The sequence below is a fragment of the Dendropsophus ebraccatus genome, chromosome 3 (assembly GCF_027789765.1).
Source record: "Dendropsophus ebraccatus isolate aDenEbr1 chromosome 3, aDenEbr1.pat, whole genome shotgun sequence".
NCBI lineage: Eukaryota > Metazoa > Chordata > Amphibia > Anura > Hylidae > Dendropsophus > Dendropsophus ebraccatus.
In genome coordinates, this window is record NC_091456.1 from 8,682,367 (window position 1) to 8,826,545 (window position 144,179).

Consider the following 144,179-nt stretch of genomic DNA (forward strand, 5'->3'; position numbering starts at 1 on the left):
TATAAGTGTATATAAGTATATAATATACTTCTATAAAATATTTTTAAACACCCAATAAAAGATTAAATCACCCCCTTTCCCAATATACTAATCAATTATTATTTAGGATCATAGCGTGCGGAATTGTTCGATCTAGTTATATATAACAATATTGTTCCCACACGTTGAACGGTGTAAATGAAAAGAGGAAAAAACACCAGGATTGCTATTTTATTTCATAATTATATATCAGGAAAAACTAATTTTAATAAAAAGCGATCAAAAGGTTTCTTTTACACCAATAAAAACCATAGATCATGGCACAAAACAATGTCACCACAACCGGCCCTGTAGGTGGGAAAAGAAAAGTGTTATAGCTCTTAGAAGGTGGGGAGGAGAACGCTGCTTTACTGTGATCAGGACATCTGGGCATCAATGACCTTTGGTCATGAAGGGGTTAAGTACAACTTTAGGCTATGTTCCCACTACGTACTGAAAATAGCCGTTCTTTAGTGAATGTCCGTTGTTTAAGAGGGAACAATCAGTAAGTTTAATTCATTAAACCTATTCTACAAGAGACCCCAAGGAGGATGGTATTTTTCTTATAGTACAGTAAGTCACTTACCTTCATCCTTGGCGCAGTTCTGGTGCAGTTAGTAGTTTGCTCCACGGTCTGGTGATACCGTTAGGAGCAATGCCCATCCACATAGCGTCAATCTGCCCTTGGACTGGGGTGGGCCAGATCAGCACTATGGGGGAGGTCAGTGCTCCTAACGGTATCACCAGACCGTGGAGAAAACTACTAACTGCAAGCTACAGCTCCAAGGATGAAGGTAAGAGACATACTGTACTATAAGAGACATAGCTTCCTCCTCTGCATCTCCTGTGCAATAGGGACATATCAGCAGGATGGATTCGTCTCACCTGCTAAGAGTTCCCCTTTAATGCTAAACCGCAGCGGAATTAAAGTCTGACGAAAATTTTTATTAAAGCATTGTATTGCCCCTCAAAAGTTATACAAATCCCCAATATACACTTATTATGGGAAATGCACATAAAGTGCTTTTTTCCCTGCAATTACTACTGCATCAAGGCTTCACTTCCTGGATAACATGGTGATGTCACTTCCTGGATAACATGGTGATGTCACTTCCTGGGTAACAAGGTGATGTCACTCCCTGGATAACATGGTGATGTCACTTCCTGGGTAACATGGTGAGGTCACTTCCTGGATAACATGGTGATGTCACTTCCTGGATAACATGGTGATGTCACTTCCTGGATAACATGGTGATGTCACTTCCTGGATGACATGGTGATGTCACGACCCGACTCCCAGAGCTGTGCGGGCTGTGGCTGCTGGAGAGGATGATGGCAGAGGGATGCTCAGTGTCCCTCCAGTGCCCTGTGTCCCTCAGTGTCCCCCTGCCAGCATCCTCTCCAGCAGTCACAGCCCGCACAGCTCTGGGAGTCGGGTCGTGACATCACCATGTTATCCAGGAAGTGACATCACCATGTTATCCAGGAAGTGACATCACCATGTTGTGATGTAATAAGTGTATATTGGGGATTTGTATAACTTTTGGGGGGCAATACAATACTTTATTAAAAATTTTACCGGACTTCTCCTTTAATGTTTATAATTAGAGATGAGCAAATTTACAGTAATAATGAAGCAAAGTGCTTTGTTATCTCTGCGATCATTAACATTAATTCCGGCCGTGCTTTTACAACAACGGCCATTATACTGTATACTGACCCCAAAAATGGCACAAAAATATGAAAAACAAATTACCATAATTTTGAGTGAAAAGAAAACAGCGCGTGAACAGGCGAAGGTAAAAAAAAAAAAAACAGCCGTATTTCACAAAAGCAGGTGGTAAATACTGAACACGTTTATTATTCATACAGTTATAATAAATAGCGGCCGTTCTTCTATACGGCGTATGCACTGGCGGCCAAAATTCTCATTGACTTCAATAGAGCGCCTTATAATATTGAAAATACCAAAATTTTGCCTTTTATTTTTGTGATGTGTGAATACTCTGTGAAAGGATGGAGAAAAAAAAAGTGATGTGAACGTATTCCTCTGTATTGTCAAAGAGCTGAATTTCCAAGGCTGCGCGGCAGATCAGTGATCACATGACTTGGACGCGGCTCTGTAATAGATGCAGTCTGGAGGTATAACCTGGAGTTGGGTAATTCAGTCCAGGATTGCAGCCAATTCTGGGGTCACACGCTGAGGATTCCAAGACGTGAGTCAGCAGTTTTGCAGTTCTGTCTGTAACCGGACAGATTTTAATATAAAAAAAAAAAAAAAAATACAATTTCCAGGATTCACTATATCAGGGATGGGGAACCTTGACTCTCCAGCTGTTGCAAAACTACAACTCCCATCATGCCTGGACAGCCATTCGGCTGTCCAGGCATGATGGGAGTTGTAGTTTTGCAACAGCTGGAGAGCCAAGGTTCCCTACCCCTGCACCAGATGACTCAGACTGTAAATAAATAAAATCGGTGACTGACGCAAATAATAAATTCTACCAATGAACCGTCTTACGGATGAAATAGTTGCGTTTTTCTCTGTAATAATATAATGTGAGAATCATTCCCGATGATCTGAGAAGGAGAAGAGACTGGAGACAAACGCATCCAGACTGCGGGGAAATACAATATTAAATACATAAATCTAGAGCCGGAATATCTGGGCAGACAGGCGCCTCGCTGTGAGGACGTCTGCAGAGCCGGAGCTGCAACATAACAGAACCGTGCTGCAAACACCTGCGTGCTGCGCCGTACCCGAGACCATTGTGTCTGAAGTCACCGGAGGCTAAAGATTATTCACTCCAGGAAATAAATCATTGAATCCTTCCCAGAATGCATTGTCACCTCCACCATCAGCCGCTGGTCATTTAGCTTGGATACAGAGGGGCAGATTTATTAGGTAGATGAGAAGAAAGGATATGCAAATAGCTCTCACACCACTTAGGCAAAGTGGAGTCCCTTTAGGTCAGTGATTCACTCCATCTAGGAGTCTAAAGCCCCTATTAGACACGCCAGCAGCGAGCGGGTGAGAGACGAGGGGGCTGCCCGGATGATCGCTAGTTGCATATGATAGACTGGGCTCAAATCCGCAAGTATTTTGGCGAATATTCAAAACAGGCAAATTACAAAATAGTCACAGCTAAAAAATATTCGCCCCTCGAATACCGGTTCATAAGTAGAACATAGACCAAAAATGGGTGGAAAATCCAATTATTAAGCTAAAAATAAGTGCAAAGCCCTTGATAAATTTCTCCCTGGGTATGTGCACACTGAGGAAAAGGCGAGGAATTAGGTGAGGAATTTCAGCTTGAAATTCCTCCCTCAAAATATGTACAGAGCAAAGTCCCGTTGTGTTCAATAGGTTTTCTGCTCTGTTGTTCACACTGCAGAATTTGCGAGCAGAATTTTCAATTTCAAGTCAATGGGGGGCTTAAAATCTGCTTGAATTTTGCCTGAAAACTTTCTGCTTCAATTCCTTGAGAATTGCTCAGTGTGCATATACCCTTGGGGTATGTGCACACTGAGCAATTCTAGCGGAATTCCGCCATAAAAAGCGGGCGGAATCCGCGCAGAATTCTGCCCGTGTAAATGCAACATTGCTCCTTTCCATAGAGAACAATGGGATTTCCAACTGCCCATGCATACAGAGTAAATTTCCGTCCAGAATTCCGTGCGTTTTCGCCCAAAGAATTGACATGGCAATTATTTGGGCGGATTCTTGCTGGCGGAATGCCAAAGAAATCAATGGGACTTGAAATTCCGCTTGAAATCCGCTTGATTTCAGCTTAAATTCCGCTCAAATTCAGCTGCAATTCTGCCGGAGCAGAATAGGCGAGGAATTTCAAGCAGAAATCTTTCAGCTACAATTCCTCAAGAATTGCTCAGTGTGCACATACCCTTAGAGCTGAATCGTCTTAATTTTGGTGAATGTTCATCCATTCCTATTATTAATGTGATTCTTTAGCTAGCGGGTGAATGATGTATGTTAGTGTGTGGAGATGGGATACTCCTTGTCCATCAGAACCACTTCTAGCTCTTGTCTAAGGGTATGTGCACACTGAGCAATTCTCAGGGAATTGAAGCAGAAAGTTTTCAGGCAGAATTCAAGCAGAATTTAAGCCCCCCATTGACTTCTATAGGATTCCTCTAGCAGATCTACAGCAGAAAATTCTGCTCTGAAATTCTGCAGTGTGAACAACAGAGCAGAAAACCCATTGAACACAACGGGACTTTGCTCTGTACATATTTTACGGGAGGAATTTCAGGCTGAAATTCCTCACCTAATTCCTCACCTAATTCCTCGCCTTTTCCTCAGTGTGCACATATCCTGGGTGTGTGAACACTGAGGAATTCTCGTGGAATTGTAGAGGAAAGTTTTATGCTTGAGATTCCTCGGCTGTTCTGCTCTGGCCGAATAGGAGCAGAATTTGAGCAGAATGCAAGCGGAAGCAGTTTCAAAACCCCACCCAAACTGGAGACAACAGTAGGGGGAAAGTGGCCATGTTTTTGTAGCGCTGGATAACCCCTTTAACTCCCGGCATCTAAAAAAGTTGTTTACCGCCATAGGGAGTCCTGCAATACATGGATACAGCCTACGCCCTATGGGGGAGATTTATCACACATGGTGTAAAGTGAAACAGGCCCAGTTGCCCCTAGCAACCAATCAGATTCCACCTTTCATTTTCAAAAGAGTCTGTGAGGAATGAAAGGTGGAATCTGATTGGTTGTTAGGGGCAACTGAGCCAGTTTCACTTTACACCATGGTTGATAAATCTCCCCCTATGTCTGTATTTATGTTTGCCAGGACTCCCTATGGCGGTATCCAACTTCTCCAGACGCTGGGAGTCAGAGGGCGAACGTTCGGGTTTGGAGAGCGACTTGGTCTGTGATTTGTTTGTTTGAGATTCTTTTGCCGGTTTTGAGATGTTACCGATCACAGTAAATGCTGTTCCTATTCCCGGCTGTAAATAGAGAGCACTTATATACTTATATAAAACTACTCATTTTATTAAAAATCCATTTAAGATATGGATTCAGCATTTACACTAAAGCCAATAAACACAATAGATACCGATACAACACGGATTGCTAAAAGCTCCCGGGAGGAGGATAGTGACAGAACCAGAAGGTATAAAGAACATGGAGCTGGTTAGTATTGTTCTATCACCGCCTTTACTTGGCGCAGCGGGGGAATCCTTCTTATATTCTGTGCACTCATTTTATTTTTAATCCACTTGGAGGGAAATATTACACTCTCTGCGGATCAATATCATATATTGGGAGTGGGAAGAGGGGATGGAGAAGTGACAAAACACAAGATAGGTTAGAAGGATTACAACCATGTTTGTAAGAGAAACTCAACGACAAGAGCCGTGGTCCTAAAGTCCCCTCTGTTAGGGCCCTTGCACACTGAGCAATTCTCGAGGAATTGTAGCTGAAAAATTTCTGCTTAAAATTCCTCGCCTATTCTGCTCTGGCGGAATTCGAGCGGAATTTGAGCGGAATTCGAGCGGAATCCGCGCGGAATGCAAGCGGAATGCAAGCGGAATTACCAGCAGAATTCAAACCCCATTGACTTCTATAAGATTCCTCTAGCGGAATCCGCCCAAAGAATTGACATGTACATTCTTCGGGCGGAATGCGGATTCTGCGCGGAATTCCGGACGGAAATTTACTCTGTGTGCACGGGCAGTCGGAAATCCCATTGTTCTCTATGGAAAGAGCAATGTTGCATTTACACGGGCGGAATTCCACGCGGATTCCGCCCGCTTTTTATGGCGGAATTCGGGCGGAATTCCGCGAGAATTGCTCCATGTGCACATACCCCCAAAGGGAAAGTCTGACAGGTAAGGCATTCAGCATGGATGGGTGCGCATGATCTGGAAGAATGGATTCTTCCCCAAATCAGCTGAGAGCGCCCTCTACATGGCGGAGGGGGCCCAGAAAATGCCACAAAAACATTCTCCAGCCCATAACATTGCCACCACAGGATGGTGACTCTCCAGCAATGGTTGCAGGGTATTTGATCTCTGTTTCCAGCTCGACACGACATCCATCCTTTTGGTAAAGTAGAAAAAGCAACTAAAAAAAGGCAACCTTTTGCCGGTCAGCGGAGGCCCAATTCTATTACTGCCTGAGAAAAAGCTGCCGAGGCAACAACCATTAGTCTGCTTTGGAGCCCTATATGCAGTGGGGTGTGCAGAGCTGTTTTACAAAATTAAAATGGCTCCCCTTAAAAAAAAAAAAAAAAGCCAGAGAAATAAAAATATGTTTTCGATCCTATCCAGTGAAGGCCTCAATGGCTTATGCAAAAAAAAAAAAAAAAAAAAAAAAACATAAACAAAGACAAGAAATGAGTTTGTTATTCCCAAAAATAGTAATAAAGTCCAAATGTAGAAACAATAAAAATGACAGATCACAGTACAAAATAAAGGAGCCCCCATCTCACCATACATTCAGCAGTAGTAGTGCTAGGATTGTGCCATGATAGAAACATAGCGGAGATGAGTCCGAGGGCCACAGGCAACCATTGCTCCAGAAATCTCCTGTGGCCATCGGACTTATTAGCACGCAGATGACGCCCAATCTCAGCGGCAGGACTGGCACCAGGAGCGGGTATGTATGCAGGGAGTATGTATGCAGGGCCCTGTCCAGGGGTGGGGCAGGTCCAGGGTGACAGGTTTCCTGACATGTTTTATACCTCACACCCTCCACCATTTTTGTAGCCGTCTTTGGACCCGTTTTATTTTATCTGTATCTTCCTGTAGGTGAGGCCTCCAGAACTGGACACAGTATCCAGATGTGATGTCACTAGAGCTGTATACAGCCGGATCACAATCTCCCTCTTCCTACTGGTTATACCTCTAGCTATACACCCCAGAATGCCTATATATATATATATATATATATATATATAATTATAGCCCAGCATAGGATTTGCTTTCCCTACCACCTGACTGCAATGGTGACTCATTTTAACGATGTCAGAAATCACTTCCCCTATATCCTTTTTTTCTGATGTCTTTTCCTACACAGACCTTCTGATATGATACTCGGATAGAAGATTCCTTCTCCCCAGGTGCAATATTTTACATTTGGGAACACTGAACTGCAGTTTCCATTGTTTGGATCCACCTCTGCTACGTGTACAGTAAGTGCAAGGACGTGCACAGGTAAAACATTGCTGAGGCTGTGGTTCCCCCTCTGATATTATATTTACGACCGATCTGGAGAATCAGTTTTTACAAGATGGAGAACTCCTTTATGCGCAAAACATTTGAAGACTCTAATTTGCAGGATAAATCACATGTCTTGACCCCTAAAAAAGCTATGTACCACCAACACTTATGGCGAACCCCTTGTCTTCATTACTGCATGTCTGGTACCGGAGCAGATATTGGGGCTAAAAACAACTTCTGGCGGCACGTTGTCAATGCTGCAGGGTCTACAGCATCGGTTCCCTAGGCCTGCAGGGTCTCTATCCACCTTTCTTCTATTGTCGCTCCTATGGCTGAATCTTCATCTTTGCGAGGTCTTCAGGCAAGTTTGCTCTCAGCCCGGCCCCAATTATACAGCGCCTCCAAAATAAAAGTTGTTTTAGCCCAAACACCGCCCTAGGAGACAGACTCCGAGACCAGGCATGCAGAACAATGCACAACAGTAGTGGCGGATTGGCGGTGAGTCTAACAGGACAGATTTGCTTTAAAGGGGAACTATCAGCAGGTTAGATGAACGTAACCTGCTAGTAGCCCTTTACTGAGCGCGGAACAATAGGAGGAAGGAAGGTAGGTCTGTTACCATCCTCCTCAGCGCCGTTCCTGTGCTGTTACCAGTGTAATTCTTGGTCCAAAGCACAGTTAGGAGCACTACCCCACCCCCTCCTTCTTATGATACAATGAAGCAGGCTAGCCGGATCGGTGCTCTGGGGGCAGGGCAGTGTGCCGGACCAAGGATTACCCTGCTAATAGCATGGGAATGGCACCGAGGAGGAAGGCAAGGCACATACATCCTCCTTGGCACCCCGTGTGCATTAGGGTACTATCAGCAGGTTAGATTTGTCTAACCTCCTGATAGTTCCCCTTCAAAATGTGATGACTGCAGGAAAACACTGAAAAGGTTACGACCCTCCCACAGACCCCTCAAACAGCTTAGTAGCTAGGAATCCACCTTCATGGCCTATCTGAGAGAAAGCCATGCATTTTACCAGGCCTGATAACCCCTTCAACAATTTAGCTGATCAACTTCTGTTAAAGCAAAATTTTTATTAAAGAATTGTATTGCCCCCCAAAAGTTATACAAATCCCCAATATACACTTATTACGGGAAATGCTTATAAATTGCCTTTTTTTCCCTGCACTTACTACTGCATCAAGGCTTCACTTCCTGGATAGCATGGTGATGTCACTTCCTGGATAACATGGTGATGTCACTTCCTGGATAGCATGGTGATGTCACTTCCTGGATAACACGGTGATGTCACGACCAGACTCCCAGAGCTGTGCAGGCTGTGGCTGCTGGAGAGGATGATAGCAGGGGGCCACTGAGGGACACAGGACACTGGAGGGACACTGAGCATCCCCCTGCCATCATCCTCTCCAGTAACCACAGCCGCACAGCTCTGGGAGTCGGGTTGTGACGTCACCATGTTAGCCAGGGAGTGACCTCACCATGTTATCCAGGAAGTGAAGTCTTGATGCAGTAGTAAGTGAAAAAAGCACTTTATAAGCATTTCCCGTAATAAGTGTATATTGGGGATTTGTATAACTTTTGGGGGGCAATACAACGCTTTAATAAAAATTTTCGCCAGACTTCTCCTTTAAATCCAACTCTGTAAATTTCATCCAAAAGCCAAATTTAGGGGATAAATAAGAAATAGAACATATAAATATTTATTGCGAACTGTACACCATGTTCATCATGAGATCCATACCTCCTAATGTGTCATCCGGGCTCTAAACACTACATGACTGGCAGCCTTCTTCTTTCTTGTTAGTGAATGAGCTGGCTGTGCTTTACAATTGTTTGCATATACAGATATACAGGCTGAGCTGTTTCTAGAATGTATAAATAGATAAAAGTACTATTCATTGAACAAATGTCTGGGAGCGGGCAGACCGTGCCAGGCATGTGTCATCCCACTGCAATTTATAAATAACAATCCTGCCGCTTCTAGCACAATCCTTCCTTCACTTAAGAGAGACTGAACATGCAGAACAGCTGCAGCGGGAACAAACGCAGGTATAATGCGTATGGACTCGGCTGACACCGCATGCATTTAAAGTGTGTGAAGGTTTTCAGCATTTCTCTAATAAAAGACTAGAACGACCTTTGTAAGATGCGATTGTATTATTTACTGTGTAAAAGCGACGATTCATATCGAATGTATTGTTAGGTTAGAATAAGGAGCCTGGATTCAGTACTGGGAAGCATCCTTATAGGAGATTAGGGAACTTGGCGAACATTTAGGTTCATCCGAACCCAATAGCTCGGGTCTTCCTGGCAACCAGAGGGCTGCATCCAACTTCTCCAGCAGTCAAACGGCAAGCAATCGTGTTTAGATGAACCCGAACATTAGGCAAGTTCTCTTATAAATAATCCTCATCTCTGTGTCAATTATAAGGAGTTATCCAGGGTTAGAAAAAAAAAAAAATACAGCTACTTTCTTGCAAAAGCAGCATGACCCCTGTCCTCAGGTTGTGTATTGTGATATTACAAAAAAGATTAAAATGAAAACATTCATTCCACATGGTAAATACTCAAAACGACAGAAAAATGCAACAGCTCGCCGCTAATGGCAAGATACAGACCCAATACAGATATGAAAATCACTAAAAATCTCCATAGAAATGATGAGGCTCTTGGTTACCATTTGCAAATAGCATGAACCCAGGGCCGTCTTACCCATTGGGCAAGGTAGGCGGCTGCCCGGGGGCCCTTGCGTCCGAGGGGGCCCCGAAAGTCTTTTTGATCCCGCCAGCGCAGAAATAACAGCAGCCGGGGCCTGTGAGAGATCACAATCAGAGGCCCCATGCTGCTGTTACTTCGGCGCTAGCGGGCCACGGGAGCAGGATCAGCCGGCATCACTTAGTGCCGTCGTACGTCCGGACACCATCGTGACGTCATCACCCCACTCTTCATTGGACGGAGGGCCGCAGTGGACGGCCGCACGCTCCGGCCCCGCCTCTCTCCTGTCCACAAGTAGCTGTAGCGGCGTGAGGCTTCTCCCCCGCCGCGCTCCTTTACCTCAGACTGCTGCACGGCCACGGGGGTGAGTATTGTAACCCCCGGAGGATTACTGTGTGTGTTTGGGGCGGGGGGATGGCGGTCTGCAGGGATAGTGTGTGGGGAATAGTGTTGGCGGCCGGGGGGTGGCACTGTGTGTGTGTGTAGGAGGAGGAGGATGGGGGTAAATGTGTGTGGAGGAGGAGGAGGATGGGGGTAAATGTGTGTGGAGGAGGAGGATGGGGGTAAATGTGTGTAGGAGGAGGAGGAGGAGGATGGGGGTAAATGTGTGTAGGAGGAGGAGGAGGAGGATGGGGGTAAATGTGTGTAGGAGGAGGAGGAGGAGGATGGGGGTAAATGTGTGTAGGAGGAGGAGGAGGATGGGGGTAAATGTGTGTAGGAGGAGGAGGAGGATGGGGGTAAATGTGTGTAGGAGGAGGAGGAGGAGGATGGGGGTAATGTGTGTAGGAGGAGGAGGAGGAGGATGGGGGTAATGTGTGTAGGAGGAGGAGGAGGAGGATGGGGGTAGTGTGTGTAGGAGGAGGAGGAGGAGGATGGGGGTAATGTGTGTAGGAGGAGGAGGAGGAGGATGGGGGTAATGTGTGTAGGAGGAGGAGGAGGATGGGGGTAATGTGTGTAGGAGGAGGAGGAGGAGGATGGGGGTAATGTGTGTAGGAGGAGGAGGAGGAGGATGGGGGTAATGTGTGTAGGAGGAGGAGGAGGATGGGGTTAATGTGTGTAGGAGGAGGAGGAGGATGGGGTTAATGTGTGTGTGTGTGTGTGTAGGAGGAGGATGGGGGTAGTAGTGTGTGTAGGAGGAGGATGGGGGGTAGTAGTGTGTGTGTAGGAGGATGGGGGTAATGTGTGTAGGAGGAGGAGGAGGATGGGGGTAATGTGTGTGTGTGTGTGTGTAGGAGGAGGATGGGGGTAGTGTGTGTGTGTGTGTGTGTGTGTGTGTGTGTGTGTGTGTGTGGAGGAGGAGGATGGGGGGTAGTAGTGTGTGTAGGAGGAGGATAGGGGTAATGTGTGTGTGTGTGTGTGGAGGAGGAGGATGGGGGTAGTAGTGTGTGTAGGAGGAGGATGGGGGGTAGTAGTGTGTGTGTGGAGGAGGATGGGGGTAGTGTGTGTAGGAGGATGGGGGTAGTGTGTGTAGGAGGATGGGGGTAGTGTGTGGAGGAGGAGGATGGGGGTAGTGTGTGGAGGAGGAGGATGGGGGTAGTGTGTGTAGGAGGAGGATGGGGGTAGTGTGTGTAGGAGGAGGATGGGGGTAGTGTGTGTAGGAGGAGGATGGGGGTAGTGTGTGTAGGAGGAGGATGGGGGTAGTGTGTGTAGGAGGAGGAGGAGGATGGGGGTAGTAGTGTGTATGAGTAGGATGGGGGTAGTGTGTGTATGAGGAGGATGGGGGTAGTGTGTGTAGGAGGAGGATGGGGGTAGTGTGTGTAGGAGGAGGATGGGGGTAGTGTGTGTAGGAGGAGGATGGGGGTAGTGTGTGTATGAGTAGGATGGGGGTAGTGTGTGGAGGAGGAGGATGGGGGTAGTGTGTGTATGAGGAGGATGGGGGTAGTGTGTGGAGGAGGAGGATGGGGGTAGTGTGTGTAGGAGAAGGAGGAGGATGGGGGTAGTGTGTGTAGGAGGATGGGGGTAGTGTGTGGAGGAGGAGGATGGGGGTAGTGTGTGGAGGAGGAGGATGGGGGTAGTGTGTGTAGGAGAAGGAGGAGGATGGGGGTAGTGTGTGTAGGAGGATGGGGGTAGTGTGTGTAGGAGAAGAAGGAGGTTGGGGGTAGTGTGTGGAGGAGGATGGGGGTAGTGTGTGTAGGAGGAGGAGGAGGATGGGGGTAGTGTGAGGAGGAGGAGGAGGATGGGGGTAGTGTGTGTAGGAGGAGGAGGAGGATTGGGGTAGTGTGAGGAGGAGGAGGAGGATGGGGGTAGTGTGTGTAGGAGGATGGGAGTAGTGTGTGTAGGAGGATGGGAGTAGTGTGTGTAGGAGGATGGGGGTAGTGTGTGTAGGAGGATGGGGGTAGTGTGAGGAGGAGGTAGTGTGTGTAGGAGGAGGAGGAGGATGGGGGTAGTGTGTGTAGGAGGAGGAGGATGGGGGTAGTGTGTGTAGGAGGATGGGGGTAGTGTGAGGAGGAGGTAGTGTGTGTAGGAGGAGGAGGAGGATGGGGGTAGTGTGTGTAGGAGGAGGAGGATGGGGGTAGTGTGAGGAGGAGGGGGAGGATGGGGTAGTGTGTGTAGGAGGATGGGGGTAGTGTGTGGAGGAGGAGGAGGATGGGGGTAGTGTGAGGAGGAGGATGGGGGTAGTGTGTGTAGGAGGAGGAGGATGGGGGTAGTGTGTGGAGGAGGAGGAGGATGGGGGTAGTGTGTGTGTGTATGGGTCAGGTGGGGGTTGTGTGTGTGTGTGTTTAGGGGGAGGAGGGGGGGAAGATGGGGGTAGTGTGTTTTTAGGGGGGGCAGATGGGGGTAGTGTGTGTGTGTGTGTAGGGGGGGTAAGATGGGGGTAGGGTGTGTGTAGAGGGGGGCAGATGAGTGTAGTGTGTGTGTAGGGGGGGGCAGATGGGGGTAGTGTGTGTGTGTAGGGGGGGGGCAGATGGGGGTAGTGTGTGTGTAGGGGGGGTCAGAAGTAATTGTACTGGCTAGGGGAGGGGTTGCAAAGATGGGGGGGGGGTTGATGGCGGCGGCCGTGGGGGGCCCAATTCGCACCTCTGCCCAGGGGCCCATAATGCTGTTAAGACGGCCCTGCATGAACCATCTCACCAGGATAAGGTGGCCTCACGCCGGGACGGACCCTACACTGTACTCCGGCCTCTCCATGGCATATAATAATCCTATGCTCTGGGCATGCAGGATCCATCCTATACCGGAAAATATAATAACCCCCAGGGTGGGATGGGTGAAGAGCACAGCCAAGTACCGGCAGCCGCTCCCCCCATCTGGAACACAGGCAAAAAAAAAAAAAAACACATTTGGTCAGCTCTCCCACACCACTACTCACACTAGGTAGAAGCTTGTTGCTAAATACTCTAAAAATATTATTAAAAAAAAAGCTTGTGTAACGCAAAGTTGTACCAATTACAAGTCATCATACATCTTCAACGAAAGAAAAGAAAGTCTCTTTCTTGGCTTTGCTGATTCAAGTCACAACCCTAGCACATACGGTAAGGTTATTATTATTAATGTTCCTGGTCAATAAGTAGGGGGGGGGGGGGGATTAAAACCAAAAACTGAACTGGCCAAACCCAGGAGGAACCCCATAGATGGGAGAGGAAAAAATGGTTTTAAAAATCCCAGATTGGATGAAATAGGATGGTAACAATAGGATGGTAAGGGATGCATCACTGCATTAATGGGATGGAAACCCAGCATGGGTGATTCTTATACTTTTTCTTTTTACCAGACCAAAGCTAAGTGTGTACAAGAAACATAAGGATGCGATTACTCACAAAATAAGTATCTGTGTAATTTTCTATCCATACCCCTGGAGACCTACACAAAGAGGAGTTAGGAAGGGATTACCATAATGAGGTTCTAGCATAAAGCAGGTGTAAGAATCTCTTGATTTTTGAAAGTTTGCAGTGGCGCGCATATCCGCCGGCTCCATAGACACCATTCTATGGTTGGGACGATTCCACGTTCCACCAAGAGAACAGACATGTCAGTGCTTTCAGCGGAACGCGGAATCGGCCCGGCCATAGAATGGTGTCAATGGAGGCGGCGGATATGCGCCACCACGAACAGGTACGAGCCACGGAATCCGCCGGACTTTTTATGTCTTCCCAGATTTCCTGACCAGCGGGTGGGAGATGCTCTCCAGGGGTGAAGTGTAATTAAAGAAGTTGTCCAGGAAAAATTCACTTTTCCTCGATTCATAAAGAAAAAGTAGGAGGTCGCGGGGGGTCCGACCTCTATAACCTCCCTTCAATCTCTGTATCAGGCCCCGGCTTCTGGGTTATAGGGGAAAAGTGACTACCTCTTTAATGTAATATCTGAAGTACATGGAATAGAGGTGACGCCTCATTCTAACCAGAGATGCGGCTTTCAGGACTTCATTTCATGGTTTCCTCCACATTTGGAGGCGGCAGATCTCCAAGCTTTTTTATTACAAATGATGTAACCGGAACATATGGAAACAATAAGCAAAATGACTTTTTCCCTTAAATTAAGAAATAATTTATTTTAAGCAAGAACAGCAAAAGCAAACAAAACTTTTGAGATCAAAAGGTTAAACCTTAGTAGTATACATGCAAAGGCTCTGTAAAGGGTACAGAGAAAGGGACAACTTAAAGGAGTTTTCAGGGGATCAAAACATTTTTATTTAATCCATATACCAAGGCGTGGTGCAATAAAAAAAAAAACAAAAAAAAAAACCATACTGTATATACTCACCCAACCCAATCCTCTGCAGCTGCTACTCTGAGTTTTATGCTGGTGGGTCCACTTCAGAAACTGCCCTACTCAGCCAATCACAGTCTGCAGCAGTGTCCCGCCTCACTGATTGGCTGAGTGGGCAGTCCTTGCAAGGAGAACACTTCACCAGGAAGTAGCAGTAGAGGCAAAAGCATCACCATGGCAGCTGCAGGGGATCAGGATTGGTGAGTATACTATTTTTTTTTTTTTTTTTTAAACACCACCCTTTCATATAAGACCCCTGGACAAACCCTTTAAATAGTCGTACAAGGAAACATTTTAAAAAAGGGAGGAAGTTCACCGCCCATATAGGTTACTCAGGTTGTAAGAGTCATTTTGTGCTACTAAAGGGATTTATTGAATTGTAATATTAAGAACTTCATGTACATAAATCAGCAGGAAACTACGGTCAATACAACAGAATTGCACCGTCTGGGTGAACAATACTTTCCGAGAACATTTAAACATTGACAAAGTGTAGAATCTGGGCCACCAGCTTCAGGACGTACACGATAATAAACAGTTTCGTCACACCTATTACGGGAGAACTCGGAGATTCGGTCATGGCCCTTCCACGGGTTCTGTGAGGGGAAATGGTCGGAGATACCACAGATTCTGGTTTAATTCTGGTTGCATTGACGTCCGGGGACGTGTAGTCATGGTAAATGGAAGAACAACATCTATTGTTTACATAGCCGGTGCAAACAAATAAAAAGGTTTATATTACAATCAAACAGATCTGGCAAACAGTATGCAAAAGTTCTCATATGCAACAGTACACTATTACAAGGCCGAGTGTCATTGTATGGAAATGCATCTTATTGACACAAGAACTAGCAATCTTATAAGAATAATATCTGGGCCTATGAAACAATAGGTAGCAGGCAAGTTATAGAAAGAACCAATGTTTTAGGTGTCACACACTGGGCACCAATGTTCTAAATGGAAACTGAAGATTTTGCTCTAATTATAAACGGATTGTCAGAGTAGATGAGAATTTTTCTTAATAAAAAGTATATCTGCATTTCTCTTTAAAGGGGTATACCACTGAGGTTAAAATAGATGTTAAATCATCCCCCCTCCTAGAGACGAACAATTCATTCCATACACGTCATTACCTTTTCTGTCTCCTTCCCCCAGTTCTGAGCTGCCTCTTTCAGCTGTAGACACAGAAAACTATGTGAGCTGTTTTATCCATTTCTCCCCTTCCAAGGTGGTTCCCAGGTAAGGACAACTTTACATTACAGAGTACAAAAACAGCGGGCCAGGGACACTGTTTACATGAGCAGTCTCGGAAAGGGAGCGGGGAGGAGATAGAGAGAACAGCTCACACACAGTTTTCTGTGTCTCCACCAGAAAGCAGCAGCTCAGAACTGGGGGAAGGAGAGAGGAAAAGGTAATGACATGTATGGAATGAATTGTTAATCTCCCAGAGGGGAAGATGATGCAACGTGTGTTTTACCAATGGGGAATACCGCCTTTAGGCTATGTTCACACACTATATTTTTGCTCAGTATTTCGCAACCAAAACCAAGCGTGGATTGAAAACACAGAAAGGCCGTTGTTTTCAAATAACGGCCATCCACTCAATTTTACCAGTGTGTGTACATAGCCTTTCTGTGTTTTCAATCCACTCCTGGTTTTGAATGCAAAATACTGAGCAAAACTGTGTGGGAACATAGCCTTTAAGTAAAATTAAGGTCAAAATCTGAGGGGAAAAAAATCCCTTTTCCTCGAGTTCAGTCATCCTGCTTTCCTCCAAAGTTCTTACTCACTTGACAAAGTCACCACATCTGTTAGAAGCCACTGCTCAGCCCCCCCAGAAAAGCTGTGCAACCAACAAATCGCTCCCTGCTCATGGTGGGCAGCAAGGCGGCCTATATACATGTAGGACACCTGAAATCCAGCCAATTTTTGAATTGTTTTTATTTTTTTTTTAACCCTAGCCCAACTGTGATAGCATCTTACCAATAAGACCTACAGAAAGTATAACAGACAACGACTCGTGAGAAGCCGCCAGACCACGAAACGCTCAACAGTCGACATCTACTTCGGAACCTACATGAATAGTTTACAGCTCGTCTAAATTTCTGTAAAATCCACCGATAAAGGCCACATTAGATTTCTACAGCACTTTCACTGTGCGATCATCAAAATCTCTCAAAATGGAGACTAAAAAAAAAACTAAAGCAAGGTCTGGGTAACACGACTTTAACATAAGTCATAATTATTTAAAGGGGAAGAAGAAAAAAACTGCATCTTATTGTTATCCAAAGTGAAGCCACTTTAAATAACTGGGAATTTATTAAACAGCAATTCCCAGAATTAAAAAGTTACAGAAAGACCGATAACCGGATGTCTGTATTCTGCTACTGCAGGGGTAGGGAACCTTGGCTCTCCAGCTGTTGCAAAACCACAACTCCCATCATGCCAAAGGCTGTCCAGGCATGATGGGAGTTGTAGTTTTGCAACAGCTGGAGAGCCAAGGTTCCCTACCCCTGTGCTAATGGGAATCAAAAATTCTCCATGCCAATCTACCCGGAATAACCCCCTGGTGTAAGGGAAGCGACTCCGGTAATAACAATCTGCTGAGGAATTGTTCCATATGCATTGCCTCCTAAGGAGAGGGTCACTTCCAGATGCATTCGGCTATACCCTGTAAAGGCTTTCAGAGAAAAGATTCCATCTCTGATCATTTGGTAGAAGAAACGATGCTTAAAGTGTGCTATAAATAATTAATCCGGGGCTGTGGCGGCCCGGCCGTGGTGCTGGCCACGCTTCTCTGCAGCAGCTTCAATTTATCCCACTCTAAAAGGGAAAACAAACACAGGCCTGTAAGGTAGAACCCTGGAGATATACAGCTACCGCCTGTGCTATTTGCCTCTTTTCCCACGACCCTTCCTCGACTTCCCCGACGCTGGGGAAGTGCTGGACGACCCCATGGCAATATTAATCTGCCCATCTTGAATTTCCTGCCGTGCGTCTTCTGGCATTTGGTTGATTTTTCGCTGAGCTTCCAGGTAGAACATGACGTCCCGCAGCTGCTCCTGCATCTCCACGATCTGCAGGTCCTTCTGCTCACAGGCCTCCTTCCTCAGAGTCTCCTCCTCCTTGAGCTTGGACTGAAGCTCGGCCTGATTGGCTCTTAGGCACTTATTCATTTCTTGCTCTTCCTTCAGTTCCGTCGATAGTTTGGAAACCTTTACGTTTAGCTGTGTACACCTAAGAGAAAGGCAGAATTTTTTTTTTTTACTTTTAGTGGCATATTTTATATAAAATGTAGCCACAGCACACCGAATACAGTGCGTAATGATACAGTATATGGATATCGTATATCGGGTAAAGGTTCAGGGGAAGGATAATCTGCTGCTACTGCACAGTGTGGAAAGGGAAAAAAAAATGTCTATGCTACACAAAACACTGTGGATCTTACGATTTTGTGTAAGCGATTTTTAAAGTGTCACTGTCTTTTTTTTTTTGTTGTTGCAGAAAATAAATAGTCCAGGCGATTCTAAGAAACTTTGTAATTGAGTTTATTAGGCAAATCTGCCATTATCTGCATTCAAAAAGATTTTCCCCAGGTCCCCCCCTTCCCTCCTCTCTCTCTCTCATCCACTGCTCATTCTCAGGAAATCTTGACTCTTTTAACCTATGGAGAGGGGAAGGGGGAGGGGGATTAGTCGCCAGACGAGAGCAGAGGACAAAGGATTACACAGTGGGAGCTGTATGAAAGCCGGTATTTAGAGGTCAGAGAGGTCAGTGCTGACTGTCAGAGGAGATAGCCCAGTGATGTAGCTGTAAATTAACTCTTTGTTGTCCTGTTTTGGTGCCTCATCTCCCTCCACCCCTCCCCATAGAGAACCATAAAGACAGCGGGGAGAACTTCAAACTGCTTTATCATGATAAAAATGCATTTTTCGGCTAATAAACCTAATTACAAAGTTTCTTAAAATCGCCTGTACTATTGATTTCTGCAAAAAAAAAAAAAAGTAAATGACAGTGACACTTTAACGATGAATGAGATCATGTAATGTTAACTTGAAATCGATTACCATATTACACAGAACAATGGTGTTTAGTTAGATTGTTACTATGGTTGTTTTCGCCACCTGATCCCAGCAAAAGGAACGATGGGGAATAACACTGAACGATTAACAATGATTTTGTTGTCGGGAGCAAACCAACGATGAATGATTTCTCCATAGTCCTTTAATCTTTGCCTGCATTAACACCAAGGGATTATCGTTTAAATATGAACAATAATTTGCAATCGTTCAGTGTAAAAGGATCCTATTACATGGAATGATTATCGTTCGAAACATTATATTGTTTGCCATTACAATTGCAGGCAAAGATTAAACGACTATCGAGAAATCGGTGATCGCTTGTTTAGACCTGGACCTAAAATCATTGTTGATCATTCGTAAATCGTTCGGTGTAATAAAACGTCGTACCATGGTTCCCATAGGTTATGTAGGCGTAATAGCTCTGAAACGATCAGTGAGGACAGGAAAACCGCAAGAACGATCACAAGAAACAATCATCATTCCGTTTAATTGGGAGAACGATTTCCGGACTCATACAGTTATTTACTCTATGCAAAGAGCACAGGGTGGAATCACTGTAATACCTGAACACTGCTGTGCAATTCATGGCAGAAAGCTGGAGCAAAACCATGGAGGAAAAGTGCACTGGGTGTGAACAAAGGCTTAGTGGTGAGGCCTTTGTACACGGGGCGGTTAACAGCGAAGAGCACAGCTAAAAAAAAAAAAAAAAAATTATAAAATGTTCCTGCGGCTGATAATCAGCCCGTGTAAAAGTGTCAGTGATCAGCAGAGGACAGGGAAATGTCTGCTCGTGGGCTGATCGTCTCTTTTGTCCCTATCACATTTATTGGCCGCACATCTCCCTATGTAAACAGGGGTTTGGCTTCAAAAATCTGTCAGATAAATCTCTCTGTGTAAATGCACCATTAAAGGGAACCAATGAGCAGGATTGTGCTGATATGGTTCCTAATAGAACAGTATGGATAGATTTACAATGGGAGGAAAAAGTATTTTTATTATGCCACATGAGGTCGGGAGAGGGGCGGCAACTAGTCATCTGGGAGAAGAGCTGCCTGTGACTAGTCACGGCTCTCTTCCTGTCAGCACACAGTGCAGAGATGATTGACAGGCAGAGAGCCATGATTAGTCACAGGCATCTCTTCTCCCAGATGACTAGTCGCCACCCCTCTCCCAGCCTGACCCTGATGTAAAGCTACTGCTGCAGATGCGGCTGGGAGCCTCGGGGGGCTGCACAGTAAGCTCTATACGGCTAGGAACCATATCAGCACAATGCTGCCAAATGGTTCCCTTTAACTAAGATCTTGTAATGCAGTGAATCTTTCCCACATCAGATACCAGTATTATTTCTATATGGGAAAACTGCAAAAAAAAAAAAAAAAAAAGTATAATAGAAAATATGTGCATATATATTACTTAACGCCACATGCAAGGGACAAACCTCCTCTCCACCGCTTGCTTCTCCTTAAGGAGGTCATTCAGTCTGTGCTCCAGATTATCACATTTGTCTATTGTCTCCTTGAACTTGGCTTTCATGTTATTAATCTAAAAGAAGAAAGACATTCAATATCAATCATCTTACTACTACCAAGCATAAAACCAGAAGATTTAGAGGAAAAGTCCAGCGAAAATTTTTATTAAAGTATTGTATTGCCCCGCAAAAGTTATAAAAATCACCAATATAGACTTATTACGGGAAATGTACATAAAGTGCTTTTTCCCTGCACTTACTACTGCATCAAGGCTTCACCATGTTATCCAGGAAGTGACATCACCATGTGATCCAGGAAGTGACGTCACCATGTGATCCAGGAAGTGACGTCACTTCCTGGATCACATGGTGACGTCACTTCCTGGATCACATGGTGATGTCACTTCCTGGATCACATGGTGATGTCACTTCCTGGATCACATGGTGATGTCACTTCCTGGATCACATGGTGATGTCACTTCCTGGATCACATGGTGAGGTCACGACTCCCAGAGCTGTGCGGGCTGTGGCTGCTGGAGAGGATGATGGCAGAGGGATGCTCAGTGTCCCTCCAGTGCCCTGTGTCCCTCAGTGTCCACTTTATGTGCATTTCTCGTAATAAGTGTATATTGGGGATTTGTATATTGGGGATTTGTATAACTTTTGGGGACAATACAATACTTTAATAAAAAATTTTGCCAGACTTCTCCTTTAAAGGCTATGGACACCTCTGTGCTGATTTTTTTTTCCTGAATGTAAAATGAAGCAAGCTTCTAAAAAGTTACAGTCTCCCCACCATTTACGTAATGGGCTGAGCACAGTCTAATTATGACCGTGTTCAGTCCATTCCCTGAACATACACACTTTGAAGCCCAGAGTTCGAGTACGCCGGTCTTAAAGGGAACCAATCACACACAAATTGGCCATAAAGATAAGGAAACGTGCTGGTACATCAGCCAGCACGCTTCCTAACCATCCCCCTGTCCCCTCCGTCCCATGAACATTCAGCCCGCAAAGTTAGTTTAATAGTGTCCCGCGCTGTATGCAAATTACCATCTAAGTAGTCAAGGTGGGCGGGCGGCTGGTCAAGTAGTCACGGTGGGCGGGGGCTTCGTCATGTAGTCACAGGCTCCTGGGCCGCCTCCGGTGCTGTAATCACGCCCCTCCGGGCGTGTTGTAAAGCGGCTCCTGGTGACGTCACTCGGGGGGGGGGCGGCGTTGCATGTCGGCAACGCCGACGTCTTTACTAAGTTGCGCATGCGCAGTGCAGCCTGAGAAGACGCTGCGCGCTTGCGCGGCGTAGTACAGCAGCGGCTTCACCCACTGTACTGCGCATGCGCAGCTTAGTAAAGACGTCGGCGTGGCCGACGTGCAACACCGCCCCCCCCCAAGTGACGTCACCAGGAGCCGCTTTACAACACGCCCGGAGGGGCGTGATTACAGCACCGGAGGCGGCCCAGGAGCCTGTTACTACATGACGAAGCCCCCGCCCACCGTGACTACTTGACCAGCCGCCCGCCCACCTTGACTACTTAGATGGTAATTTGCATACAGCGCGGGACACTATTAAACTAACTTTGCGGGCTGAATGTTCATGGGACGGAGGGGACAGGGGGATGGTTAGGAAGCGTGCTGGCTGATGTACCAGCACGTTTCCTTATCTTTATGGCCAATTTGTGTGTGATTGGTTCCCTTTAAATTAGGCCTCGTCCCAAAGTAACCCTCCCGGAGTCACTAAGAGGCGCACATGTATATTTCTGCCATGATTTATGCCTGTGAGTAGTCATAAATAATAATAAATCTGGTGCAGGAGGAGGCCCCACCTTCTGCCCGCCTTGCCAAGTCCTCGCCCTAATAGGCAAGTGGGGGAATCTGCGCCTTCTCACTGGCTACGCAAGGGATACAGCTTTCATAAATGGCCCCCTTTGTGTTAGACTCTAAAATGTGGTTGACCATGTCTGGTGTCCTGCACAGAGAGCATATACACATTCGGGACATTTAAGCACAAACTGATTTTTAATGATTCTATTGTTAACCTGGAATCGTTCCCCATATTACACAGAACGATAGTTGTTAGTTATGACTGTTACTATGATCGGTTATACATTATCTATACACTCACCTATACATTATACCCTCACCTATATACCATCTATACCCTCACCTATATACATTATCTATGCACTCACCTATATACATTATCTATACACTCACCTATACACCATCTATACATTCATCTATACACCATCTATACATTCACCTATACACCATCTATACATTCACCTATACACCATCTATACCCTCACCTATACACCATCTATACCCTCACCTATACACCATCTATACCCTCACCTATACACCATCTATACATTCACCTATACACCATCTATACATTCACCTATACACCATCTATACCCTCACCTATACATTCACCTATACACCATCTATACCCTCACCTATACACCATCTATACATTCACCTATACACCATCTATACATTCACCTATACACCATCTATACCCTCACCTATACATTCACCTATACACCATCTATACCCTCACCTATACACCATCTATACCCTCACCTATACACCATCTATACACCATCTATACCCTCACCTATACACCATCTATACATTCACCTATACACCATCTATACATTCACCTATACACCATCTATACCCTCACCTATACATTCACCTATACACCATCTATACCCTCACCTATACACCATCTATACCCTCACCTATACACCATCTATACCCTCACCTATACACCATCTATACCCTCACCTATACACCATCTATACCCTCACCTATACACCATCTATACACTCACCTCATCTGCAGTATCTTTCTCCAAACGTACAATCTTGTTTTCCCAGTAGATTCGCTGAGACTCCAACTGACTGGTAAGAAGGTAGGAGTACTGGAACCAGATAAAACACAGATTAAAGTGGATCTTCAGGTGACCCTTGAACTTAATAGGATACATTTTTCTTCAGTTCTAGAGGTTATGCTGAGCTAGGGCTGGGAGATAATGGCCTAAATCAATATCGCGGTTTATCGAACATGGAGCCGCAGTAATGATAATTATGACACGCCCCTTTTTGCAAACCACACCCACTTGCCATGCCAAACTGGCGATATTTTAATTAGAAAAACTAACCCATGGTTAGTCTATTATCATTATTACTATTTGTCATTATTAGGGGGTCTCAACAGAGACCTGGATGTATATATATCCCACGGAATAGGGGTGTATGACTATACACACAGCAATAACTTATCCTCCCTGCTGCAGCCCATTCATTCCTCCTATGTTACAGCCCTGTACTGTTACTGAGGGGACTACAGGTACAGCTGCTCCTCCAGCTATGACATGGCCGCGTCCCTGCACACACAGGCTGGGAAGGGGGGGGGAGCTCGGACGGGAGGGGGAGGGGGGACCGGCACAGTCCCTTACGAGCGCCCCCCCCCCCCCCCCCACACACACACACACCCGATCTCGGACCAAACGGGTGGAGAGAGCGGACAGGTGCGCGCACAGGGCGGGTTGGGTCAAATGGACTAGGCAAGGGCGGGCGGCATTGTCACCTGGGCCCTGCTGCTCTTCCAGCTCCCACTCAGATACCGGCGCCCCTGCACATGACGTGAAGCGCTCGTGCGGGGACGCTCTGACAGGACGGGCGCGAGGACATAGAAATACAAAAATATCGCAATTACCGTCCTGGCTAAGTTGAAGTCGGTTAACGGACGCCAGTGACGGAATCTGTATTTTTGCGGTATACCGCCCAGCCCAATACTGAGCCTCAGGATGCATAATGGGTAATAATACTTTATTTTATCGCATCCCCCCCCCCCCCCCCCCGCCTTCCACACTTTTGTCTTTTTCACTAGACTATATAAAACTTTGAAACAGATTGAAAATTTCATCCCCTTCAAGAGCTGAGCATATTGATATATATCTTTATGGGAAAAGATTCATTATAACTTATAACTTGCTGATTGAAATTCCTGCTCATTCTGTGTTTAGGAGTCCAGTGGGCGGAGTCACTCAATGGACTGGACTCTTTAGCATGGAAACTGAGATTTCAATCAATAAATTACAAATGAATCTAAATTTTTTCCCATAAAGATATATATCAATCTGCTCAGCTCCTTCTGCTCCATCAGGACATTGACTGTCTGCTGCCTGACGCTCCATGTAGTAGGAGCAGCAGCAGCAGACTGTCTTTGACTTTAATGGGCAGCCTTGACGATCTAAAGACTGTCCAGGGTGTCCCTTTTGCTGCTCCCCACGGCCCACCGCTCACTATCTGTACATGTTATAGCACAGGCAGCAAGCAGGCAACGAGGAGGAAGTGAGTGCTGACCTGACAGGTCGGCACTCGCTATCTCCTTGCATTGTGTCGTCTAATACTACTTTAGAAGTAAATTAAAGCACATCACTTGCCACATTTTGGTTCTCTCAATCTTTTTGAGCAAATAGAATTTTTTTTTCATCTTTTAAGGATCAGCTGACAAGTAGAAATTACTACACGATGGCCGAATGTCAGCAATGTCAGGGCCAGAGAACCCTATCAAGTCTACAATGGCAAAGTTATAAAGATACTAGGTTACCTCCCATAGCACCAGGTCAATATTTAAACAGAAAGGAAACAAATACTAAAGTGCACTAAGGTCTCCGAATGACACAGAATATCATTCTAGTAGAATTAAGAAAAAAACAGAAATATCAAAGTAAAAGTCATATTACACAGCGGGATATGTCGGATAAGCGAGCGCCTATCTAGTAGAGTGACAATTTCTTACTGAGCCTATTACATAGCTCAACTATAATATATATATATATATATATATATATATATATATATATATATATATATATATATATATATATATATTTTTTTTTTATTCATTTGTTAATATAAAAAGGAGAAGCCTGGTGAAAATTCTTATTAAAGTATTGTATTTCCCCCCAAAAGTTATACAAATCCCCAATATACACTTATTACGGGAAATGCACATAAAGAGCTTTTTTCCCTGCACTTACTACTGCATCAAGGCTTCACTTCCTGGATAACATGGAGACGTCACTTCCTGGATAACATGGTGATGTCTCTTCCTGGATAACATGGTAGTGTCACTTCCTGGATAACATGGTAGTGTCACTTTCTGGATAACATGGTGATGTCACTTCCTGGATAACATGGTGATGTCACAGCTCTGGGAGTCGGGGCGGGTGACGTCCCGCCCCGACTCCCAGAGCTGTGACATCACCATGTTATCCAGGAAGTGACATCACCATGTTATCCAGAAAGTGACGTCACCATGTTATCCAGGAAGTGACACTACCATGTTATCCAGGAAGTGACATCACCATGTTATCCAGAAAGTGACGTCACCATGCTATCCAGAAAGTGACGTCACCATGTTATCCAGGAAGTGACGCCTTGATGCAGTAGTAAGTGGGAGGGTGGATAAAGGTGGTGTGCCCGAGACGCCGTGAGCCCCCCCATCTCAGGAGAAGGGAAGGATGTCAGTAGGGACCCAGTGGCCCTTAGGTGGGCAACCGCAGTCCAAAAAGTATGGGTCAGAGGACAGGTCTGTTGCTGGTGTACGGCAATTAGGGCAGTGCAGTATCCGGTCGGGAAACAAAGGTGAGGCTGGCAGGTTGAAACCAAAATAGGCATGGTGCAATATCTCAAAGAATGTCTCTCGCCATACCTCGTTTGTAAAATTTTTCCGCACTCTGTCCCAGCCTTCCAGTATCTTATCTCTAACGTCCTCCCCTCCCAGTCTATCCTGCCATTTAGCGAAGATACTCTGTTTGTCAAGTGTTTAGGGCCCTGTAAGTCCCGGACGACGTCACGCGTCTAGGGTCACTCCCAATGTAGTTGTCAAAATTATTTGGGGCCAGCTCTTTGGAGAGGTTCACCAGCCTACGTCTACAGAAAGATGTCACCTGGTTAATTGCAAGGAAATGTAGGTCGTCAAGGTCATATTTATCTTTAAACTCGTGGGACGAAAGCCAACGCTTTTCCCTATCATGCATGAGATGGCCAGCCTGATATATTCCCTTGTCCCTCCATTCTTGGAAAAGGGCATTATCTCTCCCCTGAGGGAATTCAGGATGCCCCCATAAGTACAGGCGTTTGGACATTAGGAAAGGAAGTCTAAAGGCTCTGCGCACCTCCTTCCATGCCAACACTGTATGCCGTATTATTAATGATTTCCTCAATAGGGTAAGTTAAAGTCTATCGGTTTGGAAAATTTAATGTGTAACTAGATTGAAAACTGGCTTAATAATCGTACCCAGATAGTGGTGGTCAATGATTCCTACTCTGAATGGTCCCCGGTAATAAGTGGTGTACCCCAAGGGTCAGTACTGGGCCCTCTTCTGTTTAACTTGTTTATTAATGATACTGAGAATGGAATTAACAGCAATGTTTCTATCTTTGCAGATGACCCTAAGCTTTGTAGTACAGTACAGTCTATGGAGGATGTGCAGATGTTACAGGATGACTTAGACACACTGAGTGTTTGGGTGTCCACTTGGCAAATGAGGTTCAATGTAGATAAATGTAAAGTTATGATGCATGCGGGTTATTAGTACCCAGATGCATATGTCCTGGGGGGAGTTACTCTGGGAGAGTCGCTGATGGAGAAGGATCTGGGTGTACTTGTAGATAATAGACTACAGAACAGCACACAATGTCAGTCAGCTGCTTAGGCCAGCAGGATATTGTCATGCATTAAAACAGGCATGGACTCACGGGACAGGGATATAATATTACCGCTTTATAAAGCTTTGGTGCGGCCTCATCTGGAGTATGCCGTCCAGTTTTGGAACCAGATTCATTAAAAGGATGTTCTAGAGCTGGAGAGGGTACAAAGACGGGCAACTAAACTAATAAGGGGAATGGAGCATCTCGGTTATGAGGAGAGATTAAAAGAATTACATTTGTTTAGTCTGGAGAAGAGACGTTTAAGGGGAGATATGATTAACTTATTTAAATATATAAATGGCCCCTACAAGAGATATGGGGAAAAGATGTTCCAGGTAAAACCCCCACAAAGGACAATAGGGCGCTGCCTCCGCCTGGAGAGACAAGGGGGCGCTGCCTCCGCCTGGAGAGACAAGGGGGCGCTGCCTCCGCCTGGAGAGACAAGGGGGCGCTGCCTCCGCCTGGAGAGACAAGGGGGCGCTGCCTCCGCCTGGAGAGACAAGGGGGCGCTGCCTCCGCCTGGAGAGACAAGGGGGCGCTGCCTCCGCCTGGAGAGACAAGGGGGCGCTGCCTCCGCCTGGAGAGACAAGGGGGCGCTGCCTCCGCCTGGAGAGACAAGGGGGCGCTGCCTCCGCCTGGAGAGACAAGGGGGCGCTGCCTCCGCCTGGAGAGACAAGGGGGCGCTGCCTCCGCCTGGAGAGACAAGGGGGCGCTGCCTCCGCCTGGAGAGACAAGGGGGCGCTGCCTCCGCCTGGAGAGACAAGGGGCGCTGCCTCCGCCTGGAGAGACAAGGGGGCGCTGCCTCCGCCTGGAGAGACAAGGGGGCGCTGCCTCCGCCTGGAGAGACAAGGGGGCGCTGCCTCCGCCTGGAGAGACAAGGGGGCGCTGCCTACAGAAAAAAAGGTTCAGTCTCCGGAGGCGACAAGCCTTCTTTACAATGAGAACTGTGAATCTGTGGAACAGTCTACCACAGGATCTGGTCACAGCAACAACAGTAGAGGTCTTCAAAACAGGGCTAGACAAGTTCTTAGAGCAAAATAATATAAATGCATATGTATAGAACCTATCACCCCTCCCCCTTCCCTGTATCCATCCCCTCCTTGGTTGAACTTGATGGACATGTGTCTTTTTTCAACCTATTAACTATGTAACTATATAATAGAGGCGGTAGGAGGGGGATTCTAGTATGCAATCAAGATTTAAGGGACCAGGGGGTGGCCAGCTCTGCCTCCAGGAGGAGGTTGGAATAGTTGCTCATGTTGTGGATCCAGTCCATGACATGCCGAAGTAGGCAGGCCAGGTTGTAGCCTCTAAAGTTAGGGAAGTTGACTCCGCTGTCAGACCGGGGCAACATCAGCTTTCGGTGTGCAATGCGAGGTCTTTTGCCACACCAGACAGACATAATGAGCGAACGCCGAGTTCAGCCTGGTCATGTCCCTATGTTTAAGTAGGAGGGGAATGGTCTGTAGGGGGTATAGCATCTTAACCAGGTAACAACGTCCCAGGAAGGAGATGGGCAGATGGAACCATTTCTTTAATTCAATTTCAAAACCCACAGGCCGTAGCCCGGGGTAAAAAACCCCTTTAATTTATATCACCCCCCTTAGTAAAAATTAACTTTTATTACGTATCTTAAAAATAAATATGTGAACTTGTTTAAAAACACAAACACCCAGTACTCCTATCACTAGCCAATACTAGATGATATATAGGGATATGACTATCCTCTTTTACTGATTATCTGAATCACTATTACAGTCTGCAGTCCTGTATAGAAGGTAACTAGGAGATACTGGATGTCTGCTATCTTAAAACCATGAGAGGGGGCACTATTTGTGGTTTTAAGATAGCAGACATCCAGTATCTCCTAGTTACCTTCTATACAGGACTGCAGACTGTAATAGTGATTCAGATAATCAGTAAAAGAGGATAGTCATATCCCTATATATCATCTAGTATTGGCTAGTGATAGGAGTACTGGGTGTTTGTGTTTTTAAACAAGTTCACATTTATTTTTAAGATATGTAATAAAAGTTAATTTTTACTAAGGGGGGTGATATAAATTAAAGGGTTTTTTTTTACCCCTGGGCTACGGCCTGTGGGTTTTGGAATTTAATTGAAATAAGGGACCCCTGACCCTCTTGAGGGCTCAAGTGTGTGTAAAATTTCTTCAATTCAGCACAGATTTTGTCTATTAAGGGCGGATAATTTAATTGGTACACCAAGTAGGGGTCAGCTCCTATTTTTATGCCTAGATAGGTAATAAAGGGTTTTAAAGCCCCCCCCAGACCCAAGGAGGACCAAAACTGTCCGGGCAGTTTTGCCCCCAGTTCCAATATCTCACTCTTGGAAGGGTTAATTTTATACCCAGAAAGTGGGCCAAATTGGGAGATAGCTTGTAGAACCCCCTGCAATTGCTGTATTGCGGGTAAGACAGAAATAGCTGCAACATGAAGAGGCAAGTATAACACTTTATACTTTCATCGCCATCCACACCTTCTATTACACAGAGCCATGCGCAGTCTGTTTCCAGGGCTGCAGCAATGGGGTGCCCCCATAACACGCCACTGCTGCAGCTAATCACTTGTGGGGTACACCACTGAGGCCAGTCACTGTCTGCAGCCGTGATGTGGGTGTACATAGTCAGATTTTAAACCAATTAAGAGAAAAACAATCATGGAGATGTGTCCTGCCTGACAAGGTGGTGTGACCTGGCAAGACATGGGCGTGGCTCAAGTGTGTCTAGTCTAAGGGTGGTATTACACGGGCCGAGCAGGGCTAGATAATACCTGTAAACGAGCAGCGATCTGCTAGATCGTTGCTCGTTTACTGGGCCTATTACACAGCCCGATAATCGCTTAACAAGAGCTGCAAGGACATAGTTATCGATGTCCTTGCAGCCCTTGCTAAACTGGCATACATTACCCATCCACATTCCAGGGCTGCTCCTGCCGCCCACTTCTCCCGGGGTCCCGTGCGCGCTCTAGCTTCACAGCGGCCTGTCAGCTGGTAGGCCGCTCAGCCAATCACAGGCCGGGACCGCCGCGGATGTGTAATGTATATCGTTAGTCGCCGGCCACGCACCGCTATTACACGCAGCGGTGCGCGGTCGGCGCCCGACGAAGATAGGGTATAACGTATATCAACGATCAGCCGATGATCGTTGTCATCGGCTGATCGTTGCATTTATTACACGGAGCGATAATCGGCCGAATCGGGCCAATTCGGCCAATTATCGTTCCGTGTAATAGTACCCTTAGTGTACTATTACACGGAATGATAATCAGCCGATTTATGCCTATCCGGACGATTATCGCTCCATGTAATAAACACAACGATCAGCCAATGACAACGATCATTGGCTGATTGTTGATATAGGTTTGGACCTATAATAGTAGGGCACCAACCGCGTGTAATAGCAAATAGTCAGCTGCCGGCCGCGCACCACTAACTGCATACATAAGCAATCCATAGTCCAGGGCTCCTCCTGTGCTCTGCTTTTCCCTGGGTCCCGCGCGCTGCAGCTTCAGAGCGGCCTGTCTTAGCTGACAGGCCGCTCAGCTAATCACTGTCCGGGACCGCCGTGGCCAGTGATTGGCTGAGTGGCCTGTCAGCTAAGACAGGCCGCTCTGAAGCTGCAGCGCGCAAGACTTGGGGAGAAGCAGAGCACAGGAGGAGCCCTGGACCATGGATAGGTAATGTATGCAGTTTAGCAACGGATGCAAGGACATCGGTTACAATGTCCCTGCACCCCTTGTTAAACTATTATCGGGCAGTGTAATAGGCCCAGTAAATGAGCGCCAATCTAGCCGATCGGCGCTCATTTACAGTTATTATTGGGCCCCAATTGGGCCATGTAATAACACCCTAAGGAGATTTATCTGACAGATTCTTTAAGCCAAAGCCAGGAACAGCCTATAAACAGAGAACAAGTCATAAAGGAAAAACTGAGATTTCTCCTCTTTTCAAATCCATTCCTGGCAATAATCTGTCAGATAAATCTCTGTGTAAACGCACCATAAGTATACGCCATCTGTCAATGCCTATGGATTACATTTTACAGAAACCTTTATAACTGCTAGATTGCATGTGCGGTACACAGCCATACCACAGAAGACCACAAAAAGGGATGGTATAAATATATAAATGGTAACAGGTTGTTAGATTGCGGATTTACAATATTTAAATTTGTGGTCAGGCAGGGAATTTAGATTGTTTTACTACAGATATGATGGACAGTAATGCAGATGGCTCCATTGCTCACCAGGCCTGAGCACAGCTCTATGGATAAGCTATTTATAATGAAAATCAATGTTTGAAGCTGAATAGCAAAATTTGACAAACAATGTCACCTGCTCAGACCTGCTACGTAGGATCAAAACAAGGATGGGTATGTATTATATTTTAAAGTTCGAGCCATTTAAACCTGGAACCTGTCACTAGTTTCATCATGCCAAAACAATGGGCAGCATGAATCACTGACAACAATAGAACTATTTCAAAACTTGTACAGTAGTAATCCATATCGATAGACACAGAAGGGCAGGAACGATCAGAGTGACAGCTGTATAATTTTTAGTGTGTGTGTCTGTATATAAATATATATATATATATATATATATATATATATATATATATATATAGAGAGAGAGAGAGAGAGAGAGAGAGAGAGAGAGAGAGAGAGAGAGAGAGAGAGAGAGAGAGATCATTACCCACCTCTAACTGTAGAGAATCAATCTTCTCATCCTGGCAGGTGTCTCCCTCGCACTCATACTGAACTATCTTCCCATCTGTTTTGCTTGCAACTAATCGATGAACATAATTATCTGAAAATGTTGTACAGAAATAATAAAAATTAGCTAGATTAAAAACAGACGTAAATGTGGATTTCCAAGTATTCAAATACAAAGACTTTACAAGCAACGCTCTATTGGCTTGAGGGTGACCAGTTGTTATTTTAGGGGTAGGGTAGGAAATGACACATTTATAGAATTATCATTATCGGGTCCAGATGGCCGCTATAAATCCAGCGCTTGGTGGATGGATTGTTTTGTACTCCACCCAAAACCACAAATCCGAATTCACCCAGGGATATTAGCAGTCTTACCTCCAGCGTAATCCCAGACTCTATGATTGGTCAGCTGCATGGCATAGGTATGCTGGGTCTCCTCAAAATGCTTATATGCGTGTCTGCTAACATACCTGCCACAGCCGATGTGGCCGCAGATTAAACAGATCCAGAGGTTCTGCAAGAGTGGAAAGATTTTAGTAGCTTATTACACTAGTATTCCACATTTAAAGGGGTATTCCACTCAAACATAACTTTTAATATATTGCTGCCCATGGTGAGACTAACAATTCCTTCCATACTTGTTATTATTCAGTCTCTTTCCCCCAGTTCTGAGCTGCTGCTTTCTGCTAAAAACACAAAAATCTGTGTATGAGCTTTTCTCTCCGCCTCCCCCTCCCTTCTGATATGGCTGATGTAAACACGTCCATGGCAGGATTTATCTGCAACATTGTAGCTTCTTTGTAATGCTGGGAGGGTTATTCTGAGGTCAAGCTGCTAATAAACTCACTGTGATTAAAGGTGTAGTGCGGCGCTAAAACATTATTCACAGAATAACACACATTACAAAGTTATTACACAGTTATGCTCAGCCAATCGCGGCTGAGCACAGCTATGACGCGGCGGAGGGGTGACGGCGGCAGCGATTCGGCCGTCCGTCCGAAGATAACGTTTGGCACAAAATGGCGGACGGCCCTCGACACGATCAGGTAATGTATAATGTACCACACACTTCCGGGTACACGGGCGGGGGTGGTGGGCCACGGGGAAGGGGGCGATTCACAGAAATAACATACATTACAAAGTTGTATAACTTTGTAATGTGTGTTATTCTGTGAATAATTTTTTAGCGCCACACTACCCCTTTAACCCTCCTAGTGTTACAAAGAAGCTGCAATGTTGCAGATAAAGCCTGCCAGCGACTTGTTTACATCAGATGTCCCAGAAGGGAGGGGGGAGGAGGGGGAGACAGAGAGAAAAAGGTCACACACAGATTTTTGTGTCTTCAGCAGAAAGCAGATGCTGAGAACTTAGGGAAGGGGACTGAATAGATAACAACAAGTATGGAAGGAATTGTTGGTCTCAACATGGGCAGCAACATATCAAAAGTTATGTTTAAATGGAATACCTCTTTAGGCATGTGAACATAGCCTTAATCTTAAACTTGGAAGTAAAATATATAGGGAGGGGGGGGAAGATTACATTTTTTTGTTATTAAAGGAGAAGTCCCACAAAAATTGTTATTAAAGTATTGTATTGCCCCCATAAGTCATACAAATCCCCAATATACACTTATTATGGGAAATGCTTATAAAGTGCTTTTTTCCCTGCACTTACTACTGCATCAAGGCTTCACTTCCTGGATAACATGGGGATGTCACTTCCTGGATAACATAGTGATGTCACTTCCTGGATAACATGGCGATGTCACTTCCTGGATAACATGGCGATGTCACTTCCTATATAACATGGCGATGTCACTTCCTATATAACATGGCGATGTCACTTCCTATATAACATGGCGATGTCACTTCCTGGATAACATGGTGATGTCACTTCCTGGATAACATGGCGATGTCACTTCCTGGATAACATGGTGATGTCATGCCCCGACTCCCAGAGCTCTCTCCAGTAGCCACAGCCCGCACAGCTCTGGGAGTCGGGGCATGACATCACCATGTTATCCAGGAAGTGACATCACCATGTTATCCAGGAAGTGACACTATGTTATCCAGGAAGTGAAGCCTTGATGCAGTAGTAAGTGCAGGGAAAAAAGAACTTCATAAGCATTTCCCGTAATAAGTGTATATTGGGGATTTGTATAACTTTTGGGGGCAATACAAGACTTTAATAAAAATTTTCGCCGGACTTCTCCTTTAATCTGAAACTTGGAAGTAAAATATCGAAAAAAATATAGATTAAAAATGATGCTATTAAGGCCCTTTATCCTTAGAGAAGGACATCGATAGAATAAGGGATCAGAAATAAATGTTTCATTTTTAGTTGTTGGGAAATGAAGTGGCGAGGAAGGGGTTAACGGTAATTGTGCAGTATAAGCAGATAATTATGCATGAGTAAAGACACAAGGGATTATGGATTGAATTAGTGCGTTCGCTCCATTATGCAAATATTACTTCTGGCACAAGAACAATTTGTTCAATGTGTTCTATGTAAGACAGAAGAACGAAGGAAAAAGAAGAAAAAGTCCATATGTTTTCAGCGAAAAGATTCACAACACAGACTTACTTCCTGGACGCCGCACTCAAAGCATTTGTTTTCTTCCACCGGTTCTGGGGTTTGGCAGTATCTACACACTGGACATCTGTAACATACAAGACCCTTAAGTTTAGAGACAGGAGGTCAAAAAGAGGGAGGAGCGATGGAACAGACTAACTTAGCAGGATTTAAAGGGGTACTCTTTCTTTCAAATCAACTGGTTTTAGAAAGTTATTTAGATTTGTAATTTACTTCTATTTAAAAATCTCCAGTCTTCCAGTACTTATCAGCTGCTGTACGTCCTGCAGGAAGTGGTGTCTTCTTTCCAGACTGACACAGTGCTTTCTGCTGCCACCTCTGTCCATGTCAGGAACTGTCCAGAGCAGGAGAGGTTTTCTATGGGGATTTGCTGCTGCTCTGGACAGTTCCTGACATGGACAGAGCTCCCTGAACCATGAGTGTCAAACAGCTTCTCCCTGACCCACCAGCCTTGACGGACAGATCTCTTTGGGTATAGGGAGACATCCATCAATCAATGCCAGCAGGGTAGAGAAAGACTTGTGGTCCAGGCAGCATGAACATACATCTGTCCCACAATAAAAATAAAAATAAATAAATATAATGGACTAGACTAGATGGCGCAGATTGTCTTTTCTCTGCTGACAATGATATATGTGTCACTAATGGGAACCTCTGTATATACGGATATACTGCACATGAATAGTTCTGAAAGTGTGCAGTGGGCTTCTCTTGGTCCAGGCTGTGCCACCCTCCTCCTCAGACACAGCGTATCACCAAGAGACACCCATGGCAGCTTACCTCACTGCACAGAATGGCGGTACAGGAACGCAGCCGTGATGTCATGCTTCTAGCAGCAGCTGCACAACCCGGGAAGTAAGCTGGCCCAGAGTGCTCCTTTAAATATTTTTCTACTCAGTGCAGAGAAGCTGGTGCCGTGGTCCTTTTTTTGAACCACGGCCCGGTTCCCATGCACAGCGCTGGTCTATTACCGGGCACCGCCTCGGGCTGAAGCACTGGAGGTGGGCCAACCCGCCTCCAGTGGAAGAAAACCTCTGCCCCTCTGAAACACCGTTCCATTAGAATCAATGGAGCGCCGTCAGAGGGGTGGGGTTTTTCTCCCACTATGGGCAGGCCGACCCTCGTCTAGTGCTTCAGCCCAAGATGGTGCCCGGTTATAGACCAGCGCTGTGCAAGGGAAGCGGGCCGTGGTTTAAAAAAAGGGACCGCAGCACTGGCGCCATTGTATTCATATTCTACATTTGCTTTAAAACAAAAACTTTATGGACATTGCTAATAGAGATGAGCGAACCTGGAGCATGCTTGAGTCGATCCGAACCCGAACTTTTGGCATTTGATTAGCGGTGGCTGCTGAACTTGGATAAAGCTCTACGGCTATGTGGAAATCATGGATTGAGTCATTGGCTGTATCCATATTTTTCCAGACAACCAAATGCCGAACGTTCGGGTTCGGATCGACTCGAACCCGTACCCAATTCGCTCATCTCTAATCGCTAACATTGTCCATGCAGCCCTACGATAGTCGAGCAGTCTAATAGACTCAATGGCAGTGAATATCGGGCCGCCTGTTTTTTCTACTTTTAACTTTCAAAGAAAAGATAAAAAAAGTACGTACGTGGTGTCCTCCCAGCGCTGCAGACACTGGCTGTGGAAGCTGTGGTTACAGAGAGTAGTCAGAATTCCATTCACAGATTCATCCATCCTCTCCAGGCAAACTGTACACTTGGGGAGCTCCGTAAGATCCATCACTGGCAAACTGGCCCCCTGGAGAGAACAGGGAAAGACATTATACAACGCGGGCGTGGTCTGTATTATTACAGCGGCCTACCTGTATACTTCCAAATAGACACTGGTCGTATAGATCTGATGCAAATCAAAGGTCACTGATCACTTGTATGAGCCAGAAGTGCTCACTGCGAGAGATTGGCTCTATAGTAAATCTATGGAATCCATCTCCTACTGCCAAAAGACTGAGAAGAAAGTGCATAGTCAAGTGCTCCTCACAGCTTTTTCTAGGTCCTTGTTAGGTTCTAGGTTTGTTCACCAAAAAAAGGTTTTATTTTAATCAAACTTCTATTTAAAAAAAAAAAAAAAAAAAAATCTTCCAGTACTTATCAGCTGCTGTATGTCCTGCGGGAAGTGGTGGATTCTCTCCAGTCTGACACAGTGCTCTCTGCTGCCACCTCTGTCCATGTCAGGAACTGTCCAGAGCAGGAGAGGTTTTCTATGGAGATTTGCTGCTGCTCTGGACAGTTCCTGACATGGACAGAGGAGGCAGCAGAGAGCACTGTGTCAGACTGGAAAGAGTACACCACTTCCTGCAGGACATACAGCAGCGGATAAGTTTTGGAAGACTGGACATTTTTTAATAGAAGTAAATTACAAATCTCTGGCCTCAGTGAATTTAAGAGAAATGTTTTTTTTTTTGTGAACTACCCCTTTAAGGGCCTATTAGCACGCAGAAATACTCACTGCCAATAAAGCAAAAAACTAATTTTCCTTTGGCTGATTGCATTTTTGCGCGGGCATTTAAAGGGAATGCGTCACCTTAATTTTCTTTTACTGATTAGAGTCAAGATACTAAAACTTGTTCTTTTATTCTAATCTGTTTCTATTTTCTGACTTTAATTTTATTCATTAAAACTACCTGTATTTGTCCATTGTTATGGGGGCTGCCATATTGCCTGAGCTGTTTTAACAGCATTTAGTGACATGCTTTACAGCAAGCCTCATGGACATCGACAATAGACAGACTGTCTCCTTGAGATGAATGTGAGACATTACTGAGCGCGCTCTGCGACCTATGAAGAGGTCATTCCACAGGGAGCTGCTATTGTCTCTTCTATCTACTTGTGTCACATGATGCTGTAATGCTGTACAGATCACTTTACAGCAGCCTCCTCTTATCACCACAGACACAACAGGAAGTCTCAGCTTAGTTTTAGCCCCAGTGGTGAGAATGAGAACTGCAAAATATCAGGATAATTTTACAATATAAATAGAAAAATTGGATTATAGAGAAAATGTCACCAAAAATTCTTAAAAAACATAAAATTGTTACTGAAACAATAAGTCATTTTCTGATGACACATTTCTTTTAAATCATGACTCTGTGTAGCCTGGCGTCACAATTGTTTGAGCTTAGTAAGGCTGTGTAAAAAGGACAATGTGCGTGTGCGTGTGTGTGTGTGTGGGGGGGGGGTGGGTCCGAGCAGCCAGATCCCATTGACTGATCACAACCTATGAGGTGTCTCTATAACAAGTCAAAGGTTTAGTTAAAGGGGAAGTGCGGCGCTAAACAAATTCACAAAATAACACACATTAAAAAGTTATACAATTTTGTAATGTGTGTTATGTAGGTGAATGGCCCCCGTCCCTGTGTCCCCTTCCCCCCACGCTAGACCCGGAAGTATGGTCCATTATACTTACTGCATTCGTGTCGACCCCCGACTGCCATCTTGTGACAATGAAGTCATCTTCGGGAGGCCGGCCGGACCGCTCCAGCCGTCCCTTATGCCGTCCCCCCTCTGCAGCGTCATCAGCTTCTCAGTCGCGATTGGCGGAGCACAGTTATGCGACACAGTTATGGGGTCGACATGAATGCTGTAAGTATAATGCACCACACTTCCGGGTCTAGCGTGGGTGGGGGGGACACAGGGAAGGGGGCCATTCATATACATAACACACATTACAGAGTTGTATAACTTTGTAATGTGTGTTATTTTGTGAATTAAAGTTTAGCGCTGCACTATCCCTTTAAGTGACACTTGAGATGCTTGATTCTTGTGTCATTACTTTACTCAGATGTCAGACAAGACTCGTCCGAGACTGCTAATTGCTAACTATGCACTGTATAAAATGGCTTTACAGAAATTAGAGAAGTACAAGATAGACAAGACAATAAAACAAACAGAGAATAGAAAGGTACCTTCTATACCTGAAGTCAGGCTCATGATTCTATAACACATACACTATAAATATAATGTACTCACATCATCAGACTTAAAGACCTCGGCCCTCTCCACATAGACCAGCTGACACACATCCTCCTCAATGGAGTTGAACTGTCGTCCGTTATTCGACATGTAAAAGCTGTCTGCGTCTGGCTGCACATAAAGAAGAAATATATTTTAGGGTGACTAGTCCATGTTCTCCATTGATAGGTATAGCTATCATCCGATGGTGGGGATGCATGTGTCCTGAAGCTCCTCTGACTAGTGAGCATTAGTCCCACTCTTCCCATGCTGTCACCTGACCGCTCAGGACCGGACTCACAAACAATGCTACACTAGATCAGTCAGGTTTGTCATGGATTTTTTTTCTCCACACCTAGCACATGGAGTCACATGGAGTGAGCATCTTTTGTTGCTAATGACATATGCAGATTCAGTGTAAATTCTAGTATTTGAATAGTTAAAAAAAATAAACAGAGGAAGGAGACAATATACACAGGCAGATGTTATTATCATGTGCACAAGAAAAATGTACTTTAACTGGGCATGTATAAGGGCCATAGACGTGCATTATAAACAGCAGAGAAAGACGCTCCATGTAAGCTGGAAGAACACTGTCAGCACTTTGGTTCTCTATTACCAGGTGACAGATTCACATTACAGGGGTAGTTCACTAAAAAAATATCTATTAAATCAACCGGTGCCAGAAAGTGCCAGAGATTTGTAATTTACTTCAATTTATTGGTGTATTCTCTCCAATCTGACACAGTGCTCTCTGCTGCCACCTCTGTCCATGTCAGGAACTGTCCAGAGCAGCAGCAAATCCCCAGAGAAAACCTCTCCTGCTCTGGACAGTTCCTGACATGGACAGAGGTGGCAGCAGAGAGCGCTGTGTCAGACTGGAGAGAATACACCACTTCCTGCAGGACATACAGCAGCTGATAAGTACTGGAAGACTGGAGATTTTTAAAGCAACTCTATACCCACAATCTGCACCCCTCACCCAAGCGTTTGTACCGTCGGATAGCTGCTTTTAATCCAAGATCTGTCCTGCAGTCCGTTCGTCAGGTGATGCAGTTATTTTTCTAGAAAAACAACTTTTAAACTTGCAGCTCTGTGTCAAATTGGCGTGGCTTAGGGTGTTTGTGCCCTAGGCCTGCACCGCCCCTTCATCCCGCCCTCTTCATCATTAGGAATGCCCCTGGGCAGGATTTCTTCTATGCATCACTTGTCTGAACACTGCACAGATGCCTTAACAATCCAGCAATTGTCCAGTGTTCAGACAAGTGATGATTAGGAGAAATCCTGCCCAGGGGCATTCCTAATGAGGAGGGCGGGAAGGAGAGAGGAGAGGCGGTGCAGGCCTATGGCACAGACACTATAGGCCACACCAATCTGACACAGGGCTGCAAGTTTAAAAGTTGTTTTTTAGGACAATAACTGCATCACCTGCTGAACGGACCCCAGGACAGATCTTGGATTAAAAGAAGCTATCTGAAGGTACAAACAGTTGGGGGGGGGGGGGCAGATTGTGGGTACAGAGTCGCTTTAAATAGAAGTAAATGACAAGGTTTCTGGCACTTGCAGGAACCAGTTAAAATAAAAAAAGATTCTTAGTGAACTACCCCTTAAAGTAGGAGACTCAGGTTCTGCTAATTATCCCCAGACATGTTTTAAGGTGGCACCAGAGAGCAGGATCTCTTCCTTCTGGGGGAGAGTTTATTTGCATATGCAAATGGTAGGGATTTTAAAAGAAACCGGTCAAGTCCCAAGTGCCACAAGCATTGGCCCCAGTTCTATCTTATTTACAGTGTATGCTAATTAGGGATATCCAATTACAGGGGTGATGACAATGCTGCTACCCGTCACACACCCAATGTCCTCATCTCTACCACACAGGCTTGATTGATATCCATAGGGCAGGGCTTTGTCTTCCACTCAGGGTGTCAATTAAACTGGTTTTATGGATTTTTCCTTCGACTGTCATGAAAAAGCAAAAATCTTTCTGTACTGGGGTTTGAATAAAAATATTCCTCTGTACATCTCTACAGTTGCCGCACTGACGCTCTTGGTCCGCAGCTGGTCTACGCTTATTCCAGGTTCTGCATCTTCACAACCTCAAAGGACCTGGCTGCTCAGTCTGTCACATGGCTATAGTCACTGACTGGCTGAGCGGACAGATCCTGCAGGAGCCAGAAGCAGCAGAGAGCAGCAATGGACTGGGGGCATCAGCTTAGCAACTGAGGGAAGAGGGAGAATATTTGACTGCCTGGACAACCCCTTTAATGGCTACCACCACACCATGCTAAAACCTACACAAAATATTTTTGAACTGGTAGACCAAAAAGTACCTGGGAGCTGAATTTGATGAGAACCATGTATTGGTTTGGTGTGGAGTCTCGGATTATTTTCATATGTTCAATAACTTCATTAAATGGGGCCACAAACTTCATCAGATCATGGCTAGTCATCGTGGCGGGAACTGTCAGAATGCAAATCATTGCACTACGCCTGACGTCTTCTTTCAATGAAGTCATCTTACTGAAAAGAGACAGCACACCGCTTAGATCTCAGTTGTTAGACCAGTGGTTAAAGGGGTATTCCACTCAAACATAAGTTTTGATATGTTGCTGCCCATGGTGAGACTAACAATTCCTTCCATACTTGTTATTATCTATTCAGTCTCCTTCCCCCAGTTCTGAGCTGCTGTTTTCTGCTAAAGACACAAAAATCTGTGTGTGAGCCGCTCTCTCAGTCTCCCCCCCCCCCTCCCTTATGAGACGGTGAATGTAAGCAAATCCCTGGCAGGTTGTTTCTGCAACATTGTAGCTTCTTTGTAATGCTGAGAGGGTTAATTGGAGGTCAAGTTCCATAGTGTGAACAGGCTCTTATCGACCTTCAGACCTTTTTCAAGGTGCTACGGACCAGAGCACTCTAAACTGACACCAACCCTTCTGGATTTACCAAGGAACCCTTACGGACTTTGAGACCTATTACAGAGTGCTATAGACTTGAGGATTGCCTATGGCCTCTCCCCCCGGATTCCCTTTTTTACTGCATCCCCTGCACACACTACTTTCTTCTGAAGCCTTTTTTATCTATTCCATATGTTAATAAAAACCTTAAAAAGAAACTAACTGCAGGAGTAGAAGACTCTAACCATTGGCCAGGGATGCCGAGTAAGACGTTCATTTTCTTACTGGAATCCTTAGCGCTGTTTTCACTACATCTCCACTTTATTATAAATGCAAATTAGGCAGCCTGGTGCACTTGGGGTGGGACCACGTGCACTGATCCGCCCTGCTGCCCCTCCCCCCCCTCCTCATGAATATAGAGGGGGAGCTCTGCAGTGACATCGCTTTGGCGCTCATCACTGCAGATGATGATTAAAGGGGAGAGGGGCCAGGCCTGACTGGTGCACCAAGAGTCTCATCCCCCGTGCATCAAACCCCCTAATTTGCATATAGAATTAAGTAAAGATTTGCAGAAAATGTCCCCAGTCCTATAGCATCATTACAGCAAGTTAGAGAGTCTGTTAAAGCTGCTGTTAGTTTCTGCAGTTGCTTTTCCCCCTGTCCCATTTAAAGGATAAGTCCGACCAAACTGAGGACTCTGCAGAAGGAAGGGCGGTATGGGAACATAAGAATGTATACTTACCTGCCCCCTGTAACGGCTGCCAGGCTCCACTTTCTCCTGGCTTTCTGGTAAATAATGACACGGCAGGAAGGGCCCACTCAGCCAGTGAGTGACGGCAGAGGCGTCCTGTCCTAGTCACTGACTGGCTGAGCGGGCATTAAACAAGCCTGGTTGTGACATTGCACGAGCAGAAAATCCAGGAGACCGGCAAGGGTCCAGGTAAGTATACATTCTTTATCATGTTACCGCATTCCCCGCTTCCAGAGAGATTTCAGTTTGGCCGGACATCTCCGTTAAGCTTTGCCCAGGTGTACCCAGGTGTGCTGTGTAAATGCTTACTTTGTCTTGTATAAATGCATAATGCCATGGACTATCTCCACAGAAGGATTCCCACTGAAGAAGGTGATCTGCTCCGGTAGCTGCTTGGAGGGAGAGTCCGGAGCAGTCTGACTTGGAGTTGCAGAAGGATCATCTGTTTGCTCGGGGTTCGGGACCACCTGGGCATCTGGGAAAAAAAACATTGAAATTAATTTCAATAAGTTGATCTTACCTAGCTGTAATGTGATTATGCAGATGACTACCAAAAAAGAAGGTGTGAAAAGAATCCAATATGGCAATTTGAATATAACTGAAGTCGATCATCGTAACAATATCGGATATGTTAGCCATCACCTCTAGCTGGTTTGAAAAGGGTACCTACTGCTTGTGAAAGGGCCGGGAAGGGGTGGGGTTCTGCTCAACACTGATTCACACAGATTGACACAAAGGCCACAGAACTAAAGGCCCTACCACGGGCCGACGGACAGGCGCAAACGAGCGCTATTAGCCGCGGGGAGGTGCAACAAACAACTGCAACGATCAGCCGACATGAACGATGTCGGCTGACCATTGCTCTCAATTCCACGGGGCGATTATCGGCCTTAACCTCTACACCTCCGGACAGCTGAACACGTTGCCTGGACCAAATGGACCACTCTATGCCCAAGCCAAGGAAATGTTAACATTTCCGCTCAGTGTACAATAGCAGAGACTCCTTCTGTTTGACAGGTGTCCCTGCTCCTGTACGTATCTATGTAGGGTCCCACAGAAAACATGTATTAAAGCAGGGAATACATTCAAAAGTAGGAGTCGCTGATCCTGTACATTCACTGAGCATCAAAGCATACACCAGGGAGAAGGTGCCGATTTTCCAGACGTACACCTAACTCGTCTGATCGGCAGGTAGTGGCGGTGCGGCAGGGAGGCATGGCCTCCTCCCGCACCAGATTAATCACGATTTATGCCCGCTAGCAGGCATAAATCATGGCACAAACCTAATATGCGTCTTTATTTACGACCGGCATACAGGTACACTGGTCATGTGACATTCCCCCCTATATGCCTTGCTCCTCGGTATCCAGAAAAAAAAAAACAACCATCTCCTGTATTGGACAGGTGTCCCTGTTTCCGTATTCAATTTGCCCTCTATGAAACTGACATCTTCTCTCTAAAGTTTCTTATATCCATTTTTTTTTTTTTGCCAAAATTTCAGAGCTCAAATCACAACTATAGACTGACCACAAAGTCATGTGGAGAACACGGCCAAAGTGGACGTGTAAAATTATTCAATTTCCCATAATGAACCAGCCTACCGCGCTCCATTCATTATCATTAGAAAGGGGTGGGCCAGAGGCGGATCAGCGCTATGGGGGCGGGGCAGTGCTCCTAATGGTCTTACCGGGTCATGGAGCAAAATACTAACTGCACCGGAACGGCACAAAGGGTGAAGGTAAGAGACATACCCTCATCCTCAGCGTCTCCTGTGCAACAGGGACATATCAGCAGGTTACATTTGTCTACCCTACTTATAGTTCCCCTTTAAAATAGTCCCCCATCTCAGATCTACTATACTACACACACCTATATTTACGAGCCCTACTTCCCTGATAAGACACAAGAGTAATAATGCTTCATTGTACTAGGGCGGTCAGTACCATGAGGGTCACCTGGATTTGGACCTATGGTCTCTATTATCATGTCTGTCATTTCTCGTCTCCCGATGTGCTGATGCAGAATCGTCGTCTTCTCCGCTGGCGTCTTCCCCTCCAAACAGGCTGCGGCAGTACATAACGTCTTCTCTCTAATTTCCTCATCAGACATCTCGGTGGCTGGGCAGGAACATAAATATTAATGTGTTGTGGTTTACAGGAAGGACAGGGAACAATAAAGTGTACAGCAATGGACAGAACATACTGTGATAAAAGCACCAGGCACTCAGCAGCTCTAAGTCACTGGATTTCTGTTGAATTCTCATGAATCCCATCTTCCTCCTTAGAGGATTGACAGCACCGTTCCCCTATTACACGGAAAAGATGGCACAAGGTTACCCACCCCCACGTGTCCACCATAGCATTGTTCAGTGAGAAAAGGAAGTACAATTCCCAGATTGTTATTGATCCAAAGTGCATCTCTAAAAGGGACACCGGCCGTCCTCGAATTTGTGCGGTCAAGTGATAGAGATAGATAGAATACAAAGTCTACAACTTTCTTTATTTGTATTTTTTGCTTTTTAAAACTCACTTTTTAGCATGAAAACGTATACTCACCCACACACACTATAACAAATTATATATATATACAGTGGTACCTTGGTTTAATAGTAACTTGGATTGAGAGCTTTTTGCAAGAAGAGCTCACAGTTTTTCAAAATTGTCACTTGGTGTAAGAGCATTGCTTTGGTGTAAGAGCTCCCTGTACTGGGTGGGAGGGGCATGGTCTGCATAGCGGGGTCTACAGCACTGTACTCTGACCCAGGAAGTCTCCCTCACCTTCCAAATCATAGCAGATCCACTTCAGGCTGGGGCTTATATCAGGGGACAGGACTGTGGAGGTAATCTCTCCATAGCTGTAACCCCTCTCTCCCCAGACAGCATGTATGTGCCCACATCTGTCCTGCTCATTCCTTCATGCTCCCTGCAGTCTCTGTCCACCCTTGTGTTTTCCATCCTCTCCATTCCTGCTATAATGTGCCTGCACTCACACTCAGCTATACACACTGCTGCTATCTTCTGCCTGCACTTACACTCAGTCATTCACACTGCTGTATAGAAAGGTTTCTGTCACTGTCCTCCTGCACAGCTCTGTGATTCTCACTTTCTGATTGGCCCATGCATTTCTTTCAAATCAACTGGTTTTATAAAGTTAAAGCGACTCTGTACCCACAATCTGACCCCCCCCAAACCACTTGTGCCTTCGGATAGCTGCTTTTAATCCAAGATCTGTCCTGGGGTCCGTTCGGCAAGGGATGCGCTTATTGTCCTAAAAAACAACTTTTAAACTTGCAGCCCTGTGCCCAACCGAAGTATCTGTGCCCTAACTTTGCACCACCCCTCCTCCCCACCCTCTTAATCATTAGGAATGCCACTGAAACATTTTCTTCATGCTGAACACTGCACAGGTGGTTAACAATCCAGCCGATGTTCAGTATTCACACAGCTGACGAATAGGAGACAATCTGCCTGGTGCATTCCTAATAATGAAGAGGGCGGGGAGGAGGGACGGAGGGGTTGTGCAAAGTTAGGGCACAGGTACTCCCGTTTGGTTGTTTTTTGTTGTTTTTTAGGAAAATAACTGCATCAACTGCTGAACGGATCCCAGGACAGATCTTGGGACGGTACAAGGGGTTTGGGGGTCAGATTGTGGGTATAGAGTCGCTTTAAATAGATTTGTATGATTTACATCCATTTAAAAATCTCCAGTCTCCCAGTACTTATCAGCTGCTGGATGTCCTGCAGGAAGTGGTGTATTCTTTCCAGTCTGGCACAGTGCTCTCTGCTGCCACCTCTGTCCATATCAGGAACTGTCCAGAGCAGCAGCAAATCCCCATAGAAAACCTCTCCTGCTCTGGACAGTTCCTGACATGGGTCATCCTGGAAGTAACATGGGACAACCCCTTAAAAAACTGCCACAATATAGGAAGCCTGTGGTCATCAAAATAGCATCGTACCGTCGGCCATACCAGGAACTGCGACCAAGAGTCTCAGGCCATACCAGGAGAAACAGCCCCACAACATAACTCCACCTCCGACGAAGTTCACTGTTGGTGCAATACATTGTGGCAGAAGGAGTTCTCCACTGTTGATGTTCTTTGTGCCACGTTATCCAAGCGTCGCTGTTGGAATTAGTGATCAATGGCTTGCAGCAGGCAGCGGATCCATAACAACGGAGGAGATAGGCGGACTTACGGATAATAATCATCTAAACAGTCCTGGAAGCCTGTTAAAACTCTGTGCAGATGCCGGCCGCCGGTTGGGTGGGGTTCTTCTGAATTTCTCTGGACAGCACCAGTCGGTCTCTTAGGGTTCTTTTACAAAGGAAGATTTAGTTGACAGATTATTGAAGCCGAAGCCAGGAATGGATTTAAAAAGAGGAGAAATTTCAGTCTTTACTTTATGACCTGTACCCCATGAGACTATACAGTCCCTGGCTTTGTCAGATAAATCTGCCTGTGTAAAAGGACCCTAACTTCCAGTTATGTGGGTATACCTGGGTGGGGCACATTCCGACAGTCACCAATCACCTTCCACTTGGTGTACTACAGCTCGCTGGCTATGTCACGTATGGATCAGCCATTTCTGTGATAACAATTACACTTTTCTTGACACCAGACAGATCTGAGCCGCATGGAATCTTGCATGCGACTGATGACAAAGTTCTTTCCTACACAATATTTATCAGTGGCGCATGTGACTTGTATGTGACTGCAGGTGCCGGAAATTGCAGCGATGTCCAGTTACTTTCTGGTAGATAGTGTGGATGACTGCAATAAGATGAAACTTACTATACCCCAATATGGAAGCTTTAAAGGGGTATTCCATTTAAACATAACTTTTGATATGTTGCTGCCCATGGTGAGACTAACAATTCCTTCCATACGTGTTATTATCTATTCAGTCTCCTTCCCCCAGTTCTGAGCTGCTGCTTTCTGCTGAAGACACAAAAATCTATGTGTGAGCTTTTCTCTCCGTCTCCTCCTCCCTTTCTGAGACGGCTGATGTAAACAAGTCCCTGGCAGGCTGTATCTGCAACATTGTAGCTTCATTGTAATGCTGGGAGGATTATACTGAGGTCAGTTGCTGATGAACTCACTGTGATTAATCCTCCCGGTATTACAAAAAAAGTTACAATGTTGCAGATAAAGCCTGCCAGAGACTTGTTTACATCAGCTGTCTCAAAAGGGAGGGGAGAGGAGGGGGAGACAGAGAAAAGCTCACACACAGATTTGTGTGTCTTCAGTAGAAAGAGAAAGCAGCAGCTGAGAACTGGGGGAAGGATAACAACAAGTATGGAAGGAATTGTTAGTCTCACTATGGGCGGCAACATATCAAAAGTTATATTTGATTGGAATACCCCTTTATCCCTAGATAAGTCCTATGGTCCCGGGGAGAAGGATAAGGCAGGGCAGATGGAAAGACAAACTGTGGTTACGCTATATAACTGGAGAGATGTAGGCAGTCGGTATGAAGCAGATAGAAACACTTCTCCTTTTGGTTTATGGCTAAAACACGGGAGAAATCTTATTGAAAATCCAGACTGACCCTCAATGAGGTCGCACCCATCAAGAAGTTTCTCCGACCTCCTGAGCCGAGCACAGTCCGTCACACATCCATCCGCTCTTCTCCAACAAGACTTTGTACTGTAGTGGCAGCCATTGCAGTTAAGGTCCCTTGTTCCCAGCAACACAAATTCTGCCTCTTTAGAAGTTGGCAAACACATGGCCTCTGGGGAACAGGGCGTCTCTCCCCTTCGTATGGCGTATGACAGCGGAAATCTCACCCTTTACCCCCGGGCATACCGCCAGGAAACCACCATGGCTCTTGGTATAGCTTCTCAAGCAATAAGGTTATTGGGGGCAACGGCACATTGTCCGACAAGTATCATGCGCAGGTTCTATGCAAACTAACAGGGGACTTTGCCGGCTTGGGTGATTATACATGGCAGCTCCGGGGTGGTTGTGTTTGGTGAGGCACCGCCAGCGGCTCAGGGGGAGTAAGTTGGTTTTGCTCTGAACATTCAGCTTTCCAGGGGGTAAGAAAGGTTCTGTGACATACCGGGTGAGGGTGGAGGGGATGTGGGGATCCACTGGGATCCCTCTTTTTCTGTCTCTGCACATGTCCGATTTTTCGCGGCACGGATCGCAACACAGATCCCATGAATAGATGCACAGGATTCAATGTGCCCTAAAATCGTCCATGGTCGCAGATCCGAGATCATGGACAACTAAGCAAGACGTGTGAATAAGGTCTAATGGCTGGTATCCACTCCAGTCAACGGGGAGTAGATGTGCTGACATTCAAAGCTGTTTTCTGGCTCAGAGAGTGTTCACACCCGTACTGATCAGGAGAATGAGCGAGGAGAAGACCACACTGCAGCACGTCCTCTCCCCGCTTTGTGTAAGTCTATGGGCTCTGAGTGCTCACACCTGTACTGATCAGGAGAATGAGCGAGGAGAAGACCACACTGCAGCACGTCCTCTCCCCGATGTGTGTAAGTCTATGGGCTCTGAGTGCTCACACCCGTACTGATCAGGAGAATGAGCTGGGAGAAGACCACACTGCAGCACGTCCTCTCCCCGATGTGTGTAAGTCTATGGGCTCTGAGTGTTCACACCCGTACTGATCAGGAGAATGAGCGAGGAGAAGACCGCGCTGCAGCACGTCCTCTCCCCGCTTTGTGTAAGTCTATGGGCTCTGAGTGCTCACACCCGTACTGATCAGGAGAATGAGCTGGGAGAAGACCACACTGCAGCACGTCCTCTCCCCGATGTGTGTAAGTCTATGGGCTCTGAGTGTTCACACCCGTACTGATCAGGAGAATGAGCGAGGAGAAGACCACACTGCAGCACGTCCTCTCCCCGCTTTGTGTAAGTCTATGGGCTCTGAGTGCTCACACCTGTACTGATCAGGAGAATGAGCGGGGAGAAGACCGCGCTGCAGCACGTCCTCTCCCTGATGTGTGCAAAACTAGGGGCTCTATAGACTTACTGTACTTTAGGAGGCCAACTCTTTTTTTCAAACTCAGCAGGAGTGTACCACACAGCAGCAGCGTTCTTCTCCCAGCTCGTTCTCCCAATCGGTACAGGTATGAACAATCACCCCGACAGATCAAAACTTTCGACATGTCAAATTTTTTTTTTGAAATGACAGCGACACTAAACAAAAATGACTGCTTACCCCAGAAATTAATCTCTAGTAACAGGCAGAGCAAGATCGTTTACAGGAAGTAGGGGGGTGGAGCATACCATGTACAGGAGAGGGTGAGGCGGAAAGAAATACAAGTTCACTTACAGTAATATTCAGTTTAAGGAATAGAGATGACAACGTTTGAGAGGGTGCATTCAGATCAGTGAGCAGGAGCGCCCAGCAGAGGGACCAGTGAGCAGGAGCGCCCAGCAGAGGGACCAGTGAGCAGGAGCGCCCAGCAGAGGGACCAGTGAGCAGGAGCGCCCAGCAGAGGGACCAGTGAGCAGGAGCGCCCAGCAGAGGGACCAGTGAGCAGGAGCGCCCAGCAGAGGGACCAGTGAGCAGGAGCGCCCAGCAGAGGGACCAGTGAGCAGGAGCGCCCAGCAGAGGGACCAGTGAGCAGGAGCGCCCAGCAGAGGGACCAGTGAGCAGGAGCGCCCAGCAGAGGGACCAGTGAGCAGGAGCGCCCAGCAGAGGGACCAGTGAGCAGGCGCGCCCAGCAGAGGGATCAGTGAGCAGGAGCGCCCAGCAGAGGGACCAGTGAGCAAGAGGGACCAGTGAGCAGGAGCGCCCAGCAGAGGGACCAGTGAGTAGGAGCGCCCAGCAGAGGGATCATTGAGTAGGAGCGCCCAACAGAGGGATCAGTGAGCAGGAGCGCCCAGCAGAGGGATCAGTGAGCAGGAGCGCCCAGCAGAGGGATCAGTGAGCAGGAGCGCCCAGCAGAGGGATCAGAGAGCAGGAGCGCCCAGCAGAGGGATCAGTGAGCAGGAGCGCCCAGCAGAGGGACCAGTGAGCAGGAGCGCCCAGCAGAGGGATCAGTGAGCAGGAGCGCCCAGCAGAGGGACCAGTGAGCAAGAGGGACCAGTGAGCAGGAGCGCCCAGCAGAGGGACCAGTGAGTAGGAGCGCCCAGCAGAGGGATCAGTGAGTAGGAGCGCCCAGCAGAGGGATCAGTGAGCAGGAGCGCCCAGCAGAGGGATCAGTGAGCAGGAGCGCCCAGCAGAGGGATCAGTGAGCAGGAGCGCCCAGCAGAGGGATCAGTGAGCAGGAGCGCCCAGCAGAGGGACCAGTGAGCAGGAGCGCCCAGCAGAGGGATCAGTGAGCAGGAGCGCCCAGCAGAGGGATCAGTGAGCAGGAGGGACCAGTGAGCAGGAGCGCCCAGCAGAGGGACCAGTGAGTAGGAGCGCCCAGCAGAGGGATCAATGAGTAGGAGCGCCCAACAGAGGGATCAGTGAGCAGGAGCGCCCAGCAGAGGGATCAGTGAGCAGGAGCGCCCAGCAGAGGGATCAGTGAGCAGGAGCGCCCAGCAGAGGGATCAGTGAGCAGGAGCGCCCAGCAGAGGGATCAGTGAGCAGGAGCGCCCAGCAGAGGGATCAGTGAGCAGGAGCGCCCAGCAGAGGGATCAGTGAGCAGGAGCGCCCAGCAGAGGGATCAGTGAGCAGGAGCGCCCAGCAGAGGGACCAGTGAGCAGGAGCGCCCAGCAGAGGGATCAGTGAGCAGGAGCGCCCAGCAGAGGGATCAGTGAGCAGGAGCGCCCAGCAGAGGGACCAGTGAGCAAGAGGGACCAGTGAGCAGGAGCGCCCAGCAGAGGGATCAGTGAGTAGGAGCGCCCAGCAGAGGGATCAATGAGTAGGAGCGCCCAGCAGAGGGATCAGTGAGTAGGAGCGCCCAGCAGAGGGATCAGTGAGCAGGAGCGCCCAGCAGAGGGATCAGTGAGCAGGAGCGCCCAGCAGAGGGATCAGTGAGCAGGAGCGCCCAGCAGAGGGATCAGTGAGCAGGAGCGCCCAGCAGAGGGATCAGTGAGCAGGAGCGCCCAGCAGAGGGATCAGTGAGCAGGAGCGCCCAGCAGAGGGACCAGTGAGCAGGAGCGCCCAGCAGAGGGATCAGTGAGCAGGAGCGCCCAGCAGAGGGATCAGTGAGCAGGAGTGCCCAGCAGAGGGATCAGTGAGCAGGAGCGCCCAGCAGAGGGATCAGTGAGCAGGAGCGCCCAGCAGAGGGATCAGTGAGCAGGAGCGCCCAGCAGAGGGATCAGTGAGTAGGAGCGCCCAGCAGAGGGATCAGTGAGCAGGAGCACCCAGCAGAGGGATCAGTGAGCAGGAGCGCCCAGCAGAGGGATCAGTGAGCAGGAGCGCCCAGCAGAGGGACCAGTGAGCAGGAGCGCCCAGCAGAGGGATCAGTGAGCAGGAGCGCCCAGCAGAGGGATCAGTGAGTAGGAGCCCAGCAGAGGGATCAGTGAGTAGGAGCGCCCAGCAGAGGGATCAGTGAGCAGGAGCACCCAGCAGAGGGATCAGTGAGTAGGAGCCCAGCAGAGGGATCAGTGAGTAGGAGCGCCCAGCAGAGGGATCAGTGAGTAGGAGCGCCCAGCAGAGGGATCAGTGAGTAGGAGCGCCCGGGCAGAGGGATCAGTGAGTAGGAGCGCCCAGCAGAGGGATCAGTGAGTAGGAGCGCCCAGCAGAGGGATCAGTGAGTAGGAGCGCCCAGCAGAGGGATCAGTGAGCAGGAGCGCCCAGCAGAGGGATCAGTGAGCAGGAGCGCCCAGCAGAGGGATCAGTGAGTAGGAGCGCCCAGCAGAGGGATCAGTGAGTAGGAGCCCAGCAGAGGGATCAGTGAGTAGGAGCCCAGCAGAGGGATCAGTGAGTAGGAGCCCTGCAGATTGTGACACATAAGTTTGTGCAGACAGTTCCAGTACAATCCTGGTGACATTGTGAAGGTCTGTCAGGAGCAGCAGCCTCCATCTTTACTGTGCTCATCCATAGACGCATTAGGTGACTGGACAAACGTGTGAACACTCCTGTATGGAGATTCTACCACACGAAGTATAGGAGGACGGACCCCAATAGGCGGGGGGTGACTACTCACCTGCCCGGTACTGGAAGCCCACTGGTACGGGAGAGTGCTCCGCAAGCTCCAGCCGCACGACAACCAGTGAAACACTCATATGTCTGGGGGAGGAGGAGACACTGTCGGCGGGAGGGGAGGACGTGACACCGGCAGGACAGTCAGGGCACCGGCCGCTTCACAGAAACGCCATGTAACTCCCTGGTGTTGTCAATAAAACTGCACTTCCGGGACTCTAACCCCGCCCCCGGCGTCTCATTGGTCACTGATAACCACTGGCTGAAACTCCCTTGCGGCCATGTTTGATGTGGTAAAATAATGCGGCGCTAACTATATATTAGTATCTGCATATTCGTCACGTGACGCGGTGGCGGAAGGCTCTGTCAGAGAATCTAGCTGTGTGATGTGCTCTAAATTATTCTCTACCTGCCGTATTGTGTGTCCGTGTTGTACACCATTCCAGTCCTGTACAGAAATAGACAGGTGTGTGTGACATATATGGAGACTGTGGGCTACAGAAATATGGCGGCCACTGTTTACCGTCTAGTGTTCGGCGCGCCGCCTCTCTCGGCCAATCACAGCGGCCGCTGCTGTCACGTGCTGTGCAGGAGCTGGGTGTCCGCACGGGGGTAAGTTGGAGTTTGACACTTTGACCACCAAACTGATCAGTGATAGAGAATTCCTGATATATCCCCCCTGACGTCACTGAAGGCTACCGCTGCCCTGTGTGTGCCTATAAGGGGGGCACATATATTGTACATGTTACCCTGTAGGAAACCCTGGGGTCCTATCATAGCAACATCTACCTGGAGTTTAGAGGTTCTCTTCCTGTATGCCTAATTGTGTTATCTGTTGTAAAACTACAATTCCCATCATGCCCCGAGAGCTGTAGATTCAGGTTATATTCACACACAGTAAAACAATTGTATTACCTCAAAATGCATCTGCTTCAATTCAGTTTCACTTTTTTTTTTGTAATTATTATGGCCATAAAACTGTAAAATGCATCAAAAAACACCAAGCAAAAAAACATAAAATGTGCATAAAAATGCTTCTAATAGCCCTAATAACTAATTATTGGATGCCTAAGTGTCTTCCAGGAAGTGGTGTATTCTCTCCAGTCTAATGCTCTCTGCTGCCACCTCTGTCCATGTCAGGAACTGTCCAGAGCAGCAGCAAATCCCCATAGAAAACCTCTCCTGCTCTGGACAGTTCCTGACATGGACAGAGGTGGCAGCAGAGAGCACTGTGTCAGACTGGAGAGAATACACCACTTCCTGCAGGACATACAGCAGCTGATAAGTACTGGAAGACCGGAGATTTTTTTTAAGTAGAAAAAAAATGAAAAATCTATATAACTTTATCACCATTCAATTTGCAATACCAAGTACCCCTTTACTGATAAAACATCAGTAATGTCTACAAATGTTTAAAAAGATATCAGTGATCATTTTAAACAATCTCCAGTTATTTAACTGCCAAATTTCCCTGTTTTTTGCTGATCCATGAAAAATATGGATTAGTGATACGATACCGTCATATACGGTCCTGTAAAACTACGGAACATGGGAGTGTAGCCTGAAGTTGAGTTATCTTTGTAGTCTGATAATAGATTAGTAAATTAGGGACTCCCACTCTCTTGTGGTGATGCATAATATGGTGAGGAATCCTGGGGTTATGATTAGCCCCTATACATTTTAAAACATCCCCTTTAAGCTGACATAGATAATCCCTGTTAGTATATTAGATTATACTATTAGAGCTTAGGTTTATACACTATGGGGGAGAATTATCCAACATGGTGTAAAGTAAAAACTGGCTCAGTTGCCCCTAGCAACCAATCAGATTCCACCTTTCATTTTCCAAAGAGTCTGTGAGGAATGAAAGGTGGAAGCTGATTGGTAGCCGGGGGCGACTGGGCCTGTTTCACTGTACACCATGTTTGATAATTCTCCCCCTATATTTAAAGGGGAACTATCCGCAGGTTATACAAATCTAACATACTGATATGTCCCTATTGCACAGGAGACGCCGAGGAGGGTCTGTCTCTTACCTTCATCCTCTGTGCCGTTCTGGTGCAGTTAGTAGTTTGCTCCATGGTCCGGTGAGACCATTAGGAGCACTGCCCACCCATAGTGCCGATGTGGTCCGCCCCCGACCATCCCTCTCAATTCCTTAACATTAGAAAGGGGCGGCGCAGTGTTCGTAACTGTCTCACCAGACCAGCAGCGACAGCAACGGAACAGCACGGAGGAGGAAGATAAGAAACATAGCTTCCTCCTCTGCGTCTCCTGTGCAGTAGGGACATATCAGCAGGTTAGATTCGTCTCACCTACTCATAGTTCCCCTTTAATCTGCATTTACTGGTTAGTACTACAGCAGCCTTCTATGGCTCCATACTGTACCCTCATACTGTATATAGTAAGCACACTCCTGACATATGTGTAACATATAGTTATTGTTTCTTGTTCTTTAGGTCGCCATGCTTATTACTAGACTTTTACAACCATCATATTTCAAATCTTGCAAAGTCTCTTCAATCTGGAAACTAGGCCTATTCCAATGGAGCTCAATAAGATGGGGCCATGCTGCAACATGCGGATACAAGGCCGTTGTCTTTGACATGGGGGGTGTACTTCTTCCATCGCCTTTTAGACTGGCCGAAGGTAATCGTGTCTGTATTACATGTGTGAGGACTGGGGCAGGTACTGGGATACAAAGATCTGTTTGTATTACCCAAAATGTTTCCTAAGTGCAAGATGATCCCTGTCAAGGGCGTAGCTACCATGAAGGCAGGCCACGCAGCTGCTATAGGGCCTGTGCAGCAAGGGGGCCCAGGAAAGCGTGTTGTGCCTTTATGGTATGCCACTGACAGCTGACCACTGCCCCCCAGGGGCCCAGGAGGGAGTGGGACCCGCCACTGTACCATTCCGCCCACTCACTGTAATTTAGGGTGAGCAGCTGAACATCAGAAGAGGAACAGAGGAGCAGGAATTTATTTGCAAATTATGGTGGAAAATAAGTATTTGGTCACCTGCAAACAATCAAGATTTCTGGCTCTCACAGACCTGTAACTACTTCTTTAAGAGTCTCCTCTTTCCTCCACTCATTACCTGTAGTAATGGCACCTGTTTAAACTTGTTATCAGTATAAAAAGACACCTGTGCACACCCTCAAACAGTCAGACTCCAAACTCCACTATGGTGAAGACCAAAGAGCTGTCAAAGGACACCAGAAACAAAATTGTAGCCCTGCACCAGGCTGGGAAGACTGAATCTGCAATAGGCAACCAGCTTGGAGTGAAGAAATCAACTGTGGGAGCAATAATTAGAAAATGGAAGACATACAAGACCACTGATAATCTCCTTCGATCTAGGGCTCCACGCAAAATCTCACCCTGTGGGGTCAAAATGATCACAAGAACGGTGAGCAAAAATCCCAGAACCACGCGGGGGGACCTAGTGAATGAACTGCAGAGAGCTGGGACCAATGTAACAAAGCCTGCCATCAGTAACACACTACGCCGCCAGGGACTCAGATCCTGCAGTGCCAGACGTGTCCCACTGCCTAAGCCAGTACATGACTGGGGACATCTAAAGTTTGCTAGAAAGCATTTGGATGATCCAGAAGAGTATTGGGACAATGTCCTATGGTCTGATGAAACCAAAGTGGAACTGTTTGGTAGAAACACAACTTGTCGTGTTTGGAGGAAAAAGAATACTGAGTTGCATCCATCAAACACCATACGTACTGTAAAGCATGGGGGTGGAAACATCAGGCTTTGGGGCTGTTTCTCTGCAAAGGGGCCAGGACGACTGATCCGGGTACATGAAAGAATGAATGGGGCCATGTATCGTGAGATTTTGAGTGCAAACCTCCATCCATCAGCAAGGGCATTTAGGATGAAACGTGGCTGGGTCTTTCAACATGACAATGATCCAAAGCACACCGCCAGGGCAACCAAGGAGCGGCTTGGTAAGAAGCATTTCCAGGTCCTGGAGTGGCCTAGCCAGTCTCCAGATCTCATCCCTATAGAAAAACCTTTTGAGGGAGTTGAAAGTCCGTGTTGCCAAGCGACAGCCCCAAAACATCACTGCTCTAGAGGAGATCTGCATGGAGGAATTGGCCAACATACCAACAACAGTGTGTGCCAACCTTGTGAGAACTTACAGAAAACGTCTGACCTCTGTCATTGCCAACAAAGGAAATATACTTATTTACCACCATAATTTGCAAATAAATTCTTTTATATATATATATATATATATATATATATATATATATATATATAAAATCAGACAATGTGATTTCCTGGATTTGTTTTCTCATTTTGTCTCCCATAGTTGAGGTCTACATATGGTGTCAATTACAGACGCCTCTCTCATCTTTTTTATGTGGTGGAACTTGCACTACTGGTGACTGACTAAATACTTTTTTTCCCCACTGTACGTGTAATCACAGTCCAGTATAATTGTGTGTATTTCAGTGTGTGTATATATGTACTTCAGTGTGTGTTTGGGAGTCGACAATCACCATAGGCCATGTATGGGGGGTGTACAGGATCCATGGGTCCCGTACAGTTTTTTGCTATGGGGCCCCATGAATCCTAGCTACACCCCTGATTCACGGACTACTAAACCTTCTCAGTAACAGATAATTTTAAGTACTAAGTTTTAGTTCTCTCAGTGGTTCTGACTTATCTCTCTCATGTAAAAATGATCTAAAAAGTAATTATAGTTTTAACAATTGGTATAAATGTTTTTATTACTTGTTATTCAGATTGGGAGATCCGTAATAACGTCCCACATGGCACCATAAGGGAAGCCATCCTCACCGGAGGAGAGAGGGGACCCTGGAAGAAGTACATGAGAGGAGAGTTATCTGCACAAGGCTTTGTACAAGAATTTGGAAACCAGTGTTCGAATATTGTGAGTTCTAAGATTTATAAGAATAGAGGGATAGATGAATATGATCATAAAGAAAATAATAAGTTCATACTTACCTATGCTCTTCCGATGTCCTGCAGCCTTCGGGCCCTATTCCACCGAACGATTATCGTTCAGATTATCGTTAAATCGTTCGAATCTAAACGATAATCGTTCGGTTGAAATGCAGTTAACGATTAACGACCGAACGAGAAATCGTTGATCGCTTTATAAGACCTGGACCTATTTTTATCGTTGCTCGTTCGCAAAACGTTCGCATTGAATAAGACATTGTTCAGTTGTTCACAGTAGATATGAACGCAATAGCGAATAAATAGCGAAAAAAAACTATCGCAATTACGATCATAGGTAACGATTATCGTTCCATGGAAATGAGTGAACGTTTTCAGGTCTTTCGCAATAGCGGTCGTTGAGATCATTAATCGTTAACAATTATGCAAACTATAATCGTCTGGTGGAATAGGGCCCTTACTCTGCTCACCGCTGAAGCTTCTGGCCCGGTCTCCGGCTGCTCAGCCAATCACTGGCCAACACAGGACAGTGCCGCAGCCAGTGATTGGCTGAGCAGCCTGTTACTAAAGAGATCGGGCCAGAAGCAACAGCGTTGAGCAGAGAAAGGCTGCAGGACATCTGGGGAGAACAGGTAAGTAGGAACTTTATTATTTTTAAAGTGTCATCAACCATTGGCAGCGCACGACCACACACAGTGATGCACAGCTGGCGGTCATTGATTTTTTACCAGGTTTAAATTACAACAATTAGCTGATAATTGGCTCTTTGGCTGATCATTGTCTTTATTACACAGATCGAAAATCTGCCGAATCGCCCTGATCGGGCAGTAATAGGACCCTTAGACCTTAACCTAAGTTTAGGCCATGTTTTAGTTGGCTTACTTTACACCAAAATTTGCACCATCTTGAAAAAAACTTTTGATATGTCAGAAAGACTCGTCAAAAGTTTTGATTGTTCGGGTCTGATTTTTACAGTTGGCAATCGATCAGGAGAACGAGACGGGAGCTTAGTGTCCTTTTCCGACCTAGTCAGCCATGTAGGCAATATAGCGCCAACAGATTCCGCAGCACTTTACAATTCTGCGTGTACAAACATAGACAGGGGAGAGAAAATGAGGTGGAATCGGCAAATGATAGACTGGAGGTTTCTGTAGAATGGAGAGGACGGAAACCAGACTGGAGGGGGTCAAGTAGAGAGTTGTCAGAATGTAGTAGTCGATAAATTACGGACCACTAAGGAGGCACAAACTGCTGTCCACAATCTGGGGTCCGTGATCGCAGGTCCATGATTGCGGACAGCATTGCAGACGTGTGATAAAAGCCTAAGAGTTGTTGGGTGTTGATTGCCCGTAGGTTTCTGTATGTGAGGGTGGTTGGGGTGTCAGGAGGAGAATAAGTATTAGTGATTGAGAAGGAGAGAAGTTTGTGGTCTGAGAGCTCGGGGGGAGTGTTAGTAAGATGAGAAACTGAGCAGATTCTAGAGAAGATCAGGTCTTCCCACCTCGTGGGTTGGAGATTCAGAAAGCTGAGAGAGGCCACTGTGGAGAGTGGTTTGTCAATGGGGATGTTAAAATTACCTATGATGAGGGCAGGGACTTCAGAAGAAAGACAGCAGTAAGGAAGCCAGGTAGAAAAGTGATCAGGAAAGTGTCGGGTTGAGCCGGAGGGGGTGGGGGTTGGAGGATGAAGGAGAGGGTACAGGGGGAATGACCTGAAAAGTGCAGTTTGAAGAGAGAAGTACTCCCACTACTTCGCCATGCCTGTTATCAGGTCTAGGAGTATGGGAAATTAAAGGCCACCATGGGTCAGAGCAGCAGGTGAGGCTGTGTCCGACTCTCGAAGCCATGTTTCCGTGAGAGCCAGCAGGCTGATTTAGTGATGAATAGGTCAAGGATTTCTGTGAGACCAAGAGTTCCAAAGAGTACAAATAGTGGAAACAGGATCTGGCATGCAGGGAATCCTAACAAGGTTAAGATGGTTTCTAGAAAAAGCCAGTCAGAAGAAGCTGCTAGTAAAAGATGGAGGACCTGCACTGGCCAATTCACATAACACAGACTCAGGAGAGAACACGTGGACTTCTCCCGGCTCATTCTCCTGATCACTCGAAGTCTGAATATTCAGACCCCAACTAAGTCTCTGACATGTCAAAACTTCTTTTATGGCACATACACTTCAAGCACTCCTTCACATTATTACAATTTCTTTGCTGACTGAAAAATTGTGAATCCTCAGCCCACATTTGTCTTTTGTGATCCACCAAAAAAATCTCATATTTTATCCACATTTAGGCTGGGTTCACAGTACGTATATTTCAGTCAGTATTGTGGTCCTCATATTGCAACCGAAACCAGGAGTGGATTAAAAACACAGAAAGGATCTGTCCACACAATGTTGAAATTGAGTGGATGGCTGCCATATAACGGTAAATAACGGCCATTATTTCAATATATCGGCCGCTGTTCTAAAATAGCCGCAAATATTTGCCATTAAATGGCGGCCATCCACTCAATTTCATCATTGTGTGAACAGATCCTTTCTGTGTTTTTAATCCACTCCTGGTTTTGGTTGCAATATGAGGACCACAATACTGACTGAAATATACGTAGTGTGAACCCAGCCTAAATCCAAATAAAAAAAAGCAAAAAAGAAAGTATATTTGTGCAATGAAATTATTTAAATAAAAATGTAACAGTTGCAGTGATAAAAAGGGAAAATTGCCAAACATCTATGACTCTATTTACACTGCAGGTTGCACACTGCTCGTGGCTTGAGTACAGACAAAAAAAAAACAGAAGGTGCAGCAGCAACCCACAGGTGCAAGGGCTTACCGTATATACTCCTCCCAGCGTACACATGGTAAACACCTGCTCTGTAGATATTAAAAAGTGAGGATCTTAGCAAACTATTTGATCAAACAGAGTGTACCATGTCGCCAACGTTAAGGCGTCCTTGAGACACGGTCCCTACTCTAGCATTTTCACACTAGCAATGGCCTCTCCTGGGCTGAATAAGCCTACAACTGGTCAGATAGGAGCCAAATGATCTCTTTTATAGCACCCTTGGGACATGGGTGGAGTGCAGGCCAACAGGAGGTAGCCACACCCCCCACATACAACAGGAGGTAGCCACACCCCCCACATATAACAGGAGGTAGCCACACCCCCCACATATAACAGGAGGCAGCCACACCCCCCACATATAACAGGAGGCAGCCACACCCCCCACATATAACAGGAGGCAGCCACACCCCCCACATATAACAGGAGGCAGCCACACCCCCACATATAACAGGAGGCAGCCACACCCCCCACATATAACAGGAGGCAGCCACACCCCCCACATATAACAGGAGGTAGCCACACCCCCACATATAACAGGAGGTAGCCACACACCCCACATATAACAGGAGGCAGCCACACCCCCCACATATAACAGGAGGCAGCCACACACCCCACATATAACAGGAGGCAGCCACACCCCCCACATATAACAGGAGGCAGCCACACACCCCACATATAACAGGAGGCAGCCACACACCCCACATATAACAGGAGGTAGCCACACACCCCACATATAACAGGAGGCAGCCACACCCCCCACATATAACAGGAGGTAGCCACACACCCCACATATAACAGGAGGTAGCCACACCCCCCACATATAACAGTAGGCAGCCACACCCCCCACATATAACAGGAGGTAGCCCCCCCCCACATATAACAGGAGGTAGCCACACACCCCACATATAACAGGAGGTAGCCACCCCCCCCACATATAACAGGAGGTAGCCACACCCCCCACATATAACAGGAGGCAGCCACACACCCCACATATAACAGTAGGTAGCCACACCCCCCACATATAACAGGAGGCAGCCACACCCCCCACATATAACAGGAGGTAGCCACACACCCCACATATAACAGGAGGCAGCCACACACCCCACATTCAACAGGAGGCAGCCACACCCCCCACATATAACAGGAGGCAGCCACACCCCCCACATTCAACAGAGAAAAAGGGAAAATTGGCCGCACATCTATGACTCTATTCACACTGCAGGTTGCACGCTGCTCATGGCTTGAGTACAGACAAAATAACAGAAGGTGCAGCAGCAACCCACAGGTGCGAGGGCTTACCGTATATACTCCTCCCAAAAATTTTTGGGGTGAACTGCTTCTTTAAAAAAATGAGGATCTTAGCAAACGGTTGCAGTGATATCACAAGCCTGTCCCGACCCCTGGAACCCCCAAGGAAAGCAATCTGCGATACGGGCAGCAGAATATTGAATCTGTGTGCCAGCATCACTTGTGTGGCACTTCAGCTGCCAAGGAAAATGCTATTTTAAATCTCTGCAAATGGCCGTCAGCAAACACATCTCCCTATCCCCTGTCTGCCTGTGTCTGCAGCCCTGTGCTTGGTACAGACCTCACAGATTCCCTCTAATTTCAGCCCAAAATAAAGATAATCACCTTTGGCAGCGTAAAACCAATAAACATATTACATATATTTATCAGCCTGTGTGCTTGTGTGTTCTTTTTTAAATTTTATGCAATTTTTTTTAATTTTATGCCTTTTTATATATTGCAGACAGGATGTCCCGTTCCAGTTCACAGTTTTCTTGCAGACCTCACCAGTAAGGAGATGGCCGAGCAGCTGCCAGAAATGACTGAGGCCATTCAGTGTATTAAAGCTGAGGGACTCAAAACTGCCGTCCTGAGCAACAACTTCTATCTGCACAGCGGAGAAAGTTTTCTACCCATAGACCGTTCACAGTTTGATGTGGTAAGCAGACATAGCTGTTATTAACTCAACACCTGATCTCTTGTTTCATGTGCAGGGTGAAGGGGCAGCTGTCACACCTGGGTTGCCTATAGGGCATCTGTCACTAATGACAGAAATACTGAACAGATCTGTGTATTACTTACATCATTTTTATCAGCCATTCTCCTAATATGCAGGAGAATAGGATTCTTGCCACACCCCTCCCCCGCCCTCTAGCTGCTGATTGACAGGTGACTGCCTATACACAGCATGGATAGATAACTGCCAATCAGCAGCTGGTGGGCGGAGTTTTCTGCTTCTCATGAATATCCAGGACTACTGGGCTCATGCATAAAAGAAAGGGCTACTTATTGTCTATGTTATTCAGGAGGAGATCTCTGGCTCTTGAGCCCTGTTCCTCATCATTAATAGAAATGTAATATTTTAGCATTACTGATTTATATTGCTGTAGTAGGTATAATTTATTCTATATGATTTTTTTGTAGATTGTTGAGTCTTGCACTGAAGGTATATGTAAACCAGACCCTCAGATATACCAGCTGTGTGCAGAGCGTCTCGGCGTTCAGCCTGCAGAGGCAATCTTTCTTGATGACATAGGACAAAATTTGAAGGCAGCGGCACAGCTGGGCTTTCATACTATAAAGGTAGGTGGCGGTAAATGTATTGTTGTATGTGAGGAGGGACCAGGAAAAAACACCAGTTCTAAGGGTCATGGTGCCACGGCCCCTGGAGAGAACTGGGTTTATATACTAGTGTAGTGACTATTGTGGGGTGCACTCTATAAATGTCCTTTCTGTCCCTTGGTTCATGCAATTGGTTCTCATTTACTGACCCTGAGTGGCACCCTCTGATATAGTCCATAAGTTGAGCCCCCTTCTCTTTCTCTTTGGTCAGACTAGAGAGAATACACCACTTCCTGCAGGACATACAGTAGCTGATAAGTACTGGAAGACTGGACATTTTTAAATAGAAGTAAATTACAAATCTATATAACTTTCAGACACCAGTTGATCTGACTTTTTTTTTTTTTTTTTGTTCCCCTTTAAATGTTATTTTCAGGTAGATGCAGGCATATATTGTCCCAAACTCTGGTTACTATAAGTACATGTTACATGTATGTAGAGTTCTGCAGAATAGGGGATAAGTGTATGATCATTGGGGGTCTGACCCCCTCAATCCCGGTCCCTTGTGCCTATGAATGCCATAGAAGAAAGCCAAGCTCGTATATGTTATGTAGACGTCCGTGTATTCTGTGATAATAAATGTCATTATTTTGAACAGGTGAATAATGTGAATGATGCCCTTAAAGATCTAGAAAACCTGTTAGGATTCCCTTTAAAAGACTTTGTTCCAAACACTCGAACTGTCCGACGGAATATGGATATTCCCAGAGATTCCCTGACAACGTACCTGGAAGATAGATTTGGGGAGAAGTTATCAGGTTTGTATTTTTTATTCCACAATCCAGAAGTAACACAGAAAAGACCTTTTACACTGGCAGATTATTGGCAGGGTGTAGAATTTCTCCTGCGGCCGATAATCAGCTCATGTAAAAGTGACCTCGATCAGCTGAGGACCTGATCCTCAGCTGATCGGATCTTTAGAGTAGGCTTCATTATCGGCCGCACATCGTTCTGTGTAAACGGGGTGTGAGGTTAATAACGATAAAGGGAAACTGACAGCATGGTTATACAGGTATCTATGCTGTCAGTTTCCAGATCACACAGCAGTACATACTTACCCAGTGCTCTGCTTGTGGCATCCCACTGTCCAGTCCTATTGCCACTGCTGTATCTTCAGGCCGCTGCCTACTCCACAATGATTGACAGTTGCACGAGGCGGGGCCTGATGATACAGCCAGAAGAGGTGGGCCTGATGATACAGCCAGAAGAGGTGGGGCCTGATGATACAGCCAGAAGAGGTGGGGCCTGAAGAGACAGGACGGGATAGCTGGTAGAGCAGGATGCCGGATAACAAGCAGCGCAGAAGGTGAGTATGTACTGCTTGTGATCTGGAAACTGACAGCGCAGATATACACATATCCTAGACCCCAATATATACATATCCCAGACACCAATATATACATATCCCAGAACCCAATATATATACATATCCCAGACCCCAATATATGTACATATCCCAGACCCCAATATATATACATATCCCAGACCCCAATATATATACATATCCCAGACCCCAATATATATACATATCCCAGACCCCAATATGTATACATATCCCAGACCCCAATATGTACATATCCCAGACCCCAATATATATATATACATATCCCAGACCCCAATATATACATATCCCAGACCCCAATATATACACATCTGCCCTTACAGTTTTAATGGCTGCACAAACAATCCAAGGATAATTTGTGCAGCCGGGCTGTCCGATCTTTCATGCCATGTAAGGGATGACAAACCTTTAAATGTAAAAGGAGCCTTACAGTGGAAAAGGGTCCATGCTCCGATACAAACATGTGCCATGGAGGCAATAACTGTGATATCTTGCAGGTGCTCTCTTTGTGCGCCAGTTCAGTCATGGACAGTCCAACCCAACCTATTATGTTCGATTTAATGGAAGACAACTTGTACTGAGGAAGAAACCCCCCGGGAAGTTGCTGCCTGCAGCTCATGCTGTGGAGAGGGAGTATAGGTCAGTACACTTCTGGTTCCTTCATCTTAGTTTCAGCTTTTAATAACTGACCATTGACAATTGTATATTTATTTAAAGGGATTGTTAACCAAAACAAAAAAAATCTTTCAAATTAACTGATGTCAGAAAGTGCCAGAAATTTGAAATTTACTTCTATTAAAAATTCTCCAGTCTTCTAGTACTTATCAGCTGCTGCATGTCCTGCAGGAAGTGGATTCTTTCCAGTCTGGAGAGCAGGAGAGGTTTTCTATGGGGATTATATACTGCTCTGGACAGTTCCTGACATGGACAGAGGTGGCAGCAGAGAACACTGTGTCAGACTGGCAAAAATACACCGCTTTCTGCAGGACATACAGCAGCTGCTTAGTACTGGAAGACTGGAGATTTTTTAATAGAAGTAAATTACAAATCTCTGGCACTTGCTAAGACCAGTTGACTTAAAGTGACACTGCCCCCCTTTTTGCATTTTGACTTCTCTACACAGGTGTAGAGGGTAAATTTAGCAGTTTTCATACCTTATTTTATATTATACGTCATGGTGCTTGTTCCAGTTAAAAGTCATCTTTTATCATCTGCGGATTGTGCTGTCTTGGCGGGGCTTCACGGGCGAAGCACCACTTAGCCCCGCCCACAATGTCACAGTTGGCCCCACCCCCGTGATGTCAGGGCATAGGCCCCCTCCCCTCAGCGACCTAGAGGAGTTGGGGCCTAGACCTTTAGACTGGCCTGTTCCAATGGCCTATGCGTCGATGACGTCAGGGGGTCGGCAACGGGGGCATTGAGGGCAGGGCTAAGTGGCCCTTTGGCTATGAAGCCCCGCCCAGATAGCACAATCCGCAGGTGATAAAAGATCACTTTTTACTGGAACGAACACCATGACGTATGATATAAGTGCTTCTCCCACACTCAAAATGAACAGAAGTGTGAAAGGGACCTTAGCGGAGTGCTTCTTCCTGCTGTTTCTAGTGATCCCTAGGGTGGAAGCTCCCTGTCCCAGACCCAAAGTTTCAAGCATACATGTAACAAGACAGACTATGTCAGCCCAAGGATAATACAGTCAGAGGTAACAGTGACTCTTATAAGCCTCTACTATGGTTCTAAGCATAAAGCAGAATGTATACACTGTATACACTGTATAGTGCGGGATCGATAATTCTGCCGATTTTAAGTCATCATAATCTTGATTCCTGTTTATAGGATCTTAAAAGCCCTTGGGGAAGCCGGTGTTCCTGTGCCAAAGGTGTTCACCCTGTGTGAAGATACCACGTAAGTAGATCTCACTTCTAAGTAATCATTTTCAGTGACTTCTAGAGCACCCCTTTAAGAGAAATTTTAAAATTTAAATTTTAACCCTGCCCTTTAAGAGTGAATTCAGTACCAGCCCTTAAAGTGCAAATCCGGTACCAGCCCTTTAAGAGAAACTTTAGTATCGAATTGTTTAAGAGTGAATTTGGTACTGGCCCTTTAAGAGCAAATTCTGTAATGGCCCTTTAAGAATGAATGCAGTATTGGCCTTTTTAAGAGGAATGAATGTGGTACTGGCCCTTTAAGAGCGACTTTGATACAGGTCCTTTAACAGTGACCTATAATAGTAAAGAGAATTGCTTGGTAACCATGACAGTCTTGTGGAAATCTGTATTTATGTCAGTGAGGCAGAATGGTAAGGACCTGCCATCTTCTATTGTCCAATAGGGGACATGTGACTTTGTGGGTGTTGTCAGGCATTGAGTGAAGGATCTGCAAGTTTCTATTGGCTGCTGCATTTCAGCTATTTGCATGTATGCTGTGATTGGCTGGTTAGTGCTGTGCTGTGTGATATTTGAATTCTTGAACCATTCATTTCTATCGGGGGGGGGGGGAGGGGGGATTTTTGGTCTTTTTTTTTTTTGTAAATCAGATTTTATTTTCAGCTTTTTGAAGAAGGATAACAAAGAAAAGTAGCAAGATAAGCAGACATCTGGGAGTTATTCCCAGGAAGGTGCAAAATGCATTCCAACAATAAAATGATACCAGCAGTACATACACCTATAAACCTCGTAATCATAAAGAAAAAAATCGTACGAACCGGTGTTGGGTGTGTCATTGCTAATCACCTCTGGGGTCCTCTAGATTACACCGAACACATGCCCATGTATGCATGGGTCTGCAATATATGATGCTATGAACACAACTAAGAAACCAAGAAAGGAAGAATGAAAGAAAGAGAAAGGGCAGGGAGGGGGTAGGAATAGGGGGGGCGGGGGGAGAAAGGTAGGCCAGGGGAAGCCTGCGTGCCATGTCGTCTCCAAAGCGGAAAGAAAAAGGTCCCCCCGACTAGCTGCTTATGTTAGCCTCTGGTCAAACAGCGGGCTCGCCTTATACACTGTCCAAGGGAGCCATTGCTTTTCCACCTTTGAGCCCCGGGCCTGGTCCTCCGCCATCAGAGACTCCATCCTGTATAGAAAATCCATTTCATTCACCCACTCACCAAAGGAGGGCGGGGTCGTGTCTCTCCAGTGACGAGGTATGACCGTGCGGGCTGCCGTCAGAAAATGGCGCAGCAGGCCCTTCCGTATGGCGGAGACCGGACCAGGGATCAAAGATAACAGCGCCAGGCTCGGCGTAGGTGTGATTGGTTTGTCGGTTACCTGTGTGTATGTCTCAAAGACTGCTTGCCAAAACGGGCCGAGCAGTCCCACCAGATATGTAGCATCGTACCAACCTCTGTGCCGCACCGCCAGCAAAGGTCCGACACCTCGGGATAACAGTGGTGGAGTAGTTGCGGACACCTATACCACCGCGTCAAGATTTTGAAATTTTTCTCTTGCGCCAGGCACGCCGTAGGCATCTTGTGGGACAAGGTAAAGATCTTAAGTTGATCTGCCGGTGACAGGGAGATCTCCAGTTCCTTTTCCCAAGCAGCAATGTAGGGCAGATCTCTGTCAGCCTCGCACTCTAGGAGAATGCGATACAACTGGGAGATGACTTTGCTAGGAGGGGACGACTGTAGCAGTAAGGACTCCAAGTCCGTGGCAGTTGTCCTCCTAATTCCCTCTGGAAAGTGGAGCTTGAGGAATGCCTGAAGTTGTGCATGTTCAAGCCACGACAGCGTCCGCTCGGGGCAGGTCAGCTGCAGCATCGAAAGAGGCGGGAGAGACATCGAGGCCCCAAAAACCTGAACCAGCCTGACACCCTCAGACGCCGACCAACACAAAAAGCTCTCTCTACCACACGCTGGTGCGAAGGCGGGATTGTCAAATAACGGGGTCATCAACCCCATGCGATGCGACAACCCCAGACGTGGTAACAGTCGGTCCCAAACCTGCAGAAAGTCACGTGTCAAATGTGCCAATGAGGACAGCTGCGGCCTCTGGGCCGGCATTACCCAGGGTAGAGATTTCAATGCTAGCGGAGTCAGCTCTGTTTCAATTCCCACCCACTGCTTGGAAGTAGCACCGTGGAACCAGTCCACTACCCTTAGTAAAATCGCCGCCCTATAATACAGCAACAGGTCAGGTAGTCCCGCTCCCCCTTTCTGTTTGGGGCGAGTTAGCGTCTTATATTTCAACCGAGGTCTAAGAGAGCCCCAGACAAATTTTTTCAAGAGCCCCTGGAGTTGTCTCAGGTACATGAGGGGGATACTTATGGGGATCGACTGAAAGAAGTATAGAAAACGTGGCAAAATAGCCATTTTTATGGCGTTCATTCTGCCGAACCAGGACAGCTGGGATCGATTATAGGATGTTAGTTCTGATTTAGTGCGGGCCAAGAGAGGCGGAAAGTTCAGGGCGAACAACTGCGAGGAGTCGGTGGGAACATTCACACCCAGATATTTTATAGCCTTGTCCTGCCACTTAAATGAGAAGGAGCTGCGCAACTGAGTAACCGTAGCGAGTGGAAGGGACACATTCAGGGCCTCTGTTTTCGAATAATTAGTTTTGAAATTGCTAACCTGGCCAAACCTGTCGAATTCCCGAAGGATCGCTGGGAAAAAGATTAGAGGGCTCGTCACGTAAAGCAATAGGTCGTCGGCGTATAACGCCAGTTTGTGGTGAGAGCGTGCGAGCTGAATGCCTGTGATGTCAGGGGATGCCCTCAGTGCCACAGCAAGATGTTCCATTGCCAACACATATAGCATGGGCGACAGAGGGCATCCTTGTCGCGTGCCATTGGCTATGGGAAACGGGGCGGACAAGAGGCCATTGACTCGTACCCGAGCGGTGGGTCCTCTATAGAGAGCCATGATCTTCCCCAGCATTCCCTCTCCCAAGCCAATCTGGCGCAGGGTAGCTTGTAGGAATGACCAATGGACTCGGTCGAACGCCTTTTCGGCGTCGACCGAGACCAAGCATGCAGGCAAGGCAGATTTGTGGGCATGGGCCATTAGGAGCAATGTCTTGTTAAGGTTGTCTCTGGCCTCTCTCCGCGGCACAAACCCCACCTGATCCAGGTGGATAAGGGAGGGTAGGTGCAGAGCCAACCTGTTTGCTATAATTTTGGAATAGAATTTTACGTCCACATTTATCAAGGAGATGGGGCGATAATTAGCACAAAGAGTCGCGTCCTTCCCAGGTTTTGGAATGACCACAATCGTTGCCATAAGGGACTGTGCCAGGAGGGGACAGGTTGAGGAGATGGCGTTAAGGGCCTTAACCAACAAGGGTGACAGTTGTGGCGAAAATAACTTAAAGAATTGGGCCGTGAATCCGTCCGGTCCCAGACTTTTCCCGCTAGGAGTCTCTTTTATAACTGCTGCCAGTTCCGCCTCGGAGAAAGGGCTGTCCAGCTCCGCGGCCACCTCCTCTCCTAGGGATGGGAGTTTAGTGTCGGAGATGTATGTCTCTACTCTCTCTTGGAAGCTTTCCGGAGACATGTCTGCCAGGGGGCCTCTCAGGTTGTAAAGAGAGTGATAAAAGTCCCTAAAGGCTTCCACAATATCTGTGGGGGAGTGACAGGTTCCTCGCTGAGGCGTAGTGACCGAGGGGACATATGTGGTTAGGGATCTGGGATGGAGGAACCTGGCTAGCGCTGCTCCACATTTATTGGAATATTCATAAAAGAAGCGGCGCATACGCTCTCTAAAGCGTGCGTGTTTCTTATCTAGGAGGCGTTGTAATTGCGTCCTATGTTTGATCAGCTCCGCTAATATTTGTGGGTCTCTTGTTTGCTTATGAGCCGTTTCCTCTGTATGGATTTTGGCCAGTAGTTTTTGTATCTGAGAGGCATACTCTCTTTTCAGTCGAGCCCCATGTTGTATCAGAACGCCCCTAAGTACGCACTTAAGGGCTTCCCACTGGAGGGGCAGGGAGGTGTCGTCAGATCTGTGATTGGTTAAAAAGTCATCTATTGCCTTTTTGATATCGGCCTGACAGGCGATATCCCTCAGCAAGTTAGGGTTGAGTCTCCACGTCCATTCTCGTGGGACAGTGTTAGGCAGAGGTAAGATCAGCGTGACTGGGGCATGGTCAGCCCAGATCATCTGGTCGATGGACGCCCGAGGGTGCCAGGCAAGAAGGTGGTGGTCTATAAGAAAGAAATCGATGCGGCTATATGAATCGTGCACCGGAGAGTAGAAGGTGTAATCCCTCACCCTGGGGTGCAGGACCCTCCACACATCTACCAGCCTAGAATCAAAAAGCAGTTTTTTCCATGAGCGGGATTGAGATGATGACAGTGCTGACCTGCCCGAGGAGGATTCCATTTCTCTATCGAGGACCAAATTAAAATCACCCGCCGTGACCAGGAGCCCTTCTGCGAAGTCGTTCAGTTCGTTTAGGAACCGTCGTCCCGTCTGGACCTGCTGCTGATTGGGAAAATAGAAATTAGCAATAGTGAAAATGCGTTCCGCAATACGAAGTTTGAGAAAAAGATAGCGGCCCGAGGGGTCTGCCTTGGAGCCCAGCACAGAGGCCTGTAGCGACTTGTGGAGAGCTATGCTCACTCCTTTAGTTTTTGCCTCCGGATTGCTGCTATGGTACCAATGTGGGTAGTATCTGGTCGGTAACACCGGGATGTGACCCGTCCTAAAATGTGTTTCCTGAAACAGGAGTACATGTGCTCTTTGTTTGTGCATGTGGTATAAAAGCTGTGAGCGTCTCTCTGGAGCGTTGAGCCCCCGTATGTTCAGGGAGGTGAACTTCAGAGACGACATGGCGCGGGGGGGGGGGGGGGGGGGGGGGGGAGGAGACAGGCAAAAAGGGAGGGGAAGGGCAGGGAGTGGGGGCAGGGAATGAGAAAAGCGCAGAGGGAAGAAAGAGAAGAGGTGGAAGAAGGAGTTGACAAGACTGTCAGAAGAAGGTTGTCGGCCTACGGCCAGAAAAACTTAGGGCAGATGGAGAGAAGTCTGTCCGCCTCAATCCACTAAGGACAGAGGAAAGAAAAGAACTTTAGCGACTGCGTTAACACCAACGCGTCAAAAAACTGTGTGGAACAGTGACTGGAACTATGACAGTGAAACATTCCATGCCTGTAAACCTATAACCTGCATGCTTAATTAGGACGTGGCGCCCTCAAAATACTGAGATCCTATCCCCTGATATCATCCCTGAGCTGGGAGTGAAAATATCATTGTGTCTTAGGCGGGAGGGCGGGGGGAGGGGGGGGGAGAAGGGGGGAAAAAAAAAAATGGGGGGGGGGGGAACAAGTGGGGGATGGGGGAGGGGGGGAGAGACATGATAGGGCGAGGAGCGAATGACATGCATTCGGTTGAGGGTGTACATTGATCATGTAAAGCATAAAGCATATAAAACATATAAAACATAACATCACCTCTCAGGCGTCCCCCACCCACCCCCCCCAATGGTCACAGTTGTATAGAGGCCTCGAGAGGGAACCGCATTCCGGAGAACTGCAGTAAGGGGTAAAACAGCACCAGCCTCCCGTAGAGATATCGCTGCGCCCCGGCATTGCTCTGGGGGTATCAAGAGCAGGGCGGTAAATAATTATTGCATTCTGAGCGCCCACAATAAATTTTTGGGGGAGCACATAAAACATCAACAAGACGGCTCACAAGCCGATGGGCTTACAAACTGTGACCCCCTAAAGTTCTGGGCGAGTCGGGTCCTGGTCCCGTGCTGAGGAGCGTCGTCGCCTTCTCTTGTTCTGTGCAGGGCGGACTTGCATCCTAGGTCCCCTGCGCGTAGGAGGCTGAGTGAAGGGTGGAAGAAGCGGCCAATCATCTATGGTGACCTGGGGCAGTTGAAGCTCATCCAACAGTTGCGGCAGATCATCTGGGGTGCGCAGGTGCAGAAAGCGGTTATTGTGGCGGATCTGCAGTTGAAAGGGGTATCCCCACGAATAAAGGATATTCTTTTCCCGCAGTAGGGAGAGTAGAGGGCGGAGCGCCCGCCGTTTCGCCAGCGTGGCGTGGGAAAGATCCATGAGGAACAACAAGGTAGCTCCATCAAAGTCAATAGAGCCTGCTTCCCTGGCTTTGCGCATGATGGCCTCTTTGAGTTGAAAATAGTGAATCCTGCACACTATGTCACGTGGCCTCGCCGGATCGGTGCTCGGCGGACCAAGTGTTCTGTGGGCCCGATCAATTTCTATCGGCGTTGTGGATGCCCTCCCCAGGAGTAGGTTAAACACCCCTTGGAGCGTTGGAATAATGTCCGGGAGCCTCACCGCTTCAGGGACGCCTCTAACCCGAATATTATTGCGGCGGTTCCTGTTCTCCGCATCGTCCGCCATATCAAATAAAATCTGCAGTTGTTGAGAATGCATATCCAGCTGCTGTTGCTGGGAAAACTGGGTGGTTTGGAGCTCAGTGGTAGATTGTTCCAACGTGTGCACGGTAGAAGTCAGGGACACCAGATCATCCCGGAGCGCCCGTATCTCTGCTTTACACACCGCTTCCATCCTCCCTATATACCCCTCCATATCTGCTTTGGTAGGGATGGCCGCCATTTGCGCTTGCATTGCCTGTATCTCTGTCCCCTGCAGGGTGGCCGAGCCCCGAAATGCCCCTGCCGCTTGCTGTGAGGGGCTCTGGTCCCGGAGGAGCTCCGGAAACTCCTGGGACAGTACTGAGGAGGATGAGGGGATCGCTGGGACGGGGGAGCCGTGCTGTGAGGGAGCTGGTGTGGGCCGGGTGGCCATCTTGGTTTTACCTTGCGGCGTCGGCCCGTAGAAGAAACGCTGGATGCCGCTGCGTGTGCGTCCAGGAGTCGCTGTCGGGACTGTCGGGGATCGGGTGTGTGACTTCTCCCTCATTGGCGCACGTCTCTGGAGCCGTTAGACGCTGTTGGAGCAGGTTAGGAGCGCAGGCAGGACGGAGCTCACTCTATGCGTGTCCGCTCGGCGCCATGTCCAGGCCACGCCCCCCGATTTTTGGTCTTTTAACGTATATTACTTAAAAAGGAAAAATCTGATTGAAACCAAAAACACTTAGCACACCTGTGCTTAACAACGCAGTTTGAATGGAGTCTGTGTGCAAAGCGGTTCAGGCTGTATTAAAGGGGTATTTGCACTCAAACTATTCTGAGGTCAAGTTGCTGATGAACAGACTGTGATTAACCCTCCCAGCATTACAAAGAAGCTACAATGTTGCAGATAAAGCCTGCCAGGGACTTGTTTACATCAGCCGTCTCAGAAGGGAGGGGGGAGGTGGGGAGACAGAGAGAAAAGCTTACACACAGATTTTTGTGTCTTCAGCAGAAAGCAGCAGCTGAGAACTGGGGGAAGGAGACTGAATAGATGATAACAAGTATGGAAGGAATTGTTAGTCTCCCCATGGGCAGCAACATATCAAAAGTTATGTCTGAGTGGAATAGCCCTTTAGTTGATGATGAAAGGAAAGGGATTCCAGTATACGGATTTATCAGGCAATATTGATAGTTTATTGAAGCTTATGTGACTTGTCACAGACAGAATAAATGGTTGCTTCTCTGGCAGTATTATCGGGACTCCTTTCTATCTGATGGAATACTTTACTGGACGCATCTTTAAAGATCCAGCACTGCCAGGGATGGATGCCGCACAACGACGCGCCATATACACAGAGATGAACCGAGTATTGTGCAGGATACACAGTGTGGATATCCAGGCAGCTCGGCTGGAAGATTATGGGAAACAAGGTAATAAAATCACTTTAAGGTTTGTACGGAAACCTGAGCTGGGAGGACTGGGGGATTAGATTCTTGTTCTTATTTCTTGCTTCACAATAAGAAGACCTTATATTCAGCAGTACAGCGTATGCAACATAACTGATACACACACACATATATATATATATACACACACGTACACATATATACATATATACACACATGTACACATATATACATATATACACACATGTACACATACATACACACACACACCCTGGAAAGATTGGTGAGAAAATTCTGGGGTTACAGATCCCAAAGAGAATAGAACTGAATGGGATGGGCTTTATATTTTGGACGACTTCTCTTTGGTAGAAGATGAGATCCTACAAAGTAACTAAAGTAAATGTGTACTGCATAGAGAGCCCGGCCCGACATTACATCTGGGATACTGTGTTCAGTTCTGGAGCCGTCACCTACAAGAAGATACTGAGAAAATAGAACGGGTCTAAAGACGGCCACAAAAATGGTGGAGGGTGTGAGACATAAAACATATCAGGAAAAACTTAAGGATTAGAGATGAGCGAACCGGGTTTGGGTTCTAGTCGATCCGAACCCGAACGTTCGGTATTTGATTAGCGGGGGCTGCTGAACTTGGATAAAGCTCTAAGGTTGTCTGGAAAACATGGATACAGCCAATGACTATATCCATGTTTTCCACATAGCCTTAGGGCTTTATCCAAGTTCAGCAGCCACCGCTAATCAAATGCCGAAAGTTCTGGTTCGGATCGACTCCAGCATGCTCCAGGTTCGCTCATCTCTATTAAGGATCTGAATCTGTTTAATCTAGAGGAAAAAGGGAAAGGGAGGACTTGATGGAAACCTTTATATATGTTACAGGAGGAAGAAGGGAAAGGGGTGACATGATGGAACATTTATATATGCTACAGGAGGAAGAAGGGAAAGGAGGACATGATGGAAACCTTTATATATGTTACAGGAGGAAGAAGGGAAAGGGACATGATGGAAACCTTTATATATGTTACAGGAGGAAGAAGGGAAAGGGGGGACATGATGGAAACCTTTATATATGTTACAGGAGGAAGAAGGGAAAGGGGGACATGATGGAAACCTTTATATATGTTATAGGAGGAGGAAGGGAAAGGAGGACATGATGGAAACCTTTATATATGTTACAGGAGGAAGAAGGGAAAGGGGGGACATGATGGAAACCTTTATATATGTTACAGGAGGAAGAAGGGAAAGGGAGGACATGATGGAAACCTTTATATATGTTACAGGAGGAAGAAGGGAAAGGGGGGACATGATGGAAACCTTTATATATGTTACAGGAGGAAGAAGGGAAAGGGAGGACATGATGGAGACCTTTATATATGTTACAGGAGGAAGAAGGGAAAGGGGGGACATGATGGAGACCTTTATATATGTTATAGGAGTAAATAAGGGTCAGGAGGGAAGTGTTTTTAGAAAAAAAAAACTGAGTTCAAGAACAAGAGGAGACAGTGAGAGGTTACTGGGGGAAAGATAAGAAGCAACATGAGAAACTATTACTTTACTGAAAGAGTAGTAGATGCTTGGAACAAACTTCCAGCAGATGTAGTTGGTAAATCTACAATAACTGGTATATACATACATCTTTCCTAAGGTAATAAGGATGGAAATACTAATATTTTAAAGGGGAACTATCAGCAGGTTAGAGGAAGGTATGTCTCTTATCTTCCTTCTTGGTGCCGTTCCGGTGCAGTTAGTCTTGTTCTCCATGGTCCGGTGAGACAGTCAGGAGTACTGGGGCACCCTTTACAAGAACAGCCCACCCCCACAGCGCCAATTCGGCCCTGGACGGCCCGCCCCTTTCTAATAATAATGAATTGAGCGGCAAGCCGGATCCTGTGCAAAAGGGACATAGCAGAGGGTTAGATTCGCCTACCCTGCGTATAATTCCCCTTTAAAGAAAAAAAATAATATATTAATACACTAACTATATACGTCTTGTGTCATTGAACAGGCGCGTACATTCAGCGTCAGGTGCAGATATGGACTAAGCAGTATAGATCTAGTGAGACCCATACAATCCCCGCCATGGAAAGACTTATCGAATGGCTGCCACAACATCTGCCGCCCAACCAAATCACCGCTGTTGTACATGGAGATTTTAGGTAAGATTAATCCTGTCCGATGCCTTCGGGCTCCACCTCGCATCTCCTGCCTGAACAGAGCGGCAGTCGGGGGACAGAGGCGGCCATGTGGTGTAGCCTCATAGACAGTGGATGGAGTGCACACACCTGACTGCCCATCTATTTACACCAGGGGTGGGGAACATTTTCTATGTCGAGGGCCGGTCGGGCATTAATAAAATCATTTGAGGGCGGCATACTGTGCGCGGCAGTTAGTAGCGTGGGTTTGCAGCACCCGGGGCAAGGCAAAGTATTGTTCCCCTAGTGCCCCTGCAATTCTAGTTAACCCTCTTTGATGCCCCTTGTACCTGATGTGAATCCTTAGTGATGCCCTGTAACCAGAGTTAACCTCCAGGGATGCCCCTGGTAGCCTCGTTAACCCCTTACTGATGTCCTTGGTAGTCTAGTTAACCCCCAGTGATGCCCCTTGTAGTCTAGTTAACCCCCCAGTCATGCCCCTGGTAGCCTAGTTAACTCCCCCAGTCATGTTCCTGGTGGCCTAGTTAACCGCCCCCCCAGTCATGTCCCTGGTGGCTCTAGTTTACCCCCCTCCCCAGTCATGTCCCTGGTGGCTCTAGTTTACCCCCCTCCCCAGTCATGTCCCTGGTGGCTCTAGTTTACCCCCCTCCCCAGTCATGTCCCTGGTGGCTCTAGTTTACCCCCCTCCCCAGTCATGTCCCTGGTGGCTCTAGTTTACCCCCCTCCCCAGTCATGCCCCTGGTGGCTCTAGTTTACCCCCCTCCCCAGTCATGCCCCTGGTGGCATAGTTAACCCCAGTGTCTGCCCCAAATAAAAAAATAAACATCCCACTCACCTTTCCTCCGCTCCCACGCTGCCCAGGTTCTCTTCTCTCCTCTATTTTGTGCCGGTCTTCTGCAGGCAGCTCGCGATGAAATGACGTCATCGTGCACGGCCCACAGGAGAAGAAAGACGTGCGGCGCTCTAGTGGGGAAGGGGACGGCACTCACAGCATCCTCCTGGCAGCTGTCACAGACACAGGAGGATGCGGTGGATGTCGGCTCCTTCCCCTTCAGAGCGCCGCACGTCACAGGGGAGCCGCGAGCCGCATCCGGAGGTTCCCCACCACTGATTTACACTGTTCTCATGATAGATGGAGGTTCCTGTGGTCAGATCCCCAGTGGTTATACGAGGCTTTGGGGATCAGTGTTGTTTATGGCTCTCTGTACGGTCACGCATTGTATTGACATGTTGACTATTATTTCCGATGGCTTTAGGTTGGATAACTTAATATTTCATCCGGAGAAGGTGGAGGTCCTTGGTGTTCTGGATTGGGAACTGTCTACCCTGGGGGATCCCTTATCAGACGTCGCTTACAATTGTTTGGCTCATTATTTGCCATCAGACCTTCCTATTCAAAAAGGTTAATATAGATCGCAGACATATATATATATATATATATACATACACATGGGGGGGGGAGTTATGAAAGACTCTGATGTACGCAGTGCTCATGTGTTGGGCGGACAGGGGGTGTGGTCTGGAGGGAGATGAGGCACCAAAACAGGACAACAAAGAGTTAATTTACAGCTACATCACCAGGCTATCTCCTCTGAAGTCAGCACTGACCTCTCTGACCTCTGAATAGTTTCATACAGCTCCCGCTGTGTAATCCTTTGTTTTCTGCTCTCTGCTGGTGACTAATCTCCTTCCTCCCCCCTCCCCTCTCCATAGGTTACACAGGGCCCGACTGATGTAAAAGAGTTGAGATTTCCTGATAATGAGCAGTGGATGAGAGAGGAGGGGGGGGGACCTGGGGAAAGTCTTTTTGAATGCAGATAATGGCATATTTGCCTAATAAACCCAATTACAAAAATTCTTAAAATCGCCTGGACTATTGATTTCTGCAAAAAAAAAAAAAAATATGACAGTGACACTTTAAGATTGGCGTACCAGCGTTCAGTGTGCAGCAATAATTCGCAGCAAATGGTGCACATAACATAACACACACTATAGATACTGGCTGTTTGGCCTTTGGCTTACATGCAGCTTCCCTAGTGGTCAACTCTTCAGCCTAACGGCCTTATTACACAACATGTATTACTGACGCAAAGATGCACCAATTAGTGAGATCGATGCTCGCTTGCGGCTCCTTTACAAGGCATGATTAATTGGCCTCTGTAGCCATTTGTGTAGCCATTAAAGGAGTACGCCGGCAATTATTTTTTTTCGAAATTAACTGGTACCAGAAAGAAATATAGAAATGTGATTTACTTCTGTTTAAAAATATCAAGTCTCCCAGTACTTATCAGCTGCTGTATGTACTACAGGAAGTGGTGTATTCTTTCCAGTCTGACACAGTGCTCTCTGCTGCCACCTCTGTCCATGTCAGGAACTGTCCAGACCAGCAGCAAATCCCCATAAAAAACCTCTCCTGCTCTGGACAGTTCCTGACATGGACAGAGACGGCAGCAGAGAGCACTGTGTCAGACTGGGGAGAATACACCACTTCCTGCAGGACATACAGCAGCTGATAAGTACTGGAAGACTGGAGATTTTAAAATAGACATCAATTATAAATCTGTTTTAACTTTCTGACAATAGTTGATTTGAAGGATTTTTTTCCCCTTTTACATGCATTACTATTGGCCACATATGTCCTGTGTACACAGAGAGATGTGCCACCAATTACAGCCACAAAAAACAACATTTATTATGCATTTTAAAAACTTTAGGGACCAAAAATGGTTAATACAGTACTGTACTCCATGGGAATCTGACACTATTACTTGTACAGTGAGGAATTTCCTCTATTTCTGGTATTAAATATTCCATTTTGTTTCCATAGGTTTAAAAAATTTCGATCTAAAAGAGTTGGGGATTCCCTCCGCAGAAGAATACTTTGAGTTGTACTGTGAAAACATGGGAATCCCGAAGGCTGAGAATCTGTATTTTTACATGGCTTTCTCATTTTTCCGAGTCGCAGCGATCCTGCAGGGTGTCTATAGGAGATCTCTCACAGGTACCGCAGACTATACCACAACATTCATTAAAGGGATAGTTCACCCTAAAAAATTTCTTTTAAATCAACTGGTGCCAGAGATTTGTAATTTACTTCTATAAAAAAAAAAATCTTCAGTCTTCCAGCACTTATCAGCTGCTGTATGTCCTACAGGAAGTGGTGTATTCTTTCCAGTCTGACACAGTGCTCTGCTGCCACCTCTGTCCATGTCAGGAACTGTCCAGAGCAGGAGAGGTTTTCTATGGGGATTTGCTGCTGCTCTGGACAGTTCCTGACATGCATGGGCCAGGAGACATCAGGAGACATCAGGAGACATAGCTGTCGGGCCAGAGTAGGTTGAAAAAGTTTTTTAAAAATCTTGCCATTCCGACAGTGCCTTGGGTCCAAGTCCTGGTCACCATCTCAACACCAATCACCCAACTGAGCCAGGGATCGGCTGAATGGGAATTTCTTTGTGCTGATATAGGGAAGTAGTGATCAGCAGGCATCCAGGGACTGGGATTCAAAAAAACAAAACAAAAAACAAAACGGATCAAAAAGCATCATTTTTTAGTGTTAGGAAAAACGCGGTCTACCCCTTTTCATGTACGTTAAAAAAAATCAAATGCGTTTTGATCCCTTTTTTTGTATAATTGAAGTCAATGGAAAAAAGGTCAAAACGTATGCACTCATGCTTCCGTTGTTTTTATTCGTTTTTCATCTGTTTTCTAAATAAGGCAATAAGTTTTTGCAATCTGTTTTTCATCCATTTTATGCAAAAAAACGGATGGAAAAACAGATGCATTTGTCTGCCTACGTTTTGATCCGTTTTTCCGTTGACTTTCATTATTTTAACCCTTAGATGACCCAGGGCGTATAGTTACGCCATGGAAGTCTGTCCCCAGACGACCTAGGGCGTAACTGTACGCCCTGGCTGTTTCTCCCGCTATGAAGCGTGCTCCGGAGCAAGTACAAGTCCCCCAAAGGGACTTCAAATGTGTAAAAAAAAAAGTTAAAAACACTAACACACTACCTCAAAACCCCTCCCCCAATAAAAGTTGAAATCACCCCCCTTTCCCATTATATAAATAAAACATATAAAAATAAATAAATAAACAAACATATAATATACCGTAGCGTGCTTAATTGTCCGATCTATTAAAATATAACAAGCGTCATTGCGAACGGTAAACGGCGTACACGAAAAAGAGGTAAAGTGCGCGGATTACCGATTTTATGTTACATTATATATAAAAAAAAAATTAATAAAAAGTGATAAAAACGTCCGATCTTCACAAATATGGTATTAATAAAAACTAGAGATCATGGCGGAAAAAATGACACCCCATACAGCCCCATAGGTGAAAAAATAAAACTGTCATAAGCGTCACAATAGGCCCATTTTATTTATAATTAATTGCCAAAAAAAAGGATTTCATTTAAAAAATATATAACATTAGAGAATCTGTGTAACCTGCATATGGTTGTGTTCGGACTGACCTATAGAATAATAGTATCATGTCGCTGTTACCATATAATGCATTACGTAGACACAGGAACCCCCCAAACGTTACCATATTGCCTTCTTTTTTACGATTTCACCAATTTATATCTTCATAAATAATAATATTTGGGATTCCGTCATACATGTTATGGTAAAATGAAAGACGCCATTACACAGTACAACTATTCCTGTAACAAATAAGCCATTACATGGCCCTGTAGATAGAAAAGTGAGAGTGCTGGAGCTCTTAGAAGGGGAGGAGGGAAAAACGGAAACACTAAGATCAAAATTTGCGCGGTCCACTGGGTCATTTTGGGCCTGGTCCTCAAAGGGTTAAAAAAAGGATCAAAGAAGGGTGCATTTTTTGATCAGTTTTTTTACAATGGAAATCAACAGAGAATGAATCAAAACAGATGCACACAAATACATCCGTTTTTTATCCGTTTTATACATAAGGCCAGGTTCACACTTCGTATTAGCCATCCGTTTTTTTCATCTGTTTCATGCAAAAACCAGATACGTTAGCGTGCGTCTATTTTGATTTGTTTTCTATTGACTTCCATTATTAAAAAACAGATCAAAACACATCCGCTTTTTTTTTTTAACGTCCTCAAAAATGTGGTCAACCACGTTTTTGTGTACGTTAAAAAAATGGATGTCTTTTTATTAGTTTTTTATTGATCTTTTTTTTTCTATAATGGAAGTCAACGGAATAACGAATACACACAAATGCATTTTTTTCAAACGATTTTTGCATAAAACGGATGAAAAAAATAGAATTCAAAATTGCAATGTGAACCCAAACTAAGGCAATCTGTTATTTTCATTTGCTTTATGAAAAAAACTGATATATTTGTCTGCATCCATTTTGATTCGTTTTTTCCATTGACTTTCATTCTAAACAAATTGAATCAAAACGCAGCCATTTTTTTTTTAGCGTACACAAAAATATGGTTGACCGCGTACGCTAAAAAAAAAAAAAAAAAAAAAGTTTAATCCTTTTTTTATCATAGAAGTCAACGGAAAAACATGCACAAAAAATACATCAGTTTTTCATAATTTTTTTGCATACAATGGATAAAATACGGATTGCAAAATCACAGCATAAAAGGAGAAATTTGGCTAAAAATTTTATTAAGGTATTGTATTGTCCCCCAACAGTTATACAAATTCCCAATATACATTTATTACGGGAAATGCTTATAAAGTGCTTGTTCCCTGCACTTACTACTGCATCAAGGCTTCACTTCCTGGATAACATGGTGATGTCACTTCCTGGATAACATGGTGATGTCACTTCCTGGATAACATGGTGATGTCACGACTCCCAGAGCTGTGCAGGCTGTGGCTGCTGGAGAGGATGATGGCAGAGGGACACTGAGGGACACAGGGCTCTGGAGGGACAGTGAGCATCCCCCTGCCATCATCCTCTCCAGCAGCCACAGCCCACACAGCTCTGGGAGTCGAGTGATGACATCACCATGTTATCCAGGAAGTGACCTCACCATGTTATCCAGGAAGTGACATCACCATATTATCTAGGAAGTGACATCACCATGTTATCCAGGAAGTGACATTACCATGTTATCCAGGAAGTGACATTACCATGTTATCCAGGAAGTGACATCACCATGTTATCCAGGAAGTCAAGCCTTGATGCAGTAGTAAGTGCGTAATTAAGTGTATATTGGTGATTTGTATACAAATACAATACTTTAATAAAAATTTGCACCAGACTTCTCTTTAACCATTTTGCCTCCTTTTATTTAATTTTTCTGAAATCTTAGTAATTGTTTTCCATCCTCTCTCCTTGTAGGACAGGCCAGTTCTGCAGATGCAGGAGCCAGTGGTAAATTAGCAGAATATATGGCCGACATAGCCTGGGATTTTGCAACAAAGGAAGGTTTTCGGGTCTTCAAATCTGAATCTGGAGACTTATCCAAAAATCCACAAAAAAGATTGTACACTACCTGGAGTCGGGCGCACAAGCTGACACCTCAGGACTGTACAACCTATGTGCCCAGAGCCGCCCTGCACTCAGAACAGAGGGGGATGCTGATCATCAGCCCTGATGGACTCTCCGCTGAGGTCAGAGGTCTGTACGCTAAATTAAAGCAATTTATGGAACTCCAGATTTACCCGGCTGAGCAAGAACTGAGAAACTATCAATTTTCTGAGAACAGGTGGAAACCACACCAACTGATTGAAGACCTTAAGGTGACAGCAAAAATAAAGACATAAATAATGTTTTTAGACAATATTATCAGAGATGAAATAGAACATTCTATGTGAATGTTTGGTCATTGCATAAATGGATACAATTGATTTACAAGAAGGGTTTACACGTTTCCTGTGGCTCATGGCTGACTTAAAGGGGTACTCCGGCGAAAAGAAAAAAAATGCTTTCATATCAACTGTAATTCACTTCTTTTAGAAAATCTCCAGTTTTCCAGTACTTATCAGCTGCTGTATGTCCTGCAGGAAGTGGTGTATTATTTCCAGTCCAACACAGTGCTCTCTGCTGTGCAATGGCTAATTAAGCCATTCAAATGCAGCTGGTCAAGCTTACAGCTGCATTTAAATGGCTTCTGTGCCCCTTGCCTGGGGACTAGTGGGGGGGATCCCTCACGGAAGGGAGATCCCTTCTTCTTACAAAGCCGTGCCTCTGCATCAGAATGACGCTGATCCTGGCTCAGTAATCCAGACCAGAGTAATACAGCAATGATCTAATCGATCAGTGCTGTATTAAATATACTGCTCTGATCTCTATGAGAGATCAGCTCTGTAATGATAAAAGTTCCCCAGGGAGACTAAAAGTTAATGTTTACAGAAAAAAAGTGTTTTTATTAATAAAAAAAAATCCCCTCCCCTAATAAAAGTTTAAATTGCCCCCTTTTCCTATTTTATAAATAAAAATAACAAAATTAACAAACATATTTGGTATCGCCGCATTCATAATCACCCGAACTATTAAACTATCCCATTTCTGATTTCGCACAGTAAACAGTGTAAGTGCAAAAAAATGCCAAAGTGCTAAATTGTTGATTTTTGGTTAAATCAAATCCAGAAAAATTGTAATAAATTGTGATCAAAAAGTGACATATATGCAATCAAGGTACCGATATAAAGTACAGATCATGGCGCAAAAAATGACACCTCACACAGCCCCATAGACCAAAGGATAAACTTGTAATAGGGATGGGAATAGAGCAATTTTAAGTAACATCTCGGGGTTTTTTTGTTTTTTTTTTAAGATTTTCATTTTTTAAAAGGCATCAAATAAAATAAAAGTTATACAAGTTACATATTGTTGTAATCGTACCGACTTAAGGAACATAGATGACATGCCAGTTTTCCTACCCCAAATCAAGAGAACTGCACCTTTTTTTTAACAGTTTTACTGCCCAAGTATTTTTTTCCCGGTTTAGCATGCAAATTTAATGGAAAATTAAGTCTGTCATTGCAAAGTATAATTGGTGTTGAAAAAAGTATGGGCTCATGTGGGTCTGTAGGTAAAAAAATGCAAGCGCAAACGCATTGTTTATAAACAAGGAGGCAAAAATGTAAATTGGCCCAGGATGGAAGGAGTTAATGTCTATTGCATTTTATGTGCTCATTTGAAAAAAAAAAAATTTCGCCGGAGCACCCCTTTATGCTAAATCTGCTGACAAGTTACTACAAAGAAAAGTAGGGGAGCAGAGAGGCAGAAATGACGGCCAGACTTGCTTCATCTATGTTTGCATGGCTGAGAATAGAGATTACTACTTGGTCAGTGTGTGGAGCTCTGTGTCGGGAACCTGGAGAGAGAGAGATAATATAAAGCAAATAAAAGATAGTAAAAGCACATGGAGAAACAAATGGAATAATAATGGTCTGAATACTGATGTGAGAGGTATGTTAAAGGGGTGGAATACCCATAGGCAGCTGTGTCCTATTCCACAGGCTGAGCTGCAATACCAGACAGAGGCCATGAACAAGTGTGGCGCTGTTTCTGGAAGAAAAGAGAAATCTTTTCCTATACTAGGACAACCCCTTTAAGTTACAGGAGGTAGTAAGTGTATCCCTGTCACTTTACAAAACTTTTAACAAGTCCAAGGAGGACATTTATTAAGAGCGGGGGTCATGGCTGGTGTACACCCTGGAGAAGGCAAGAATCTGCACCTTCTCTGTGGCAAACGCAAGGGGTGCAACCTTGATAAGTGTCCCCCGAGGTGCCTTCTGTCTATTTTGTGATGTCATTTTTCCCTTTAAACCAAGGGGTTAACTGCTGGAACTCTGCTTTGTACGTTACAGGAAAAGGCCAAGGGTCAGGGGTTATGGAATCTTTTCCTTCCGTTGGAGAGTGACCCAGAGGGCAAGTATGGTGCCAGGCTGACCAACATGGAGTACGCCCATCTCTGTGAGCTGATGGGGACGTCTCTTTATGCACCTGAGGTTTGTTATGCAGGATATACTACCTGGAGGCATTTATTATAGGCCTCTAGTCGCCCGACAAAGACTGGAAACGCCTTGGGCCGCTATACATCAATATCAAGACACATCCAGCAAAAAACATGTCTTCCCTTTGCAGTATACGTTTTTTAAAGGGGTACTCCAGTGAAAATCTTTTTCTTTAATATCAACTGGTTTTCGAAAATTATATAGATTTGTAATTTACTTCTATTAAAAATCTCTACTTATCAGCTGCTGTATGTCCTGCAGGAGGTGGTGTATTCTTTCCAGTCTGACACAGTGCTCTCTGCTGCCACCTCTGTCCATGTCAGGAACTGTCCAGAGCAGCAGCAAATCCCCATAGAAGACCTCTCCTGCTCTGGACAGTTCCTGACATGGACAGAGGTGGCAGCAGAGAGCACTGTGTCAGACTGGAAAGAATACACCACTTCCTGCAGGGCATACAGCAGCTGATAAGTACTGGAAGGCTGGAGATTTTTTTAATAGAAGTAACTTACCAAGTCTCTTGCAGTTTCTGACACCAATTGATTTGAAAGGAAATCTTTTTTGGTGAACTATCCCGTGATACTGTATTAGGGAGCTTGGGAATAAGGCAGAGCAGAGAATGCCCATAATCTGCTTTACACTGGTGCATAATGTCATTTGTATTGGAGAATGAATATATTGGGGGAGATTTATCAAACATGGTGTACAGTGAAACTGGCTCAGTTGCCCCTAGCAACCAATCAGATTCCACCTTTCATTCCTCACAGACTCTTTGGAAAATGAAAGGTGGAATCTGATTGGTTGTTAGGGGCGACTGAGCCAGTCTCACTTTACACCATGTTTGATAAATCTCCCCCTCATTGTGTTTTTATGGTCATTGTTTTACTTTCCTTATTACTTTTATGTGACACTATTACTTTTTTTATGATATTTAGATATTTAATTGCGCGGCCCCGGACACAGGAAACATGGAGGTGCTGGTTCGGTATGGAACAGAAGAACAGAAGGATCAGTGGTTAAAGCCGTTATTAGAAGGGGAGATCCGATCCTGTTTTGCAATGACTGAACCGCAGGTAAGTGAATGGGTGTAGGACATGCTATGCGCCAGGCCTCGTGTGTATCATGCTTCCTGTTCCTGCTAAAACTTATGAAATGTCTCCACCTCTCTCACAGTTTTTCAGCTTGAGCTTTCACTGATTATTCTTACTTTTTTTATCTTTATATTCATCTGTCAGATGTTACTTTTTTTTAAAAAGGGGTATTCCACTCAAACATAAATTTTGATATGTTGCTGCCTATGGTGACACTAACAATTCCTTCCATTATTATCTATTCAGTCTCCTTCCCCCAGTTCTCAGCTGCTGCTTTCTGCTGAAGGCACAAAAATCTGTGTGTGAGCTTTTCTTTCTGTCTCACCCTCCCTTCTGAGATGGCTGATGTAAACAAGTCCCTGACTGGCTTTATCTGCAACTTTGTAGCTTCTTTGTAATGCTGGGAGGGGGAATCTGATGTTAAGTTGCTGATGATCTCACTGTGATTACCCTCTGAGCATTACATAGAAGCTACAATGTTGCAGATAAAGCCTGTCAGAGACTTGTTTACATCAGCCTTCTCAGAAGGGAGGAGGGGGAAACAGAGAGAAAAGCTCACTCACAGATTTTTGTGTCTTCAGCAGAAAGCAGCAGCTAAGAACTGGGGGAAGGAGACTGAATTGATAATAACAAGTATGGAAGGAATTGTTAGTGTCACCATGGGCAGCAACATATCAAAAGTTATGTTTGACTGGAATACCCCTTTAATGAGTCTTCTGTTTGCCTTTAATCTGGCACTGAAGCACCCAGGTTGGTGACAATGCCCTCTTATTGCTTCTTTATTAGGTTGCCTCTTCTGATGCCACCAATATTGAATCATCAATCGTGGAAGATGGAGATTCATTCATCATTAATGGACGTAAATGGTGGACGTCAGGTGTGGAATTAAAAATCTAGAACCTTTATCTAGCAACTTCCTGTGTGTTAAAAAAAAAGGTTTCTTATAAGCACTTTACTTTTATATTGAAGTCTAAAACATTGATAAGTTTGGCCCTTACATACTCCTAAAGAATCCCCAGGTTTGATAGCGTGTTTAATTCTTATATTGCTGGAATGCATGTGTCGAGTCTTAAAGGGGTCGTCTAGCGAAAATCTTTTTCTTTCAAATCAACTGGTGTGAGAAAGTTATATAGATTTGTAATTTATTTCTATTAAAAAATCTCAAGTCTTCCCATACTTATCAGCTGCTGTATGTCATGCAGGAAATTTTGTTTTATTTTCAGTCTGACACAGTGCTCTCTGCTGCCATCTCTGGCCGAGACAGGAACTGTCCAGAGCAGGAGAGGTTTTTTATGGGGATTCATAGAAAACCGAGACAGAGTTCCTGTCTCGGTCAGAGGTGGCAGCAGAGAGCACTGTGTCAGACTGAAAATAAAACATCACTTCCTGCAGGACATACAGCAAACTTGAGATTTTTTAATAGAAGTAAATTACAAATCTATATAACTTTCTGATATCAGTTGATATGAAAGAAAAAGATTTTCGCTGGACAACCCCTTTAATGCCCATGGTCGATAACTGGTGGCAGCATCTATCTGGGGTCTGTGGACTGTGCTGAGCTATGATTTATGCTTATTTGTAGTCAGACAGTGAATTTCCTTTTACATTGCCCAATATGTGGCTTTGCAAGGACGCAGATGAGCGCCAATCACCAAGATCAGCGCTCATTCAGAATGCCCTCAGATCATTTATGCCGGGCCGCACAAACAATCCCTGCGTTGTTTGTATGGCCATTTAAATACATTGCTGTTGGCTTCATACATCCCCAGTTTACACATTTTAGTTCGTCCAACAGTGATACATTTTAGTGCAGCCCAAAAGATGTGATCAGCAGTGTGCTCCGTCCTCAGCTGATCGCTGTCACTATTACATGGGATGATTATTGTTTCTAGCAACACTCCTTGCCAAAAATTGCCCCATGTAAAGGGCCCCTAAGGTAAGACTAACGGTGCGTGTACACAGGCAGATTTATCTGACAGATTTTGGAAGCCAAAACCAGGAATGGATTTGAAAAAAGGAGAAATCTCAGTCTTTCCTTTATGACCCGTTCCCTGTTTATGGTCTGTTCCTGGCATTGGCTTAAAAAATCTGTCAGATAAATCTGCCTGTGTAAACGCACCATAAGGTTGCATTTACACACACAGACTTATCTGACAGATTTTTTAAACCGAAGCCAGGAATGGATCTGAAAAGAGGAGAAATCTCAGTCTTTCCTTTATGGCCTGTTCTCTGTTTATAGTCTGTTCCTGGCTTTGGCTTCAAAAATCTGTCAGATAAATCTGTCTGTGTAAACCCTCTGTAAGGGCCCTATTACCTATTTATTTGACAGATTTTTGAAGCCAAAGCCAAGAACAGACTATAAACAGGGAACAGGTCATAAAGGAAAGACTGAGATTTCTCCTCTTTTCAGATCCATTGCTGGTTAAAATGTAATGTTTTGTAATTTTTTCCCATCATTTTCCTATATGGGGATGGAGAGATAAAGGTACCGTGGTTTTTTTTTAAGGTGCACTTGATCCACGATGTAAAATCTGTATCTTTATGGGGAAGACCGATCCAGATGCTCCTCGCCATAAACAGCAAACAATGATCTTGGTTCCAATGGCCACACCTGGAGTGACGGTCCTGAGGCCTCTGACTGTCTATGGATTAGATGATGCTCCAGGTATGAGGCGTCATTCCAAGTAATTCTTTACATTAAATAGCCTTATAATATAAAGTATACTTGTTAGTACTGGGAACTTTACCTTAAAGGGACAGTGTAATCAGAAAATGTATATTTTATAAATTGTATAAATAATGTTTTTATGAATTTTTGGTGACATATTTTATAATTTTCCATTTTTCTATCTATATTATAAAATAATCCTAATATCTTGCAGTTCTCATTTTCACCACTGGGGCTAAAACTAATCTGAGACTTCCTGTTGTGTTGGTGGTGATAAGAGGAGGCTGCAGTAAAATGATCTGTACAGCATTGTCATGTGACACCAGTAGATAGAGGAGACAATAGCAGCTCCCTGTGGAATGACCTTTTCACAGGTCACAGAGCGCGCTCAGTAATGTCTCACATTCATCTCAAGGGGACAGAGTCTGTCTATTGCCGTCTATGTCCATGAGTCTTGCTGTAAAGCGTGTCGCTAAATGCTGTAAAGAACAGCCAAGGCAAGAGGGCCGCACCCATCACAATGTACAAAAAGTGAATTTATAAATAAATTACAGCCAAAAAATAGAAACAGATTAGAATAAAAGAACAAGTTTAGTAAAATAAATTTTACGTGACACATTGCCTTTATGTTCATGTTCCAACTTCATTGTCCTGTTCCCGTCCGCAGCTGGACATGGAGAATTGCGCTTTGACAATGTGCGAGTGCCTAAGAAGAATATACTGCTGGGGAGAGGAAGAGGATTTGAGATTGCACAAGGCAGACTGGGCCCGGGAAGGATACACCATTGTATGAGACTGATCGGAAATGCAGAGAGGTCCTTGTCTCTAATGAAACAAAGAGTAAGGCGACGTTCCCTGCATTACCCCTGTGTATAACACTGTCAGTATAGGCGACCTATGTACTGTACTGTTATACACCAGTGATGCATATGTGTAAAGTTATATACGATTTGTGTATTCCTCATGCATGGGGAGTTTTAGGAGTGCTGAAGTAGTAGTACCTGGAGGAAGGACATGGAGATACTATGCAGGTGTTGTCTATGGACAGATACGATGTGGGACCCCAGTGGTACAAAGGCCACATTGCTATATACTGGTATATGACGGTACTTAGTACTTGTGGTGTTACTATGTTTACCTTAGCACTGTGAGTGTTTCCTGCGGTGACCTATGACCCATATCTAACGAGTTGTAATCTTTGTTTGTTTTCCTATTACAGAGTACATAGTTCACGATTATGGGACAAGTAGAGAGAGATCCACCCAAATAGTAAAGATTTCCCATTTTTTACCGTATGAATATTCTATTTTATGACTTTCTGCCCTTTGAAATATATTCAGAGCTATTTTTGTCATTTTATGGGGTTGTTCTCATAGACGTCACCGTATTGCCCTTTATTGCTGTGATAAAACAGAGCGGGGTATTTGTTAAAGCATATCCCATACTTCCAACATTTAAATAAACCTGCATGGTATTAGTACCTCGTGGTAACAAGGTGATTTTTAGACTGGCGTTGCTGTTTGGGGTCCTCATTGAGCCCCTCGGGGTTCCTTCTATGATGCTGGAGAAAATGCACTGGACTGAATAGGCCGAGGGGGTTATTTACAGTACAGTATTATGGATGGTATGGGGGCTGGAAAGGGCTAATGGATGTACTTTGTCTGCAAGATGCTATATGAACTGAAAGTACACCAGTAGGAGAGAGTATTACAGTGGGGAAGGGCATCACAGCACTGTGTACATAGTATATATGAGAATTTACAAAAGGAATAGTTGCCTAGAACTTTATGGTTGGTAAGAAATAAGGAAACCTTGATTTACCTTTCAGGCAGAGTGTGGACCCTCTGGACGAGGTAAATAGGTTTAGGATGCATGTGCACAGTCCAGACTCTCTTCTCTCTAAGCCAGGCCCCGAATCCCTGTATTATGTCCTGATCTCTCTGCTGCTAGAGATGGAAGACCCCCAACAACAGGCAGTGCACAGAAGTTTGTATGAAAGTGAGACATCTAGTGGCCAAGACATTAGAGCTGTTTTCTGGGATAAGGTGATTCTTTTTTGGCGACTGAAGTGTTTTTAAATTTGTTAAAAATCACAAAGGATATCAAATGGAGGAAAGTGATTTGAAGGGGAACTATCAGGAGGTTAGACAAATCTAATCTAATGTCCCTATTGCACTGGAGACACCGAGGAGGAAGGTACGTCTCATACAGTATGTCTCTAACCTTCATCCTCTGTACCGTTCTGGTTAGTCGTGTACTCCACGGTCCAGTGAGACCATTAGAGCACTGCCCACCCCCATAGAGCCGATCTTCTCCAAGCTGACCCGCCCCTTTCTAATGATAATGAATAGAGCGGGCCAGCTAGGGACTGGCCAAATCGGCGCTATGGGGGCGGGCAGTGCTCCTAACGGTCTCACCGGACTGTGGAGCTAACTGCACCGGAACAGTAACGAGGTTGAAGGTAAGAGACATACTATACTATAAGAGACATACCATCAGGGCCGGCTCCAGGTTTTGGTGGGCCCTTGGGCGACAGAGCCCCAGCGGGCCCCTTTGTATAGTAAATCATGTGGCATCACTTTTAGAGGGTCTCTATCTCTGCATTCTGTGTAGGTATACAACTGTGTATTATATACTTATTATCCTCCTGTATGTGTGTGTATATATCTCCCCATTCTGTGTAGGTATACAACTGTGTATTATATACTTATTATCCTCCTGTATGTGTGTGTATGTATCTCTCCATTCTGTGTAGGTATACAGCTGTGTATTATATACTTATTATCCCCCTGTACGAGTGTGTATATATATCTCCATTCTGTGTAGGTATACAGCAGTGTATTTTATACACACTCATACAGGAGGAGGATAATAAGTATATAATACACTGCTGTATACCTACACAGAATGGAGATATATACTGTACACACTCATACAGGGGGATAATAAGTATATAAACACAGCTGTATACCTACACAGAATTGAGAGATATATACACTCATACAGGAGGATAATAAGTATATAATACACTGCTGTATACCTAAACAGAATGGAGATATACAGTGTATATATATATATATATATATATATATATATATATATATATACACACACACACACACACACACACTCATACAGGAGGATAATAAGTATATAATACACTGCTGTATACCTACACAGAATGGAGAGATATATACACACTCATACAGGAGGGGGATAATAAGTATATGTCTCTCCATTCTGTGTAGGTATACAGCAGTGTATTATATACCTATTATCCCCCCCTGTATGAGTGTGTGTGTGTATATATATATATATATATATATATCCATTCTGTGTAGGTGATCAGCAGTGTATTATATACTTATTATCCCCCCCTGTATGAGTGTGTGTGTGTGTGTATATGTATGTATGTGTATATATATATATATATATATATATATATATATATATATATATATATATATATCCATTCTGTGTAGGTGATCAGCAGTGTATTATATACTTATTATCCCCCCCTGTATGAGTGTGTGTGTATATATATATATATATATATATATATATATATATATATATACTTATAATACACTGCTGATCACCTACACTAAATGGAGAGAAAAAAAATAGCAATACAACAGTGGATTTATTGCATATTGTGACTCCCCCATGGAAAGTAAAGGGGAAAATCTGCCACAGGTGACCCTACCTTCCTACTCCCAGCACACATAGACAGATACTCATACACAACACCTGCATAGACTTACACACACAACACTAGCATACAGACTTACACACACACAACACCTGCATAGACTTACACACACACACAACACCTGCATACAGACTTGCACACATATGCATGTATACTCAGTCACACATACACTCACCTCTGTATCTGGCAGTCCTGTTACATCTTCTCCCTCTGCCGGGGCTGCTGTGGAGGTCAGGAGACCCAGGAATACAGTAGGGGGCAGGGAAGCACAGCACAGGCAGCACTGTGAGGAGGCTTCTGGGCCCTGACCTGCTGTTTGGCCTCTACAGGCTGCCGTGCAGTGAGCCCCGCCCCCCTCTCCTCTGGTCCGACGCTGAGAGACTGAGGCCTGGAGGAGCCACAAAATGACTTAAGTGGCTCACCAGCGCCCCCCTCATCCCTGCGCCCGGCTCATCCCCCCTCCCCCCACAGCCTCAGGTAATGATGTGTGCGCTCACCACCTGCACACAGTGTGATGTGTGTCAGTGTGTGAGCGCAGTGAGAGGGGAAGAAATGGGTGGGCAAGTGCAGGGGGGCCCCTTGAGGCACTGTGGGCCCCGGCACTTGCCCGAGTATGCCTGGTGCTGACGCCGGCCCTGCATACCATCATTCTCCACCTCTCCTGTGCAGTAGGGACATATCAGCAGGTGAGATTCGTCTTACCTGCTTATAGTTCCCCTTTAAAACATTACTTATGATGTTACAATTAGGACAGGTAAAAAAAAATATATACATTACCTGGAATGAAAAGGTTAAAGTGTTCCTCCGATGTGAAGGTCTTTTTTTGTGAAAAATGGCAATTGTGTCAGCAATTTGGTGCTGGAATCGGCTCCCAAGCTCCTGCTCTCCCCGCATATATCTTTTCCTTATAAGACGATCTTCCTCCTGCATCTACATTGCTGCTGTCTCCGCTCCATAGACTTACATTATGCTGGAGACAAGAGCTATGGAGATGCAGCGGAAACTCCGCCTCAGAAGGTAGAGCTGCTAAGTGGTCACAGCTGGCGGGAAACATCTCCAGTCATCCCACCTCTCTGGGGGCGTTGGCGTATAGTGCCGACCCTCCCAGAGAGGAGAGATTAGCGATGATGTTTCCTGCCAGCTGTGACTAGTTAGCAGGTTAGGACCCCCCATTCTTATATAGGTTGGATTTACATACAGCACAGGTCACGTACAAAGTCCATTTTCTTGCCATATGAGAAACGGTAATAGCGATATGTCTGGACACAGTGCTGGAGCCTATATTATAGCTGCAGACAGGATTAGAGGGAACCTGTCACCCACCCTACCCCTTAATAAAGATTTTTATACTTACCCTCTTGGTCTCGGTGACCCTCTGGATGTCGGTGGCATTGCTGAGAAATCCCAGCTCCTTTTCTTTACTCGTATTATGCTAATGAGTCCGACGTCCATAGGGAATTACCGTTCAGGCATCTACAGCGTCACCGGGATTGAGAGGGTGAATATAAAAAGTTTTATTACGAGTTAGGGAGGGTTTTGCCCTGGTCCCGCGTGACAGGTGGTTCCCTTTAAGTTGATTCTTGACAACTTTCTGTAGTTCTTTTTGGAAACAGTCTCCTTCATATCTTTAAAGTGATACCCCCCCCCCTTACTCTACGCTTAGATGCTGCACACTCTATATATACCTGTATACCACTTATCTGTGTCTTCTTTCTACTCTAAAATCTCTCTATTTTATTGGTGGACAGTGTAATTCTGGGCAGGGAGATGGAGGCCAAGTGCAGTCAAGCCCCGCCCCTAATTTACATTGTCCACCAATAAAGCGAGAGAGGGGGGGGCAGTATCACTTTAATTTATGTCTATATCAATATGAAAAGCTGCTGTACATGGCAACAGGACTGGAGATCACTAGCGGCATCTATTCCACCCTTATCCTTCTGTATCATCATCAGGTAAAATCGAGAATCGCTTTTGGTAAACCGTTGGCTGAACAAGGGACGATCCTAGCAGATATCGCCAAATCCAGAGCGGAGATTGATCAGGCCAGGCTTCTGGTGCTTAAAGCCGCCCATCTTATGGATACCGTAGGCAATAAGGTAAACTCTTACCCCGCTGATAGGAATGGTGCTAGAAGATCTAGGAGTGTATTAGAGAGCCTGTAAACCCGCCATGCGGTGATACTGACTGACATAGCGTCCTGCTGGGATCCGACATAACATCAATCCCTCTTTACCCCCTGATGAAAAAAACGATGCTTTTGTGTGCATCCATCTGATCCATTTTTATATTTACTTCCATTATAAAAGGATCAAAATGCATCTGTTTGGGGTTTTTTAGTGTGGTGTGGTTGACCACATTTTTGTGTACGCTAAGAAGAAACTGATCCATTTTATCATCTTTTTTTATAATGGAAGTCAATGGAAAAAAGGATCAGAACGGATGCACACAAATGCATTTTTTATCAGTTTTTTTTTTTTGCATAAAACAGATGAAAAAAAAAACAGATTGCAAAAATGCAGTGTGAACCGAGCCCAACGATTTGATGTAATTCCGCAATCGTTCACTAATCGTTCAGTGTAATTCCACATTATTCCTTCTTTTGCCGGAATCAGATGGAGTGACCGATCGTAGTGACCATTGTAACTAATGACTGTCGTTCTGTGTAATATGGTGAACGATTTCTGGATATCGATAAACAATCTCGTTTGCAATCGTTAATCGTTAAAAATCGCTTAGTCTAATAGTACCCTAAGTCCCTTTTGCAAGACAGTGATCAGCCGAAGAGCCGATCATCACCAGATTGTTGTCTTTCAGTAGGTTTAAAAATCATCAGCCACCGACCACACATCGCCACGTACAATAGCAGGTGGGCGGCCGGCGGCTGATGAAACAGCATATGGAAAGTAATACTTACCTGTCACACTCCCTGGTGCCTTCCTGACATTATTGAGAAAAAAAGTGTAAAGGGAAACTAACATCAGGGTAGACGACACTGCTGTTATGTTTCCATAGTGCACAGAATACTGAGAATGGAGTTATTCGTCTACCATCGTCTTCGGCACCATTTTCGCTAACTCTTCGCATTAATCAATATGTAAATTAGGCTGTTTAGTATAGTGGGGGTGGGACTACCACCCTCCGTGCATGAATCCACCCCACTGGCCTGCCCCTTCTCATGAATATTCACCCAACCTGAGGGGGGCAGGCTGGTGGGGTAGATCAGTGGACTGAGGGTGGTAGTCACGTACCTAGTGCACCAAGCAGAAATCAATAGTACAAGCAATTTTAAGAAACTCTGTAGTAGGTTTTATTAGCCAAAAAGCCTCTTTTTGTACTCAAAAAGCTGTTTCCCAGCCCCCCCCTTTCTTATATGCTCATTATCGGGCAAAGCTGTCTACATTACAAAGGAGCAAAGTGAAGACTGGTTTGCTGAGTCCATTATAACTTATAGAGGGGGAAGGGGCTGAGGGGGATGAGTGAGCAGGAAGGGCAGAAAAGCAGCTGTATAGTTTGGGGACTGTCTGGGCACATAAAACGCTGGATTCAGAGGTCAGAAAGATCAGTGCTTATCTAGGAGCTTGGTGAGAGAAGATTGCAGGATTTAGTGTTTTGCAGGGCTGCCTTTTCTCCTCTCCGTGCTCACTCACCCCCCTCGTCCCCTCCCCTCTCCATAGAGCATAATGGACACAGAAATCCTGCTTCTTTTGAAGTGAGGGGGGAGGTAGGAAAACAGCTTTTTGAACACAGAAGGAAGCTCTCTTGCTTAATAAAACCTATTACAGAGTTTCTTAAAATCGTTAAAAAAAATCGTCAAAAAATTTGTACTATTGATACTTATTGATTTCTGAAAAATGACATTTACATGGCAGTTACACTTTAAATATAGAAGTAATTCTTCAGACAACCCCTTTAAGATGTTAACCGCAGCATGGATTTATAGTATATTGAACATCTGTTTTGTATATATAATCTCACATTTTCTAATCATAACAATAACAAACTAATAGTAAAAAAAACTATTTTGAAAGCCGCTTTACATCAATGTGTGAATCGATTTTTAGTCTAACTTTATTTTACACGTTTTATGCTTATTTCACGTCTTTCTATAGGAAGCTGCTTTAGAAATTGCTTTGATTAAAATGGTCGCCCCGACTATGGCTCAAAATGTTGTTGACCGAGCAATTCAGGTAAAAACGATATTCTAGTGATCAGTCTATGGGATGCTGATATTTTACACTGTGCTTGTGGGGTTTGAAGTAGTTGTGTCCTATGAAGCAGATACATTGGTTTATCTGTGTATTGTATGTAGTATTATATGCTTGGAGTTCCTAGACACTAATATTTTGACGCAGTTTTAGCAGTCTAGCAATTCAAGCCACGTCCCTTCCCTCCAGACCGTACCCAGCCAAGCCATACACCCCTGCTGTACAAGCTACGGTCTAAAACACATCATAAATAGTATTGATACTAAGGTGGCGCAAATTTTTGGAATATTAAATCTGCCATAATGTATCGGTTTTGGTCCAACATTCCTTTGTGTGATAACTTTTTGCCATAAAACAGCATAAAATGGTATTTGTAAAGACGCAGTGATTATTTTTAGTGTATTATTGTTGGTTGAGTTCCTTTTATTATAGGGGTACTCCAGTGATTTTTTTTTCTTTCATATTAACTGGTCTCAGAAAGCTATGTAGATTTGTAATTTACTTCTATATAAAAATCTCAAGTCTTCCAGTACTTATCAGCTGCTGTACGTGCTACAGGAAGTGGTGTATACTCTCTAGTCTGACACAGTGCTCTCTGCTGCCACCTCTGTCCATGTCAGGAACTGTCCAGAGCAGCAGCAAATCCCCATAGAAAACCTCTCCTGCTCTGGACAGTTCCTGACATTAACAGAGGTGGCAGCAGAGAGTGCTGTGTCAGAGTGGAGAGAATACATCACTTCCTGCAGTACATACAGAAGCTGATAAGTACTGGAAGACTCGAGATTTTTAAATTTGAAAGTAAATTACAAATTTGTATAACTTTCTGATAATAGTTAATTTGAAATAAAAAAAAATTGCTGGAGTTCCCCTTTAAACTTCCATTTATCCAAAATATCCTTAATAAAACCTATTACCATCGTTCTCTTTCAGGCTTTCGGAGCTGCAGGACTCAGTAATGACTTCCCTCTTGCTCAGTTTCACGCCTGGGCACGGGCACTGCGTTTGGCTGACGGACCTGATGAAGTTCACCGAACAGCTGTGGCTAAAATAGAACTGAAACATTAGCACCTGTGATATATATATACGGAACCACCACCGGATTCTCTCATCTATAAATCACTACAGTAAATTGGTTGAATGCTCCGAATCACTACACACCTGGTGGTAACCCATAGGGAGTACAGCGAGCGTCTGGGGTGAAGACCGATGGGGGTTATGATATGTCCATGAACGCTGATCGGGAGGACCGGCTTTAATGTGTGGATTATGGTACTCGGTGTATTTCTTACAGCGGTGATGAGATATCCGTCCTGATAAACGTGGCTGTAGAGTCTACCACAAAAGTGACCCCTGCTCCCCAATCCTGCTCATACAGATCTGGAGACTCCGGTACAGGACTGTCTATGAATTACATGACGGCTCTGATAAAGGGACGTTCTTCCTCGCTGCTATAATTGTACTAAACAGACATGAAAGGGTCACTGTCATAGAGAGGGGGCTAAAGGTTTGGTCAGTCTGCGTTTTCAGGCTGTCACCAGTCAATAGAACAAGTCGGTAGAAGCTTCGGCAGGAGGTGGATTCTGTAGTAAAAGTCCTATTACACCAAGCAGTTATCGGCCATATTTGTTTGATCATTGTTTGGTGCAATAGGTCATGTTCTAAGGCAACGATCAGCCGATCATGCACGATGTCGGCTAATCATCGTCTTTGAAACTTTTGACATGTCTCTATGTGACTGTGACACTTTAAAGTGAACCAATCATATTTTATAAGTAAGGCTACTAGCAGTGCCTGAAAGACGTGCTAAAACGCTGCCTCACCATGTGTCCTGTGGCTGCTGGAGAGACTTTAGCTGCTGAAACTGAGGGCCCTGTTACACGGCAAGTGAGTACCGACCTGTCATGTTCCCTGCTCGTTGTCTGTGCTATTACACGCAGAGACAGTGAGCAGGGAGGAGCGATGGGATCTTTAGATTGTCCGGGTGGCCCATAGAAGACAGTGGCGGTCTGCTGCTGCCTATTACACAGCAATGGCCGGCCGACCTTTGTTGTCGTTTTAATATAAAATGCTGAAAAACAACAATCAACCAACATCGTGCATATCAGCTGATCGTTGTATTTCAGCATGAGCTATTACACCAAACAGTTATTATCAGCCAAGTACGTCCGGTAATCATTTTCTCTAATAGGGCTCTTAGTGTTGCATTTCGGTGCACAATAAAGCCGGGAACTAGTCTTCTGGGCGGGGAGGTAGTCATCTGGGCTGTGACTAGTCACAGCTCTCTGCTTGTCTACGCACACTGCGGGATGACTGACAGGATAAGCGACTTCTTACTGGTATCATTTCCTGTCAGTCATCCTACAGAGCGTGCTGACAGGCAGAGAGCAGCGACTAGTCACAGCCCAGGTGACTACCTCCCCGCTCAGATGACCAGTTCCCGGCTCCTGTGCGAGAATAAGAGAGTTTCAGCAGCTAAAGTCTCTCCAGCAGACACAGGACACACGGTGAGGCAGCGGTGCAGCACGTCTTCTGGGCGCTGCTAGTACCGTTACCCGGAAAATTGGTTCACTTTAAGAAATGATTTGTGACAATAAATATGCTTTATTTTATTATTTCTTTTATAAATTTGTTTGAAAAGACAAAAATCTGATTAGCGTCTAATAAAATTACAAATTAGAGACTTTGAGTCTATTCATTTATCTGTACTTGTTTTTTTTTTTGTCTCCAGTCATTAAACAATGCTTCCCCCTGTGCCAGTCACTAAACCCATGCCCTAGCCCTGTGCCAGTCATTAGACCCATGCTTCCCCCTGTGCCAGTCACTAAACCCATGCTTCCCCCTGTGCCAGTCACTAAACCCATGCCTTCCCCCTGTGCCAGTCACTAAACCCATGCCGTCCCCCTGTGCCAGTCACTAAAGCCATGCTTCCCCCTGTGCCAGTCACTAAAGCCATGCTTCCCCCTGTACCAGTCATTACACCCATGCTTCCCCCTGTGCCAGTCACTAAACCCATGCCTTCCCCCTGTGCCAGTCACTAAAGCCATGCTTCCCCCTGTGACAGTCACTAAACCCATGCCTTCCCCCTGTGCCAGTCACTAAACCCATGCCTTCCCCCTGTGCCAGTCACTAAAGCCATGCTTCCCCCTGTGCCAGTCATTAGACCCATGCTTCCCCCTGTGCCAGTCACTAAACCCATGCCTTCCCCCTGTGCCAGTCACTAAACCCATGCCTTCCCCCTGTGCCAGTCATTACATCCATGCCTCCCCGTGCCAGTCACTAAAGCCATGCTTCCCCCTGTGCCAGTCACTACACCCGTGCTTCCCCCTGTGCCAGTCACTAAACCCATGCCTTCCCCCTGTGCCAGTCATTACATCCATGCCTCCCCCTGTGCCAGTCATTAGACCCATGCTTCCCCCTGTGCCAGTCACTACACCCGTGCTTCCCCCTGTGCCAGTCACTAAACCCATGCTTCCCCCTGTGCCAGTCACTACACCCGTGCTTCCCCCTGTGCCAATCATTACATCCATGCCTCCCCCTGTGCCAGTCACTACACCCATGCCTCCCCCTGTGCCAGTCACTAAACCCATGCCTTCCCCCTGTGCCAGTCACTAAACCCATGCCTTCCCCCTGTGCCAGTCACTAAAGCCATGCTTCCCCCTGTGACAGTCACTAAACCCATGCCTTCCCCCTGTGCCAGTCACTAAACCCATGCCTTCCCCCTGTGCCAGTCACTAAAGCCATGCTTCCCCCTGTGACAGTCACTAAACCCATGCCTTCCCCCTGTGCCAGTCACTAAACCCATGCCTTCCCCCTGTGCCAGTCACTAAACCCATGCCTTCCCCCTGTGCCAGTCACTAAAGCCATGCTTCCCCCTGTGCCAGTCATTAGACCCATGCTTCCCCCTGTGCCAGTCACTAAACCCATGCCTTCCCCCTGTGCCAGTCACTAAACCCATGCCTTCCCCCTGTGCCAGTCATTACATCCATGCCTCCCCGTGCCAGTCACTAAAGCCATGCTTCCCCCTGTGCCAGTCACTACACCCGTGCTTCCCCCTGTGCCAGTCACTAAACCCATGCCTTCCCCCTGTGCCAGTCATTACATCCATGCCTCCCCCTGTGCCAGTCATTAGACCCATGCTTCCCCCTGTGCCAGTCACTACACCCGTGCTTCCCCCTGTGCCAGTCACTAAACCCATGCTTCCCCCTGTGCCAGTCATTACACCCATGCCTCCCCCTGTGCCAGTCACTAAAGCCATGCTTCCCCCTGTGCCAGTCATTACATCCATGCCTCCCCCTGTGCCAGTCACTAAACCCATGCCTCCCCCTGTGCCAGTCATTACATCCATGCCTCCCCCTGTGCCAGTCACTACACCCATGCTTCCCCCTGTGCCAGTCACTACACCCATGCCTCCCCCTGTGCCAGTCACTAAACCCATGCTTCCCCCTGTGCCAGTCACTACACCCATGCTTCCCCCTGTGCCAGTCACTACACCCATGCCTCCCCCTGTGCCAGTCACTACACCCATGCTTCCCCCTGTGCCAGTCACTACACCCATGCCTCCCCCTGTGCCAGTCACTACACCCATGCCTTCCCCCTGTGCCAGTCATTACATCCATGCCTCCCCCTGTGCCAGTCACTAAAGCCATGCTTCCCCCTGTGCCAGTCATTAGACCCATGCTTCCCCCTGTGCCAGTCACTAAACCCATGCTTCCCCCTGTGCCAGTCACTAAACCCATGCTTCCCCCTGTGCCAGTCACTACACCCGTGCTTCCCCCTGTGCCAGTCACTACACCCGTGCTTCCCCCTGTGCCAGTCATTAGACCCATGCTTCCCCCTGTGCCAATTATTACACCCATGCCTCCCCCTGTGCCAGTCACTACATCCATGCCTCCCCCTGTGCCAGTCATTACATCCATGCCTCCCCCTGTGCCAGTCACTACATCCATGCCTCCCCCTGTGCCAGTCACTACACCCATGCTTCCCCCTGTGCCAGTCACTACACCCATGCCTCCCCCTGTGCCAGTCACTACACCCGTGCTTCCCCCTGTGCCAGTCATTAGACCCATGCTTCCCCCTGTGCCAATCATTACACCCATGCCTCCCCCTGTGCCAGTCACTACATCCATGCCTCCCCCTGTGCCAGTCATTACATCCATGCCTCCCCCTGTGCCAGTCACTACACCCATGCCTCCCCCTGTGCCAGTCACTACACCCATGCCTCCCCCTGTGCCAGTCATTACACCATGCCTCCCTCACCATGATGGCGTGTCCCCGAACTCATCAGTGATGCAGATGGTGTTGTACAAGACTTAGGAGGAGATTTATCAAACTGATGTACAGTAGAGCTGCCTCAGTTGCCCCTAGCAACCAATCAGATTCCACTTTTCATTCCTCACAGACTCTTTGAAAAATGGAAGGTGGAATCTGATTGGTTGCTAGGGGCAACGGGCCAATTCTACTTTACGGGTAGCTTCACACATACCATATCGCAGCTGATTTGACTAAATGAATGAGCACAGCATTAAATCTGCTGTAGATCCGCAGCAGAAAATCCTCTGCGATACGGTATGTGTGACGCTACCCTATATCTCTCCCCTAGGGCGCATGCTTCAAGTAGTAACAAATGCAGATAGAGTGGTGACAGGTGGAGTAACCCCAGCGCAGTGAGCACTGAATGGTATATACTGGGCAGACTATTAGACCAACATCATGGAGGGGGCCCAAACACCCCTTCGGCCTTGTCAGGACGCATTATCCATGCTCCTCCATGTACATTGGTTGCCAGGAAACAAGCGGCTCTGGGCTGCTTGAGAAAGCCGCACATTTTATCTATCGGTGTGCAGAAAGCCCCGATCCACATTTAAGTGTATCTAGACATCTCTTACATCAAATCCAGGGCATCCTGCACTCCGACTTTCACGTTTTCATCCCAGCCAAATCTCCAACCGTAAGGACTTAGTCTATTCTATTGTCTCCCATACCGCACAGTATGTAACGCACTTCTCTGGCCGCTAAGTCTGAATAGATCTTAAAAATAATTTATCCAAAAGAGTCCAAACAAAGGTTAAAGGGGTACTCTGGGCTGGGGGGCTTTTTTGCCTATGGCTGGGGAGGAGGTGGATGAGGGCAATGACGTCCCCTTACCTCCCCGGTTCCAGCGCCGTGTCCCGATTAGCGCCGCTCCGGTCCACGCTGCCCGGCTGCCTCCTGGTCTCTGATGAGCTTGAGATGTGACGTTTCAAGTGCACTCAGCCAGTCAGTGGCAACGGCAGGATCCCGCCTCTGCCACTGACTGGCTGAGCAGACTTGAAACGTCACGTCTCAAGCCCCTACAGAGACCAGAAAGCGTCCGGGCAGCGCGAACCGGGGCACAATGCTGGAACCGGGGAGGTAGGGGGGGCATCATTGCCCTCATCCACCTCCTCCCCGGCAATAGGCAAAAAAGCCCCCCAGCCCGGAGTACCCCTTTAATGCTTGAACATCTATAAAGAATATGGAAAGAAATCGGTAAGTATATAATTGACATTTATCTGACTGATTTTTTAGGCCAAAGCCAGGAATGGATTTGAAAAGAGGAGAAATCTCAGTCTTTGCTTTATGACCTGTTCCCTGTTTATAGTCTGGTCCTGGCTTATGACTTATTTTGAAATCCACATTTAACCCATTCGGTTTTAATGTGTCTAATTCATAGATCGAAAAAAGTTCTCTTCTTTTTAGGTTGGCCAATCTATCCCCTCCCCGAATCGGAGTAATTTGTTCCACAAACATAATATGAAGATCTTGTTCTTGGTGGTAACAATCACAAAAATGTTTAGATACGGGTGAGTCTAATCTTTTCTTTTGAATCGTATACCTGTGCTTGTTCAGTCGCGTCTCGACATCCAGGGAGAGGTTTGGCCTATATACATGAATGGGCACGGACATATAACCACATCAATCACCCAGTCTGTTTCACACGTTATATCTTGTTTAATAGGGTATCTTTTGCCAGTTTTAGGGTGTATGAATGTTTCCCCCTTTATAATGTGTTTACAGGTGATGTGTCTCTGTATATATCCACAAAGGCAGCAGCACTCCAAGTAGTAGCGGAAAAAAACATGGAAAAATCTATTCACATCCCAAGTGCAAAAACAGCGACGTTTATGACCACAGCCATGGTCTTTTCTTAAGCTACAAAAACACACACCTGCCCCATAGGGATATTTATACATAACATCATATTTATACAATACGTAACAAAGTATCAGCGACATCACAATAAACAATAGTGAGCATGTGATAAGGGGGAGGAGTCTCCCAAAGCAATTGTGATATATCAATATAATATAATATATATCAATCAGTGTGGGATAAAGTCCTTTACAGTTTACAATCAACTTACAATCTAAGGCTGTTCACATTACGTATGAGACCGGCCGTTCCGTGACCCCGGCCGGGTCACGGAACGGCCGGTCTCTGGCCGGATCATCTCGGCCGGTACTTAAGTACCGGCCGGGTGATCTTTCCGGCCGCAGAGCTCGGATTTGCTCCTTCTCTGGACAGTTCCTGACATGGACAGAGGAGGCAACAGAGAGCACTGTGTCAGACAGGAAAGAAAACACCACTTCCTGCTGGACACACAGCAGCTGATAAGTACTGGAAGGCTTGAGATTTTTTAATAGAAGTAAATTACAAATCTCTGGCACTTCATGGCAGCAGTTGATTTGAAAGAAATTTTTTTTTGGTGCACTACCCCTTTAAAGAGCTGTTACATTATTCTCTAGACAACTCGCGCTCTCAAGACGTCCCGCTGACTCGCATAGCGAGCCGGGGACCAATTAGTATCTGAGGAGTCACACCTTATACCCCAAACTTTACGTAATTTAGAAGGACACCCCCTGTGTTTAAACACGATATTCTCGTAGGAAATTGCCGTATTCACAAGGGCCAACCATTCGGTGAGAGTTGGAGACCTGGGGTCCATCCAACGGAGCGCGATAACTTTACGAGCAAGGAACATTGTTTCCCTCATAAATATCATCTGGTGATGAGTCCACATATCTTCGTCTAATAAACTCAAGAGGCAACATTTGGGGGAACGATCAATGGGATTTGGCAGAAGTTTATCCATTATTTCCCACATTTGCAACCAAAAGGCATTAATCAATGGGCAGTTCCAGATCATGTGGATAAAATCAGATCTTGGATGCTTACATCTATGACACTCCGTGGTGGGACATTTACCCATTTTTTGTAATCTGACTGGGGTCAGGTAGCATTGATGGAAAGTAAATAGCTGGGTAAGCTTATTATTAATTGCAGGGGAAACTAAAGTGTGAGAGGCCAGCGCTTCCCAGTCGTCCTCCGTCATAGATGGAATTAGCTCTCTCCACTTGGCTTCCACCGGGACTGGTGACCCTTGGATTTTAGCACTCATAAGGTGCGTGTAGAGCGCTGATATAATGCCTCTAGGGCCTTGTGATTCGAAAATACCTATGAGGGGGTATTTAGAGTACGCTTTATGGGGAACATCAAACTGGGCCACAACCACATGACGCAGCTGGAGATATCTATAATGGGAATGGCGAGGCAAAGCGTGAGCCTCCTGCAATTGTTGGAATGTTCTAAAGTTTGGCGCAGTAAGGACATCTCCCAACAAACAAACTCCATGTCGGAGCCAAAAAGCAGGGTCTAGGGTTTCAGAAAGATGGGATAAGTTAGGCTCGTACCACAGGGGGCGGTCCAGCATACGGTCCGTGTACCGTGAGAGGCGCTTGGCAGCATTTCACACCTGTGCAGCAAGTTTGTGCAATGGGAGCCATCTACTCTCCACTTTCCCTTCTAAGGGTACGTTCACACTTACCGGATCCGCAGCGTATTTTCTGCTGCGGATCCAATCGCGCTGCAGCGTGACATTAACTCCTTAAACGACGCAATCGTGTCGCCGCGGCGTTTAAGTGTAAATGACAGGAGGAGTCCCCTGTCACTTACCGATCGGGCCCCCCGCAGTGTGACTGCGGGGGTCCCGATCGTTAAAACGGACCGTCGGAGGTCTCTCACCTGCCTCCGTGCGGTCCGATCGGCGCTCTGTTCTCTGAGCCTGCACAGGCAGGCTCAATGAGCAGATCGCTGATAACACTGATCAATGCTATGCCTATGGCAATGATCAGTGTAGAAAATAAAAGTATTGTATGTACAAGTCCCCAAAAGGGACTTAAAATGTGTAAAAAAAAAAAAAAAAGTTAAAAATCACTAACACACTACCCCAAAGCCCCTCCCCCAATAAAAGTCTAAATCCCCCCCCTTTCCCATTATGTAAATAAAACATAAAAAATAAATAAATAAACATATAATATACCGTAGCGTGCGTAATTGTCTGATCTATTAAAATATAACAAGCGTCATTGCGAACGGCGTACACGAAAAGAGGAAAAACAGTGCGCGGATTACGGATTTTATGTTACATTATATATATAAAAAAAATTTATAAAAAGTGATCAAAACATCTGATCTTCACAAATATGGTATATCATGGCGGAAAAAATGACACCCCATACAGCCTCATAGGTGAAAAAATAAAACCGTTATAAGCGTCACAATAGGCCTATTTTATTAATATTTAATTGCCAAAAAAAAGGATTTCATAAAAAAAAATATATATATAACATTAGAGAATCTGTGTAACCTGCATATGGTTGTGTTCGTACTGACCTATAGAATAATAGTATCATGTCGCTGTTACCATATAGTGCATTACATAGACACAGGAACCCCCCAAACGTTACCATATTGCATTCTTTTTTACGATTTCACCTATTTATATCTTCATAAATAATAATATTTGGGATTCCATCATACATGTTATGGTAAAATGAAAGACGCCATTACACAGTACAACTATTCCTGTAAAAAACAAGCACTTACATGGCCTGTAGATAAAAAACTGAGAGTGCTGGAGCTCTTAGAAGGGGAGGAGGGAAAAACGGAAACACTAAGATCAAAATTTGCGCGGTCCACTGGGTCATTTTGGGCCTGGTCCTCAAAGGGTTAAGGATATGTTCAGTTGGCTAATAACTGCATGTTTGTTTGTTTGTTTTTTATGCAGAAATCGTGTCAATAACCTTATCAGAAACCGTGACACAAGACTGATCGGAGAGAACTGGATATCAGGAGTCCAGCAGCATCCAAGGGGCAGAATATGAGATGGGGAACCTGCAGCCCTCCAGCTGTTACAAAACTACAACTCCCATCATGCCTGGACAGCCAAAGCTTTAGCTCTCATCACCCAGGCATGATGGGAGTTGTAGTCTTGAGGGCCCCATCCCTGATACAGACGATGCAGCTGCCGTCTCCCAGTGTTCTGCCCCTTATATACATCAGCCCTGAGGAGACAGCGGCTTTGTATCAGCAGATCCCGGGAGGGGAGGGGCTATTCTTATCTTCCTATTGGTCGCTTCCAGCTTTATCCCCCGCGGTGATTGGCCCGCAGCCAGAGCTCCTCCCCTCCCATGACAGGGGGTGTGGCCTGAGATAAAAAACATCAGAACTTTGCAGAAGTTTCTTCCCGTCGTGGACAGCTGAGTGTCCGGGCTGCTGCATTGTTCTGCGGACGGGCTGTGTACGGGGATCGGCTGATCGGCTGCACCATGCTCCGTGCTGTGCTGGGGAGATTGTGCTCCAGGGCCAAACAGGCTCCTCTGGGCATCCAGATTGGCAGATTCTCGGCTGCCGCCATCCCTGCCCCCATCCAGAGGCCAGACGTCCAGTATACCCAGGTAATGCCCCCCGATCGGGCAGTGGGGACTGGAGGTCGGGATCGGTGCAGGGGCAGAGATCGGAGCGAGGTGGAGTGTGCGGTGTATATATATATATATATATATATATATATATATATATATATATATATATATATATATATATGTGTGTGTTCTGCATTGTGATAAGCTGCACGCAGACCACCGCCCACCATCCCCTTATACTTCCCGGATCTGTGCTCTGTGTGTCCCCCCTGATCTGTGCTCTGTGTGTCCCCCCCTGATCTGTGCTCTGTGTGTCCCCCCCCCTATCTGTGCTCTGTGTGTCCCCCCCTGATCTGTGCTCTCTGTGTGTGTCCCCCCTGATCTGTGCTCTCTGTGTGTGTCCCCCCTGATCTGTGCTCTCTGTGTGTGTCCCCCCTGATCTGTGCTCTGTGTGTCCCCCCCTGATCTGTGCTCTGTGTGTCCCCCCTGATCTGTGCTCTCTGTGTGTCCCCCCTGATCTGTGCTCTCTGTGTGTCCCCCCCTGATCTGTGCTCTGTGTGTGTCCCCCCTGGATCTGTGCTCTGTGTGTGTCCCCCCTGGATCTGTGCTCTGTGTGTGTCCCCCCTGGATCTGTGCTCTCTGTGTGTCCCCCCCTGATCTGTGCTCTGTGTGTGTCCCCCCTGATCTGTGCTCTGTGTGTGTCCCCCCTGATCTGTGCTCTGTGTGTGTCCCCCCTGATCTGTGCTCTGTGTGTGTCCCCCCTGATCTGTGCTCTGTGTGTGTCCCCCCTGATCTGTGCTCTGTGTGTGTCCCCCCTGATCTGTGCTCTGTGTGTGTCCCCCCTGATCTGTGCTCTGTGTGTGTCCCCCCTGATCTGTGCTCTGTGTGTGTCCCCCCTGATCTGTGCTCTGTGTGTGTCCCCCCTGATCTGTGCTCTGTGTGTGTCCCCCCTGATCTGTGCTCTGTGTGTGTCCCCCCTGATCTGTGCTCTGTGTGTGTCCCCCCTGATCTGTGCTCTGTGTGTGTCCCCCCTGATCTGTGCTCTGTGTGTGTCCCCCCTGATCTGTGCTCTCTGTGTGTCCCCCCTGATCTGTGCTCTCTGTGTGTCCCCCCTGATCTGTGCTCTCTGTGTGTCCCCCCCTGATCTGTGCTCTCTGTGTGTCCCCCCCTGATCTGGGTGCACGGTGCTCTGTGTGTCCCCTGATCTGGGTGCTCGGTGCTCTGTGTGTCCCCTGATCTGGGTGCACGGTGCTCTGTGTGTCCCCTGATCTGGGTGCTCGGTGCTCTGTGTCCCCCCCCTGATCTGTGCTCTGTGTCCCCCCCCTGATCTGTGCTCTGTGTGTCCCCCCTGATCTGTGCTCTCTGTGTGTCCCCCCTGATCTGTGCTCTGTGTCCCCCCCCCCTGATCTGTGCTCTGTGTGTCCCCCCTGATCAGCACTGTGAGCAGTCACCTCTCTACTATGCTCTAAGTCACTGGTGTCAGACTCCGGCCCTCCAGCTGTTAGAGCCCGGCATGCCATGAATTGCAGTTTTGCACTAGCTGGAGGGGCGGTCTGACACCTCTGTCAGTGTGTACAGCGTCAGGCTGATCTCATAAGTATTTTGCATCTACAATGGTATTTTTTCATGAACACTTCTGATCATCTTGTTGGGTCGGCACTAGTGCTGAGGGGATCTGTCAGACTGTTCAGGTTCTGCAACATTCTCTGAGCCTGAACCGTTTGTATTTGAATCCCACGGCTGCAGAAGCTGGATGCCGCCTTAGAGAGTCCTGGAAAACAGATATGCCCTATGACTGTATCCATGTATCCATATCCTATGACTGTATCCATGTATCTATATCCTATGACTGTATCCATGTATCCATATCCTATGACTGTATCCATGTATCTATTTCCTATGACTGTATCCATGTTTTCCAGGACTCCCTAGGGCGGCATCCAACTTCTGCAGCCGCCGGATTCAAATACAAAGTGTTCGGGTTTAGAGAATGTTGTCTGACAGATCCGCTTCATATTTCATCTTCCAGCTCTGGAAAACTGACTTTGAACTGATGCCATTCATTTGAATAGAACAGTCCAAACGATCGGGCACTAGTGTCTGGACACCGCATTGCCAGACACAAGGGATGGAAGAACGCATCTCACAGTAACTGATGGGTAATAGAACAAAAGAGCGTAGGATGCCACATGACGATGGATGTAATTTTGCCAATTTGGCATCAGTTTCTGTTAAAAGATGCCGGACCACCTGATATGTGTGAACCTGGCCTAAAGCCGATGTTAAAGGGCTATTCCACTCAAACATAACTTTTGATATGTTGCTGCCCATGGTGAGACTAACAATTCCCTCCACACTTGTTATTATCTATTCAGTCTCCTTCCCCCAGTCCTCAGCTGCTGCTTTCTGCTGAAGACACAAAAATCTGTGTGTGAGGTTTTCTCTCTGTCTCCCCCTCCTCCCCCTCCCTTCTGAGACAGCTGATATAAACAAGTGCTCATATGGCTTCTATGGTACCATATGGATACATGATACCTCACCCCAGCCCATACTGAAGTTAGTTTTCCACCTAATTTTATCCTATTTTTTACCCCACATGATTTAAGAGGCTCCACAAGGGTTAAAAAATGTCATATTCGCCATTGGTGTTGTATATGTAATCCACCCTAAACCTACTTGTCCTCTTCCCCATACACCTGCACACCGAGGCCGGCCAAATATTTATTTTCCTGCTAATCTGATAACGGCTTATCTCCCCATGTAACAAAGGCTCAGGCATGTTGATCTGCAGCACAGGCATTTAGGCCAGGTTCAGGTTCACACTGCGGTTTTGCAGTCTGTCTAATGGAAAAAACGGATGCATTTGTGTTTTTTTTTGTTTTTTTTTGGAATATGCATAAATGTGTATCCATTCCCGGTATTTGTGCGGGGTTCCTCCGGGTTCTCTGGTTTCCGTCCACGCTCAAAAAACATAATGATAGGTGACTATGTTAGACGTAATGGGAGAAATGAGCGATGGCGCCCTGTAGAGGCCGCAGCCCCAGGGGACAAAGGAAAAAAGTTATTGTATTGTAGAAGGCGAAGCTCTCTATAATGTCTCTGGCTCCCATTCCTCCCCGTGTCACTTAAGGTAAAAAACAAAACAAAAAAAACAATGCTGCGTAATCGGATCTGCGGGTCTGTACTATAGGGGAAGAACATGGTAGACCTGCGCCGAATCCATTTATTTTTAGGCTTTGTGCAAATAAGTAAGGAGCGTCCTATTATGCTGCGTTTACACGGAGCGATAATTCGGCCAATTGATCCTTTAACGTTTTTGAAGCAACAATTTGGTTTTTATAACGATCAGTGTTTAGACGAATAAATCGTTAGAAAATTCGTAACAAAAATCGTTATTGCGATCGTTTTTAAGATGGCTTAAGCCCATCTTTCACATAGGGTGAATCTTTGAAAGACTGTTTACACAAAGCGGCTGCAAATTTTTACCGAACGACAATTTGAGAACATGTTGAAGGATCAAAATGAGCGATTTCTTGTTGATCGTTCGCTGTGTTTACATGGAACGCTTATCGCTCAAATGTGATCGTTATTGCGAAAGTTCGAGCGATAATCGTTCCGTGTAAACGCAGCATCAGACAGCTTGATTTTTAACAATTAAAGACTAACGATAAATTATCACAAACGAGATTGTTAATCGTTAACCTGAAATCGTTCTCCATATTACACAGAACGATGGTCGTTAGTTATGATAATTACTACGATCGGTCACATCGGTGATAGAACAATGGGCAATTACACTGAACGATTAGCGAACGAATGCGGAATTACAGCGAACGATTAGCGATGATTTTAGGGTCAGGTCTAAATGAACGATCGATGACACACAAACGATTTTTCAATCGTTTCCTGCAATTACAAGGAGCGATTATCGTCTAAATTCAAAGGATACAATGATGTTCAGCGCGATAATCGTCCAGTGTAATAGGCCCCTGACTGTGTGGACGTTGCTGTTCTTTTCTCAGCGCGGGTTTAAACTTGTGACAGAATTGTGATTTTATCCTTCTGGTTACAAACGTATCTGTTGAGCATCACGAGCGCCGTAGCCGGCAGAAATCCCATTATATCTGCCTTCTGGATGAACCCATTGTACATGTTAGACATTCATAGGGCCTTTTACACGGACGGATTATCGGCAGGGTGTATTGCTAGAACCACTCCTTTGGCCAATAATCAGCCCGTGACAGAGATCAGCTGAGGACGGGGTAAATCTGATCCTCGGCTGATCACGTTTAGAGCAGGATTTAGAATACATTGTTAACGTCCACATATTTTCTTGTGTAAACAGGAAATGTGCAGCGGACAAAGGAAAACTGACAGCAGAGATTTGCAGATTGTGCTGACAGTTTCCAGATGCCAACAAGCCGGGCGTACTAACCGCCTGCGCTGCTTGTGATCCGCCATCTTCTCCTTCTTTATCCCGGCCGTGCTATAGACAGCAGGACTGGAGCTGACAGTGTCACAGACCGGGATAAAGAAGGTGAAGATGCCGGATCACTAGCAGCGCAGGCGGTACATATGCAATGCTTGTAGACATTTAGGCAGATCCCTGCTGTCAGTTTCCCTTTTTAAATGGCCACACAAACGATACAGCGATTGTTCGGGCAGCCAGGTCATTAATTGTGCCGTGTAAAGGCACTGCAGTTGAGTGTCGATCTTGCTGATCGCTGCTTGTTTGCTCGGCCCCCCTGTCTGTCTATATAAAAGGACCCTAAAAAGTCTCCCCCCCCCCCCTCCCCCTTTCTAAAGATGAGCAGTGCCAGAAATGCCTGACATCTTTTAACAATGCGATTCCTCCACTCCAAAAACCGGACACAGGTGCCGGGCGCAGGGCTTCAGAACCGGAACATCCAAGAACGATTAAAACTATGTAATAAGGTTCATAAAACACTACGCGTTTCAAGGTTGGATCGGCTTCTTCCTCGTGTCGGGACCCCTGAGGAAAAGGCTGGTCCGGCCTTGAAACACGTAGTGTTTTATGAATTTTATTACATAGTTTTAACCGTTCTTGGATGTTCCGGTTGGCACTTGTGTTCCATTTTTGCAGTGGAGGAAACCCCGTTCATGGGCTACACATGAAGGCAGCGGACTGTGATATTACCGCTCACCTTATACACTTGGAGGGTTGTGCCTCATTTCTCGCACAACACCACCAGGTGAGAGTCTTGCTAATCTAGGTCAATAGAAAACAGATTGTGACGGATGTAAAGAATTTTAACGTTAAAGGGCTAGTCCGGTGAACATTATTTATTTTATTTTTTTCAAATCAACTGGTACCATAAAGCTATATAGATTTGTTAATTACTTCTATTTAAAAGTCTCCAGTCTTCCAGTACTTATCAGCTGCTGTATGTCCTGCAAGAAGTGGTGTATTCTTTCCAGTCTGACACAGTGCTCTCTGCTGCCACCTCTGTCCATGTCAGGAACTGTCGAGAGCAGCAGCAAATCCCCATAGAAAACCTCCCCTGATTGATGTACACCATTCTTAATGTACCAAATTAATGCTTATACAGTTATAACAAAAAACCTTTAATAAAATATCTTTAAAAAACAAAACAAAAAAAACCTCTGCTGCTTTGGACAGTTCCTGACATGGACAGAGGTGGCAGCAGGGAGTACTGTGTCAAACTAGAGAGAATACACCACTTCCTGCAGGACATACAGCAGCTAATAAGCTGATAAGTACTGGAAGACTGGAGATTTTTAAATAGAAATAATTTACAAATCTATATAATTTAAACAATTTTTCGGTGGCATTCCCCTTTAAACGGACAGCAAAAGAGCACTTGGAATATAAGTATTTACTAAAACTGACACATCTGGAGAAGACGTGGCTCCTTTTAAGCTAAAAACTAGTCGGGCCTTGTCATGGACAACATTACAGCTAAACAAGTACACGCTTTCCACTGGGCGTTATAACTAGAGAACTGGTTAAACTGGAATGGGAGTTAAAAAATAATATTAAAAAAGTGGAGAATAACTAGGAACGTATATGGCAGATTCAGGCAAAAGGTCACTGCTATATAACAAGAACGTGTGTAAAGATTAAAGGGATTCTGTCAGCTCCTTGTCCCTACCTAAGATGCTTAGTGTGCTGTAGCTGGCAGTCCCCTAGTGAGCATGATGCCTTTTGGTAACAGTGGATTATACAGAATCTCACATCTCCTACTTTACTGAAGAGGCAAAGAGGAGTTGTTCCTGCCGCACTCTGGCACATCTACCACTCCTTCCTCCTCCCTTTTTTTCTTGAATAATCAGTGCTGCCCGGCCTCCTGCTCGCTCAACTGTCAGCTAGTGTCTCTGATTGCAGATCAGTCCTCCGTAGGCAGTTTGTCTAAAAGAAACACTCAGTGTATAGTGGATTGAAAACACAGAAAGGCTACACTGTTGAAATTGAGCGGATGGCCGTCATTTAATGGCACATATCGGCTGTTGATTTAAAATAACAGTAATTATTTGCCATTAAATGGCTGCCATCCACTCAATTTCAACTGCATGTGAACATAGCCTTTCTGTGATTTCAAACTGGTTATGGTTGCAAAATACTGACAAAAATACTGTGTGTGAACATAGCCTTAACAATGATACAATAATGACAAGAAACCCCCCCAAAGAGCTCTATTTCACGTCAATCAGGGGATTTGAACCAAAGACTTAACCCTAGATCACAGCCCCTACATAGTTTCTTCCAGACATAAACTGGTTACTGATCTGCAATCAGAGACACTAGCTGACAGCTGAGCGAGCAGGAGGCCGGGCAGCATTGATTATGTTGCCGGCCCTGACCGTTTTTTACAGGTTCTTAAAACACTCGTTAGTAATTAAAAAATAAATACTCTAGGAGATCACTTTTAAAGGGGCTGTTCACCAAAACGTTTTTACTTTCAAATCAACTGGTGCCAGAGATTTGTCATTTACTTCTATTAAACAATCTTAAGGTATGTCTCTTACCTTCCTCCTCGGCACCGTTTTGGTGCTGTTAGCAGTGTAATCCTCGGTCCGGAGCACCATTAGGAGCACTTCCCCGATACTCTGGGGGCGGAGCAGTGCTCCTAACGGTCCTTCATACCTACTTTTATACTGCTAACAGCACGGGAACGGCACAGAGGATGAAGGTTAGAGACATACGGTCCTCCTCGGCACCCCGTGCACAATAGGGACATATCAGCAGGTTAGAGTCGTCTGAACTGCTGATAGTTCCCCTTTAAATACATAACTGCATCCTGATATTTAAATGTTCTCTCTTTCCAGCTCTTCATAAACAATGAATTTCAAGATGCGGCCAGCAAGAAGACTTTCCCCACTATCAACCCGTCCACAGGGGAGGTCATCTGTCATGTAGCAGAGGCGGATAAAGTAAGTACAAAGTGCACATTGTTGTGAGATATATATATATAATATATATAGCATTCCAAGTCCACAGTTCTGCATTGCCATCCTCTAGTTTCTGGGATAGCGGCCAATAGTTCTTGTATTGTTTATTTCTTGTATAACTATACAGAGTAATCGCCATCCAAAGTATTCGCTGTGCAAACATCTAGTCCAGTCTTGAATTCTTTTTTTTCTGTAAGTGAAGCAACAAATGGTAGAAATGTGAGGAGATAAATAGATAACGTCCGTGTAACAAAGCCGTCCGTGCAAACAGAAGTGAACGTCAGACTGGATTTCAGGAACGCTTTTGGCATTGGCAGCAATTCATGGGGTTGTGAAATCTACAGCATTGTTACTTCATTCTGCAGTCACGGTGGCCAAACAGATTTTTTTTTCTTCAGTTTTTTTGCACTTACCTGAAATCCAGACATTTTTACATAGAAATTGGGAAGTAAATACTAAAGCGTTTCTTAAAGGGAATCTCTCACTAGGTTTATGCAACCCTTAATGACGGCAGCGTAAATTAGTGACAGAAATGATGAACAGATCGGTGTATTACTGACATCATTCTGTTCAGCCGTTCTCCTAATATGCAGGAGAATAGGATTATTGCCACACCCCTCTCCCCGCCCTCTAGCTGCTGATTGACAGGTGACTGCCTATACACAGCATGGATAGATAACTGCCAATCAGCAGCTGGTGTGGGGAGTTTTCTGCTTCTCATGAATATCCAGGACTACTGTGCTCATGCACATAATGGAGAGGACTACTTATTGTCCATGTTACTCAGGAGGAGATCTCTGGATCAGCTGCACAGAACAATGTAAGTGATACATCATTCTGTTCAGCTTCTCTGTAACAGCTAGATATAGCCGGATGAAGGGCAGAGCGTTACGCTTCAGTCTCTAGTTTACAGATTAATCCAATATAATCCAGGCTCCATAGACTTCTATTATCTAAATGTGCAGGAGGCAACAAAGCGTACACTTCTTGCACTAATAGCTTGCCTCCACTTACACTATCCTTGTGTTCTTGTACATGTGGCTAGCTACAAGCAGGTGCTATGTTTAATTGTTTAAGATCCACCAGTTGGAACAAGCCAAGACTCCTCAGTGTCAGCATAAAGCGTTCTGATGTTTGACGGCTCTGTATGCAGCATCACTATGCACTAGGTATAGCCAGCACATTATAAGACACACCTCTCTAGGCCCTATTCACACATCCGCAATTCTGTAGGGTCAGTGTATTTCAATGGCCCCATTCACACATCTGTAGGTGTGTACAGGGCTGTGATCAGTGCCACAAAGAAAGAGGACAGGCCCTAGTGCGGACTAAAATTCCTCCACGGACGCACCAATAGGATGCAGCATAAAATACAGATGCCCTACAGGTGGAAATGTACAGGTTGGGGATGATAAATTGCAGATTCAAATTTGCGGAGTAAAAAAAAATATACTGACACATGAATAAACCCGTGGGGGGCATTCACACGTCTGCCATTTTGCGGATGGGGAAGGCAAGTAATGGATTCTTCTCTGCGCGGGGCGGGCTGGTCCACCATCACGGGCGGGGCGGGCTGGTCCACCATCACGGGCAAGGCGGGCTGGTCCACCATCACGCGCGTGGCGGGCACACCATTCTTACCATTAAACCCACCCCGGTCACATCTCTGTACTTCTCAGCAATAGTTCTTATGACATAACGAATCTCCTGCTGCCTCGGCCTGTAATGTGTTGCTGAATGTGGTAGAATCCTGGATTATTGTAAGTGGATAGATTCCATTGTTAACCTTTCCTCTTACTGCGTGACGCCCGTCGAGCGTTTTTTTTTTTTTTTTTTTGTGATTGGTGACCAGATGTGTCCGATTACCCGTAATCTGCTTTGTGTCGCTGCTTTCCATCTGGTCTAGGTGCAAAGATCACGAACGCATCTTTTGTGTTAATTTTGTTTTCCGCTACTATTTAAAGAGCCGCTAATCTGGGATTAGCTGGATAATGAAGTGTAAGAACAGGGTAATGTCATCTCGATGTGCGGAAGAGAAGGAAACAACCTAAACAACGAGAAAGAGAAAAGATGGGGAAATGGTGACGGAGAGAAAATGATAAACCACAAGAGATCTAGAACCAGATGTAGGCCTGCACCTGTTTGTGCATATTTTTTTTTTTTATGTGTAAATTATAAAATTGGGTGAAAAAAAATGTGTGTGCAAATTTTTGGGTGAATACTTAAAAGAAATAGCTTATAAAAAATATTCGAGTACTGTTTTATAAATAGAACCGGCCTCGACTGCATCCAAAAAAATGGGCGCAAAAACCATAGATTAACTATGTCAATAGTGCATTTTAATTGTAAAATTATCATATACATTTGTATAAGCAACAGAACATAGTGAAGAGTGCCAAACGGATGACTTCATTTGGTCCATTTCAAGGGAAACTCGAAGCACCGATAATGCAAATATCTATTCTGCCAGATTCCAGATGGCGATCACACGGGCAGTGCATACTTACCTCTGGTGATGCTCTGTGATCCAGCGCCTTCAGTAAAAGGAATCTTTATTCCGGGCTGACAGTGTCACAGAGGTGGGTCTAAGATGCTGTCAATGCCTGCCCAGCACAACCTCAGCCCACCTCTCTCTCTCTGGCCGCCATTGTCAATCGTTCTGGAGGAGGCAGGTGGTCTGAAGATACAGTGGCGGCTGGAGAGCAGGACGGGTTGAGGCTGTGCGAGGTGGGTACTGACATTGTCACGACCCACCTCTTATACACAGACCCACCTCTTATACACAGACCCACCTCTTATACACAGACCCACCGCTAGACCAAATATTTCTAGTAGGGTGTAGAGATGAGCAAACCGAACCTGAGCGGCAAGGGGATGGGTAAGTATACTCTTTTTATTATGTTCCCATACACCCCTCCCTTCCTGATTTTTTTTTTTATTTTTATTTTATTTAATTTCAAGGGAGTCTTTAATGAGGGTCCAGGGATTGCCAATATGTGAGTGGTGGTTTTAGCGGCCACTTTCTTTCAGAGACAGCACCGCTCTTGTCTCCAGTTTGGGTGCAGGTTTTGTAACTCAGTTCCATTGAAGTGAATGGAGCTTAATTGCAAACTACATCTGGCCTGGAGGCAAGAGCGGTGCTGTTTCTGGAAGAAAGTGGTCATGTTTTTGTAGCGCTGGATAACCCTTTTAGGCTAGATTCACACACACACTGGATCCGCAGCGGATTCAGTGTGCTGCCAATTAGTGTGCTACCCCACCGCAGCCACGGATTGGCTGAGTGGGGCATCCGAACACCTGGAACCTTCGAAGCAGGCAGGTAAACTATCCTCCGGCGGGTGGGGGGTTAAGGGAGCTGTCACTTATATACTCGAGTATGTAATCTCATAGAAAATTACAGACACGGGATCCGCAACAGATTTCGCTGCGAATTCACACCGTGAAATCCACTGCGGATCCGGTGTGTGTGAATGAAGCCTCAAACTGTATCATGCCATCTGCCCGGGGTATCACCAACTTTTGTTGCTTTGGGTCCGTAGTGTTATTGTGTAATCACAATGAAATACGAGAGATGAAATACGATCAGGCCCGGACTGGTAATCTGGCAAGGCGGGCAAATGCCCGCTGGGCTGGCCAGATTACCAGCCCGGGGGCCGCACAATGGAAATAAAATAAATTAAAAAATTACCGCTGCGGCCCTCTCCTGACGTGCTCCTCCAATCCAATCAATGTGGGGCCGATGCGGCCGGCCGCATCGGCCCCTCGTTGATTGCAGGAGCACGTCAGGAGCGGGCCAGCCGGTTCGAGGTGAGCGGGCTGTGGTGGCGGGAGGGGGCTGCGGTGGCGTGTCTCCGCCCCGCCTGATCCCCCCCCCCCCAAGTGCCGAGGGCCGCAGACGTGCCGCGCACAGGCACGTCTGCAGCCACCTCCACCAGGCCCCCAGCGGTGACGTCACTTCCCTGACGCGCCGCTGAGGACCTGGAGAAGAGAGAGGAGAGGAGCTGCCGTGGACCGAACATCCAGCCGAGGAAGAAGCTGCTGGGGATCGAGGTGAGGTGAGAATGTTTGTTTGTTTTTTTTGTTTTTTTAACCCCTTCATATGTGGCCATGCGGGGGGGCTATTCTATATGGGAGGGGGATGCAGGGGGGGCTATTCTATATAGGAGGGGGATGCAGGGGGCTATTCTATATAGGAGGGGGATGCAGGGGGGATTTTCTATATGGGGGGATTCAGGGGGGGGGGTATTCTATATAGAAGGGGGATGCAGGGGGGCTATTCTATATAGGAGGGGGATGCAGGGGGGCTATTCTATATAGAAGGGGGATGCAGGGGGGCTATTCTATATGGGGGGGATGCAGGGGGAGGCTATTCTATATGGAGGGGGATGCAGGGGGAGGCTATTCTATATTGGGGGGATGCAGGGGGCTGTTCTATATTGGGGGGGATGCAGGGGGGATTTTCTATATGGGAGGGGGATGCAGGGGGGCTATTCTATATGGAGGGGGATGCAGGGGGAGGCTATTCTATATTGGGGGGATGCAGGGGGCTGTTCTATATTGGGGGGGATGCAGGGGGGATATTCTATATGGGAGGGGGATGCAGGGGGCTATTCTATATAGAAGGGGGATGCAGGGGGCTATTCTATATGGGGGGATGCAGGGGGGCTATTCTATATGGGGGGGATGCAGGGGGGCTATTCTATATGGGGGGTGCAGGGAGGGCTATTCTATATGGGGGGTGCAGGGGGGGCTATTCTATATGGGGGGTGCAGGGGGGTTATTCTATATGGGAGGGGGATGCAGGGGGCTATTCTATATGGGGGGGGATGCAGGGGGCTATTCTATATGGGAGGGGGATGCAGGGGGCTATTCTATATGGGGGATGCAGGGGGCTATTCTATATGGGGGATGCAGGGGGCTATTCTATATGGGAGGGGGATGCAGGGGGAGGCTATTCTATATGGGAGGGGGATGCAGGGGGAGGCTATTCTATATGGGAGGGGGATGCAGGGGGAGGCTATTCTATATAGGAGGGGGATGCAGGGGGGCTATTCTATATGGGAGGGGGATGCAGGGGGCTATTCTATATGGGAGGGGGATGCAGGGGGCTATTCTATATTGGGGGGATGCAAGGGGCTATTCTATATGGGAGGGGGATGCAGGGGGCTATTCTATATTGGGGGGATGCAGGGGGGCCTATTCTATATGGGAGGGGGATGCAGGGGGCTATTCTTTATGGGAGGGGGATGCAGGGGGCTATTCTTTATGGGAGGGGGATGCAGAGGGCTATTCTTTATGGGAGGGGGATGCAGGGGGCTATTCTATATAGGAGGGGGATGCAGGGGGCTATTTTATATAGGAGGGGGATGCAGGGGGCTATTTTATATAGGAGGGGGATGCAGGGGGCTATTTTATATAGGAGGGGGGATGCAGGGGGCTATTCTATATAGGAGGGGGATGCAGGGGGCTATTTTATGTAGGAGGGGGATGCAGGGGGCTATTTTATGTAGGAGGGGGATGCAGGGGGCTATTCTATATGGGAGGGGGATGCAGGGGGGGGCTATTCTATATGGGAGGGGGATGCAGGGGGGGGCTATTCTATATGGGAGGGGGATGCAGGGGGCTGTTCTATATAGGAGGGGGATGCAGGGGCTATTCTATATTGGGGGGATGCAGGGGCCTATTCTATATGGGAGGGGGATGCAGGGGGGGGGCTATTCTATATGGGAGGGGGATGCAGGGGGGGGGCTATTCTATATGGGAGGGGGATGCAGGGGGCTGTTCTATATAGGAGGGGGATGCAGGGGCTATTCTATATTGGGGGGATGCAGGGGCCTATTCTATATGGGAGGGGGATGCAGGGGGCTATTCTTTATGGGAGGGGGATGCAGGGGGCTATTCTATATGGGAGGGGGATGCAGGGGGCTATTCTATATAGGAGGGGGATGCAGGGGGCTATTCTATATGGGAGGGGGATGCAGGGGGGCTATTCTATATAGGAGGGGGATGCAGGGGGCTATTTTATATAGGGAGGGGGATGCAGGGGGCTATTTTATGTAGGAGGGGGATGCAGGGGGCTATTCTATATGGGAGGGGGATGCAGGGGGGGGGCTATTCTATATGGGAGGGGGATGCAGGGGGGGGCTATTCTATATGGGAGGGGGATGCAGGGGGCTGTTCTATATGGGAGGGGGATGCAGGGGCTATTCTATATTGGGGGGATGCAGGGGGCTATTCTATATGGGAGGGGGGATGCAGGGGGCTATTCTATATAGGAGGGGGATGCAGGGGGCTATTCTATATGGGAGGGGGATGCAGGGGGCTATTTTATATAGGAGGGGGATGCAGGGGGCTATTTTATATAGGAGGGGGATGCAGGGGGCTATTTTATGTAGGAGGGGGATGCAGGGGGCTATTCTTTATGGGAGGGGGATGCAGGGGGCTATTCTTTATGGGAGGGGGATGCAGGGGGCTATTCTATATAGGAGGGGGATGCAGGGGGCTATTTTATATAGGAGGGGGATGCAGGGGGCTATTCTATATAGGAGGGGGATGCAGGGGGCTATTCTATATGGGAGGGGGATGCAGGGGGGCTATTCTATATAGGAGGGGGATGCAGGGGGCTATTTTATATAGGAGGGGGATGCAGGGGGCTATTCTATATAGGAGGGGGATGCAGGGGGCTGTTCTATATAGGAGGGGGATGCAGGGGGCTGTTCTATATTGGGGGGGATGCAGGGGGGCTATTCTATATGGGAGGAGGATGCAGGGGGCTATTCTATATGGGAGGAGGATGCAGGGGGCTATTCTATATTGTGGGGATGCAGGGGGGCTATTCTATATTGGGGATTCAGGGGGACTATTCTATATAGGGGGATGCAGGGGGGGCTATTCTATATGGCGTGATGCAGGGGGGGGCTATTCTATATGGGGGATGCAGGGGGCTATTCTATATGGGGGAATGTACAGGGGGTGCTATTTTATATGGGGGGGATGTACAGGAGGGGGCTATTCTATATGAGGGGATGCAGGGGGGGCTATTCTATATGGTGGGATGCAGGGGGGGGCTATTCTTTATGGGGGATGCAGGGGGGGCTATTCTATATGGGGGAATGTACAGGGTATGCTATTTTATATGGGGGGATGTACAGGAGGGGGGGGGGGCTATTCTAAATGCGGGGATGCAGGGGGGCTATTCTATATGGGGGATGTACAGCAGGGGGGGGTATTCTATATGGGGGATGTACAGCGGGGGGGGGGGGGGTTATTCTATATGGGGGGGATGTATAGATGAGGATGTTGCTGGAGCAAGAAGCCTAAAATGTCTGTCTGGCAGATCCCGTGGAGAGGAGTCCTGGCCAGAGAGGCCCTCATGATGGCTGGAGATAGATGGAGAAGAAAAGGAAAAGTGGACGTCTCTTCATGAAGAGAAGACGCCTACTGTGAGTGACAGGATGTAATTGCACTATATCACTAAAGGTCCGTTTACACAGAAAGATTAACTGACAGATTATTTGCCAAAGATTTGAAGCCAAAGCCAGGAATGGACTTAAAAAGAGGAAAGATCTCAGGCTTTCCTTTATGACTTGATGTCTGTTTCTGGCTTTGGCTTCAAATCTTTGGCAGATAATCTTTCTGTTTAAATAGACCCTTATAAGGTCTTCAGAACCTTTATACAGCTGGGATCTACCTCAGTATCAGGGGTGTCAAACCCGTCCCTCCAGGTGTTGCAAAACTACAATTCCCATCATGCTTTAGCTGTCCAGTCATGATGGGATTTGTAGTGATGTAACAGCTGGAGGGCCGGAGTGTGACACCTGTGTTCTATGGTCACTGTTCTGGGAGAATGTTGGTCTTTATAGTGGCTGTTATTTGGTGCCAGTATAGTGGTATTATCCAGTCACCTTATGCTGCGGGTAGTGGGCATGGTGTGATGGTATTACTCGTATTATTGGTAATATTAGTGTTTTATATAGTGGATTGTATTCAGTCACAGTAAAGCGGTATTAGTCATTATGTGGTGGTAATGGCCGTGCTCATGGTGTGGTGATATTATTTGTTACTTATATACTGGTAGTATTGGAATATTGGTGGGTTTGCTTGGTAAGAGTATAGCAGTAAGGTGTATAGTGTGGTGATAATATTTGCTTCCTGGTGTTATTAACTATGACAGTATTATCATGCACAGAAAATTCTTATAGATAGATAGATAGATACGATAGATAGATACGATAGATAGATAGGAGATAGGAGATAGATAGATAGGAGATAGATAGATAGGAGATAGATAGATACTATAGATAGATAGATAGATAGATAGATATCCAGTAGGAAATATCTATCTACCAGCTTATTATGTAGCTTTGATTACACATGAGATTACAACCAGACACGTTTTAATAAATAAAACCTTACTACTTATACCGCCATTATATGATGTGCAGACATAGTCAGGATAAAAGGGATTTTAAAAATATAGTAACTTTTCTCCAAAAACAGCACCACCCCTGCCCTCAGACTGTGTATGGTTATTACAACTTGGCTTCATTCACTTCAATGAAACTGAGCTGCAATACCTCACACAAACTGAAGAAGAGTGTGGCGCTGTTTCTGGAAAAAGGTGGCCATGTTTTTCTCCTTTAAAGGGAATCCAGGTCTAGGGCTGTAGATCTCAGCAGACAGGTGTGAGGGAGATATCACTGACAGGAACTTTAGTCCAGTGTAAACTTATATAATTGTCGTTATCATTTCCAACTAAAGTTTCACAACAGCAGCCGCAGCAGCACCACCCTATATGTCCATCAGTCAGAGCAGGAAGGGGCGGGGCAGAAGGTGCTGCTGTGGCTCCACCTCTGTGACACTTCAGCTGGTAATGGAAAGAATGATTATAGAGGTTTACAATGGACTAAAGGTCCAGTCCCTGACCTGTACGCTGGGATCTACAGCTGTGCACTTGGTATAGACCCCACAGGTTCCCTTTAAGGGAACGTTCATACCTAATCCAATGCGGATTTGATGCTTCTGATTTAATCAGTTGAAATGAATGCATAAATATGCGCATCAAATCCACAGCAGATTATGTTATATCATTATTTTTAGGTGCTGATGGTGGGGTTCACATGTTTAAGGGAGTAGTGGGGACACGGCAAAATGAAGCAGAATTTGCTACAGCTCGTATTTTACACGGCTATCCATGATATGGTGTGTGGGCTGCTGGGGTCTGACTGCCAGGGCTGATTTTAAGTCCCAGTCCGGCCCTGAATACGATTATAATATGTAGCTGCGGTTATATTACTCCGCATGTCATAACGGGTTTGTTTAATTCTCTTATCGGCTTAATCTGGATTTATTCCCCAGTCCCTGTGTAGCCGCACCCGGTGTGGTTGCCGCCATAGATAACCGTACAATACGTATTTGCTTTGAGAACTGAACACCTTATTACTGATTCAGGAAAACATGAGTATTTTTTCATTTAGTCTAAATGCCGCCGTGAATCCGTTGACTATAATTCTTGTCTCTCATAGGCCGATGTGGACAAGGCAGTGAAAGCCGCCAGACAAGCATTTAAACTGGGATCACCATGGAGAACAATGGACGCCTCACAGAGGGGAGTGCTGCTCCATAGGCTGGCAGATCTGATTGAGAGGGACAGGACCACACTGGCTGTAAGTAAACAGGCAACATAGGAGGTTAAGTGTCACCTAATCCAATATTGCTGTATACAGCTTGTATTAAACAGATACCCCCAATATATCCATATACTACGATGACCTAATTCCCCTCTTTTTTGCTCTCCTTGTATATAGTAATGAAGTGATTGTAGATCTGGGAAGATGCAGGAAATCCTATCCCCCGTGTCTTGTGTGAAGCCCTTTAAAGGAGAAGTCCGGTGAAAATTTTTATTTAATTATTGTATTGCCCCCCAAAAGTTATACAAATCCCCAATATACACTTATTGTGGGAAATACTTATAAAGTGCTTTTTCCCTGCACTTACTACTGCATCAAGGCTTCACTTCCTGGGTAACATGGTGATGTCACTTCCTGGATAACATGGTGATGTCACTTCCTGGATAACATGGTGATGTAACGACCCGTCTCCCAGAGCTGTGCGGGCTGTGGCTGCTGGAGAGGATGATGGCAGGGGGATGCTCAGTGTCCCTCCAGTGTCCTGTGTCCCTCAGTGTCCCCCTGCCATCATCCTCTCCAGCAGCCACAGCCCGTACAGCTCTGGGAGTCGGGTCGTGCCATCACCATGTTATCCAGGAAGTGACATCACCATGTTATCCAGGAAGTGACATCACCATGTTATCCAGGAAGTGAAGCCTTGATGCAGTAGTAAGTGCAGGAAAAAAGCACTTTATTAGCATTTCCCGTAATAAGTGTATATTGGGGATTTGTATAACATTTGGGGGGCAATACAACACTTTAATAAAATTTTATGCTGGACTTCTCCTTTAAGGTGGGTTACGTGGGTACTCTAACAGATCTGTATTTCCCTCAGACTTTGGAAACCTTGGACAATGGGAAGCCCTATGCGATCTCCTATACGGTGGATCTGGATCTTGCAGTAAAAGTTCTGAGGTAATTTTTTTCACTTCTTCCCTTCGGACCTATAACTACAGTCCCGTAAAGATTTAGCCCCTTCCCCGTGAACAAGATTTTTGGTAAACTTTTGTCTCCTCACACTCAAAGAGTTATAACTTGTATAATTTTTCCATATAATGAGCCGTATGAGGGCTGGTTTTATGTAGAGATGAGCGGACCATCAGACTTTTGGTCCTGACGGCATCGGCGCTCTCGTCATGCCTGTGATCTTGGCCGCATAGTTGCGATCCCGCCATTATGCGGCCAGGATATTCCAGGGATTTCAACATCAACTATGCGGCCAGGATCACAGGCATGACGAGAGAGCGAACTGCTTTTGGACCAAAAGTCTGAACAATTCACTCATCTCTAGTTTTATGCTAATAGACCTTTTTAATGATATTCTTCATTTTTTCATAAAACAAAAAAAAACTTGTAAAAAAAACTTTAAAAAAAAAATCTGCAGTTTTGCACCTATTAAGGGATTTTGCGCCCACATTGTTAACTTTGCAATAAAACTTATCTATAATCTTTGTTCTGTAGGTCAGTACTATTACATTGATTGGCAGTTTATATACTTTCTGCTCTTTTTTACAAACTTAGAAAAATAAGTTAAAAAAAAAAAAATTAAACCTTTTTAGGGAAAAAAAAAACCATGGCTTTGAATCAACATATGGGGGCTTTTTTTTTTTTTCTTTTTTTTGCACAGTGATCTGTAGTTTTTATACCAGACTCGGGTGGATGGGACATTGTATTTGCCTTTTATTCTATTTTATCTGATAAATAATATTTAAAAAAATCAGCAATTTTGGATATTGGTGTTTTGTTTTTGTTTTTTTTTGGTTTATACTGATCACCTTGCGGAATCAATAATGGTTTATTTTAATAATTCAGACAATTCTGCATTCGGCGAGATGAAACATGTTTTTATTTGAGAAATGGAAAAGATGGTGATTTTAACTTTTATTAGGGCCGCTTCGGGTTAAGGGGGCGGGGCTTTACATACTCGCAGCAGAACGAAAAATCAGCTGCCAGTATGTAATCCTATTCAAAATGACAGTACGGTAATCGCAACGGATTTTGCTACGGAACTTGCAGCGTGAAATCCCCTGCGATTGGCTACATGTAAACCCACCCTTAAAAACTTTTTTTTTTTTTTTTTTACCCACAAGGTTAAACTACTGGGATCGGACTGAAGTCTGCACCCAGTTGGATATGCTCCATATCCAACAACCACCAAACCGTCTTAAAACTCATATTGGTGGTCAGTAAGAGACACTTTCGGCTCTCCTGGCATCATAATGATACATGATGCCGAGAGTTCCGATATTTTGTTATTTGAGTTAGAACAAATAAAAAAAACGAAGTCCCTGTAAGGCGACGTATTTAGTTTGCTTCATTGTAATGTGGGATATTGTCTTCATGCTTTTTATGTTGTCATTTAGATACTATGCCGGATGGGCTGACAAGTGCCACGGAAAAACCATTCCAGCCGATGGAGACTATTTCACATACACCAGACATGAACCGGTTGGAGTTTGTGCACAGATCATCCCGGTAGGCATTGCTCGGTCCCTGTCGTGTCATTGTAAACGAGTTTGTCACCCCCTGACTCCTACCAAACTGACGACACTGCTGGATTTCCCATGAAAAGCATTCAGAACATAGTGTTTGTTGCCTGTCTTTAAATTTTTTTGTAAAAAAAATACCTTTAATTCTGGCTGTGAATAGTGTCAAGGAGGCGGAGCTTTGTGTTCCTGACCGATAGAGTCAAGGAGGCGGAGCTTAGTGTCCCCTGGTCCCTTGCACTGCTGCACCTCACAGTGCTGTATTAACTGTATACCTAGCTGTTATACAAAGGGACTGGCATACAGCACGGTGAGGCGTAGCAGTGTAAGGGACCTAGAGAACTATATTAAAAAAAAAACATTCTAATACAACATTTTCTGACAACCAATTTAAGGGGAACTTTAGCAAAATCTTTTCTCTAATCAACTGGCGTCAAAAAGTTTTATAGATTTGTAATTTATTTGAAAATCTCCAATCTTCCAGTACTTATCAGCTGCTGCATGTCCTGCAGGAAATGATACATTCCTTCCAGTCTGACACAGTGCTCTCTGCTGCCACCTCTGTCCATGTCAGGAACTGTCCAGAGCAGGATTTTTTTTTTCTATGGGGATTTGCTCCTGCTCTGGACAGTCCCTGATATGGACAGAGGTGGCAGCAGAGAGCGCTGTGTCAGACTGGGGAGTATACACCACTTCCTGCAGGACATACAGCAGATGATAAGTACTGAAAGACTGGAGATTTTAGTAGAAATAGAAGTAAATTATAAATCTATATAACTTTCTGACACCTGTTGAATTGAAAGAAATAAAAGATTGTCAGAGTTCCCCTTTAAATACACTTCATGTAAGCAGATGCGGAGGTAGCAGAGCTAATTGATATTCTTTCTTGTAGTGGAACTTCCCTCTTTTGATGCTCGCCTGGAAGTTTGGCCCGGCCCTGGCCACCGGCAATGTCGTAGTCATGAAGGTCGCTGAGCAGACGCCGCTCACTGCGCTCCATGTTGCGAGCTTGGTCAAGGAGGTAATTTTTATCCAATTTTCCGATTCTTGGGGTCATTTCCTTCAGTAAAACAATGGGGCGTGATGATAAGGAGGAGAACTTGGACGTGACCTTTTCTATCACCCTTGAAAGCCTAATGCAGCCTGTATTCCGTGTCTGTCCAGCCGCTCTGCTAACTGGTTTATAGCCCAATAGGGGTTTACATTATAGATGTCAAATTGGATGAGATTTATTTGTTAAACCAGTTAACAGGTTCCGAAGCGGCTTGTTTGTATGGCCGGAGGATTAACCCATAAATAGCCACGGAGGCCAGCTGTCGTCAGCCATCTGACTACCCCCCCCCCCCCCAGGAGGAGTCTATGTACGGACGCCTGGTGGGGAATCTAAGACAGGGGTAGGAAACCTTGGTTCTCCAGCTATTGCAAAACTACAACTCCCATCATGCCTGGACAGCCAAAGCTTTAGCTTTGGCTGTCCAGGCATGATGGGAGTTGTAGTTTTGCAACAGCTGGAGAACCAAGGTTCCGTACCCCTGTTCTAAGCGTTTCCATTACAATGAGTCCTATAGTGAAGCCTTGTTGTATTTTCCCTTGTAGTAACCTATTGCCTCTCCCCTCAGGCGGGGTTCCCTCCCGGTGTGGTGAACATCATCCCTGGGATGGGACCCACAGCAGGTGCCGCTCTCGCTTCTCATATGGATGTGGATAAAGTTGCGTTCACGGGCTCCACAGAGGTAAATTCACCTTCATCTATCCCGGAAGCTTTTCTATAAAAGTGGCAATAGATGTTGTCGGACACATGAATGTTCAATATGGCCAAATGTTCCTGCATTCTTAATGAGAAAGAGGAAGGAGAAGTAAGCCGCCACCTACATGCAGTTCTAGCGGCTTCTTTCTCTGAGAACAAAAGGATTGCGTAGTTCAAATCTGAAGGCTATAATTGGACGGCTGGATAATCGTGTGACCAGGGCTGCATAGACTTCCTTTAATCGGCCATCATGTTACCCGCATTTTTTGACAGGTTGAAAGGCCGCAATCTGACGACAAACAAGTATTTGCTGGCTCTATTACATAGTTAAAGGGGTACTCCAGCGAAAATCTTTTTCAATTCAACTGGTTTCAGAAAGTTATATAGATTTGTAATTTACTTCTATTTAAAAATCTCGTGTCTTCCCATACTTATCAGCTGCTGTATGTCCTGCAGGAAGTGGTGTAGCCTTTATAGTCTGACACAGTGCTCTCTGCTGCCACCTCTGTCCATGTCAGGAACTGTCCAGAACAGGAAAGGATAAAATAAATAAATAAATAGACATATTTTGTATCGCCGCCTGTGTAATCGCCCTAACTTTTTTTAATTATCCCATTTCTGATCTCTGATTCTGATCTCAAACCCACATCAAACCCAGAAAAGTTTTTTTTTAAAAAAAAGATCAAATGATATTTTTAATAACTTTATGAATCTTTAATAACTTTAGGAATGCTTTACTGTTTCTCCGTCAGCCATACAGGCCTGAGCGTCTTGTAAAGAGTTAATCGCTCTTCCATATTGTACTCCTCTGTGCTGCTGAAGCCCCTTACGTTGCAGCTGCTGTAAATTTGCGATTTGGCGGAGGCTTTTTTCTATCCTTTCAGCCTTTTACGCGGGTTTATGATCACTTGTGCTGGTTTTTAGCTTCTGATGTTTGCAGAGAATTGTAATGCAATGTGTAAGTTATCAGAATGCAGAGGGAAACGACCTTTGTCCTTGCACAGAGGTCACAGGGGACGGACATGGCGGTGCATTATGTAATACGCTGTATGATAAGACTTTCAGCTGCAAGTTGGTATTCAGTCCTCACGTTTGTTGCAGTTTGTGTGTATTGGTTCCATCTTCCATACAAGAGATCTACTTAGACTGGCACCTGGCACTTTTTAGTATTTGACCTTCACCCCAATAGTATCTAGTTATCATTGCCCTTCTGTGTTGTCAGCATTTATTTGTGAGTCTGAATAAAGGGGCACTCCAGCAAAAATATATTCTTTTTTAATCAAGGATTGTATTTTACTTCTGTTTAGGAATCTCCAGTCTTCCAATACTTATCAGCTGCTGTATGTCCTGCAGGAAGTGGTCTATTTTCTCCAGTCTGACACAGTGCTCTTTGCTGCCACCTCTGTCCATGTCAGGAACTGTCCAGAGCAGGAGAGGTTTTCTCTAGGGATTTGCGTTGCTCTGGACAGTTCCTGACATGGACAGAGGTGGCAGCAGAGAGCACTGTGTCAGACTGGAGAGAATAGACCACTTCCTGCAGGACATACAGCAGCAGATAAGTACTGGAAGACTGGAGATTTTTAAATAGAAAGTTATAAAGATTTGTAAAATTACTTTTGACACCAGTTGATTAAAAAAAAATATATATATATATATACAGTTGTGTCTTGGATTAAGAGCATAATTCATTTCAGGACGGCGCTTGTAATCCAAATCCACTCTTACACCCCAAAAATAATGATTTATTATTCTGAATAACATGTAAAACAGATGAAACAAACATTCAGAAACAGCAGAATCTGTGATATTATAAGTTACTGTACAGGAATGGAGAGGATGGGAAACACAAGGGCGGACAGAGACTGCAGGGAGCAGGAAGGAATGAGCAGGACAGATGTGGGCACATACATGCAGCGCTCTCTGTCCGGGGAGAGAGGGGTTACAGCTATGGAGAGTTTACCCCCACAGTCCTGTCCTCTGATGCAAGCCCCAGCCTAAGGTGGATCTGCTATGATTTGGAAGGTGATGGAGACTTCCTGGGTCAGAGTACAGGGCTGTAGACCCCGCTATGCAGACCATACCCCTCCCCTACTCGCCCTCCCACCCAGTACAGGGAGCTCTTAAACCAAAGCAATGCTCTTACACCAAGTCACAATTTTGAAAAACTGTGAGCTCTTAAACCAAAACGCTCTTAAACCAAGTTACTTTTAAACCAAGGTACCACTGTAAATGTGTATGTATATATATATATATATATATATATATATATTTCGCTGGAGTTCCCCTTTAAATGGCGTGCAGAATTTTACATTTGGAAATTCTATGGGTGGCCATGTTTGTTTTTCTCTTGGTCCTCATGCGATATTGACTAGTTTGGATACAGGCACAATTCTAGGAATGGCGCAGTCACAGATTATCTATCTGAATTAACAAGCTGAATAAGTCTTATTTGTTCTCACATTAACCCGGCAGCTGCTCCCGTCACTTACAGATGGTCCACTTGTTTTCAAATGATAGAAATAAAGGCAAATAGAGTAAATAAATGGTGTATATCATTCTCTACCATAGGTGGGTCGTTTAATCCAGCAGGCGGCCGGCCAGTCCAACCTGAAGAAGGTCACCCTGGAGCTGGGAGGAAAGAGCCCGAACATCATATTCTCCGACGCTGATTGTAAGTGTCCTAAGCCGTCACTCTGCATACAGTATCTTGAAGAGCGCTGCTTTTCTCTATATACTTCTATGCAGATTAGTTCTCAGATTGATCTGCAGGACCAGATTATAAAATTACGTATCGTCCCTCATAGATAATCTGCTTTTATAAATAAGTTTCATGTTATCCTACTTTTCCAGCACTGACTAAACAGGGTAAATTAGTTGCATGGAACACATAGACCCTGCACTGCCCAGTCTTTTGCCTAAGGAGGCATCCATGTGTGGCCGGTAAATACGGACGATGAGCTACGGAACAGAGTTTTCAGCTCCTGGCATCATCATTCATAATGATGCCGAGAGTTCTGAAACTGTTTAAAGAGGTACTCCGGGCTAGGGGGCTTTTCTGGTTATGGCTGTGGAGGAGGTCAACGACGTCCACTTACCTCCCCACTTCCAGTGCCGGGTCCCGGATTGCACTGCTCTGGTCCGCGATGCCTGGCCGCGGGTTTAAGACGTGACATTTCAAGCCTGCCCGCCAATCAGTGGCAGAGGCGGTATCCTTTGTCAGAGACCAGGAAGCGGGTTGGAAGTGGCCAGGCAGCGCCGACTGGAGCAGCATGATCCGGGACCCGGTGCTGGAACCATGGAGGTAAGTGGACGTCGTTGGCCTTATCCACCTCCTCCCCGGCCTTAGCCAGAAAAGCCTCCTAGCCAGGAGTACCCCTTTAAATCTTCACACTACTGCAGTGACACCTCCCCAGTCCTAATAGACGTAATAGCAGAACTTGGGCAAAACATAGCGACCATCCACAATTAATGGAGAAGTTCGGGGTCAGACATTTTTTTCAAAAGAGCCAACATGCACCTATCTCCCTGGCTCTAGCACTGGGGTCCACTATCCCCCACTCCAGATCCGGTCCCCGCTTCCTTGTCTGAGTGGGGACCCGCCTACACCGCTGACTGGCTGAGTGGGCCTGCCATGTCATGACCCAGGTCCTGACCAGGAAGTGGCTGAATCCACGCCTAATTTTACGTGTTTTCTGCTTGAAATTGCACCCGTAAAATACATACAGACCAATGTCCTATTGTGTTCAATGGAATTTTCGCTCTGTTGTTCACGTGGCAGATGTTACGTGCAGAATGTTTTGCTGCGGATCCGTTTTCCACCCATAGAACTACCACGTCTGGGTGAATTCCGCTAGAGAAATCCCATAGAAGTCATTGGGGCTTGAAATTTCAGCTTTCTGCTCGAATTCCGCCAGAGGTGAAGAAAAGGAAATTTCAAGCAAATAAAAACTTTGCTCTTCAATTTCTCAGTGTGAACAGACCCTAATTTTTTTTTTTTTTTTTGCACAGTGGACTATGCGGTGGAGCAGGCCCATTTTGCCCTCTTCTTTAACCAAGGACAGTGTTGCTGTGCCGGCTCTCGCACCTACGTCCAGGAGGATATCTACAACAAATTTGTGGAGAAAAGTGTTCACCGTGCAAAGAACCGAATTGTCGGGAACCCATTTGACTTCAAAACAGAACAAGGACCCCAGGTAAGGGACTGAAAATAAAATGGTGAACAAATCCTATAGGTTGATTTTAGATGATTTACCCAGTGATAAATGTTCACAGACCTTACCCATGGGAGTGCACTGACCCTTCTATGCAGGGAGACCCTTAGGCCCCTGCAGAACAGATCAGTAAATCCATTTTTGTAACATAAGAATTTGGCGTTGAACCTCACTCTGTGTGAAGCGCCTATTACACGGGCCGATGGTGAGGAGCAAGTAAGCGCCAACCTCACCAAGTCGGCTGGTCCGTGGCTTTCAACGTGTTAAAAGATTTGGGAACGATAGTGATGGTCTGCTGGCCGTTGCTCTGTGTAAAAGGAGTGGTGGCAGCAGACCGACACTATCCCCTATGGGCTCCCTTGACAATCTGGAGAGCCCCTCCTGCACTTACCCGCTCGCTGTCAGTGCAGGTAACAGGACTTTAGGTTCAGGAGGAAAGTTTTTTTTTTTAATTAAAAAATAAATGAACTCAAGGACAAGAGGAGACAGTGAGAGGTTAGTTGGGGGAGAGATGAGAAAATATTACTTTACTGAAAGAGTAGTAGATGCTTGGAACAAACTTCCAGCAGATGTGGTTGGTAAATCTACTATAACAGAATGTAACTGCCTGGTGTATACATATATCTATCCTAAGGTAATAAGAAGGGAAGTACTAAAAAGGGCAGAATAGATGCAGCAGGGTGTTTTTTTCTGCCAAAATTCTTCTATATTTATAATTTTCTGTGAAATTATAACTTCACATTTTAGGTGGATGAGGAGCAGTTCAAAAAGATCTTGGGCTATATCAAGACTGGAAAGCAAGAAGGCGCCAAGTTGCTGTGTGGTGGGAACCCTGCTGCAGACCGCGGCTACTTCATCCAACCCACAGTCTTTGGAGATGTGTCTGACAATATGACCATCGCTACAGAGGAGGTAGGAATTATTTAGATAATTCTAAATTTCAATAATGGCCGTATCAAACAACGGCCAATGTTCAGTATATTGTATAAACAACAGCCGTCGTTTGCATTGACTTCAATGCAACACATTTCTCTGTGACAAGAACGGACGTTGTTTAAATTGCAAACAACAACTATTCTAGTAAAAAAAAAAAAAAATATGTTCTATGAACATGCTCTTAGAATGGAAAACCCAGTCATTTTTGTGTCACAAATAAGGCCGAACAGTAAACCAGCAGGGAAAATGGACAAAAAAAAAACGGACACTTTTCTGATGGAAGCACGTTAGTAAATCAGCCGAAATATGTATGTCCTTTCCCCAAAAACTATGCCACATTGTCAACATTTGCTGACTTTATGGCCAATGGGCCATCGGGTACATCGCTGCTTTTTTTTTTCTACTTTAATTGACCAGCACTGGCATGGGGGGCATGTTTTTGAAACGCCGCCTGGTTCTTTTGCTTGGTGTTGGTCTTTTCCTGAGCGCCAGCCCGGCATGAAACACTGGAGGATATCCACTCCTTCTGGTGATTCAGTTTAAGAAAAATGGACTGTGCCACCAGCATCCCTGCACTGGCGCTGATCGATTAAGGTATATAAAAAGCAGAGATGTACCTGATGGTCTATTGGGTTAACAATTGTCCTTCAAGAACACAAAGGTTTCTTTGACAAAGGTTTTTCTGATCTTACAGGTTGCAACACAATTCCTTCTTTTTCACTAAATATAATGGGGGAGATTTATCAGACATGGTGTAAAGTGAAACTGGCTCAGTCGCCCCTGGCAACCAATCAGATTCCACCTTTCATTTTCCAAAGAGTCTGTGAGGAATGAGAGGTGGAATCTGATTGGTTGCTAGGAGGAAAGGATTTGTGAAATTTTTCACTTATATATAGAAATCACGATCATTTTGAAAACATGATACTAGAGATAAGCGAACATCAAACACGCTCAGGGCGGTCCGAACCTGAGCGCTCTGCATTTCATTACTGGTGGCTGAAAAATTTTTCTGCAACCCTAGGGAGCCCTGGAAAACATGGATACTGCTTATGGCCTATGGCAGTATTCATGTTTCTCAGGCAGCATTAGGGCTGCATCCAACTTCTTCAACCACCACTAATCAAATGCAGAGTGTTAGGGCCCTATTACATGGGGCGATTATCAGGCGGAAAATTGTTATACTGTTCAAATTTAAACGATAATCGTTCTGTGTAATTGCAGGCAACGATCGAAAAATTTTTGTATGTCGTTGATTGTTGATTTAGATCTGACCCTAAAATCATCTTTTATCGTTCGCTGTAACTTCACATTCGTTTACTAATCGTTCAGTGTAAGGGTGCTAACACACACGACCGATGCGCAGCAAATACGCAGCAGATTGCATGGTGCAGATTTGATGCTGTGTTCAGTTATTTGCATCAAATATGGTGCGTATCCGCAGCAGAAAATTCTGTAGTAGTAACAATCATTATAATGATTGTAACTAGCGTCGGTCATTCTGTGTAATATGGTGAATGATTTCAGGTTAACGATAAACGATCTCATTTGCAATCGTTTATCGGTAATCTGTAAAAATCACCTTGTTTAATAGGACCCTTAGGGTTCGGATGACCTTGAGCGTGCTTGATCGCTCATCTCTACTTTGTAGTAAATTATGCCCATGTAACTTTTTTTTTCTTTTTCCTTATTTCAGATATTTGGACCAGTGATGCAGATTTTAAAATTCAAAACTATAGAGGATGTTATTGAAAGAGCGAACCACTCAATGTATGGCCTGGCTGCAGCCGTGTTCACAAAGGATCTTGATAAAGCAAATTACGTGTCCCATTCCCTGCAAGCCGGAACAGTTTGGTAAGTTCACCTTGCACGGGCAAATCTACCAATTTGCCATAATACGGACAATGTACTATGGGGCGGAGCTGGGGTTCCTGACATTATCATTCATTATGATGCCGGGAGCTCCGAAACTGTTTAAATCTTTGTGTCACCGTACTGACACCACATGTCTGAACAGTAGCTCAAAGACTTTATTCAGAGCTCCTGCAATAATAATGAATGATAATGCGAAACGGAGTTGGGAGTTCCCGACATTAACGCATAGAAAAATTCCCTAGAGAATTCTGTAATGAGATTTTGGGCTGTCCCTCTCCAGACATCATCATCATCATTTTCCAGGGAAATGGAACACATGGAAATTACTTTTGTAAGCCTAAGGGGCAGCTGCATCAAGGCCTGCACCTAGCACAGAAAGGTGCCATCAAAAGGTGCCAATTTTTTGCACAGGGACTCTTTTAAATTTTGCATCCCTTTCACCATGTGGTCAATGTAGTTAAAGGGGTAGTGCGGCGAAAAAGGTTTTTCCCCATTCCCTCCCCACATGAAAAGTTTTATATAGATGCATAATATACATTGATAGCGAATTCAAGCCCCTTACCCGACTTGCTGGTACTTCCACTTCCGGGTTGAGGCAGGATCATCTTACAGCCCCGGGCTGCCATCTAAAGTCGACACGTAGGGCCCATACGTCACGATCCGGGGATTCCTGAGGCTCCCGTCACTCGCTCCCTGGTTTGGCGCTCCTCCCCTGCGCTGCTATTGGTTGGCGTCTCTCACAGTAATTCCACTACTATTAGAACTGCAAGTCCTAGCGCACCCGATGGCCATACACTGAACTGACTTGTGTATGGCCATCAGGTGCGCGGGGACTTACAGTACTAATAGTAGTAAGATTGCTGTAAGCGCGGCAGGGTAAAGCAGGTCATACACTGACTGACAGTGTACAATCTGCTTAACCCTGCCGCGCATTACCCCATATACACCTACATATGCCCCCATACACTATACAGTACCATCGGGGGGGGCGCCCCAGGAGCTGACCCCGCAGTGTACTGTCCCCAGAGAGCCCAACAGCTACCACCCCTCTGCCCGACTCCGTTATCTACCCCTCACAGTGCCCAGCAGCTACCACCCCTCTGCCCGGCTCCATTATCCACCTCCCGGGAGGAGCAGAGAGCATTGATGGGACGCTCTGAGCTGCGGCACTGCAATCACAGGGGTGCAGTGGCCAGAGGCGCGCGGTGAGCAGCACTGACAGCTCCCGAGCCCCGGACACACTGAGCCCATCTGCCGTCTACCGCCAATACTCTCTGCTCCTCCCGGGAGGTGGATAATGGAGCCGGGCAGAGGGGTGGTAGCTGCTGGGCACGGCAGGGGGTAGATAACGGAGCCGGGCAGAGGTGGTAGCTGTTGGGCTCTCTGGGGACAGTACACTGCAGGGTCAGCTCCTGGGAGCCCCCCCGATGGTACTGTATAGTGTATGGGGGCATATGCAGGTGTATATGGGGTAATGCGCGGCAGGGTAAAGCAGATTGTACACTGTCAGTCAGTGGATGACCTGCTTTACCTTGCTGCGTTTACAGCAATCTCACTACTACTAGTACTGCAAGTCCCAGCACACCCGATGGCCATACACATGTCAGTTCAGTGTATGGCCATCGGGTGCGCTAAGACTTGCAGTTCTAATAGTAGTGGAATTACTGTGAGAGACGCCAACCAATAGCAGCGCAGGGGAGGAGTGCCAAGCCAGGGAGGGAGTGCCGGGAGACTTAGGAACGCCCCAGTTCGTGACCTATGGGCCCTAAGCGTCGACTCCAGATGGCAGCCCGGGGCTGTAAGATGATCCTGCCTCAACCCGGAAGTCAGCCACTTCCGGTACCAGCGGGACCAGCAAAAGTGGGGTAAGGGGCTTGAATTCGCTATCAATGTATATTATGCATCTATATAACTTTTCATGTGGGGAGGGAATGGGGGAAAACCTTTTTCGCCACACTACCCCTTTAATGTGGTCAAAAGTTTTGTGCCGCATGCAGCGTTTATCAGGGCAGTGAGGAGTGTAATATTGCTGCGGTTCTGACCTCTTGTGCTGCCCAGCCGATTCTTGCAGCTGGTCCTGGTCCCCAGTGTGAAGTGAGTGGTGGCCGTGAGTTCACGGTGCTGCTCCATCCACTCTCTATGGGATAGTCGAGTACTGCACTGATGTCCACTATTATTTCAGAGGACAGGACACATTGTGGAGGTATGAGTGGTCAGAACCCAGCAATATTCCATTTATTGATAGCTTTTGTGGGAGAGAAAAATTAATTTTTCCAGTGCCCTTTTCATTTGTCTTTGACCAGGCAGTAAATCTACTACTGCTTGTTTTTTGTGGGACCAATTGTACTTTCTAATGACTGCTTTTATTTTACCATAAAATCTATGGGGAAACAGAAAATAAATTATTTGTGGGGGGTGTGTATGAGTGTCTAAAAACTACGTGACCAAAAATCAACAACTATGGCTTCTGATACTTATGAGTTTACACTGCTTACCATGCACGATTAATAAAGCTTATATTTTATTAATTCAAACAATTCCTCGTGAAGTAATAAAATATGTTTCTATTTACTCTTTTATTTCTTATTACAAAATGAGGGGATCTGAATTTTTATTAGAGGAGGCGTTTTTATATGTTTAAAGACAATTTTTTTTTTACTACTGATACGCGATTACGCTGGTATTGTGGAACTTCACTTCAGGCAAATTTTAAAGATATTTTATGGTTTTTCTTGTTGCCCATTTGAAATATTATATTCTAACACCTGATTCCTATGTGTTACATTGTTTTGTTGGTGTTAATTATATTTTCCAGGGTCAACTGCTATGATGTCTTCAATGCTCAAGCACCGTTTGGAGGCTATAAGGCCTCTGGTATAGGACGAGAGCTTGGGGAATATGGCTTGGAGGCGTACACCGAAGTGAAAAATGTGAGTCCAGCCAATGGTTGTGTTAGGGCCGTATCACATGGTCCGACATTTAACGTAAGTGAGTGCCGATCTGCTAGATGGGCGCTCACCTACTGAGCCTTTGAGACGGCTCAGTGATTGCGAAGTAAGGGATATCTATCTATATCATTAGCGATGTCTATGCAGCCCTTGCTATATATAATAAATAATAAAGTAAAATTTTACCTCTTCGCACTCCCCAGTCTTCTTCTCTCCGCAGCCGCCACTTACACTGCTAAAGCATTCTCTGGACTGTCAGGCCGCTCAGCCAATCACTTGCAGAGACAGGACAGCACCGCGGCCAGTGATTGGCTGGGTGGCCTGTCTGCATGGAAGGCCTAGGACGTGGCAGCTGCGGTGAACGGGAGAAGTTAGGGCCCTATTCCACGGGAAGATTATTGTTCACATAATCGTTAACGATAAACAATCTCAAACAACCGCTATTGCGAATGACCTGAAATCGTTCACCCATTTACACGGAACGATGATCGGTACTTATGATCGTTCTTGCGGTCGTCTTGTTGTCGCTGCTGCGTTTGACGCTACTGCGAACGACGTCTTATTCCATGCAAACGATTTGGGAACGAGCAACGATAAAAATAGGTCCGGGTCTCATTAAGCGATCAACGATTTCTCATTTGCCGTTTAATCGTTAACTGCTATTCAACCGAACGATTATCGCTTTGTTCAGAAACAATTTAACAATTATCTGAACGATAATCGCCCCGTGGAATAGGGACCTTAGAAGGACACAGGCGAGCATGGACAAATAAGTACAACACATAGCAATGCACGGCCGGGGGGCACTTTGTAAACATGTTGAAAGACGGCGATCAGGCGATGATCATTTCTTCAGCTGATTGTTGTCTTTATAACATGGAGCATTATCTGCCCAAATGGACAATTCAACAGATTATTGTTCGGTGTAATAGGACCCTCGTCATTTGGACAGCACTACCACCTTTTTGTAATACGGAGTTGCTCGTTTTCTCTCTTTTTCTATATTGCTGCGTGTAGGATTTAACAAAATCTCCAACCTTTCTTTATGTTTTCACAGGTGACCATTAAAGTCCCTAAGAAGAATTCCTAAAAACTGAAAGTCACTCGGCTCATGATTTCTATCCTCCAGAAGTTGGGGAAAAAAAACTGTTTTTATTTTCAAGATAGTCCAGCATGCTTTTTATTAACTTTTGATTTCACGTTTTTTTCTGTCTGTGTATAGGAGTTGTTTGTCTCGTCTGTTCTGTCTGTTCTGTCTGTGATGTATGTATAGAGTATAGAGTCAGAAGATTCTCTGTCCTCTCATTGGTGGTGAAGTCGCTGTGCTCCATTTATTTGAGATGTGATTGTAAAGTAGAGTAGAACTCCTGTACAAGTTTACAGATGATTCTCAGTTCTTTCTCACATACATAAATCTTATTTCTGATGTCTTCATAGAGAATAAATGGCTCTATTCAGTGGGAATTTCAGGGTGGCCATTCTCAAGACCAATACAGATTACAACTTAATTTTTTTTTTACGTTTTACCTCTACTTTCTCGGACACTTTTCTCGTTCATAACCTGTCCATCGTTGTCAATGCCCACGGGGCTTGCTATCAAGTATATCAAATGCTATCAAAAAGGCAAGATGGCTGCCCCCTTAAAGGGAAAGTGACAACACGGATATGCATATGCAGTGAATCAGGGGTTGCCAGATTGCGCTTAGTTGGGCAAGATGTTGTACCACTTGTCATGGTGGCCAGGAGTGATATGTGCCCACCCCTGGATGTACTGAATCCCTTAAGCTGGGTACTTGTAATACTTTGGATATATTTAACAGTACACATTATAGATCAGAGCTTCTCACTGGTGGAATATACTGGAAGACAATGACATCTTCTCGTTGGTGGATAATATATAATAGATACTGAACACTTGACTCAAGTTACTTGACTGAGTTGCCTAGAGGAAGTGGCAGAATGATGGCAGGCTTGACCCTAAGGAACTCTTTTAGAGAAAGAGTACCTGCACCCACTGGTATGAACTCCCGCCTAATGCTATCTGTCTGCACAAGTAGCACAGATCCATTGATCCATTAATCTAGTGGGTAGAGCTAAACCTAGCACAAGCAGTGGAGTTTTCGGCTATATGCACTTACCTAGCCACTGACTGAAAATCCTGGAATGATCTTCAGGACAGAAAAAGAGCAGCCGCCCAACCTTGATAGATTTGTCCTGTTGTCCCTTTACTGCAGCCTCACCACCTTTGGCACTAGCTGGACATGGCTAGAATCAGGATACTTAGGAGGAATAAAATATAGTCTTTTTTAAATAGTCCGCACAAGGGACCTGGCCGCCAGGCCAGGCCCTGGAAGTAACTGCAGCAGGAGAAAACACTGGTGACACACTTTCTCTCAGAAAACACTGACCAAAACCAGCCCAAACTAGTTTACCTCACATCTAATACTCCTAAGGGGGCTCTGTGATAGGCCATGTTTTATTTTACAACATCTAAAGCATAGTACAAAGTTATATAACCATGTAATGTGTTTTAATTACTGGTCTAGACCCCGTCCCTATTTGCAAGGGAAAACAGCAGCATTCAGATATTTCATGCATGTGAAAAGGATTTGTACGTTTTTCCTTTTGTTTTTTTCTGGACACCATATGCATAATATATGATATAATAGACAACAACGTCTACCTTTTTTTGAGGGTGGTTATTGTGCTCTGCAAAATTTGCCATTCCTCTTTACAGCTGGGGAACTCTCCTGGCATATGTCATACACTGCCCTATGTGTCATACACTGACCTATGTGTCATACACTGCTTTATGTCATACACTGCCTTATGTATCATACACTGCTTTATGTCATACACTGCCCTATGTGTCATACACTGCCCTATGTGTCATACACTGCCCTATGTGTCATACACTGCCTTATGTATCATACACTGCCCTATGTGTCATACACTGCCCTATGTGTCATACACTGCCCTATGTGTCATACACTGCCCTATGTGTCATACACTGCCTTATGTCATACACTGCCCTTTGTGTCATACACTGCCCTATGTGTCATACACTGCTTTATGTCATACACTGCCTTATGTATCATACACTGCTTTATGTCATACACTGCCCTATGTGTCATACACTGCCTTATGTCATACACTGCCCTTTGTGTCATACACTGCCCTATGTGTCATACACTGCCCTATGTGTCATACACTGCCTTATGTATCATACACTGCTTTATGTCATACACTGCCTTATGTATCATACACTGCTTTGTCATACACTGGCCTTTGTGTCATACACTGGCCTTTGTGTCATACACTGCCTTATGTTGCCTACAGAAATAGAAAAACATACAACTACATGCAGAACCTACAAATACAGCTGATGCATTACCAGAATGGAGCACAAGGTGGATGCATTGTTCTACTAAACTCGTCCTTCCTCCGTTCTTCTCCGTCAGCTGTTCGGGACTCGGGAACAGATTTGGCGCACTGTATTTATGTCAGCTTTCCCCTGCATGCAGCTCTATTCTTTACATCAAAGCAATGAAAACTCAGACGACCGGTGAAGCCCATTATAAGGCAAGGAGATCTGTTAGGTTCCCATGGTATCTGCGGCCCTGCATTGTGATTTCCACTGCATATGAACAAAGAGAAAGGGGGTACCCTATGTACTTCATGCATTCCCATACTCTTAGGGGCCTGTAGGACAAAGCGATTTTTAACGATTTACTTTAAGAGCTTTTGGGAACATCCTGAAAACGTTCATCATACCACAGAACGATAGTCGTTAGTTACGATTGTTTATTCTTTCTGATCCCAGAAAAAGAACGAACAATGTGTACTCTTCCTTTCGGCTCAAGCTGATATGGTAAGTACAGAGCGGCCTGTCCTAAGCTTTAAAGGGAATCTGTCAGGTCCGTTCCAGGTACAGAGCTGCAGACACAGGCAGATAGGTGATATGGACATTTAACATGACACCTTTGAGTTATAAAATTACATTTTTTTTCTGGAAAGTTGAAGTGCCACAGAAATTAAGCTGAGTCACAGCACGCACGCCTCTTCCTATTCACAACCTGCCTGTCTTGACTGAAGAGGCGTGCATGCTGTGGCTCAGCTTAATCAAGGAAAAATGCAACTTTAAATCTCTGCAAATGCCCCATGGCAAAGACAAAAGGCATAATTTGTTTTATCTCCCTATCACCTATATGCCTGTGTCTGCAGCTCTGTACCTAGTATGGATATTCCCAACTACAATATTTTTTTTTTTACTGTTAGATAATCCAAAAGTAAGTAATTTAGCAAATTCTTTTAACAGCTAAATTGCTTACTTTTGCATTTGTGCCCTTTCTTCTGCCCTATTGTATACTCGCTGCCTAGGATACCGACCACCGCTCTGTGAGCCATGGCTGGGCTGTAACATCCTCAGTGGCGGAGGCCTGGGGGTGTCCGCTTCGGCTCTCCCTGTCAGATCACAGACGGCTTCAGGGCTTGTGGACTGTCCCTGTGATCACTGTGGGAGACACCAAGATGCAGAGCTGATTCAGGCCGGCATCACTGCATACTGCCCCTCCCACCAAACCAGGAAGTGAGAGCAGGATGCAGTGATGCCAAGCTGAATCAGGTAGATGATTATACCCATTTAACATAGGAGTGAGTAGAGACTTTGGGTTTAACTTGTAGTCCACCAGTTTGATCATAAACCCTATTTAACACTGACGTGGGACTGGTGTCACAGTACAGGCCACATCAAAGACTGAATAGCTTTAAGAACCCTAATATTTTACCCCATATAAGATCAAGGGCACCCCACATATCAGCAAGGCACCTCACATACTGTGGGACTCGGCCAGTGATGTAGATGTTATGTGTCGTGACGCCAGCACTGTAGCAGTGCACAGGTGTGATGTTAGTACCTGCTTTTGTATATCGCCAGTTTATGTCCCCATATGGTCAGTAAACTCCAGGTTTGCTGCAGGTCCCTTGGGTACTTGTCACAGCAACCTGGAGTGGCAGTTGACCCACCCGGGATGTCGGTACCGCCACCCACAGAGAGGGAAAAAAATAACTCAAGTTAGATAGTGGTGTGTGTGGGTGCAGGTGCAAACAGAGGAAGACAGAGTCCCGTGTGTTTCGTACCAAAAATAGAACAGTTTTCTAGATAACGGTGCAAGTAGACAGTACACAATATGCAAACTTGGATGCTTTAAGAAGTAGGTACTTGGAAAAACTTTGGTAGAAGTAGTAGTACTTTGTAGAGGTAGAGAGAAGAGGAGTTGCCAGAAGCGCCCTTGCCCAATGTAGATCCTGTACTCTGCCAGAACTGTAGTGTAGATATACGTAGATAAGAGATACTCTTACTCACGTTTAAATCTATGTCTGACAGCCTTTGGCCCAGTAGTTGCGAGCTACTCGTCCTGCTAGGGGTAGCACAAGCACCCTGTCATTTGTTATTTTGGTGTAGCAGGTGCCCGAGACTTCTCAGTCAATCTGCGCTGCGCAGTAGGATACAAGGCCTTCTTTAACCTGGTATGCTTTGTCCTACTGGGGTCATCTCCTCTTGGTTCAGGAGTCTGCCCTGCACTTTTTTGAGAGGTTTCTGGCGTGGGTTTGGGTGATCCCAAGTGGCTGTTCTCCCCTATGGTATCTTAGCACTGCATAGTAAAAGTAGTGGTTGCTTGTATAAAGAATACATTTGTTTTCTGCATCTGTCTCTGGTCCCTGTCAGGGGTGGCAACAGCCAGGCCCTCGCTTAACATCTGCAGGAACTGTCTTGTTTTGTGTCCTCTCTCACTAGAAACAAACTGATGGAGGAAGTGGATTCAGTCTGTAGTTAAACTCCTCCTACAGGGGTAGTATCTAATTCCTCCTGTGAGTGTGGGTGAGAGAGAAGGATAGGATAGGAGAGATAGAAGAAGCACCTGTGGGTGGTCAGCATAGAAACATATGGTACAGAAACATTTAACCCTTGAGCTTCAGCTGTGCATAAAAAATACATATACAGTAGCGACACAGCGGCGAAACTAAAGTACTACATCCACCACTTAACCTGAGTGAGAACTTTAGGACAGGTGCACAAGA

The 144,179-nt window shown here is 45.8% G+C and overlaps 3 protein-coding genes across 6 annotated transcripts; 2 read left to right on the forward strand and 1 right to left on the reverse strand.

Annotated features, from left to right (window-relative positions):
• Positions 1–14,384: 14,384 nt before the first annotated feature.
• Positions 14,385–52,120, reverse strand: BRAP (BRCA1 associated protein). 3 transcript variants are annotated; one of them, XM_069960789.1, is made up of 13 exons: positions 51,903–51,949; positions 44,058–44,160; positions 43,799–43,972; positions 42,165–42,330; positions 40,541–40,730; positions 38,229–38,342; positions 35,852–36,000; positions 34,228–34,303; positions 32,020–32,158; positions 31,629–31,738; positions 23,021–23,110; positions 20,155–20,258; positions 14,385–17,871 (listed from the first exon to the last, which is right to left on the reverse strand). In XM_069960789.1, exons 2-13 carry the CDS (start codon positions 44,125–44,127, stop codon positions 17,523–17,525), a joined length of 1,731 nt encoding a protein of 576 aa, XP_069816890.1. In that variant the 5' UTR covers positions 44,128–44,160; positions 51,903–51,949; the 3' UTR covers positions 14,385–17,522. The 3 variants fall into 3 exon arrangements, with proteins under 3 accessions (XP_069816890.1, XP_069816891.1, XP_069816889.1); XM_069960790.1 differs by lacking the exon at positions 44,058–44,160 and having other exon boundaries at positions 43,811–43,972; positions 51,903–52,120; XM_069960788.1 differs by lacking the exon at positions 44,058–44,160 and having other exon boundaries at positions 51,903–52,120.
• Positions 52,121–52,473: 353 nt separating this feature from the next.
• On the forward strand, positions 52,474–98,472 carry ACAD10 (acyl-CoA dehydrogenase family member 10). 2 transcript variants are annotated; one of them, XM_069960792.1, is made up of 21 exons: positions 52,474–52,510; positions 54,358–54,547; positions 56,661–56,809; positions 61,429–61,623; positions 62,109–62,267; positions 62,905–63,064; positions 64,146–64,287; positions 65,485–65,553; positions 73,159–73,340; positions 75,337–75,487; positions 76,741–76,886; positions 78,312–78,485; positions 81,785–82,185; positions 84,262–84,402; positions 85,341–85,478; positions 86,283–86,373; positions 88,003–88,161; positions 88,832–89,004; positions 93,829–93,972; positions 95,986–96,063; positions 97,012–98,472. In XM_069960792.1, exons 2-21 carry the CDS (start codon positions 54,364–54,366, stop codon positions 97,144–97,146), a joined length of 3,171 nt encoding a protein of 1,056 aa, XP_069816893.1. In that variant the 5' UTR covers positions 52,474–52,510; positions 54,358–54,363; the 3' UTR covers positions 97,147–98,472. The 2 variants fall into 2 exon arrangements, with proteins under 2 accessions (XP_069816893.1, XP_069816892.1); XM_069960791.1 differs by lacking the exon at positions 52,474–52,510 and adding an exon at positions 52,626–52,700.
• Positions 98,473–106,603: 8,131 nt separating this feature from the next.
• On the forward strand, positions 106,604–140,774 carry ALDH2 (aldehyde dehydrogenase 2 family member). Its single transcript, XM_069960802.1, has 13 exons — positions 106,604–106,835; positions 114,108–114,212; positions 123,755–123,895; positions 124,734–124,813; positions 126,262–126,373; positions 127,277–127,405; positions 128,004–128,117; positions 130,700–130,802; positions 132,140–132,324; positions 133,090–133,254; positions 134,972–135,129; positions 137,966–138,080; positions 139,156–140,774. The coding sequence occupies exons 1-13, from the start codon at positions 106,707–106,709 to the stop codon at positions 139,186–139,188; spliced, it is 1,569 nt and encodes a 522-aa protein (XP_069816903.1). The 5' UTR covers positions 106,604–106,706; the 3' UTR covers positions 139,189–140,774.
• The last annotated feature ends 3,405 nt before the right edge of the window (positions 140,775–144,179 follow it).

Bases quoted from the DNA above. Each gene is read 5' to 3' on its own strand.
- BRAP (XM_069960788.1), bottom strand. From the start codon at position 51,981: ATGAGTGTTTCACTGGTTGTCGTGCGGCTGGAGCTTGCGGAGCACTCT. The intron at 40,731-42,164 runs GTAAGCATTTAC...GTCTCTTTTCAG, and splicing joins ATGCATTTATACAAGACAAA to TAAGATGACTTCATTGAAAG. The intron at 36,001-38,228 runs GTGAGTACATTA...TGTTCTCTCCAG, and splicing joins AGGTCTTTAAGTCTGATGAT to GGGGCCAGTTTGCCAGTGAT.
- ALDH2 (XM_069960802.1), top strand. From the start codon at position 106,707: ATGCTCCGTGCTGTGCTGGGGAGATTGTGCTCCAGGGCCAAACAGGCT. The intron at 127,406-128,003 runs GTAATTTTTATC...CTCTCCCCTCAG, and splicing joins TTGCGAGCTTGGTCAAGGAG to GCGGGGTTCCCTCCCGGTGT. The intron at 130,803-132,139 runs GTAAGTGTCCTA...TTTTTTGCACAG, and splicing joins CATATTCTCCGACGCTGATT to TGGACTATGCGGTGGAGCAG.
- ACAD10 (XM_069960791.1), top strand. From the start codon at position 52,641: ATGTTACCCTGTAGGAAACCCTGGGGTCCTATCATAGCAACATCTACC. The intron at 73,341-75,336 runs GTAATAAAATCA...GTCATTGAACAG, and splicing joins GGAAGATTATGGGAAACAAG to GCGCGTACATTCAGCGTCAG. The intron at 84,403-85,340 runs GTTTGTTATGCA...TATGATATTTAG, and splicing joins CGTCTCTTTATGCACCTGAG to ATATTTAATTGCGCGGCCCC.